Source organism: Notamacropus eugenii, chromosome 4 (assembly GCF_028372415.1).
Source record: "Notamacropus eugenii isolate mMacEug1 chromosome 4, mMacEug1.pri_v2, whole genome shotgun sequence".
Lineage (NCBI taxonomy): Eukaryota > Metazoa > Chordata > Mammalia > Diprotodontia > Macropodidae > Notamacropus > Notamacropus eugenii.
The window spans coordinates 35,966,714-36,110,892 of NC_092875.1; the positions used below are offsets into that span (position 1 = coordinate 35,966,714).

Here is a 144,179-nt window from a genome sequence, read left to right on the forward strand (position 1 = left end):
TAGGTGACTTACAGGGTCTTCACCCCTTTGGAAACCACCAGAATGAGCGAGTGAGACTGTGCCAATCTGGCAGTTTTAAAGATGTAGCCCATTCAGGCTACACAGTCAGTGAAGAAGGCTGCTCCCACCCACGTGGGAGGAGAAGGCAGAATGTGTTCTCCCAGAAGCAGGTTCCTGGCATCTCTCACATGGGCATGCACAGAGCAAAGCCCCATTACACTAATGAAGTCAGAGGTCCAGGCCCTATCTCATTTTTAAGATTATTACTGGGTACTAAGTTCAGTTTGCAAGGGCTGTCAGTACCGTATAAATTTAATTACCCTGGGCCACAGCTCTTATCACCCCTCCCTAGCTGTGGAGTTGCAGCCAACTATCTTCAATTATGCCAGGATATCAAAAGAATTCTATTATTTATGCTAACTTTATACCGACTTGGCATCCCATATCCTGGAAAATCTTAATTCAGCTTTATAAGTATATTCACAAAGACTTAAAAAAAAGTTGTCAGTGATAGATTTAAAACATAGAAGTCTGAGTTATTAATTACTTGTGTTAGCCTTGGCTGTTTGACACTCCCCCCATCCATTCACCCCCTCCTCACTGATCCTGTATGAAGTTCCCCTTTGGCCAGTTAAATTACAATTTGGAGCAGCACCAGCCTGGGTTGGCCTTTTCTGCAAAGAGAGAGCATCACTTTGTAGAAGGTAGGTGAATGTATGCACTGAAGAGTCCAGGCAAATTCTGTTTGCCCTAAAGTTACTTTTCCACTTAAAGAGAGGACCATCGTTGCCAGGAGATACTTAACCAATGGTGAGTAATGTTTCCCTTTAAACCATTTCTAAGTGGCTTGTTTTCCCCTTTGTACAAAAGACAGATCTGGGGGAAACATAAAACTGGCTTGGGAGAAACTTCCCTTTTTTTTCATATTGTAATAAGCTTAGAAATAAGTCTAAAGGCTGGAGGTGGGGGAGTAGTGAAGGGCGGGATCTCTCCCCATGAAGTGCTATCCATCAAATATATTTGACCACAAGATATGCACACATTATATTAGTCCTGCCCTCCACAATTAGTAGCTATGACTATGGGTAAGAGCCCTCATAGTTTCAGTTTCCTCCTCTGTTAAATAGGGGAATGACATTTACACTATTTACCTTATAGAATAATCACTTTGCAAACTATACAACAAAGGTGATTTGTCAAGTGAAAGGAGTTATACGAATGGAAACTGGATCATCCCCTGGATCACAGATGTTACTTGTACCAAAAAGGCATCAGCAATGACTGAAGGGTTTGGCTCCCTTCTCATACATCTCTAAAGAAATGGTCTATGTACACCCTGAAGGTATCCTTAATGAAAACTTGATAGGGAATGAGGCAGGAATTCGCCTATGGCTTTCTGCAGAAGAAAGGATGTATTTTCCTCTGGATTTCTTTTTTTTGACCTGTGCTTTCCTTAATGTGGGGAAACTGTAGCTTTGTTGTTATTGATGTTTCTAAGGGAGTTCCCTGGAGTCCTGAGGGGTTAAGTGACTTGTCCAATGTTTATATAACTAGTGGGTATAAAGAAGCAGAATTTTTAATCCAGGCTTTCTGGCTTCCAAAGCAGTCCTATCACCATGATATTCCACCAGTCCTTGGGCATTCTAAACGCAATGTGCTGATTGAGTCCCTTATAAATAGTCATTGATAAATCAGAATATATTCAGGATAGCTGCTTGCAAGTATTGGAAGCTTTGTCAATGAAAGATCAATTAAATTTGTTCTGCTTGGCCCCTGGAAGGTAATTTTAGAAGGCATTGTGAAAACACACCCTCAGGGGTAGATGGTCAAGTGGATAGAACACCAGTACTGGAGTCAGGAGGACCTGAGTTCAAATTCAACCTCAGACACTGACTAGTTGGGCAAGTTATATAACTTCTGACTGCCTCAGTTCCCTCATCTGTAAAATGGGGGTAATAATAGCACCCAATTCCGAGGTTGTTTGTGAGGATGAAATGAGACCATATTTGTAAAGTGCTTTGCAAACTTTAAAAGGCTATATAAATGTTAGCTTTTTTTTTTTAATTATTGTTCTGAGTCACATCATCTTCAGAAGTCAACAAGTGACAAATGTGGAAACCCTGCTAAATGCAAGATAAAGCATCACTGGGAAGGCTAAGGAATATCCTAGTACCCCTGGGGCTAGTCTAATGAGGCACCTTAAAATGAATTCACATAAATTCAGAAATGGATTCCATAAGAGGACAACACCTAGAACCAAAGGAATGGTTGTTGCCACATCAAGATCATCCTGAGAATTCAAGTGTTTGTTCAAATAAATGTCCTGAATTTTTTAAAAATTAAAAAATAATAAAAGATGTAAATACCAGTTTTAGATATATCCTATGGCTGGTAAGTCTCCATTATGCAGACAGCTTAGGAGAGTTGTCAACAGGCATGATTAATTATAAGATGAACTGCACAGACAATGATAAGAAAGAACATAGGGTTTAGCGGAAAATCAGAAAGGCAGTTTGGAGACTCTCAGTCAGTCACCAAGCACTCACTATGTGCAAGGTGGGGTCAAGGAGGACTAGCACTTCTGTTGTGAGGACTGGCTAGCTCTTTCAGAGCTGCTTATCCACCTTTGGTGTTCCACTTGTCACCCATGGCTCTCACCCATGACTCTGAGGAGCATGGCCACATGCATAGTGGCCACACCCTGGTAAACATTTCAGCAGATGGGCTAAACCAGGGAGAATGTAACCAAGAGGTGTCAAACCTATTGGTGAGTTAGGGGGATGTCTACCCCAAGCATGTGAAGACTGTCCTGATGGAATGGGTAGATGAAAACAATTTGTTCCAAAGGCTATGAAGGTTGCTGAAGCAACTGCTGTGGAGACCTTGGGGCTTGGTCAGACATCGAAGATGCCAAGGTCATCTATTGCATCCTGGGCCATCACCAGTTATCCCAACTTTTGTCCGATGACTCTGGAGGAGAGAGGGAGGCTGAGGACTTTTTGCAGCTCTGCCTCACTTAAATTCAATTCACTCAGGAGTCAAGACATGACCCCAGGATATCACCGGTCATCTTCAAAAGCAAAGAACAAGCAACAACATGTGCCAGGCATTGTGCTAAATGTCAGAGATACACATAAAGGAAAAAGACAGTTCCTACTCTCAAGGAGCTCACAGTCTCCTGAGGGAGATAACATACAAATAACTATGTTCAGACAAGATATACACAGGAGATAATTTCAGAACAAAGGAAGTAGGGTTAAGGAGAACTGGAAAAGTCTTCTTGCAGGAGGTGAGATTTTTAACGACTTCAAGGTAGAATTGAGGAGGGAGAGCATCCTAAGCATGGGTGACAGCCAATGAAATTGCTGGGAGTGTGGAGATGGAGAGTCATGTTCAGGGAACAAGGAGACCAGTGTCACTGGATCTCAGAGTACATGATGAGGGGCATAAGGTACAAAAAAACTGGAAAGGTAGGAAGGGGCCAATTTATAAAAGGCTTCAAATGCCAAATAGTTCAAATTCTTGACCCAGCTCTGACACTGTCTATCTGTGTGATTTTGTGAAAGCTATTTAAATTCTGTATTTTAGGGATGATGCCATGTTTATCAGATTTACAGATGACACAAACCTGGGACAGAGAGAAAACAAACTAATGACAAAGGTTTCCAAAAAGATCTCAAGAGGTTAGAACCGTGAGCTAAACCTAATACATTAAAGTCAGAATCTTAGATTCAACAAAACAACAGTAAAAGTCTAGTTTGGGGGAGGCATGGCTAAACGACAGATCATGCAAAGAAAATGGCTGTTTTTAGCGGACTTCACGCTCAATATAAGTCAGCAGTGAGACTTGGAAACTGAGAAAGCAAATCTAATTTTAGATTGCATTGAGAGGCGTGATAATACTACCTGGTATTTCCATAGTTCCTTAAAGCTTGCAAAATGCTTTACAAATGCGATCTCATTTTATTCCTACAACAACTCTAGGTGGTCGTTCCACATTTATTATTATTTATTATTCCACATTTCACTGATGAAGTATGGCCCCTGAGAAAGGCTAAATAATTTGGCTAGCGTCACACAGCACTTATGGTTCAGAGTCAGAATTCGAACTCAGGTCTTCCTGGCTCCAAGTCCAGGGATGTTGCCCACTGTTCCACCTAGCTGCCTTCATCAAGCAATGGCTGGAGGGAGTGTCATGTTCAGCATAGGGTACCACGTTTTGGGGTGTACATGGACAATCAGGAGTGAGTCTAAAAGAGAATCATGAAAGGATTATAGACATCATAAGAAGATTGTTTGATGGACGTAGGAATGGAAAAGAGAGACTTCTCAGTGGGGACCTGAGAACTGTCCTCAAATACTTGCAGGATGGTCATGTGGAAGAAGGCTTAGCCTTGTTCTGTTTGGCCCCAGAGGCCAGAACTAGGAGCGTTGGATAGAAATTGCAGAAAGGCAGATTTCTGCTCAATGTCATAAGAAGCCCATGTTCATGGGGAAAAATAAAAGATGGAATATTCAAAGAAGCTTGAAGGATGACCAATGATAGTTCATGTGCTCCATTTAATATTCACACAATGTCAACAGAACGTGCAGTTGATTGGGCAGATCTCCTGTAATGGATATATGGGAGGATAATGACAGGTTTCATGGAATATGCAGGCACAGGGGGAAGTGAGGAAGGGAAGAGGCTATGTGGAAAATTGGATAGAGTCAAGAATACCTGAGGACAAGTTCTGTCTCTAAAGAGTTCTGGGTGGGTGATCATTGGCAAGTCACTGTGAGGTCAGTGCCCCAAAACTACTCTAAGATTATAAGTTGGAGAGTAAGGAAAAACTTCCTAAAAACTAGAGCTGTCCAAAGGTGAAACTGCCCTGGGAGACAATGGGTTTCCATTATTACAACTGGAGAGTTTCAAGTTGAGGTTTGATGATTGATCCATGGGTTGGACCAGATGACCATGGAGAGCCAAACACTTAAGTGCATATGATATACTAAGTTCTGGAAATGCAAATAGAAGCAGAAAGACAGGTCCTTGTCTTCAAGGAACATGCACCCTAATGCTAAGAATACAACGCAGAAGAAGGAGCCGAGAAGCTGGGAAGGGGCAATGTTCCCTAGTAGGGGCTGGATGGAAAAGTTGTCTGGAGAGCCAGGAGCCGAGGCAGGTTAGGAATGAGCAGGGTTGATTTGGGTACTTCCCCAAATAGAGATTCCTGGCAAGAATTTACCAATTAGAGAAAGAGGAAACAAGTATTTATGAACTGCCTACTAAGGGCTAAGCACTTCACAAACATCTCAATGACAATGAGGTAGGTACTACTGTTATTCCTATTTTACAGTTGAGGAAACTGAGTCAGACAGAGGTGAAGTGACTTTTGGAGGTGGGAGGAGTGGGAAAGTAAGCTGGAGAGTCAGGAGATCTCTTCCAATCCTTGAAAGTCCCTGAAAATAGCATTTATTTTGCAAATACAAGACCCTGTGCCAAGAGCTGGGGATATAAATACAAACTGTAAAATAGTTGTCGCCCTTAAGTAGCTTATACTCTACTGGAGATGTGATAAAGAGTTAGTGGTTGAATTAGTCACTGGTCTTCTAACTCCAGGGCATTTTCCTGTACCACAGACTTTTTCAGTCCTTTCCCCAGCTACATTCATTCTGCTTGGGATGGTCACGGAGATCTTTAGGAGAGTTATGGTTGTGTTCATCCTTCGTTTTAGGAGAAGACCATGACATCAGAGAAATGACATGGCTTGCACTTGATTTTGAGGGAGGGCTGTGCAAGGTCACCAGCCTCACTTTCTCCTCTTGAGCCATTTTTAGAAGAGTGGGAGTTACTGAATTTAGCTCTAGAAGGATAGGTTGGTTTTTGACCGGAGAGGAAAGCTGAAACTCTTAACTGAAATATCTGTTAACAGGTGAACCGATAAGCTATCTTCCAAGCAAATATAATTTTAGGTAGAACTGTCATTTTTTATTATATTAGCTTGACCTACTTATGAGCAACTGACATTTTTCCAGTCGTTTAGATCTGACTTTGTGGGAAAAGTGTTTGTAATTGTTTTTGTATCGATCCCGGCTTTGTCTTGGCTGGTAGACTCCGGAACATTTTATATTGTCTACAGTTATTTTAAATGGAATTTTTTTCTATCTCCTGTCGCTGGGCTTCGTTGGTAATGAATACAAATGTTGATGATTTTTGTGAGTGTGTTTTAAATCTTGCAATTTTGCTAAAGTTGTTTTTTTCAAGTAGTTTTTTAGCGGATTCTCTAAGTATACCATCCTATCATCCGCAAAGAGCAACAATTTTGTTTCCTTATTGCCTATTCTAATTCCTTCAACTTCCTTTTCTTCTCTTATGGCTAACGCCAAAATTTCTAGTACATATTAAATAATAGTGGTGATAATGGACATCCTTTTTTCACTCTTGAACTGATAATGGGCATCCTTTTTTCACTCTTGAACTTACCGGGAATGCTTCTAGCTTATCCCCTCACCTGTAATGCTTGCTGATGCTTTTAGATAGATACTGCTGATCACTTTAAAGAAAACTCCATTTATTCCTAGGCTCTCTGGTGTTTTGAATGGGCTGCAAATATACTTTTGAGATCCTTTCTAGCACAGAATAGCTGGAAGAAATCTTTGAGATCATGGAGCCCAAGCCCTCTCATTCATTGCTGAAGCTGTCATCCCTATTTTAGTTCCAGAAACGGAGGTGAGGGGACTTGTCCAGGGTCACTCAGCTAGTCGGTATCCGAGAGGAGAGGTGAATCTGGTCTCCCCGATTCCAAGTCCGGGGCTCCAGCCGAGGAGCCACCTAGCTGCTTGGCTTTACAAATGAGGCAACAGAGGCGGACAGTGACGTCCCCAAGGGAACACAGCGAGCGAGTGTCTGAAGTCGGATTTGAACTCGGGTCTTCCGTGGAACGCAGACGGGAGCCTGGGTGCTCGGTGGGAGGCTGGGGGCTCACAACCGCGGCCAGGACTCAGAACAGCAGCGGGACGGAGAAGGATGGAGCGGAAAGCACGTGGCACAATGACTCGCGCAAGCGCGGTTAGCCCCAACGGTTAGGGTTGTCTTGTGCGCGCCTGATGAAAAGATTTCATTTGCCCTTAGAAATTTGTATTCCTTTGAAGGAGCTGAAAATGACGATAACTTCCGCGGTAGGAGCAAAATACCTGCTTTTTCCTCATACATAATACGTTGTGATAGTACTCCCAGAAGGAACGAGGGTTTTTTTTTCACACAGGCGTCGTCCTAGTCTCCCGCCCGTTTCAGCGAGGGGGCCTGACGAGGACCCCGGGCCGGCGGCCATTTTGGCGCCTTCGCTGAGGTGCCGCTCGCCGCGCTCGTCGCCGCTGCCCTCCCCTCCCCCCAGAGCCTGCCGGTGTCCGGTCCCCGCTTCGGCCGCCGCTGGGTCCTCGCGGCCCCTCCGCGAAAGCAAAGATGAACGTGATCGACCACGTGCGGGACATGGCGGCCGCGGGGCTGCACTCCAACGTGCGGCTCCTCAGCAGCCTCCTCCTCACTATGAGCAACAACAACCCGTGAGTGCGGCCCAGCGTGAAAGGTCCGGTGGGGGGAGGGAAACGGAGTGGGGAGGGCCCCTGGGGGCGGGGTCAGGGGCGCGCACCTGAGGGGGTGTGGCTAGGGGGTGCGCGGGCCAGAAGTTGCGAGCGAGGCTGAGGGGGGCGGGGTTAAGAGGCGCGCGACTGAAGGGGCGGGGACTTGGGAAACAACTGAATTGGGAGAGGCGGAGGAGCCTGAAGGGGCGGGATTAAGGGGAGGCAGAGTGAGGGGGCGGGGCCAGTGCGCACCTGGGCCGGAAGAGGGGCGGAGTCAGTGAGTAGCCTGGACGGGGAGAGGAGGCGGGGTAAGGGAGCGCGCGCCTGAGAGGGCGGGGCCTTGGGAAGTGGGCGGGTGGGATTTGGACGCGCGTGCGCGCCTGGGGGCGGGGCTTGCGGGGTCGCGGTTAGGGTTCTCAGGTAGTCTGAGCTGAAACGGGGGTGGAGCACTGGAAAGGGGCGTGACTAGGAAAAGGGGCGGGTCCTTGGGTGTAACTGGCTCTGGAGGTGGGGCTCCGGGCAGGTGCGTGGCTGGGGCGTGGGGGCCAGGGCTTGGCATAGCGGGTGGGGCAGGGCATGCCCTAGGTTGGGCTTCTGTACCCCTTGGTAGGAGTCTATACCCCTTGGTAGGAGTCTATACTGGAGTAGGCTGGGGGCGGGGGCGGGGCGGCTGGAGAAGACTCTTGGGAAAGAGTTTGGAACCTTTGGTTATTAAGTTTCATAGTTTGAATTTCCACATCTCTCCTTTTTTCTCCTGGTGATCCTAGAGCCAGCACAAGGTACAATTAAAGCGAGCAGCAAAATTACGTCTGAAAGCGCAACTGCTTTTTCCTTTGCAGTTAAACATATTTTCTCATCTTATTAGGAAACAGTGCTGAATCTAACATAAAGGTACAGATTCATGAGTTTTCTTGCGCGTATGTTGACGGTGACCTAGATGACATTGTATTACCAGCTGGTGCAGAATGTTCTCATGACCTTTTTTTAAAAGTAACTCTGTCCTGCAGAAATCTAAGTTCATTCACCTAGTGGATGGTTGGTTGTTCTCCTTCCTCTTCAAAGAGGACCAATATGACATCACCATGATAAAGTGACATTTCAGTGTGTCCTACTGTGACTGATCAGACCAAAACAGGCTCGGAATGCTCTACCACAGGTTGGGCACAGATAGTTCCTGTGAATATTTGGGGTGGATATCCTGCGTTTACTTTGTGCTGTCTCAATTCTGCTTTGCTCATAGAGCACAGCACCTTTTCTGTTATGGGCACGCCATGCTGAGCGGTCCTGTGCCAGTGTCTCCATGTTGCACAGTCAAATCCAAAGTTCTTCAGAATGCCCTTGTATCCTTTCTTCTGATCACTATGCGATCTCCTGCCCCATGAGAGTTCTCCATAAAAGTCTTTTTGGCAAGTGTACACTTTGCATTCGAACAACGAGTGTTCTAGTGGATACTTCTTTTTGAAAACTGTACTCTTATTCTGAAGTTTATTAACATAATCTTTAAACTAGAAGAAAGAAAAACAATTCAATCAGCATGTGAGAGAAATTGTTGAATGTAATACTAATACTTTGAGGTGGCTGGGTTGGGAAGTGGATAGGGCTCTGGTCCAGGAATCAGAAAGACTTGAGCTCAGATGCAGCCTCACACACTTCCTAGCTGTATGATGCTGGGCAGTTCATTTGACCTCTCTCTGTCTGCCCTGGTTTTTCATTTGTAAAATAGAGATAAAAGCATCTAGTTCCCAGGGTTGTTGTAAGATTCAAATGAGGTCCTATTTGCGAGGCACTGTATGAATTTGGACTGCTGTTATTCTTATTACAGTAGCCTCCTAATGATTCTTCCTGCATCCAGTCTCTGCACTCTGTTCTGGCTTCCGTTCAGCTGCCTAAACGGTATTCCCAAGGCATATCCCTTATGTCCTCCCCTAGGATCTGCTGTGGTTTCCTTCTATCTCTCATGCTCCTCACTCTGGCTGTTACAGCTCTCCATAGTCTGGTCTCAGCCAACCTTCAGTTTATTTCACTTTCAGCGTTAACATTGTTTTTGTTCCAATTAAACTGTCTTAATTGCTGTTCCCTAAGTTTGGCATTCCATCTCCCTTTTCTCTGCCCTTGCCTAGGCTGTCCTGCATATATGGAATGGGTTCATTTCTCACCTCCATCTCTCAGAATTTTTAATTTCCTTAAAGGCTCAGTTCAGATACCACCTCACCAGCCTTTCCTGATCTTTCCATTTGTTAGTGCCTGTATTTCCTAATCTAAGTACATATTGCATTTCCTGTAAGGTCCCTAATGGCAAGGCTTGTTTTCTTTGTTTGTCTTTATATCTCAGCTTCCAAGAAGGAGGCCTTGGCTTGAGTAGGTAGGAAAATGTGGGATGAAGAGACAGCAGGCTGGACTGGTTTAGGGAGAGCAGTGCTCCAGAGGTAGGTGAGCCTGTGCTGGGGACCCTTACGGTCTGATTAGGATCCAGTGGTCTGGATATCCCAGGTGCTGGGGAATCACAGTAGGGCGACAATAATATGATGTAGTGGAGAGAGTATAGCTGTTGACTTTGGAGATACCTGGGTGTGAATCCAAGCTTTGAAACTTGGTTTTGTGGATTAGTTTATGTAGACTTGATGAACTGTAGATTCTTCATTTTACAGTGAGGATTATAGTATCTGTCTGTAGAGTCTACCTTAAATGGATTATGCTAGGATCCATTGAGGTAAGAGGGAAATATTGAAGTATAAGCTCTTATTAATCATTCATTTAGTCAGTAAACATTCATTAACTGTCTGCTATATGCTAGGCACATGCCTGTGATGGGGACACAACAGTGAAAGAAGGATCACATGCAAACAACCATGTCCAAACAAGCTGTATGCAGAGAAACTGGAAATTATGAGCAGAGAGAAGGCACTAGAATGAAGAGGGATTGGGAAAGGCTTCTTGTAGAAAGTGAGATTTTAGCTGGAACTTGAAGAAAGCCAGGAGGCTGAGATGAGGAAGGAGAGCATTCCAGGTGTGAGGGGGATAGCCAGTAGTGTGGTACAGTAGCATGGAGTCATGAAGGCCCGAACCAGGATGATGGCATTGTCAGAGGAAGAAAGGGGAGCAGATTGTATGTTGGAGAGATGTTCTGAAGGTAAAATCGACAGGTTTTGGCAACAGATTAGATGTGAGGGGTAAGAAAGAGTGAAGATTCAAGCTTGAAACCTCAATTTCAAGCCTGGGTGATTGGGAGGATAGCGTATCTTCAACATTAATAGGGGAGTTAGGAAGGTGTAGGGGGAAAGATAATAAGTTCAGTTTTGGACTTGTTGAGTTTAAGATGTCTATAGGATACCCAGTTCAAGATTTGTAATGGGCAGTTTGAGATGCAAGACTGTAGGGTAGAATAAGTAGGTTTGAAAATCATCTGCATGGAGACAATAATTGAATCCATAGGAGGTGATAAGATTACCAAGTGAAATAGTAAAGAAGTACAAGAGAAGGTCCAGGACAGAGCCCTGGGGGCCACTTACTTTTAGAGGGCATGACCTGGATGAAGAGCCAACAAAGGAGACAGGGAAAGAGCTGTCAGATAAGAAGGAAGAGAGCCAGGAGAGAGGATGTCCTGAAAACCTCCAGAAAAGAGAGTCGTCAGAGGCAGATGAGGTTTGAGAAAAGGCCGTTGGATTTGGCATCGAAAAGATCATTGGAGAGAGCCGTTTTGGTTAAATAATGAAGTGGGAATCCAGAGTGAGAGGATCCTGTCTAGGATTGTATAAGCAGTAAAGAGGAGAGCCAGGAACTGAACGCACATCTTCTGACTTCAAACCCATCCTTCTTTCTACTGCACCCAGCTTCTAGATTGGTTCAGAGTGTAGCCTTGAGGCTGAAGCTTCCCCACCCCTGGTTCAGAGTTGGAAAGACTCTAAGGTTGAGGCTGAGAGAATTAATACATAGCTCACGTTCAGGAGAACTTTAAAGCTGACGCAACTTTTTCCTCCTAACACCTTTGTGAAATCAGTCTTAGAATCACAGAATGTTTGAGCCAGAAGGAAACTAACTGTAGGTGGTGATGTTAACCACTCCCTTTTAATAGTAGCAGGGAAGGGGTGGCCCAGCTAAGACACCAGATCATCACTTCACACACATTTCCCAAGGGCCTTTCATGTGCCAGATACGGTGTTAGGTCGTGGAGTTAGAGTCAGAAATGGTATTAACAAGTTAGAAGTTTAGGCCAAGTTGAGTGAGATGAGGTTTTTTTTTTTGATGAGGTTTTTTTAATATGATAAATCTAAAGTCTTAGACGTCTTGTAAAAAAAAAAAATCAGCTGTATGAGTCTAAGATGGGGAAACTGTAAGGACTAGACAGGAGTTTGTCTGAAAAAGATCTGGTGTTTTCAGTGAAATGCAGAGAGTTAGTGATGTTAGCCATGCCATCTTATCCTGCATTTAGAGAAGTGCAAGAGAAGTGCAGTGTCTTCAGGATCAGGGAGGTGATAGACCAACTTTACTTCACCTTGGATCTACCTGATCCAGAGTCTTGTGCTGGAGAGTGCCCTTTAGAAATGACTTTGATGAGTTGGAAAGCAACCAGAGGATGGCAGTCAGGATGGTTAAAAGCCCTGGGTTTGAACTATATCAGGATTGTGATACTGGAAGAAAACTTAGGAGAGAAGTGAGAGCTGGTTTCAAGTATCTTTGAAGGGTTGAAAAGGGATTCCACCTGTCTGCTTGACCCCAGAGAGCAGAGCCAGGGTAATGAGTAGAAGTTTCCAAGAAGCATATGTTTAATTTGATGTAAAGAACAATTTCACAGCAATCCAAGCTCTTCAGAAATGGCCTGGGCTGACTCAGGGAGTACAGAGGTCTTCAGATCAATGCTTGAGGATTGCCTCTTAGGAATAATTCATGGTTAGTGATAGGTTAAAAGAAATGGCCTTAGAGATCCCTTCCAACTCAGAGACTGTGATTTATGAGACTGTCTTCACAGTTCTGTGAGGTGGGCAGTCCTAGCCCTGTCTTAAGTCCTCATCACAGCAGCAGGTGTGGTGCTGTGAAAGAGCACTGGTCTTGGATTGAGAACTCAGTTTGGCCGGAGCTGTCTAACCTTGGTGGACCTGATCTGTAAGACGGGTATAATGATTCCTGTACTACCTCTCTGGCTTATTGTGAGACAAGTGCTTTGTAAAGGATGAAGTGCTTTAGAAATCATCATTTTTAAGATTCCTTCTACTCACAACATTTTGATTCTCTGACCAGTTTCACACAATATGTACACTGTATTCCAGACAAATTGGCCTACTCTTTATTCCCCATTCTCAACTTCTGCCTCTGGATATTTTCAGAGGTTACTGCCCTTCTCTGGAATGTTCTTTCACTCTTGCCTTCCAATTCTCATCCGTCTCCTGGACCTAGCTCAGAAGCTACCTTTTCTATGATCTGTCCAGGTAAAAGTGTTCTCTTCCCCCTCACATTTTCCTAGAGTACTTAATCTAACTCTCTCCTTTGTTCTCATCACGTGCTTTGTTGTTGTTCATTCACGTCTGACTCTTTGTGACCCTATTTGGAGTTTTCTTGACAAGGATGCTGGAGTGGTTTGCCATTTCCTTCTCCAGTTCATTTTACAGATGAAGAAACTGAGGCAAAAAGGATCACACAGTAAGTGTCTGAGGCCAGGTTTGAACTCACAAAGATAGTTTGTGAGGCCTGGCACCTAGCTGTCCCTTATATTAAATGTATTTATGTATGTGTCACATTTTTGCTCCCTCTGTAGAATGTGAGCTCCTTGAGGGCAGTGATTGCGTTAAAAACAGATCTTTGCATCTATCAGCAGTGCTGAAGAGGGCTGGCCTTGAAGTCAGGACAGCCTGGGTTCAAGTGCTAATACTGACACACACTAGCCCTGTGGTTATGGGCTTCAGTGTCCCAGACAGCTCTTCAGGACTATAGCTGGGAGAAGAGTGGCTAATATGCATCAATGAGAGGGAGTTTTCATCCTAAGACTTCCATATACTGATACACCCAAAGGTTTGTACTGCCTTCTTCTCCCTCCCCCAAATCCTCAGCACCTGGTGTAGTTTTTTTACGTCTATGTCAAATAGACAATAAATGTTGAATTGAACTGTCATCATGAATAGCAATAAGTGGCTGCGCCAAGTATTACACTGCTGCGCCTTGTCTTGCTTGGGGGCAGGTGGTGTTGCAGTATGATTGAGAAACTTTTGTGGGGTAAGACTGGAAGAGGAGGTAAGATGTGGGAAAAACAGTCTTTTTCTACGTTAAAAAATTATTTTTAACTTTTTAAGTTTTGTGTTCCAAATTCTCTCCCACCCATCCCCCCCTCCCCAAGGGAAGCAGTATGATATCAGTTATACATGTGAAATAAAAATAAAGGAAGTGAGAAAATTATGCTTCATTTTGTACTCAGAGTTCATCTGTTCTCTCTCTGGAGGTAGGTAGCATTTTTTCATCATTTGGAATTGTCCTTGGAATTGTCTTGGATCACTGCATTGATTAGCGTAGCCAGGTCTTTTACAGTTGTTCATCATTACAACATTGCTGTTACAATGCGATGAGCTCCTGGTTCTTCTCACTTCACTTCGCATCAGTTCTTGCCATGTTTTTCAAGCCTCCCCCTTCCCCCGATTCTTATAGCACAGTAGTAGTCCATCACAATCGTAGGTCACAGCTTGCTTAGTCATTCCCCAGCTGATGAGCATCCCCTCAATTTCCAGTCTGTCACCTCAAAAAGAGCTACTAGCAATATTTTTGTATGTATAGGACCTATTCCTAGTGATGGTATTGCTGGGTCAAGGGTTGCACGCAGTTTTGTAGTCCTTTTGTTCTCTAGAGTGGATCAGTTCACAGCTCCATCGACAGTTAACTGTTCTTCCTGTTTTCCCCCGTTCCGTGCATCATTTGTCATTTCTAGCAGATTGTGTGAAATGTGACCTCAGTTATTTTAATTTGCATTTCTCTGACCAGTAGTGATTTAGAGCGTATGTTCATATGACTATAGCTAGCGTTGATTTCTCCTGAAAGCTAGTTGTTCGTATCCTTTGATCAGTTGGATAGTGGCTCTTATTTTTATAAATTTGACTCAGTTCTCTATATATTTGACAAGTTAGAGAATATTATGTATATTATATATATCTGTATTGGAGAAACTTGCTGTAAGATTTTTTGATATTCATTTTCTATGATATCTTTTAGCAAAACATAGTTCTCCTGATTATCTCTTTTAATGAGGTCTGTTTTTGCTTGGTCTGAGGTCATCACTGCTACCGCTGCCTTTTTAACCTCAGCTGAAGCGTGCTAAATTCATTCCAATCTTTCATTTTAACTTTGTGTGTGCCTTTCTGTTTCAAGTGTATCTCTTGTAAACAACATGTTGTTGGATTCCACTTTCTAATCCATTCTGTTACCTGCTTTCAATTTTATGGGTGAACTCATCTCATTCACATTCACAGTTACGATTACTGTGGCTTTTCTTCCATCCCCTTTTCTTCTGTTTCTTCTCTCTCTCTTTTTATCCTGTCCCTCCTCAAAAATCTGTTTTGCTTCTGATTACTGCCTCCTGTTTCTCTTATCCCCTTCCCCTCCTGTTTCCCTGTTGGGTAAGATAGATTTCTGTACACAACTGAGTGTGTATATTCTTCCCTTTTTGAACAAATTCTGATGAGAATGAGGTTCCAGCATCGCCCGCCACCTTCCCCCATTTCCTCCTCCATTGCAAAGACTTTTCTTTGCAACCTCTTTTATGTGAGAATATTTTTCCCATTCTGCCACTTCCTTCCCCTTTTTCTCAGTGCATCCTTCTTTTTCACCCCTTCTCTTTTTGTTTTTTGAGATCATTTCAACGTAATTGACTCATACCTATGTTCTCTGTGTAGACTCCTTTTTAACTGCCATAAAAAATGATAAAGTTCTTAAAGGTTACATGTCTCATTTTCCCATATAGAAATGTAAACAGTTTAACTTTATTGAGTCTCTTATGATTATTCTTTCATGTTTTACTTTTTTATATTTCTCTTGAGTCTTAGGTTTGAATATCAAATTTCTGTTCAACTCTGGTTGCTTGAAAGTCCTCTATTTTTATTAACTGTCCATTTTTTCTCCCTGAAGAATTATAATTAAGTTTTGTTGGATAGGTGATTCTTGGTTGTAATCCTAGCTCCTTTTGCCTTCCGAAATATCATATTCCAAACCTTCTGTTCCCTTAATGTGGAAGCCGTTAAATTTTGTGTGATCTTGACTGTGGCTCCATTATATTTGATTTAGTTTTTTCTTTTTTCTGGCTGCTTACAACAGTTTTCCTTGACCTAGATGCTTTGAAATTTGTCTGTAATATTCCTGGAAGTTTTCATTTCGGGGTCTTTTTCAGGAGATGATTGGTGGATTCTTTCAGTTTCTGTTTTAACCCTCTGAATCTAAGGTAGCAAGGCAGTTTTTTGGTATAGTTTGATGAAATATGATGTCGAGGCTCTGTTTTTGATTGTGGCTTTCAGGTAGTACAGTAATTTTTAGAGGAATTCTCCTTGATCTGTTTTCTATGTCAGTTGTTTCTCTGATGAGATGGTTCACATTTTCTTCTGTTTTTCATTCTTTTCACTGTTGTTTATTGTTTCTCGGTGTCTTAAGAAGTCATTATTCTTAAGGAATCATTTCTTCAGTGAGCTTTTGTGCCTGCTGTTTCGCTTGACCTATTCTGTGCTTTGTAAGTTTTGTTCTTCAGTGAATTTTTGTGTCTCTTTTACCATTGGGCCAATTCTGTTTTATAAGGGGTTCTTTTCTGTTATTTTCTGCTTTTACCAGGTTGTTAATTCTCTTTTCACAATTTTCTTTCATCACTCTCATTTCTTTTCCCAATTTTTCCTCCACTGTGCTTATCTTTTTCTTTAACTCTTCCAGGAATTCTTGTTGGGCTTATGTCCAATTAGTATTTATTTTCTTGGAGGCTTTGTTTGTAGTTGTTTCCACAGTGTTATAGGTTGCCACTGTGGTAGCTTTTTATATAGTTGAGTTCTTTGTTTTGGTTGTTTGCTCATTTTTTCAGCGTATTTCTTGGTTTTGAACTCAATGTCAGAGTTGGCTTCTGTTCCCCTGGGGATGGGGAGACGCTGTCCCAAGCTTCAGACTTTTTTGCGCTGCTGTTTTCATAGTTAGTTCTAGGGATCTGCAAGTTTTCAGTGCTTCCGAGGTGGTGTGATGTGGGCAGTGGTGTGGCCCCTTTGCCCAGGAAGCTGCTGCCTTTGCCCCTTTGCCAGCTGCCTCCAGGGCCTGCTGCTGGTGCTGCACGGTGTGTGTTCTGGACCAGCTTCTGCTCCAGTGTCACAGACCTCTCCTACCTCAGGTGTCTTAGGCTGGAAAAATGCCTCCCCCTGAGCTTTTGTTGGCGCTGCTGCTCCCAAAATTGAAGACATTATTTTAAAGTTGTTTAGAGGAAAATGTTGAGAGAATTCAGCTGGTTTGCCGCCTCTAAGTTGCCATCCACAAATGTTCTGAGAGTTTTTGCTGAGCGTCTGAGAGAGGACTGTTAGCACTTGGAGTGAATCGTTGCCTTGAGTGATTGTCCTCATCCCCAGTTGAAACCACATCTTTTCTCTTTTAATTTCTCCTTTCACCATGAGTCTCTTCTGCCCACTTCTTCCCCAAAAGAAAAAAACTTTATCTGCTAACTTCTGGTTCTTGCAACAGTTAAAACATGCTGAATTCTATCTTTTTCCTTTTCTTAACTCTTCACTTATTCAGATTCTCTCTCTCCAGGGTTGGGAGTATACATCTGATTCCAAATCTGTCAGAAGAATCACTTAGTTAATATTTCAGTTTTAGGGTTGTGTGATCGACACCATTTTAAAACAAACGCAAATGAAATTTTTGCATTTGGAACCAACTCTGTGTAAATGGTGTATTTAAAATTCCCCATCGTTGTGGGGTTAGTATTCTGAGACTGTTGCAATTTTGGAAGCATTTTACTCATAAACAGATGACTAAACAAATGACTAAAATGTAGTGATTGCCCAGCCGCGCATTTTCATTAGTGCACTTTGAGCATCCTTGAGTGGGAAGCTGACTTTCCCACTGTCCGAGTAGTGTTGACAGTGAGGAGACCTGGTTTTTGTCTGTCTTTAGTGTTTACTTTAGAGCATTTCATTTTGTTCCATGTGATTTATGAAGTATACAGTTTCTACTAGCAGACATTTAAATCTAAGTTAGCTATTACTTTTGGTTTCTGGAGATGTTGAAAGATAGAACATCTGGAATATTTGATTACCTTTAACTAAATTTTGGTCAGACCTGGTGGATTGATCGGGTTTTTGGATCTTTGATCAAGTTCAAGATCATTCTTTTTGTAACTGTGTTACTATTTCTCTGGATGTGGAGCTCTGTTTTGTGCTTTATTCATTCCCTCTTTCTTGGACTAGGACCTGGGCGCACTGTGTTTAGGTGCTTCATTAGTTTGGAGGAAGAACTTATTGGTGGGACGTGTTGTTTTTATTCCCCCAGTGAATTATTTTCTCCATCTCAGAAGTACCAGCTTTTGGTCTACCATGCAGATTCTCTCTTTCATGATAAAGAATATCGGAATGCTGTTAGCAAGTACACGATGGCCCTCCAGCAGAAAAAAGCCTTAAGTAAAACATCCAAAGTTCGACCTTCCACTGGCAGTGCTACTTCGACTCCTCAGAGTCAGGTATTTGGCAACACATATGTGATGGTTTGTTGTGTAACACAGGATCCTGGAAAATAGAAATGGTAAAACTGATTTCATTTCCTTTTCCTGGCACTTTGAAAATAACTGTCTGATGTTGGCAAGTTCATTTTTTTCCTTTTAATTCTAAAAAGATTTATTGATATATTCTGTTTTGACAACAAAGATACTTTCTAACACAAAGCCAAACACTCTGAAGCAGCACATTCTCTGAAAAAAGTTAACAAGGTGATAGAGTCCTGAAATGGTATTTTTTTTTTTTTGTCTCCTTAGTCAATAGTAGGAGAAAGAATCCCAACTTAGGAGCCATGAGGCTTGACTTCCCATTTTAGCTCTGCTGTATATAAAGTGTGTGACCTTGGATAATTCCCTTTCCTGCCCTGGGCTTCATTGCCCTCAGCTGTAGAATCGAAGGAGTCAGGTCAGACAGTCTCTGAGGTCCCTTCCAGCTCTCTGTACCAGTTTAATAGGCAGAAAAACATCCATTTCCCCTGGATGTTTCATAGGCGTGTTAAACTTGGTGAATTCTGTTTTGGATGTATTCTTACTCCCACCCTGCCAAATGACACCTCCTAATTCCCAATTTCTTTCAAGGACATCCTCAGCTTTCCACTTAGGCTAGCAGCCTTGGAGTGAGTCATCTCTGATTGTTCACTCTCGCCTTCCACGTGAAGGTAGTTGCCAAGTCTTATCAGCCTGCAGATTATTTCTTGTGGCCACTCACCTTGCTGGCTGCTGTTCCAGGTCAGGGCCTCCCTGCCTCCAGCCCTTCCCTTTTCTAAGCCACATTCTTATGGCCTCCATAGACATTCCTGAAACCTGGTCATTTTCTCTGTTTGAAGCCCTTCACCAGCTCCCTTTTCTGCCCCGTGCCACATTAGTCCCCTCACTCCATTCTGGGTTCTTGCCCAATGGACTGACTTGCTTGGGCCTGCAGCACCCTCCTCCATTGCCTTCTGTCTTGAAATCCCTTGTGCACCCTTGGGCCAAGCTCAGCGACCACCTGTAACGAGAGGCCTTTGCTTTTTGGCCCAGTTGTCAGTCTCCAGTGTGCCCCCCACAATTGGTTTGTATTTCTGTAGTATTTAGTAGTACTGGAAGTATTAATTTCCCCCCACTAAGCTATAAGTACCTTTAAAAAGCTTGGTAGGTACTAAAGATTGTTTTATCTTTTGCTGTTCCATCTCCCAGCTTTTAGAGATACAGTTCAGATGATGCCTTCTCCATGAAGCTTTCTTCGTCTTGCCTAAGTTTTCCACAGCTGAGCAGCCTCTCCACTTATCTGATTCTCCCTTGTATAAATAGCTCATTTTGTTCTTTCCCCTGTTGAACTGTACTCTTCTGAGGGCAGAGCTTGGGTTGTGGCAGCTTTCACTTGTTCACTGAATTGAAATGAAAGTGAAGTAGATTAGCATTTTGAACTTACTTATAATATTTTTGTCTTTGTCTTTCAATAGTGTCTTCCATCTGAAATTGAAGTGAAATACAGAATGGCCGAGTGTTACACGATGCTAAAACAAGACAAAGATGCAATCGCTGTCCTTGATGGGATCCCCTCGAGACAGAGAACCCCTAAAGTAGGTTGGTTTGATAGATTTTCAGGCCCATTTCTGGTGGATGTTTTTCTGTTTCCCCTTTCTCTTGCCCATGTTGCCTATGAATGCTTGTTTACACATGACTTATCCTGTTGCAGGCTCTACTGCTGAGGGGTTCAATTTAGGGCAATTACAGGGAAAAAATTCCCTCTCCAAGTCAGCAAGTTGGGCTGAGGGAGATGTCAGCTGGAATGAATCACAAGGATCGTTTGTTATTTTGGTTGGTTTCTTGTCCTAGGAAATAGTATATTGCCAGTAGAAGTTTGGCAATCATTTTATTTCTAAAAAATTTCATCTTATCCGCCTATGGTTTGTTTGAAAAGCTATACTTGCATCTGGATAATGGGAATTGGTTTGTTACCTCCGGATAATGGGAATTGGTTTGTTACCTCGTTTGCTAAGAATTCAAGAACATTGTGCCCTTTTGTACACACTCAAGATGTGGGATACATTTATATTTTATTGTACAAGGCATCATTAATCAGAGTGTTTTTGAAAACATTGTAATTAAAGAGCAATGGGAACTTTTGCACTCAGGAATAAATTTATATTCATATTCAGTATCTCCACATCACGCCAAAAATCCACTGAGACACTCTTCATTTTGTACATCTTGTTCCACTAACAAGGATTTGCATCTAGGGTCAGAAACAGTACATCTGGTTTTTTAAGACAGGGGGTTATTAAAAAACCTTAGGGTTCTGTTATATTTCAGTTAGTTAGAGCCTCTGAGTCTGGGTCTAGACTAGGTTTATAACTTCTGGACCCCCAAAGTCGTCACCTTCCTTCTCCTGTTTATATGAAGTGAGTTATTCATTACTAAGCATAAAAAGTGGCTGATAAATATGATCACTGTTTGTTTAAACTAATCCCAATAGTTGAGAGAGATTTTGATAACTTTTAAGTCAGTTGTTTTTAAAACCAGCATAATATCTGGCCTAAAATGTAACCATATTTACTGCTGATGGCTCCATTAAAAGCATATTAATTCTTTCATACAATTAGCCCAGGAGAGAAGAAATCGCTGTCCCCTTCTGCTAACTTGAACTTCCTAGGAATGTCCCTTACCCTTATCCCAAGAGGATTGAGTTTTTCTGTTTTCACATAAAGTAGAATTTTTTTTGTCCAGGAGAGGTGTAGTTCTAATTGAAGACGTGTTACTCCTTACAGAAAGGCTTTCCAGCTGCCAGTTCTGAATGATAGTGTTTCTTTTTCAGTAAATAGATATGAGATTTCTTCCTTGATGACTTATGGGGTTCTTGGAAGCTCTTGGAAAAAAGTGATGAAGTAGTTGAGTTTTGTAGACACCTAATGCCTTACTATTTTTTACCTTCCATTCTAGGTGCACTAGGTGATCAGTAAGGTTCCTTTCAACTCCCAGATTCTGTTACTTTTATTTATTTTTAATGGGATGATTGACTTGCAACACACAGAAAACTAGAATATTTCACTTTTTTCTGTGTAAGATAAGTTTACATTGTGTTGCAACCTCCTGTCCTTAATTCTGTAATAGCTAGGAGCAAACACAAAAGATATATTCATCAAATATAATATTTATACTTTTTCTTTCTTGTCCGTTAGGGAGTTAACTGGGCTTCTCAGTCTGTGTAAAGGACAAGGAAGTGAGTCAAAATGCATCTAAATGAACTTCTGTTAATGTATGGTAAACATCGCCACACATTCCCTCACCTTTTAAAGGAAAACTCCAGTGATAGGTTATAATAACTTAGTAAGTATTCAGTTTTCTTAATAGGAATACATCTCTCACATAAAGGTTCTTCATTTTGCCTTAGAAAATTATAACTGCTTGTGTTTGGAACTATGAGATTTGTAATTATAATGAGATTTCCAAGGAAGGGCTTGTTTTGAAGAAAAAAGGATTGGCTATCCCATTAGAAAATACTGCAAATCAGATTGGCAGTGACAGTGAAGTAGACTTAGAATATACAGAGCTGACTTGTATCACCTCCACCAGGACATGCCTATCAGGCTTTGTTTTGCAAGATCTGGTAGTTGAGAAGGCGCCTTTTACCTCCTTTATTGGAGACACTAGCACTGGAGTCTTCCTTTAAGCATTTCCCTTTTTATCAAGTATTACATTTTCAAAGAGTTTAAAATGGAAAGCCTAAAGTCAGGGAGAAGGTGGTTTGCATTAGTGCATGGCTTGAGAACGTGTCATATTAGATGAGTTTATGTACAGTAGGCCTCTGTTCAGAGTGGATGTCCTTTACTCTTTTGGATAAACGTGTAGGTGTAAAATTGTATGGCACAGTCATAGAGTACACAGCAAGTCATAATCTAGACCCGGAGAACTGGAGAAGACACACCTTGCTGCTTTTTTTTGCCCTGCCTGCCTTCTCATAGGTCTATTCTGAGGCCTGATGGGATACTGAATGTGAAAGTGCTTTGTATAAAGCGTTATGTAAATGAAAGCCACAGGATGCACATATTCATGCCCCAGTGGGACTGCCTAATTAGGTCCTTGATAACGGCTTTGCAGTCCAGCTAGTTTTGTTTTTCTTAACTAGGTATTCTAATTTTCTAAAACATAAACACTGTTATATCCTCTGCATTCTCTTCCTTTCAACATTTTTCTTTTTCTTCAGAATTCATTTTACCCTCTTGCATGTCTAGAAAGGTTTGTTTTAATAAAGCTTTACTAAATCACGTACTTGTGTGTTGTGCCAAAAATGTGGAAGTCTTTGCTTACTAGCATTAAAGAGTGTGGATGATCTATGTGTGATTATCACCTGGGAGGGGAGGTGTCAGATGGAGTCGTCCTTTGCAGCTTTCTTTTGGCAAGTGCAGATCGTAGCCCTGGGTCAGGCCAGACTGATTAGCAGAGGGAGGCCGAGCATTCCCTCTCTGGGGAGCTCAGTTTGACACTCCTCATGTAGTTATGCCATTAGTTCCTCTTTCTTGTGCCTTAATTGTAATTAGATATTAAATATAAAAACCCAGGAAACTGCTTGGGGAATTTTCTTGCTGTTTTGAGGACAAGAAAGAAGAAATCTAGCTAGTACACACATGATACTAATATTTTTTGAATGTAGCATTTTCCAGTTTTCAGATGCAGGAGATTTGGTATTAGACTTGACTGAACTGTTTGCTGTTGGTTTGGTCAGCCAGGGATCCCTTGGGCCCTCTTGTCTACATGGGTCATCTTCCCATGTAGATGAGAGGGCCCATTGGACAGCCAGATTCACTGCAGGGGGCAAGGCGGGAGATGGCATTTTCCTGGAAACCTTGGGGTTCTAGTTGGTAATAGGGACTAGAAGTCCTTTGTGGTGAATCACTTAGTTTACACTGGGCTTTTCTCTTTTTTTCTTGATGACTGTTGATTACAGATAAACATGATGTTGGCCAACTTGTACAAGAAGGCAGGTCAAGAGCGCTCTTCTGTGACCAGCTACAAAGAGGTGCTGAGGCAGTGCCCCCTGGCTCTGGACGCCATTCTAGGTAGACATGCTCTTCTCCCTCATTTTGTATAGGGCTGCGGAGTCAGGTGTCTCAGGAAAAGTTTACATTGCTGTTTAAAATGAAATGTTCTAAGATAGATTTAGGGGTGATGGGGGCACTTGACTGCTGACATCATCTAGTACCTTGAGGTTTACAAAGTACTTCCTTACAGCCTGATGAGGTAGATAGCACGGCTGTACAGATGGGGAGACCGAGGCACCAAGCAGTTCAGTAGTTTGCCCAGATCTACAGCTCGCATGTGGCATAGATGGGATTTGAACCTCGGCCTCCTGACTCCCAATCTCCTGCTCTTTCCATGACATTTCTCTGCTGCCTGATAAATTAGGATCAGTTTTATATGAGCGTATATTCTCACTTAGCCCAGGAAAAAGTTGTATTTGTCAAAATGGACAGTATCTCTCACCTCCTGTCTGTCTCTCTTGGACTAGGTTTATTATCCCTTTCTGTAAAAGGTGCAGAAGTGGCATCTATGACAATGAATGTAATTCAGAGCATTCCTAACTTGGACTGGCTTTCAGTTTGGATCAAAGCATATGCCTTTGTGCACACTGGTGACAACACCAGAGCTATCAATACCATCTGGTAAGAACCACAGACAATTAATTTAATGTTCTCCCGGCCTTTACCTGGTAGGAGTTCTAGTGTGGCCAGCTTGGCTTCCCAGCTAGGGAGAGGGCCCTTAGCACGGTCCATTTCCTGCTGCCAGTTGCGTGTCCCTGGGGTATTGTCAGCTGCTCCACATTTTGTTTACTTGTTCCTCTCCATGTTAAATGGCCCCAGAGGTAATCATCTTTATTGGAGACCTGTTAAAATGTAAAATTAGGCTGACTGTGTTCAAGCTTATACTCTGGCAAAGTGGATCTCCTTAGTAAGCTGTGCAGGAATGGCAGGTTTGATCCTGCAGAGGACCTGGGACCTCTGGTCATAGCTGGCCTGGGCTGGCTGTGGAGAGAGTGGGGGTGGGGAGGTTGCACTCACATCTACTGATTCTCTGGAAAAAAAAGAAATTCTGGATTTTGAGATTAATAATCTTATCTAGCTTTATGGCTGACTAATGAGTAGGTGTCACCATTGGAAACTGTTGAATTACATTGTGTTTGGTATCCCTTAACTATCAGCAAAACCAAGACCAGAAAGTTCATTCCAGGTATTGTTTTTTTCTGTTATTCAGTATAGTTAATTTAATATGATCCCCGTTTTGTTTTTTATAAGCTACATTTTTAATTAGGAAACCCACTTGTATTTGATGACTTCTGTGTGTTTGTTTGATGTAATCTCTAATATCTTAAAGTTCTCTAGAGAAAAAGTCCTTATTGAGAGATAACGTGGACCTGCTGGGGAGCTTAGCAGATCTGTACTTCCGAGCTGGAGATAACAAAAACTCCATTCTCAAATTTGAACAGGCCCAGATGTTGGATCCCTATCTGATAAAAGGTAAAGTCGGTTTAACTCTGGGAAAGAAATCGAGAGACATAGGAAAAGGAGGAATTAATTCCTGTTAAAGTTTTATGTGGAAATCACCTGTAAACCAGACCGTGATCACTTTTTCAGACTCTGCTTTTTAGTGACATGATCCTCAGGGGTGTCTCTGTTGAAATGATTCTTGCATGTGTTACCTGAATTGCAGGTGATCTCTTTCGGTGATGCTGAGTTAGTTTCTCTCTTTGTACCCAAGCTGTTCTTGTGCTTTTGTTATTTGTTTAAGAGTTCACTGAAAGAATTTAGATGATGTCCCAGGGAGTCATAGTGACCTGTCATTCTGTACATGACTGGTGGGAGTCCTTCACGAAGGCCTTAACATAGAAGTTACTAAGCAGTGGTGAAGGAAGCAAGCAGTTAGGCTCAAATAAGAAAATCCAGCAGCATTTTCACCTCTTGACTTGGAGGTGAGCCCTCGTTCTCAAAGGCTGCATTGGGAAGGCTTTGAGTAGGGGCCTATGGACAAAGTGACCATTCATCTGTCATTCCAGGCCCTACCTCGCTAAGCTCTGAGGCTCATCACTAGACTGGCTGAAGAGGGTACAGGTTTCAGCCACAGCAACTCTGGCAGAGCCTGTAGTTACCCAAGAGCCAAGATAATTGGGGAGGGAGGGCCTGACAGCTGCCCTGATGAAATCACAAAGCCATTTCCTGGCCTTAGAGAGAAGGAAGTGCGTTGAGGAGGACGGAGTGGGCATGCTCAGTCAGATACAAGGCACCAGTAAGGATAATGCATCTGTTGGGCACGGAGCATGATGCTACAACAGCAGGAGGAGAAGAACAATTTCATCTGTGACTGAGAGGCATGCCTGTTGTGCAGGATAGACTCAGGAGGTCAGGGGGAAGGCCAGACAGTGAGCTTAGAGTCACCAGGCTTTGGAAGAGTTAGGGCTGGAGCTGGACATTTAAGGACCTTGCTAAGGGAAGGGGTGGGAAATGAGCAGAGCCCCTCTGAGCTAGGAGCAAGGGCTTGTGCTGAGGAGCCTCAAGGAATGACAAAGGGTGGCTCAGGTAATGGCAGGTTCTGAGAGCCCAGTAGATAAGCGCTGGGGAGTCATTTCAGGTTCCTGAGTAGGTGTGTCACAGAGAGTTGTAATTTTAGAACTTTAAGGCGATAATGATGACATTAGGTAGGTGCTAATAGGAGCTTTAAGATTATGAAGTTAATTCCTCAAACCACCTTGTATGGTAGGGAGTACAAGTATTAATCTTTCACAGATGAGGAAAAGAAGGCCCAGAGAGATTAAGGTAAAGGAAAGATCAGCTTACCGTAGTCACCCAGCCAGTAAGTAACAGAGCCTGGATTCTGACTGTGGCCTCCTGTCTCCAGAATTCCTTCTGTGGGGCTTCTTTTGTAGGCCAGGAAACAGGTGAAACAACTTGCCCAGAATCCCTCAGTGAGTTAGAAGCTGGTGCCAACATCCACATTCTGACTCCCATTTCAGGGCTTCCACAGCATTTTCAAAGTGGTTTGGAAAATCTCCATAACAGGGAGAATTGGGATGGGAGAGAGGGGAAGGCTGGAATCTGATACCTCAGCTTTAGAGGGTGCTGCAATTGGGGAGAGGGGAAGCGGGGCGGTGATTTCTCATGGGAATGGTGACCAGAGAAGAAAAGATGAAAGACTTTGAACATCATATATGGGAAATTTTGTAAACAGGATAGCAAATGGGCTCTTGAATAACCAGACCAAAGCAGCAGATTGCTTTTTCTAGAACTTTTAATAGGTTAACTTTTTTTTTTCTAAATGTGACTGGTATATTTAGCACATCAAGTGTGTACTTCCTAACTTGTGCCTAGAGCTTTTGGCACCAGAAAAATGATGGCATGCTTTCTTGAGTCTGATGCTATGCCCCACACTGGAAGAGGGAGTCAGTAATTCCTGAAAATAACAGGCAGGCATTGTGTCTGATCCTTTGGCTTATTGCATGTGTCTGTCATTTTTATGATGCAAAAAATAGAATAAGGCAAACAGGCAGAGGAGGACACAGGCCGGCAAGGACGGAGCCTAGCTCCTGTGTGGGTTTGGGCTGGTGGGCAGGTGGGCGGGAGTGCAGGGGCCGCCAGCTGCTCAGCTCTGCTCCTATGCACAGGAAGGGCTTTCTCAGACACACGTTATTTAAGGTGAGAATCCACCGAATGACTCTGGATGTTTATTTTAGGAATGGATGTCTATGGATACTTACTAGCACGAGAAGGGCGACTTGAAGATGTTGAGAACCTGGGCTGCCGCTTATTTAATATTTCTGACCAGCACGCTGAGCCTTGGGTAGTGTCTGGGTATGCCTTCATGCTCTTTGTTTCTGTCTCTGTCCTCTGTACACCAAAAAGTTTTTAGTTTTAGATAAAACTGAATACTTAATAGTGAGAGAATTGCCTGGGTCTCCTAAATGAAGTGTGTAAAAATAATAATAGCTCATAACAGCTAGCACTTATATAGTACTTAGAAAGTACTTAACAAATATGGTCTCATATTTGGGATGGGAGGTAGGTGCTATTATCCCTGTTTTACAAATGAGAAAACTGAGGCAGACATGTCAAGTGATGTGCCAGGACCACTGGCAGATCGAGTTCAGTGTCTAAAGCTGGGTTTGAATTCAGTCATCCCAATTTTAGGGCTAGCATTACTTTCTGCACCACTTACCTGCCTCTAAAAGCAACTTTGTTACTGATACAACTTTAAATTATTCTCATTTAGTAGAATAAGCCCAGATAGTTAAGAAAATTTCTCCTTCCTCAAAAGATCTTTTATTTTAAGAGACTTTCAGTAGCTGGGTCTTTGACAAGCATCTTGGATCAAAATCAGAGGTGTAGATTATAGGAGTGGTTTATGTAAAGAAAAGATAACCTTGGTGTTTTTGGTTTGTAGATGAATTTAGAGCTTTCCCTTTTGGATTTTGGCTGAATAATTAAGGAAATTTCTTGTAGTGCTTCTGATAATTAATCTTGGTCATTTTTTTTCTCTAGATGTCATAGTTTCTATAGCAAACGATACTCTCGGGCCTTATATTTAGGAGCCAAGGCTATTCAGCTCAATAGTAACAGTGTCCAAGCTTTGCTGCTGAAGGGAGCAGCCCTTAGAAATATGGGCAGAGTTCAGGAAGCCATAATCCACTTTCGGGAAGCCATACGACTTGCCCCTTGTCGGCTGGACTGTTACGAAGGTAAGAGCAGGCCATTGGAGATGGAATAGTGCTGCTACTGATCTCTGCATTTACTTGGCTTCCTGATGCTCTGGAGTTTTGTTTCAGATTCTTAGGAATTCACCACGCCTCCATTTTGGACAGCTTTTTCCCCCTTGTTTCCTTTCTCTGTAGTGTGGTCTTTTTGAGGGCTAGAAATGTTATACAGTCTTTGCTCTGAATGCCTAGAATGGAAGGTTGTCTGCTACCAGGACAGGGCTGGGTGTGGGAACCGGGAGGTTCTCTGAGCCCGAAGTGGGGAAGGTTTGGCTTACGTTTTGCTTTCTTTTAAAAGATATTCAGGTTCGTGTGAACTTGACTCCAAGAGTTCAGACCAGCCATGCTTGCTTCACTATCACTCAGTGACTCACCTCACAGAAATTCAAACAGATCTTATAAATGTACTTCCTCCCAAGGAGATTTTTATAAAAATGTAAAAATAGACTTAGAAGCTTAGGACTGATCTTACTCTCACAGTTAGATAAGTTAACAAATTTGAAGAAGAACAAATCTGTGGTGATTAAAGCTCGATAGATACAAATCTTTTTTTAAAAAAAGTTTTTATTTTTAAGCATTCCTTTCACAGCTTTCCCCTTCCCCAAACAAACTTGCAGTGGCCACCAAACAGGACTTTTGATTTCTTTCTAAACTCTGTTCTTGATGGGGAATACTGGACTCTGTTTTTTCTGCTGTTGTTAAGACCCCTCTGATGGCTCCCTGTTGCTTGAGTGCAGCACCCTATTGGCCAGTGCTTTTTCCCTATCTCTCTGCCTTCCTCCTTTTAAATAGGCCATATGCTATTTCCACAACCAGATTCTTGTCATGGTTTTCAGGGACACTTTGAAGAAGGCAGGATCTCTGGCTGGTACAGCTCGTTTGTTAATCATGTTCTGTGCATTTGTGTCTAGGCATCTGAGGACGTAGTTTACATTCTGGCTCCTTTCTTGGATTTTTGTTTCCTATGCCCTTTAAGGTGTTTCCTGCTGTTCTTCAGTGTAGTTACTTTATCTAAAGTATCTAGTTGGATGTATTGCTAGTTTGGTGACTCCTGTATCCAGTTGGATGGGTATAAGTTAGCTTCTCTTCCTCTTCTTTGTCAGTTTAAAGCGTTTTTTATTAAATTTGCAAGACTCTGGGCAAATCCATTCTTATTGGCTGTTTATCATAGCATTATAGGGTTAGAGTTGCAAGGGGATCTCAAGAGATGATCTGTTAAACGTTTAATTTTACAGATGAAGAAACTAAGAGGTCAAGTGATTTGAAGTCACACATCTTACTGATGATTTCCATCACTGGCCAGCTTGCTGCTCCTGCATCTCAGGTCATTTTCCAGAAGTTCAAACCCTATTCTTGGACACCATCATTTTAATCAGCCTCACTTCTTTTCATTTTTTAAAAATATAATTTAATTTTTTCCAGAACAAAAATCTATCCCTCCCTCTCTCCCCATTGAAAAGAAAAACAAAACTGTAATAGAAAATATGCAGTCAAGTCAAATAGCTGTCGGCCACGTGCAGAAGACATTTGTTCATTTGTACTTTAAGCTCGTTACTTCTCTTTGAGGGGACGCTTAAGCAGACTCCATCGTGGTTGGTTACCGCATGGATTCATGCCAACTTGTTTGTCCTCACAGTGTTGTTATCGTTACATGACTTGCTTTCCTGCTGCTGCTTACTTTGCCCTGGATTACTTGCAGCCCTCCTTCCCATTTTTTAGAGCACAGTAGCATTTCATTGAATTCATGTACCATAATTTCTTCAGCCACTCCTCAGCTGTTGGGTGTCCTCCTTAGTTTCCAGTTCTTTTCTGCCCTCCTTCACATTTCCTTCTCTAGCCTGGTGATGACAATGGGACTTGCCAGCCAAGAGAGTTTGTGGCTAGAAAGAGTGAGAATTGCTCCATGGCTAATGAAAACATTGTCCTGTTCACTGGTCATTGGTTTTTGGTTAAGTAACCTCAGTGTGGGGTAAGAGTCAGTCATGGAGCTTTTTCTGCTAGTTGGTTTTAGGTGGGAGGACGTTGGGGAATCTGCTGGTGACTGGGCAGGCTTTAAGTGTAAGATGTATTCTGTGCTTCATGGTTCAGAGAGATGTGTGCCAAGGTCTTCTTCCCTGTGACTTCCCCTATGTTAGCATGGGTGAAGGAATGGGCTGTTCTTAAAATGATCACATTAAGTATTTTACCATAGAGACTGGAAAAAAGTTCAGTAGCTGGCTAAGTGCCCATACCTGTAGTCCCTGCTGCTGAGCAGCCAAAGCTAGTTGGATCAGTTGAGTTTAAGGGCTCTGAGTAGCAGACAAACTAAAGCCAAGGAGTCCTCAGTACTTAGTTGGGCACCAAGACACTGAGCTGCTGGCAGTGGAGGGCCTCCCAGCTGCCTCATGAAGCACAAAACAGCCTAGGAGGGAAATGGACCAGGTCAGAGCTTCCATGCCAGGCATGGGCCTGCCCTTCCAGCCTAGGCAGCTAGGGAGACCTGGTCATCAAAAAGGGGGAGAAGATAGAAAAAGAGAGAAAAGAAAACTAGTCATATGATTTGAATCTGTTTTGGTTTTTAGGGAATTAAGTATTTTTTTTCCAGTCTAATGGAACTCTTTCATGTCATTCAAAGCAAAACATTTCCTTTCTCCTAGTCTGTCTGACTAGCTAGGTCTTCTGCTCTGCCAGACCATCACATTTGGCCTGATCTTACACTACAGAGGCCAGTTTGGGTTTGCCTTTAAACCCAAGTCAAAGATAATTGGAAGCCCAGCTAACAGTCACGTGCTTGTTGCTTGAGAGGAGAAAGAGGATTCTTCTTTCTGGCTATTCTCTTGGTCACTTTGACTCTCCCAAGCTGAAGTCTCATGGTTGCATAGCAAGCTCCTTATGGCTCCAGTTATGGAGATAGTCCCTAACACTCTGGGTGCACAATGCAGGCATGAAGGCTTTTTCTGTTTCCTTAGATGCTTGAGAGGGAGAAACCTTTGTTATTCTGAGAGCCCTCTTTGGCTTATTTCATTCTAGAAGCTCTCCCTTGGTCTGCCTCTTGACAGGCTTTTACCTTGTAGACCTTCAGGTGGTCAGTGGAGCAGTGTGCTTTGGAGTATTAATGCCTTTACCCCTCCTGTCCTGCTTTGTTTCCTTCCTTAGGTCTCATTGAATGTTATTTAGCCTCTAACAGCATTCGGGAGGCAATGGTAATGGCCAACAATGTCTATAAAACCCTTGGAGCAAATGCACAAACCCTCACCCTTTTAGCCACTGTGTGTCTTGAAGATCCAGTAACCCAGGAGAAAGCGAAGACCCTGCTGGACAAAGCCCTGACCCAGAGACCAGACTACATCAAGGCAGTGGTGAAGAAAGCAGAGTTACTTAGTAAGTTTGTACAAATCCCAAAGACTGGTTAGCCAGCACTGACTGCCACGAAGCATCGTCATTCATGTTAACTAGAGTGAGTGGTTGCTATCGGCCAGAATTTGTGTTTGTGCAGTGTATTTAGCCAGATGTTGTCACTAGTGAAGGACACATGGACCAAGAAGGAGCCAAATCATTTTTGTCAGAAAACCAAATTGCATTTTGACTTGTGGTTTGAGCCAGTGCAGCAGCAGTGCAGTGAAAGAACAAGAAATGGAATTCTAAGCCCCAGTGGGACAGGAATTTGAATGAGCTCTCACTTCTGTCATCACTGTGCTGTTGCCAGTTCTAGAAATAGATTGTCAGGTTGGGATCAAGGCTGTGGTCGGTTGGATACGTGAGGTAACAGGGCTGAGATGGAACTGTCCTTTTCAGCTGACCCTCTCAGTGGGACAATGAGGTAATCTTGCTCTCTTCAGGCAGAGAACAGAAATATGAAGATGGCATTGCTTTGCTGAGGAATGCACTGGCCAATCAGAGTGACTGTGTGTTACATCGAATACTGGGTGATTTCCTGGTAGCTGTCAATGAGTACCAGGAAGCTATGGACCAATACAGTATCGCTCTCAGGTAAGGCTTCTGGCCTCTTCAGACATGCAGGTTTCCCCTTGAAGAAGAATGAGCGTGATTGTGGAGATCCTGTTCCCAAGTGGTGGACAATTTTCTACATCTATTAGTTGCATTAAAAATGACAGCATTTAGGGACTGGTGGCCTTATTTTGCGTTGCTGGCTACTGTGTTCCCTATTTCTAAATAAATAGGAACCTTATTATAAAGTCCATCTGACTTTTCCCAATTACTGAGTCACAGAATGTGAGAACTGGAATGTCCTTGGAGAGTTTTTAGTCTATTGTGGTATGGGACAAAAATCATGGGATTTGGAATCAGACTATTGCTACTTGTGATTTGGGACCTTAGGCAAGTCTTTGATTCTCTGGACCTTGGGATCCCCCCTAGTCACTTGAGATGAAAAGGTCTCTGTGAGCCAGTGAAATCTCTTATTCTCCCTGGGACACAGTTTCCTTATCTCTAAAATGGAGCGTTGGGCTAGTTTGTTTGTGAAGTCCCTACCTTCTGTAACTCCAGGATCCTATGATCCCCTTCCTTGACAAAAGGGCTATCCTGGGGCCCAGACTGGTAAAGGGACTTGATCAGGCTAAAGCCCAGCTCTGTCTGGTGTCTGTCTGCTTATCAGAATTCCATTCAGGAGATTTCCTCGGGTGTCTGACTCTCCATATGCCCCATTCTTGTCTCTGTCCTCCAGATGTGGGAAGTTTTGATAACTTGATAGGACTATTTATTCCATATGCTGAACGGCCTTGTGTGTAGCCAAACATCCAGATCTCACCCATTGTGAAGGCTGCTAGACTGCAGAAGCGATCTTTAAATTGTCACACCTAATGTGGGCCTGAAACAAGCCTTAAGTGGTCGTTCAGGTGAAGCTTTGCTTGGAATCAGGAGTCAGTTTGAGTGGGTGATGAGGGGAACACATGACAAGTAGGCTGCTCGGTGGTTGCGAATTTGGAGAAGTCTGGAACTTGGACATGGTGATGGTATCTACTGACTTATGGCCTGCAGAGATGCTAGGCTTAAAGGTCACAGGCTCACTGTATTATGAGCTTCACAGAACCTCAAAAATTGAGTTTTTAGTTGAGGAAATTGAAGCCTTCAGAGGGAAGGTAACGTGCCTAACCTACTGTCTGGGGTAAAAGTCTTTTGCTCCTCTGGTCTCTGAGGAGCAGCAGTAGGAGTGATGCTCACTCACCAGGATGTTGAAGGATCAGTGTCTGGAACAGGATGTGACTTAGGACTGTCTCCTTTGTTTCGTTGTCTTTTAGTCTGGATCCCAATGACCAGAAGTCTCTAGAGGGGATGCAGAAGATGGAGAAGGAGGAGAGTCCCACCGATGCCACTCAGGAGGAAGACGTGGATGACATGGAAGGGAGCGGGGAGGAAGGGGACTTGGAGGGCAGTGACAGTGAGGCGGCTCAGTGGGCCGACCAGGAGCAGTGGTTTGGCATGCAGTGAGGCCTCTGCGCTCCCCGTGGATGGCAGCAGCTCCGAGCGGCCTGAGCAGAGCCTGGGCCATCCTTGGCTGGGAAGAGTACCGTGTTAGCTCAATGGGGAATTTGGTTTTCTCACTCTCTCTTCTCAGTTGTAACTTCCTTTTTGAAAACTGAGCCTGCCAAGCTCTCAGAATCCTACCATGAGCAGTCTGGGAAGCATGCAAGCGTGCTTGAGCTCTTTGTGCACTTTGGTTCTAAGTCTCTGACTCTGAGTAAGATGCTTCATAGGGAATGTGGCCGTGTGATGGGAAAGAAGGACTGGCCCAGGGAGGTGTGTGCGATCCTGCTACTTTCTGAAGGGGGTGCAAGTTGGCCCTTTCAAAAAATGTCCCACTTGCTAACAACTCCCATAGGCTGTTCAAAATCTCCCTTTTAATTTGGCTTCTTTCTGCAGTGTTGGTAATGCCTTAAACTGAGACTTGATATTTTGCAAACATTTTCCTCTGATAATCTAGTGACTTGCCTGTCGAGCCCTGGCTCTGGTCATCACCGGCTAGAGCTTGTTGCAGGGCAGTGAATGTGGGAGCCCCTTCTCTTAAGATTCTAGCTCCACATTTGCTGTAACCGTAGAATAAAGCCGCTTTGGGTACAGGGATGGAATCCCTCTGACGGAAACGAAAGCCACTCTGCAGCTCTTGTGTTTCTTTTCTCCTGCCCTGTCTGGTCTCCAGGAATAGCTGGAAAAGTAATTTTTTTGTTAAAGGTTTTAAAACGATGCTGCCTCATCTGCGTGTGGGTGTCATTGTGTGCCAGCTGCACGCCAGCCGCACCTCTTCTGGTAGCCCCCCAACAAACTGATTCAGGGTCAGAAATGCTGGCCATACAATCTCCATCTCTACCCCCAGCCTAAGTCTTAAGTACCTGAAGTAGAAACCAATCCGAGCTGCGCTTTGAACTTGTGTGCTTAATTAACTTGCCTGTAGCCTCATCTGATTCATGTGGTAAAGGGATCCCTCCAAAGCAGGCTCCCCCTGCTGCTCAGAACCAAGCTGTCTGTAACCCAACCTGTGGTTCCTCCCAGATTGGTTCTTGTCACTCTGGGGGAGGGGGAGGGGTCTGAGTCTGCTCTCTTGATCTGCCCTCATCTGTCTCCAAACCTGGGAACCATTCATAAGGATGGGCCAGGACTAGCCCTTCTGGGGGAGAAACCCCAGAGCGAAGGTGCACGTGTCTCCTAGACTTGGCCTGGGAGGCTGCCGGGGCATCCTCTGCCATGGTCCTTAAAGCCACAAGTTTGGCTCCTCATGGGGCAAGCCTTCCTGCTCTTTTCTTCCAGGTAGTTCAGCACCAGCAGCAGATGATGGATGTTCAGACCCGGGTAAAGTTGGCTGTGCTATGCTGCAAGGTGGGGAGGGCTTCCTTTGGAGGCATAAGCCTCAGCTCAGGGCAGACACAAGGGAGCAACTCCACTTCCACCTTCTACTCTTGCCTTCAGCAGTGAAAATGAAGGGGGCAGTTACTTCAAAAGAAGCACCTTGTGTCTGCTTGTAACTGCTTACAGAGCGCCAAGCAGCCTCCTTCCCCATAGGCAAAGCAAGTGCCCTCCTCCCAGCCCTCGAACACAAGCAAGAAGCGACCTCTCAGAAGTCTTTGGGGCTCACTTAGGGCCTCTTCTTGTACCTGTGGTTCTATGGGCCTATGACTCTGGGCCAAGGTGCAGCCTCCCCTCGATGCCTTGACCCTTTCACTGCTGACAGCAGGAGATGGGTTGGATCCCGCAGACAAACTAGGGAAACCTGATTTAAGTAGGACCCCTGGCTAGGCCTCCAAGTGGTCCCTAGGTAACTCCTGAACTGCCCTCTTGGCCCCTAGGGGAGAACACTGTGAAGGAAGGGCCAAACTTGGGTTTTCTGTGGCTGGAGGTGAGACCACGGGAGGGCTCCCAAGGTGCTAGGCAGAGTCACCTGGCTGAGTTACCAGGAAGTGGGCGATGGTGGGCTTGCTGTGATAGGACTCCTTTCTATAGAGTGCTTTAAGATGGGTGTGGCAAGGGTTGGCATCCCCATTCTACAGAAGATTGAGGCAGAGAAGTTTGAATAACATGCCAATGATCACCTTGTTTCTGAGTGTCCTAGCAGAGATGAACCCAGGTCTCCTGACTTGTTGGCATTTGCAAAGGTGTTGATGGTTCGTGTTTGTTCGTTTAGCTCTTGGGGCTTCGTAGGCCATGTTAGAATGGGCCAACTTGATTGTATTTAGCAGCTTTTAGATTAGGCTGGGACAGCCAACTCCTCTTAACCCCTTGAGGCTAACTTTCCCTTCTATTTGTATCTGCTCAGGGAACACATACCCCTTTAACATGTCACCACAAAGGTCTCAGTCTCTGAGGTGTTAAAGGTGCTGCTATTGGGACAACGGGACTGTCAGGCATTTTCTAGGACAAAGTAAGGCAGGACTGGTTGCACCTCATCTGTCTTCTCTTCTGGAAGCCCCACTTCAGCTCAGTGCATTTGTTAGGTGCCTACTGTGTGTCTAACGCTGTGCTAGTTGCTGGGGATACCAACCAATGAATCGACTAACCCACCACTGCTACTCCCAAGGAATTTACTTTGTACTGGGAGATAGAGTGTGTACACAAAGGAGTAAAAATAAGACAATTTGAAGTAGGAGAGAGTCCTTGTAGCTCTGGAGATGAGGAGAAACTTCCCACAGATTCTTTTCTGGGGCATAGAGCACAGCCCCTCAGCTGAGCTCCAGCAGTGGAGGAAGTGGGAGGAGCTAAAGTGTCCAGGCTGGGAAGCCTTCGTGCGTCACTGTACACAGGGCAGGAAGATGTAAGGAGACTGGCTGATGGCAATTGTTGGAAGGGCTGCGGGAAAACAGGCACGGGAGCGTAGCCTTTTGGGAGAGCAAAGTTTCTAAACTGTGTGGCCCAGCAGTACCCCTAGTAGGCCTGTGCCCCAAAGAGGTCACAGGAGCAGGGAACGGGCTTATATGTACAAACACTGGCAGAAACTTCTTTTGTGGGGGATGTTTGAAGAAAGTCATGCTATATGAATGCAACGCAAGACTCTTGCACCCTAAGAAATGGAGATGGGCTTGTAAAGAGATGTGGGGAGACTCCAGTGAACTGATGCACAGAGAAGGGAGCAAAACCAAACCTTTCTGTGGTGACAGCACTGTGAAGACAAGATCATCATGGTGACTGAGCCTGACCCCAGAAGACCTGGGATAAAGCCGGGGGACCTTCCTCCGCAATGAGACGTGTACACTGAGACCTCCTTTACAGACAGAGCCAATGTTAGGACTTGTTCTGCTTGACTATGCATATTTGTTACAGGGGTTTTTCTTTTTGTTTTGATTTTGGGGGGGGGGGTGAGGTAGGGGTGGGAGATGGAGAGGGAGAAAAAATAGATTTTTGTTAATTAAAAAATAAAATTAATTTAAAAAATCACTTTGGCACTTGTGGGCATCTCTTTGCTGCGGCTTATCTTGGTGGCAGAGTAGATAAGAGAATGTTTTAAGGTATTAGTAATAATAATTGGCATTTTACATAGCACCTGCTGTGTACCAAGCACTGAGCAAAGTGCCTTGCAAATATTATCTTCTTTGATCCTCACAAAAACCCAGGTGTTATCCCTATTTTATAGTTGAGGAAACTGAGGCAAAGATGTGACTTGCTCAGAGTTACCTAGGTGGTGAGTGTCTGAGGCAGCATTTGACTTCACTGCAGGCCTGGTGCTCTGTAGGCCGAGCTGCCCCATTCTGACTCCTCCATTTGTGGGCGTTCTCCCTTCTGTGAATGATCATGAACATGTGGTGTCTGATCCTGCTCGTTTCTACCGTGGAACATAAGCTTCCTGAGGATAGAGCTTGGTTTGTCTGGTATGCCGAGAGCCTGATGTGGTACTTTACTCTTGGTGTCTAATAAATGCTTGCATTGGGTTAGGGATGGAGATGGCCATTAGCGGGCCTGCCCAGCCCCAGCCTTCAGGGGTGCAGGGCCACCCATGCTTCCCATCCCCAGACCTCTCTAATGTGGCCCCTGTACCCCTAGGGGATTGCTGCCTCTCATCCGTGCTCCCTTCTCTTCCCTTTCATCTCTGTGGGTGGTGTTTGGGTCTAGGAATCAAGTGGGGGTTTAGGAAGGAATCCAGGGCCTTTTCAAAACCAGAGAAGAGAGACCATTTCCTGGAACCACAGGGTTTGGAGGTGACATCAACCCGGCCCTGATGCAGGCTGGCTTAGGTCGGCCCATGGAAGGATGAGGCTGACCTTTTTGGAGCCTGTCTTCCAGGGTGGCACCCCTTCCCCCCCCCCCCCCCCCGCTGGGCTCATGGCCAAGGTTTCCCACTCTTACCCCATGAAAACTGCCACCCTGGACTTGGCTCCCTAAGGCCCAGCTTTGTCTTTGAATTCCAAATCCAATTTTAGCTAGAGGTATGGGAGTCCTAGAGGCCAGAAAGGCCATCCCTGTCATTTTACAGATGAGGAACCAGAGGCCCAGGGAGATGAAGAGAGATGTTCATCAGATTTAGTGCTGTGAAGTTAGACTCAGGTTTGCTTCTGAAGCCAAGACTTCTCATTTCAGAGCCGGTCCCTTTACGTCTACTACCATGCTGCTCCTGAGCAAGAGAATCCTTGTCCAATAGTAGGGATGTGCTAGAACCCGCTCCCAAGTTTGTTATATTGGAGCAAACTAGAGACCTACTGATCTTGTAGCTCTTGGCACCCCTGCCTTGCCCAGTAAATATCATTAAATTGTGGCCTCCTTCCTGGTCTGCTCAGTCAGTGAGTGGGGTGTGTGGATGGGGAAGGGGTGCAGGCAAAGACCAGGCAGAGAGGAAAGCAGGGTGTGAGGATGGGAGCCTGGGGCTAGGGCCGACTTTTCCAGGAGATCCCAGCCCTAGTGCTACCTGTTTGGCCAGCTGGCAGGGACGTACATGCCTGAGTGTAGGCGGGCCCCAGCATGTTGGGGAGGAAGCTTGCCATTTTAGAAGGCCCAGGAGAGCGCGTGTCAGTGAATGTGGATGTTCATGTTACTGGGTCTGAAGTCCAACTCTGTCTCAGAGGTGGGACTGGGACTATTTCTGAGTTTCCCTCATCCTGGTACTTCGCCCATCCCACTCAAGAAAGGAGGGTCAGGTAGATGTCTCCCGTTGAGGGTTCAGATCAGAGCTATGGCAAGTGCATCTCTTGCCTCTGGATTATGGCTGACTCAGACTACATCTTGTACATGTTAAAAACCCAATTTGCTTCCCTCTTCGTTCCATGCCCTACTCCACTTCCTCCTTCCCTTTTAGGTTAGCAGCACTTAGAACCCTGAGCAAACTAGGCACCTTTGCCAAGACTCGCGGGGAGGGACGTGTTTGGCTTGCTTAGATTTGGGGGTTGCCTCAAGACCTGAAAGGCAGTCTCTTCGGCATGCTGTGAGATGATTTCAGATGGAGGGACCCAGGGTGCATTCCCCCCACTCCATTAGTAAACACATGTTATGAGGTTGGTGCTGACTGGTGGCTGTTCTGACCTCGGGGTCTCATGGGGATCCCTGGAGGGGACAGCCTGGGTCCATCCCAATAGAGGGGTGACCTTTGGGGGGAGGGGAAGGTACTTGGGGACTGCAGCAAGACTGAGAAGGGCATTTGGAACCATATGTAACAAGGATATCATGATTTTCAAGTGGCTTATTAGGCCTTGACCCTGTCTTGTGGGAGACCAGAGAGGGGTAATATGGAGTAGGAACATAGAGGCGGCTGGCAAGGATTTGGAATCATACAGTGTAATTTGTCTAGAAAAACACTACCATAGTAGGCAAAGCCTGGGGAAGCCCAGACAGGAACTGATAAACATTTTTTTAGCCTTTGCAGGAACTAGACATGTCAGACCATCCTGCACAATTTGGTAACATGTGGGGTGGGCTGTCCTACTCTGCTTCTCCGCAGTGGAAATAGGGAATAAGAGGGAAGCCTGGAGATTCTTAAGTTTGACTGTCCCTCCTGCATGGTCTAAGGTTCATCCAAACCATCCGGGTCATTTTGCTAACAGGCAGGGCTTATTATTTAAACCTGCTTTTCAGGCAGCCTGAATAATTCTGGGTTTCACTTGGGGAAGAGCTCCAAGCTGCTAACACAGATGGGTCTTCTCCCTACCTGTGAGTTCTCTGAACTGCCCCAAGCCAACATGGCCAAAGCCTGACACTAGCTAAGTTTCTGGCAACGACCCGGCTCTCATCTGGCATAAAGTGGCTTGGCAGTTATGAGCCTTTGCCGACTTCCCCAGCCTCACCGGTCCAATAACATGGCAAAAAGGGCTCTGGATTGGGAGTAACAGGCATGGGTCCAGCCTTGGTTCACCCAGCGGTGGTGATCTTCATAAATATGGGGTTTGGACAGTGGTTACATTTTAAAAAATGATGTCAGATGCTATTAAACTATGATTGACCTTGGTCTATGAAGGGGAAAATAGACCTTTTCACCCGAGGTGGGGGACCATAGGAGTGAGATATTTCACACACAGCTGTTTTGCCAGTTTTCCATAAGGGAAGGTGCCTTGTGTGTGCAGCCAAGACAATGAAACCTTGAAAACAGACTAATTTGAGAACCTTTCTTGGTCTCAAAGAGAAAGAAGATCCCCATGAGCCTGAGATCCCCTAGGCCCCTCTGCTCTGCGTACTGCACGTTGACCTAAGTCCCTTCCTTCTCCTTACATGCTCTTAGGTAAAGGCAAGTCAATGTTCCAAGCCTTTTTTGGTGTAAACGTATGGATAGGCCTGGAAGGGACAGGCTATCAGGGGGCATTATTCTGACCTCACCACCTGCCATGGCATCGAACTCAAGAAAGGGGGGCCATTACCCTGGAAGCTCTGAGAGCTTATCAGGCTGCCAACCATTCCCTCCTTCCCAGGGGCTAAGCTAATGGCTGGATAGGCCATCACCATTGGAAAACCAGTGCATCAAAGAACACCCCACAGCTGTATTGTAGAATAAATTTATTTACCTGAAACCATGACGGTTGTGATGCTTATTGTTCTGAGCACAGAAATAAACAACTCATCTTTATTTACAGTCTCTAACGTCCAACATGCGTCTGTGATCAAAAGTGGACTTTTAGCGTTAGGTTGAAGAGGAACGCATCACCCTACTTGTATTATTGCACCAACATCTGTCTACTGCTTGGATTTTCCTTAAATAAGTTACATTATTACAGTGCAAAAGAGTTGTTTGCACACATTTAAAAAAAACAACAATAAAACTGAAGTTCTGGACTGGAGGGCTGGCTATGGTTTTTAACATTCAACATCTGTAGTGTTTTTCATGAGTTTATAAATAAGCATACTGTACATTGCTGTTTATAAAGTAGCACGTTTCAATGAGACCGTACAGAAGGTTGGCTACTCACAACAGAAGGCATGCATTACAATTGAGGATTTGTACATTATATAAGCTATGGCATTTTATCCCAGGGAGAAATAGGGAAACTTGGCTGCCGGCTCCTAATTCTCAGTCATCTGAAGTTTGTAAAGACTCAAATCTCCGTACAGCAAAGAGCCAGATTTCCCGGGAGGGTTTTCAGATTTGTTAAGCGATATTGCACGTTTGTAAAGTAGTAACTGATTCTTTTTAAAAAGTGAAACCCCATTGAAACCCACACGTACGTCCTCCACATCACACACAATGAGCTTGAGAGGATTTTTTTTCCTGTTTTTGTTTTTTTTCCAACATCACACATGCAGAGGGCTGGTAGATGTTGCTAAAAAAACGCACATGCACGCAACAAAACAACCTCACACTTCTGCACAATGGTTTAGGAAGCGGTTACTCCAGTAATGCTGAAAAGGAAAGAGAAAGGAAATCAGCATGGTAGGAAAATGGGGGGAGAAAGGAAGTTACTCTTATGACAAAAATAAGACCAAAAGATCCATAGTGACAGAGAGAGATGGTGCAGAGTTGGCTCTTTCTGGACCTCAGTTCACTGGCCAGTATGATAACTGTCAATGGCCCATAACGAGAGAGGGGGAGGGGAACACCTGGACTACACTGACATATTCAAGGCTAGCTGCCTTCACCCTTGGCTTGGTGTGGTTAGGAAACATGTCCCAAGAGGTGGTTAGTGGATGTGAAATCAGCATACAGGAGAAAGGAGGGTTAATGGTTAAGTGTAAATCAGAAGTGAGCAGTGAAATCAGGCATTCATTCCACCGGGCCCGGCCACCTGCTGCGTCCTGGAGAGATGGCCATGGTCTCAGAAATGCTTCAAGGAGATGAAGGGAGAAAACCCCTTCATCAGTAACCCAGAGGGCAGACAAAGACTGAGTGGAGTTTTAATGCTCAAAGTCATCCAGTAGCTAGGAAGTGTGCTGTCTTCAGGGCGGTACCTGGTGCCTTTCCCTGCTAGACTGAGTTTATTCTAACGTGAGGCTTTAGTCAAAACCTGACGGGTCAGTCTTCAATTCCTACATGGGAACAGATTCATCTTTGGGTGGGGAACAGGCCAGTTTCTTCCATGTCATTCTAAGCTACTGCCAGAGTACTCAGCCCCAAGTTGGGCTACGCTGCTCAGACAGGCAGAGGTCAAGATGGTGTTCTCCCTGTTCTCCTGGTGGAGCCTTTAGAGATGGTGGTTGAAAGCTCTGGCTCATTACGGAAGAAGCAGGACAGGCACATATCTACCCTCCTCCCAGGATTCCTACCCATACCGCACAGTACCAGAAACACGGTCATGGTAGACTGCAAAGCAGCAGAGCAAAGGAAGGCCTTACGGATACAGGTATCAACAGCACAAAGGGCTTCAGGAGCTCCTTGGTATTGAACTGAGAGGAGCCAGGGAACAGGTAACTTAATGGCAGCCTCAGCTGATGCAAGCAGAACTAAGAGGGCCCAGGATGAATGCTGGGAAATAAGGAGAGGGTCCTGCCCCATCCATACAGAGAAGGGAGTCAGTCTGTCCACTGCCCTGGACTGTTCCATCCTGCAAATCAAGGAAAGATGGCTACCAACTACAGTATGGATCATTCTCCATGGCTAATGGCACAGTACACCCATCTGTAGGGAATCTGGTAGCAAGCTAGCCTAAGCTATAGCAAGGCCCAGGTCCCCCTCTCCTCCTCCAGGCATTTCAGACAAACATGATGTAGGCCCATGAGGGCACTGGAGACTCACTGTCTGCTGCTTTCTGTGGGGGAGGGGGCCCTCCATGGTTCCCCCTTCCCCCTCTTGAAGGAGGGCTTGGGTAGGGAGACCGTTGACTGACCTTCAAGACTGAAACAGCAGCAGCTCACACAGGGACTTAAAAAAAAAAAAAAAAAAGGAAGGAAGGAGTACATGACCTAAAATTTCAGTTTTCCTTTGAAGCATTCCCATCCTAGAATCTTTTGGCATTTTCTACCTATTAGACCCTCCTTTTTTGTGATGTCTTCCCCTTCCCATAAACACAGAGAGGCAGACTGAGGGATGTTGGTCCCTCTAAGGGTTTCCTCTGACCAAAGGGTGCTGACCAAGTGGCTCTGGGGGGGATTTTATCCCACTGTCATTTATCTCTGGTGGGGACTTAACTTCCTCTATAAAGTCAGCCAGTTGTTGGCTACTGACTGGATGTGTTAGCTTAAAGGCCCAAGGATGTCACCCAGAAGCAGATTAGAAAGAGGGGGCTATGGAGATAACTCCCTAAAGTAATGAACCTGGTGAGGACCCACTGATCCCAGAGCTATGGACACAGCTGTACCAGGGGAGCTAGCTCAGTCTGTGACCTGACTGCCCTCTGATGGTCCTAAGGCCAAATTCTCATCAGGAGCTGGCATGGCCACTTGGGTCAGGTGCCCAAAGGGCGCAAATCACATAGCACAGCGAGGGAGCTGGGGACCAAGGAAGTCATCATTTATTCATTAACATCGTACAGTAGATTATTAAAAAAAAGCAAAGTCACCCCTGGTTAACAACAACAAATACTCACTTTAGTTGGTGAATGTTGGAAGGCATTGGAGAAAAACACCACAGTTAGGACCGTTAATGACTTACACGTTGTTGGGATCGGACCGAACTTGGAACATGCGCAAACATCAACCACGATGATGAGGATGGTGGTGGTTAGTGCCACGGTAAAATAAAAATTTGTCCTATACAGTATGTCCATTTGGTCATGTGCTATATACAGATTTTACAAAACACGCGCACACGCACACGCACCCACCCACCCGCCACTGGAGCTCATGTTACATCTTTTTCTGTCAGAAATGGCATTAAGAGTATCTAGCAGATGACAACTCATGCCCTCAGACCCAACTTCTAACTGTGTCAGGCTCTTGCCCCTCTCAATCACTACCAAGGCTCTGGTCTAAAGTCTTGAAGGAAAAGGAATAGACTTTATTGGATTCGTGAGGAGTCCCAACTGGGCTTAAGTCACTTTAAGAGTTAAAACGAGACAGGTCTTCTCCTCTGTCCATTTAAAAGGTTTTATTTATTTCTTTTAAAACTAGATAAGTGCCGCTGAAGTGGGCAACATTGGCAAAACAATGTCTGTTACAAGAAAATACATTAGACGTTTAAATAAATAACCTTAAAAACTACGCTGGGGGAGATGAATCCAGGAGAGTGAATCTGGAACAATGTTTTCTGCACAAGCGAGAATAGGCCTACCTCTCATTGAGACGGATGTAAACAAAACCATCGGCATCCGAGAACCAAGAAGCCAAGAGGGAGTGGGGGCAGAAGGGAAAAGGGGGTGGTGCTGGCGGTGAGGGGCGGGCAGGGAGGGCGGCAAACCAAAAATACTGACTGAGGTAGCAGTACTCTGCTCAGTGCAGAAAAATTGGCTTATGAATAAAAAAATTAGACGGTGACATCAAATTAAATCCAGGTGATCATGCAGAAGACAATACATGCTATTTAGTTTTAGAAAAAAAAAACAACCACACACATTCATTCCCTAAAATCTGCCGCCAATTAATTTGCTGACAATGTCTGCTGGCTCGACGATTTCTTTATACAAGGATGAGACTATTGGACAGAACACTGTACATGCTTTTTCATCTACAAAAAAATATTTGCATAAAATAGTGTTAGTTCTCTGTACATGTCAATGGACACTTTAATTATGTGTATAAAAAAGGAAAATCTTGCCCCACTGGAGTCAGAAAAAGCAAACAAAACCGAGAGTATGAAACCTCCTTCACCAGCAAACATGTTCATGGGAAAATTCAGCAGAAATAGACAGTTGCTTTAAACAATAAAAAAAAATTAATTGATTAAGTTAAACATCTTTTATGTAAAACTACGTCAGTCAAGACCAGAACATGTCACTAAAGTTAGTGTCTGTGCTATAAAGCCAGATAACCAAGGGCATAATGATCAGCACAAACGGCCAGGAAATCCCTTCGGTGCAGGCTGGGAAAGAGCACGTTTTGGAGGTGGGCTGCACACACTCTTTACCAGGTTCCAGGTAGTTACGGGCCACAAATTTCAGGGTCTCATCCATGAGGATCACAGGCAGGGAGATCTTCAGCACCATGAGCCACTGGGTCACATTCAGAGGCGTGATCTGGAAGATGAGCTGAAGAAGGGGCCGGGTCACTGTGGGGCTTCCCCACCAGGGTGGGGACTGGGGGTTTGGCGGGCAAGGAGGGACCCTTGGGGGCCCAAAGGACTCACCGGCAGGGGTTCTACATAGAGGATGAGGAAGTGGAGGGACATGGAGAGGCAGATAGAGCCCACCAGCCAGATGTTCTCCCAAGGTGGCATCCTCAGCAAGGACTGGTTTTCTGATAAGCTGCGGTGCGACATTGAACACACACACACACACACACACGCACACATCCATACATACATCCCATTACCCATGTGGAAGAGGACTAGAGTGAGCACCCTACAACCATCAGAACAAAAGCCAAGCATTGAGACCTGTAATCCCACGCTGCCATCTTGGTACTGGTCCCTGACCCAAACGCTGACTTGATTTGCCCTATTTCCATAGGGGACCAGGGGGCAATTTCTCTGCTCCTCCAGGCCCAAGGGTACCTCCAATTTCAGCAGTTTCCAAGTTCTGTTCCCTTTGCCCTTTAACATCTCAAGTGACTCAGAAATTTCCGTTTCTCCTGCATGATAACCAGTTACCCCAACAGCAAGAGCTACCTTTTGAATTAAGAAAACACATACTGAGGTTCAGCCATGAGGTCTTCCTGCTCTCCTGTCTGCAGGGAGGATCCCCTCTGCCCACAGGTAAATTGGAGGCCACTTCTTACAAACACCTACCCTGCTGTTCATTTGTCAAGGAAACCATCTTGTAAATGGTAAAGTGCTACCAACCTGTCATGAGAGCTGATGTTTAAAGGCACTGAAGCGACTCACCTGTTGAGAGCATTGCACATCTCAATGGTCACCAGCACAGAGAGTGCCATTGTCATGGGGTATGGTGACTCAAAGATCCCGCAGTCCACACCCTCGAAGTCCGGGTTGTCTTCTTTACACTGCAAGAAGTGACTCTGCAACCAAGGAGGGCAAGGTTATACCTGGCATCTCTGCCCCCCCCCCCCCCCCCCCCCCGCCCAACGGCTCTACCACCCCTCATCTCTCAGGACAGCATCGTACCAGCTGGTAGAAGGTAATTCTTGGACCTCCATCTGCAGCAATGAACCACCATGCAGCCGCTCCCACAGTCGCTGCTCCGACATAACCTGGGGACAGAACAAACAGTGCATGTGAGGGCTGCCTAGGCCTTCTCTTGCAGTTAGGGGAGAGAGGAAGAGTCAAGGGACACTTGGGGTAGGCCATTTGGGCCAGCGAGACACTCAGGGCTAAGAGCCAAGGGGGATGCCTCAGCCTCTCATGGGCTGCCAACCCCCAAGGCAACTGAGCCTCCAGGGCACAGGAGAACTAAGGTGAGTGGGTCCGAAGTCCACTTCCACACCATTCATGCAGACAGTAAATATGTCTTTAGAATGAAAGTAAGACTACAAGGGGAATGTTCAACCTATTAAGGAACAATCAGTATATTCCTTGAATTAAAAAATATTACTAACAAGGAAACTGTTCTTTTGGCACTGTCCCTTAGAAGGGCTGTTGCTGGCTGCCTAGACTGATTCAAAGTCCAGTTCTTAGAGGTAAAAGTAAAACCCCAGGATCTTTGCAGATTCTAGAATATAGACCACTGCTCCTTCTCCCCAGTCTGAAGTGTGTATGTATGTGCACACGTGTGTTCAGTGAAGGTAGGAGGACCACATGTCAGACATACTAAGCATGGTGCCTCGACCCAATGATGGGACACATTCTATGGCCCCTGCTGTCTGGTTTTCCAAGGGGAGACACCTCCTTAGCCTCTCTTGGTGATGGCTTCGAACAACTAGGAGATGTTCTGAGAGCTAGCTCTAGAGCCCTGTGGGGAATCTAGGACCCTCCCCTTCACTTGTTTAACAGAGTGTATGTGTGGTGTGTGGTGTGTGGTGTGTGGTGTGTGGTGTGTGTGTGTGTGTGTGTGTGTGTGTGTGTGTGTGTGTGTGTGTGTGTGTGTGTGTGTGTGTGTGTGTGTGTGTGTGTGTGTGTGTGTGTGTGTGTGTGTGTGTGTGTGTCTGTTGGGAGAAAGCTGGGACTTAGATCTTTCCAAGTGCACAACAAAATTGTCTTCTGAGGCACAGCTGCACTTGCACATGGAGCTCATTGACAATGAGCCAACATGCCCATTTTGAGCCCTCTCCAAAGTGTACAAAGAACTTTAGAGGGAAAATAAAGGCACAAAATTCTGTGCCTGGAGGTGCGAAGGGGCTGGGGGGAGAGGGAGAAGGATGCGATGGAATAAACACGTTTCTGAAAAGTTCCAGGACTCAACTGTGTAATGTCATGAGCGAGTCACACTTCGCCTCATCTGCTAGCACTTTACTAGGCACCGAAAAGGAAGAAAAGCTGGGCAGTCTACTCACACCCGATGGCTAGGTAGCGGAAGAAGAGCCAGCCGCTGATGAGAGGTTCTTTGGGGTTGCGGGGCGGCTTGTTCATGATGTCCAGGTCAGGAGGGTTGAAGCCCAAGGCTGTGGCTGGAAGGCCGTCTGTCACCAAGTTCACCCATAAGAGCTGGACAGGGATAAGAGCCTCAGGAAAACCTAGAGCAGCAGTCAGGAAAATACTGCCCCCGAAAAGAAGAGGACACACAGTAGGGTCATTACTGTGGGCCACAACTTTAAATAAAACAAAAGAGACAATGAATACTTTGTGACTGAGGCAGAAACAAAGCACAAACTTGTGTTCCAGCTCACACACGATTCTTCCCTTACGTATAGAGATCAGAATAAACAGCTCATTTTTAGAGCATGAGGAGCTGGATGGCAGGATACTTAAACCTGACCATACTGGTCTTCCTGACCCCTTTTCCCCACCTGCCCTGTCCTCTCTGGGACCTGCTTTGCCCTCACTCCGCCCTTCCTCCACGGGGGTCTACTGTTCTCGGTAAAATGACAATTGCTTTAAGCATCTCGTCCCAGACTGGCACCCCTGCCCACAGCCACATCTCAGACACTCACCACACAACTTCCCCCACATTGGAAGAGATGAGGTAGCGAATGAACTGCTTCATGTTGTTGTAGATGGCGCGCCCTTCCTCAACAGCTGCCACGATGGTGGAGAAGTTGTCATCCGCCAGCACCATCTCTGAAGCGGTCTTGGCCACTGCAGTCCCAGACCCCATGGCAATGCCAATCTCGGATTTCTTCAGGGCTGGTGCATCATTGACACCATCCCCAGTCTAAGGGCAGGTAGTTTGAGAGCAAACCATTAGAGTGTGACAGACTTGCAGGATCAAACAGCCCAGCCTTCACTGCCATGTCCCTCTCTCCTTTCACAGAGAAGGGTAACAAAGCCTGAAGTGACCTACTCTACCCCAGGCCAGTCAGTGAGTGACCAGAACCCAGGTCTGCAGACCCCTCATCCCACTGTATGATGCGGCCCTCTATTCTTACAGGGAAGCCAACTGTGAATACAACAAGAACATCAGAGCTTGCTGGTGTCCCCACAGGAACAGCACAGTAGCCCCCATTTCCCAGCAGGCACGCAGCTCTTGGATTTCTCTCCATTATACCTGGCCAGCCTTGGCCTTCTTTTCCCCGGAAGACCCATCTCAAGTAAGGCCAGGGCTGTGGGCTGCTGAGCCCCTGTAGAAGGTACTTCTTCCTCCTACTTCCTCTGGACTTCTCCCCCTGGTCCCTGGCAGGGCTACCTGCCCCCTCCTTCCCTTTCAGCTTCCTTCCTATATTAGACTGTGAGCTCTTTGGGGGCTCTTTGTTTTTAATTGTATCTTCAGTGCTTAGTGGGGTACCTAGGCACATAGTAAGCACTTAACAGTTTTTGACTGACTCTAGGAGAGACTCCAGTCAAACAGGTATGTACAGAAATATTAAGATGATCATATAATATTAACCTCTAAGCACTTAACAGGAAATGAGAAGCTGTGACTTAGCCTAACAACGAGCAGACCCTCTGTAAGTGGTTTCCTTTGAACAGCTCAGCTGTCCCATGGGATAAGCTACTGCTGTCTGGCTGAATGGGATACTGTGGGTAATACCTAACCAAAATCCCACAAGACTCAATCCTCCAAGATGAAGAAGTTCCATGGGGTTCACCCAGACCCTGCTGACTCCTACCCCTGATTCCGCACCAGGGGTCTTCTCTTAGACTCACCATGGCTGTAATCTCATCAAAGGACTGGAGGAACTCTACGATCTTGGACTTGTGGGAAGGCTCCACCCTAGCAAAGCAGCGGGCATTGAGGCAGGCGTCCCTCTGGGCAGAAGGACACAACTCGTCAAACTCACGGCCTGTGAAAGCTTTGGCACTGACATCTTCCTCATTCCCGAAGATGCCAATCCGACGACAGATGGCCACAGCAGTGCCCTTGTTGTCTCCAGTGATCATGATGACACGGATGCCAGCCTGCCGACAGAGCTTTATCGACGAGGCCACTTCGGTTCTTGGGGGGTCGAGCATGCCCACACAGCCGACAAAGGTCAGATTGGTCTGTAAAGGATGAGAGGTGAGCAAACTTCCTGGCAATGCACTGATGGTTCACCTCGAAGACTGTGGTCCTGCGCTCACCCACCCGCACACCATTCTCTCAGCCCCCCACACTGGCCCCTTTCAGGCTGGGCCTACCAAGCCAAATGAATGGTGCACAGGATTACACACTACAACAGCCAGGTCACTAACTTCCCAGTGCCTCACCCACACTCTAAAATGGGCCCAGAAACAGACTAAGAGACTTGCTGACCCTGAAGACCCTGGCATGTCCACAACCAAGAGGGCCCACAGATAGTGAAGACAGACTCAAGCTGAGGAAGTCCATCCCCCACCCCCTAATCGTGAACAGAGTGCTCCACCCCTACTCAAGAGCTGCATGAGCCAGAAACTGAGGCAGCAGGAAACTCACTCACTCGCTTGCTTCATCCTCTTCTGAAGATACCCTCACCCAGAGTCCCCTCAGTTACTCATCACAAAGCAAGCAGTCCAATAAGCCACCTAGTCTTGACTCAACCCAGCCCAGTCTTCTGACAGAATGAAATAGGATTTCAAAACAGCAAAAAAGACATATCTATTGGGAGTAGAAAACTCCTAATCCGGGAGCAGCTGGCTACCTCTGGGGAAATAAGCCCCATCTTTTTCTTAGGAAAAAGTGAAGCTGCATGACCTCTGAGCTGCAGAAAAGCCCCTTCAACCCATGGATGGTTGTGTGGATGAAGAATCCTTTCACTGACTCACCTCGTATTTGATGAAATTGGCTGAGTCCTCCAGATTCATCTCTTCCCTTCGGGGAGGATTGTCATGGGTGGCCAGTGCCAAGCAACGCAGAGTATCTCTACCAGTGCCCCACTCCCGAATGACCGTCATGATCTTCTGCTTGACCCCGGGGGTCATGGGGACTTTGGTGCTCCCCACACGAATGTGCGTGCACCTCTCGATGACGCCTTCCGGTGCTCCCTAGAAAGAAAATGACAAGACTCCCAGGTTACAAAGTGAGTCACCCCTATGTTGCAACACTGAAATTAAGCAGGCCAACCATTTTTGGCTTTATTAAGGCAATGAAAAGTTTTCCTTCTTGGCACTTGCCTTAACAAACATCTTGCTCATTGACGTCCGGCTTGGTTTATTTGGCGTACAATAGACAGACATTGACTTTCTGTCTCTTGAAAACTCGAGGGTGAATTCTTTCTTCATCAGTTGTTTTATAACCTGGAAGAAGGACCCCAAGAGATGAGATACAGCACCCACAGGCCACCCCCAGCCCCTACCTGCTACCCTGGGTTCTAAGGACTGACCGAGTTGCAGGCATTGGCACGTTCGATCCTGGAGAGACCTTTGAGCTCTGTGTCAAAGACATTCATCTTCTCAACCAGACAAGTGAGTGCGGTCTCTGTGGCTTCCCCAACTTTTTCATATACTCCTTTTGCCTTTATGTTAAAGAAAAATGAAGGACAGGGAAAGGTGAGGGTTGTTACCATGGTGAAGGCTCTCCAGTGCTGGGACCATCCTAAAGCGGAGTCTGGCCGCATAATCTCTGCGTTCTCTAAGACCCTAAGACCGACAATTCCAGTTTGGTTTTGAAGGGTTTTGTAAATGCTTTTTAAACTGCCTGTGTTCAGAGCTTCTTAGGAAGCAAGGCAAGGGTTAGGGCGTGGGGTGGGCAGGAAAAGAGCAAACATTTTCAAGATGAATTCTATCCCCACGGAGTTCTGTGTTCAGTCCTTCACAGTAAGGACATGTTGAAGGTTTCTGTTTGTCTCCAAGATGCAATCCTGTTATTTCTGAAGCAAGATGAAATGTGGGGCGCTCTCTGAAACTTAAGAGGAAGCTAACGACTCACTCGCATTAGCTACTCCAGCCACATACACTCTGAGATGTGTTATTTACAGAACTGTGATGGATGGCACTCAAGTGCTTCTGGCTGGACACAGGACGCCAATGACAAAGGGAGATCATCAAGAAAACTTGGCCCTCTCCAAATAGGAGGAAGAAGGCTGGGTTCTGAGACCACCCAGCAGCCAGGTGGCGTGGGTCCCGGCTCTCAGGCACTCACCTCATTGTAGTCCAAAGCAGAGTCATTGCAAAGGGCGCAGATGGTGGCCAGCTCCACGAGACCATCATACTGATGACACTTCACTTGTTTGTCATCTTTATGCCTGGCAACGGAAGAAGACAGTGAGCTCAGAGCACTTCCCTCCTTGGCGTGGCTCCCACAGTCACTTGGCTTCTTTTCTAAGTTCCTTTTCCATATTAATGACATTTTTTATTCCAAAATAACTGAAGTGATGATGCGGTGCCTATTGGACAGACTCTACTATATTGGAATGCGGGGGCTCTAGATTTGCTTGTCTCCCCTTGAGGTCAAATGATGCACTGGATCCACCTAGTCCGCTGACAGAGACCACACCTTTGCACACTCCTCCCTTAAAATGAAGTAGGACCATCCTTTACACAGGCCCAGCCAGGCCCATCTTGCACAGGCAGAATCATGAATAGGTTCCAATATTCAGGTGCTTAACCCCCAACTGGAGAAGGTCTATAACATCTTCTGGATAGAGAAGATGTCAACACACACTGTACAACTAGATGCATAAAACCATTTCTAAAAATTCAAAGAAATTCACCTCTGACAGATAAATGATTGATCTGTTCTTGGAAGTTTGACTCCCAGGCCTATTTTATCTCTTTAAGATAAGAGGCAGAAGGGATCTGTAAAAGGTCTTTTCCTTGTTTTGTTTCAAGCACCTTATTTAAAATGGAAAAGTCATTTTCTTGTTATTCAATGACCCACTGGGGAGTCGGTACAGCAATATGTTAGGAGATGGAGATCATGGAAATCTTTCTTTCCCCACCTGCTCTATTATCTACTTCCCATTCACGAAATCATTTTGGATTAAAAATTAGATTCACAAACCTTTTCTTTTAAATATTATTTTACTTTTAAGTCTGTCAGTAGTCATCCAGTTTTTAAACAGCTCCCAATCATTACCTTTAGGAAGATGTAGCTCAGGGGATATTATCATTTGAGAACAAGAAATAACTATTTCTGCCTTGAGAAAAATCAGCTACTTGAGATCACAGTAGAAAATGGACAATTTACTTTATATTAAAATGCTTCAGAGCCATGAAATACTTAAATTTTCAATCTCCTTAGACAACCCAGCACCATCTTCATTCACACAGTCTGGTTCCACACCTTAGCTGCCTCTCATACCATGTGTCCCAAACAAGCCTGACCACTCCAGTCCATTTCCCATCATGTCTCATAACTTTGTTAGGACAGGTGAGACATATTTTGCTATGGCATAGTCTGCATAGTATGCTATTTTAACATCTGTAATGGGCCTTATCCAGTCTCCCTTGATCTTCTGGGAGTCAGGCAACAATCTCTAGAACCCTCATTTTAAAACTCCTTTACTTGAGGACCCTGCCACCTTCCCAACTACCCCCCTTACCCACGGCTCCTTCTCTGCTGCCCACAAACATGCCCAAGCTAAAAACCGTGATTAGGAGACTGCCAGTTCCCTAACGTGCCATCTTGCTTCAACTGAGACACCTTGAAAAGGTCAGCACTTGCTAAGTGCCCACCCTCTCTCCTCTCACCTCGCTGTCCCCTCGCTTCTCAGTTCTCCTGCCTGTCTGACCTTGGATGGCTATCAGGATGGAGCATCCTGCCCCTGCTCTCCTTCTTTCTCTCTTACAGGGTTTCTCATCAGCTCCCATGGGTTCAATTATCACCTCTACATGGATGATTCCCAGACCCATAAAGCCAGCCTGAGCCACTCTCCTGAGTCTAGCTGTGTATCGTTGCACTGGCTGCCCCTCACCTTCAACTCCTAATCCAGGGTTGAGGAGGAACTGGCGGCCTTGAGGCCACACGGGGCCCTATAGGTCCTCAAGTGAGGCTCTTTGACCAAATCCAAACTTCACAGAACAAATCCCCTTAATAAAAGGATCTGTACTGTAAAACTTGAACTCAGTCAATAGGCCGCACTAAAGGACCTAGAAGGCCACAGGTTCCCTGCCCCTGTCCTAACTTGTGTCCTTGTACCCCTGCTGCCTAGCACACAGCAGAGGATTAATAAATGCTTGTATTTCTGACAAGTGATTATTTGCTTATGGCTGTGGCCAGAGGCAGAGTGAGAACCTGGCCCTCCCAATGCCAAGCCAAGCTCTCTCCATGACACCAGACCACCTCTGGGGTCAGTGGGTGGGAGGGTCAGCCATGGACACACTACTTACACTTCTCCCATGGGCGCATATGTTGACCCGGTGATGGTAAATTCATTCAAGGAGCAGCTATCCCCTTCAACTCGGTCCAGAATAAACATCTGTGGAACGAAGTTTTAAAATAGGGTAAGTTTTCTGCTGGTAAAAATCAATGAGCTTTGTTAACCTAATATAAGAGAGAAAGTAGTTATCTGATAAATCTGATAGAAAGTCCAAGTAAAGGTTCATCCCCCGATGCCCAGCAGCAGACCCTGGGCCTCAGACCGGCAGGGGGGCTATTCTTTAGTCAAATCCAGCAGGCAACTCCCAAACCCCACAGTGGAAGGATCTGTTGGACCCACATTGAAGGACCCTGCTTCCTGCTATAGATCACATCTGCTTGTCTGTCACAAAGCCAAGTTTCTTCTGTTATTCTATAATGTTATTCCATAACACTAATAAGAAAAAGGCTCAGTAATCAGAATGCAATATGTGAAACTATTTGACAAGGAGGGCTGGTAATAAAGAGGGAAGCTGCTGCAAGAGAAAGATGCCAGAGGACCAGCTTAGTGGGGCTCTGTCCTCTGGAGTGCACACGTGTGACCCTGTCTACCCTGTACTTCCCCCCTTTTAAAAAATGTTGGGTTAGACTAGGCCCTGATCTTTCTAGTAAAAGGGATCATGTAGCCTTGAGGCCACCGGTTCCCCACCCTTGGGCTAGGAGATCGCTAAAGACACTATAGGTGCCGGTCGGATCACTCTGAGGCCTTGGACACAGGCGCTCTCCTCCCCAGAGGTCTCTGCCTCGAGGATGAAGAATACCTACAGTTAAGACTCTGGGCACTTTCCATTTTCTCAGTACTAGAAACCACAGCATTTCCCATGGAAATAAGGATGAACACAGTCACAATCATTTTTATCCACTGTTCTGCAATATGCTCATGGTCAAACATTCAAGACCTCAGCACTCTGATGTTCTTTCCAAGTATTAAGTACCAACTGTATACATAACACATAATGGATCAACCTGTAGGAAGTCAGCCAAGAGACAGCAGACCTGCTCTGTCCTTGCCTTGAGTGGCTACTATCCAAGAAGTGCTGTGGATGAGGAAGAAATCAATGAAAACACTCGTAAGCAGTAAGTAGCATCATTTACAACTGGTGTATTTTACTATGACAACAACAAAAAGTTGTTCAAAGAACAGGAAATGTCACTACCTTGAAAAAAATGATGCTATGATAATGTCTAGAGTTTAAGTAGCCCTGACTCTGTGCCAGGGACTGAGCTAAGTGCTTTGCAAATATCTCATTTGATCCTCACCACAACCCTAGGAGGGAGGTGCTGTCATCAGCCTCATTTTACAGATGAGGAAACTGAGGCAAGCAGAGGGCAAGCGACTTGCCCAAGGTCACAGTTAGCGAGAATATGATGATGAGCTCAGGTCTTCCTGACTATGGACTGCCTTAGACTGGGGGTAAATCTGAGCTATCAAGTTAAGAAAAACGTGTATAACATGGAAATCCGAGTTTATTCTTAAGAAACAAAGACAGCCGCTAATTCCCAAAGGAAAATACTTGCTTCCTTCTCTCTAGCAGCTGAGTCCCTTTGTGGTGAGATTCCTGAGAAGCTGCACAACTTGTAAACGTCTCCAGAATCCAGCTCACCAGACACACTGGGAGGACTCGGGGCACGGAGACAACCATCTTTGTTGTTTTTCTAACCTTCCTGGCAGCGGGAGCTAAGAGGGGGCCTTTTACTTTAAGCTGATGTTTCAGGAAGCCTAACCCCTGTGAGCAGGATGGCCAAGACAGATGAAAAAATTCAACATATTTAAAACTCCTAAGACAAAGCAGCCTCATCAGGCTGTGGGGCGACATACACATTTTCATAGCATTTCAACCAATACGTACAAAGGGCAAATAAAACCCTCGTTAAAATGGGAGAACAAACCCCTGTCCTATGGATGATGAGAATTATACATACACAGGTGACACACATTTCTCATTTCAAAAAACCTTCATTTCAGGAGCATTTCTTGATCAAACTCAATAATTATCGCTAGCATTTCTACAGCCCTTTAAGGTCTGCAAAGCACTTTACAACTATTATCTCATCTGATCCTTGCACCCTTGGGAGGCAGGAGCCGTTACTATTTTCATTTTATATATGAGAAAACTGAGGCAGAGGAGAAGGAACTTGCTGAGGGGTCATACAGCTGCTAAGGATGTGAGGTAGAATTTGAACTCAGGCCTTCCTGATTCTAGGTGTAGCACCTTCTGCCCTGAGTCACTGACTTAATTATTCTATACCAGTTCTTCAGAGTTCTCTTTCATCAAAATAAAAAATGAGATGACAAAGCAGACAAAAGGCGGCCCTTTACCCAGAGGGGCCAACACACCCTCTTGCTGGTTTGTGGCCTGCACAAGCACATCCCCTTCTAAGTCATCTGGAACCTGTAGGGATGATGAGCCTTCCCACAATCAGCCTGGGGGAGGATTCTCTCTCTGCCCTACAAGAGCAAAAGTCATCCAGTTCCCAAGCAAGCAAATATACACAAGAAAAAATAAATCCCGGCCATGGTCCATTGGGAGGCCCCAGCACAGTTTTGGGGTGAGCTGTTAGGAAAGAGGTCTAACTCTCATCTCAAACACTGTTCTCTCCAAGAATGCTGGAAAAAAGCCTCCTTCATGGAGGCAGCAGTGGTGTTATTCTTTTCCAGAGAATGATATATTTTAGGTATTCTGACCAGGCTCTACCAGGAAGGAGGTGGCACAGTGGATAGAGTGCCCAGCCTGAAGTCTGGAAGACTCATCTTTGTGAATTCAAATGCAGGCTGTATTTGCCTCAGTTCCTCATCTGTAAAATGAGCTGGAGAAGGAAATAGCAAACCACTCCAGTATTTCTGTCAAGAAAACCCCAAATAGGATCATGAATGAATAAAAAAAGGCTTTAATAAAGGCCAGCAGTTTCTAGGAAGAAACTGGGCAGGGAGTGGATCATGCCCCTACCCCTAAACCACATGTGTACATTGGGATATTGTTGTCTCCTCATTAGGAGGCTTATGTTGCCCTGTGGCCAGAGCACCACCAGCCCACCTTTCCACAGCCTGGGTACAGACTGTACCCATAATCCTCATCGCCACCAAAGGGACCAAGGAGAAATGGGAATGGATCAATGCCAACATCTCTCTGATGGCAAAGAATGTGAGGGTGGCCCATCTGATGACATGAGGGGCAGAACAGACACCCCCTGCTCTGACAGACGGGACAAAACCAAACCATGAACTCAAGCAGGCAGCAGCCCAACTGGGCCCGACAACAGAGGAGGCCCCACCAGAGCAAGATCACACTTGAGATCTCCCCACAAGTCCCAGTCTCCTCACTGGCCTGAAGTCTCTGGGTCAATGGCTTCAAAGAGTTGGTGACGAAGGTGAGGGGGGACAGGGACCACAGGCTTCCTTCAGCAACCAGGAGGAAGCGGATTGAAGGGCCTCCTAACCTCCCAAGGCAGACCTGGAAACTGGCTTTGAGCTGCTGAGAAGCTCACTCAGGGTCCCACCCCCACTCAAGGGATACAAGCTCCTCACCCTGCACACAGACATCTGGTTGGTGGTCAGAGTGCCAGTCTTGTCTGAGCAGATGACCGAAGTGCAGCCCAGGGTCTCCACAGAGGGCAAGCTCCTGACGATGGCATTCTTCTTGGCCATGCGGCGGGTGCCCAGGGCCAGGCAGGTGGTGATGACAGCGGGCAGACCCTCAGGGATGGCAGCAACGGCGAGGGCGACGGCAATCTTAAAGTAGTAGATGGCGCCTCTGATCCAGGACCCTCCGTGCACAGGGTCGTTGAAGTGCCCGATGTTGATCATCCAGACAGCAATGCAGATGAGGGAGATGACTTTGGACAGCTGCTCCCCAAACTCATCCAGCTTCTGCTGCAGAGGCGTCCTCTCCTGTTCCGTGGCCACCATTTCATCGCGGATCTTGCCGATTTCGGTGTTCACGCCAGTGGCGACGACCACTCCCATGGCTTTTCCAGCAGCAATATTTGTACCCTAAAAGGGAATTATGGAAGAAATGGGAAGCAGGTGTCATTTTTCTAAGTCCTTCCCCCCAGGCCAGTTCATAGCACCCATGACGGCCACGCACTCAAGAGCTGCCATTTACTCAGAAAAACAGTTCTGTTTTTCAGAACAGTTTCAAGTTCTGGAAATGGCCAAATTATCAGCTTCTGAAGAGCAACACCTCTTTGCTAAGCAGGTGATCTGATGGCAATCTGATTTGTGGTCAGGTGTTTGGTTATTCATTTTAAGATCTAAGATGCTCCAAGACTCCTAACCCTGAGGACTAGTTACTTCAGGAAATCCTCCATGTGCTTGGAAGATTTTCACACAACATGGGAAAAGTGAAAATGGGCTTTGAGAAAATACTTACAGAAAAGAGCATATTCTTCTTATCTTGGTTGACAGCCCGGGGATCAGGCACAGGGTCCGTGTGTTTAATAACGGAGACAGACTCACCTAAATTATAAGCATGGAAATGGAAATACTGAAATACATACCCCCTAATGAGGAACAGTCAATAAGCTTAAAGTTGCAAAAATCTGTAATATTTTCCGTGGCAAGACAGATTGCCAGTTAAAAGCAACTGTCAACTAATACAAAGTGAAAGGGAAAAATCTAGTGATTTTGGGAAAGGCCGACAGAAGCCTGGCCCTCGATGACAGGAGCCTGCCTGCTTGTGCCTCCAGGATCACCCTTCCTTTCCGGGCTTTAACCAGGAATCACATGTTAATTGGGTTCTTTAAATCCTGTTTAACTGTTGCCGATATTTTGGGGGCAGTGCAGTTCTAAAGTGGGGATTTCTCATTTTTCTAGAGTCACTTTGAAGCTCACTTTCCCTGCAATTAGAATTTTGCCCCGAGTCATTAACAGATTTATATTTTAGTGGCTCCAGAGGTAGGCTTGCTACCCAAATGATTAGAGATGATAAGAGTCTTTTTGTCTCATGCAGTCAAGACAAAGAAGGGGCAAGGTCTGGAAGGAGTTGGGCCCTTGTGGGCTCTCAGGCTCCATGGGGTAGTGCAAGGGGATCGGGCGGCAAACTGCAAAGTCAGAACAAAGGAGACTTCTCCACGAGCTGCTTCTGTGGTAAAACAAGAGAGGCTGCATCAGAGGATCCTTAGTTTTCCAATAGTAATATTTATAATCTCAAAAGAACCCTAGTTTTGTTATGTAATAAAGCATTCAGGTACCATGCAGAGAAGAGGCAGCCAAGAGGGGTTGACTCCCACTCATATATTCTCTATCTCTTGATAAATCAATCCTAGGTTTTCACTTCCTTTACTAACAGTTTCTATTTTCAAAACCAGATCTGAACAGCTTAAAAGGGATTCCTATTTTTCATTTCTAGCCATATGCACAGGACTTCACTTAAGCTGGTAATGAGTTTACTTGTGGCCTTTGGGAATTTTCCTTCAACATAAAGACCGTTGGGAAAGCTGCCATTCAGCCTGGGCTATTGTTTCTCACATCACCTCCTCTATACAAGCAATTACTTTACAAATTAATTAATCTGATATAAAATCTTGATAACCTTTAAAATTTTTATTTTTCTCTACCAATTTGTGGGCTTTATTTCAGGTTTCCATTGTTTCTTCTTTCCCCAGGTCCTTCCCCAGGAGCTCTCCACCCTACCCCACCCGGGGCCTTGGCCAAACAAAGAGGCAAAGAAAGGGCCCAGTGAGCTTCCAGCTTAAGTGCAGGCAGAGGTCTGGCTTATGGTTGGGCCCACTTTTACTGTGAATCATGCCTGCTTGGCAGGTGATTGCTGTAAAATAGACTGGATTAGAGATTAGGAGACTAGAAAGCACCAGGCCTGCAGCCTCAGATTCTACAAAATGAGGCTTTGTTAATAATAATCTTTTTTTTCTCTTGAGGCAAAGAAAGATGGAATCAGTCCTGGAAGGGTCCTCAGAGAACATTTTAACAACTTCTACAGATAAGGAAACTGAGGCCCAAGGTCACAAAACTAATCAGAAGCAGAACAGGCACTTACAAATGACTGATTGCTAGGAAGGCAATTAAGTTCTTACAGGTCATTCATTATTTACCTTCCACCAGACCATATCTTTCCCCTGGATTCCAGCTTATTTGTCCCCACTGCCCTTAAGATGAAAGTCAGCTACACAAACATATATGCATTACCACAACCTTTTCCTTTACACCTCCTCCCAGGCTTGGCTAGAAGTACTTTAGAAATTAACTATTTTCTGAAGGATGAAAATGATACAGGTTCTATCTCTTAACAGGGGAGGGGTTTGGTAAGAGGTGATCTCCATCACTGCTTCTGTTCTTAAATCCCTCTCTCAAGTGCCTGGACTAGGCCCCCTTAATACTTAATAAAAACTCTCAACCAGCACCATGAATGGTAATTTAACTCTGGGAGCACCCTTTAGCAGTTTCACAGTGACACAAATCAGGTGCCTCGAGGCTTTCCGCTCCATGTGTACATAAGCACCAAAAAATTACCTGTGAGAATTGACTGGTCCACTCGTAAGGTGGTAGACTTGATGGACGTCAACCTTATGTCAGCAGGAACTTTGTCACCAACTGTATTAAGAAAACAAACACACAGATCAGCAATTAAACCAACAAATCCACACTCACTGTTTTCAAAATGATCTAAAGAGAAACCATGAATCTGAGGGGTCCATTACACACACATATTTCATTCATCCCTCTCTGCAGGTATAACCTATACAACAACTTTTTCAAACAAGCCAAGTGCAAATGACTCAGAACAAGCACACCTTTATTAATAATCAATAAATACTTAAGTACCTACTATGTGCAAGGCACCGCATGGAAGCTCAGGGGGTACAAAGAGAGGCAAAGGATGGTTCCTGGACTTGAGGAGCTCACGGTCTAATGGTTATTGATCATACTGGTGCCCTCCCTATGGCCCTGAGCCTCTCCTTCCTCTCCCATCCAAGGCCTCCAGCAATTGTGCCAAAGCATAGAGAAAATCTGCCGGGCCTGACAGAAACCACACAGAATGCCCTTGGAACCCCCAGGAAGCAGAGGCACAGTCAGCAGCCAAGTAAGCTCTTACAGGTTGTCTTTCATTGACTGCTTTAGGCTTTGAAGACCATTCATTAAAACCTCTGAGCACCTGCTCTTGTGGGCACTGACAGAAGCTTCTGATCTCCTCCCTCCAAGTCAACCTTTATTAAGGGCCTTCTGTGCTACACACCAGGCACTAGGGGCCCAAGTCCAAATAAAGGCAAGGTGATCCCTCAGGGAACTGACAATCTAAGAGGGGAAATATACCTGCACATCTCCAAAATGGGGAGAAGGGTCTAAGAGCTGGTGGGAGACAGAAGGGAAATCTGCAAAGAAAAAAAGGCAGCTCTCCTGAACCAAACTTTGATGGCCCTCAGCTCCAGGCAAGGCCATGGCCATACAAGGGCAGGTGGTAGGAGATGCAGGCCAGCAATGTACAGAGAACAGCAAGATGGTAGCTAGCACATTTAGGCTGGACCCCAGATGGTGCTAAAGAAGAGTGTATAATAAGGTTGGGAAGGTACATTAGGACCAGTTGGTAAAGGGCTCTAAAGACCAAACAAGGATCAAGGGGGACAGACTCACTGCAGAGACTTGGAGGGGCTGCCATTCAATTTAGGAAAAAAATCCCTTTGGCAGCCATGTGGAAAGACTCAAGGTGAGCAGAACACCTGGGCAGGTACTACAATGGTCCAGGTGAGAGGTGACAAGGACCTGAGCTCAGAGGGACAAGATCTGCCATCTAATCATACCTGGATCAAGGGAGGAAGAGATGCAACCAAGACTGAGGCTGGGGTTGCGGTGCCGGCTTGTGTCCTCAACAGAAAAGGGGCAACTCAAGAGTGGGAGAGTTTCAGGAGGGAAATGAAGAGACTAGAAGACAGAGGGCCCAGGAGAGAGGGGGAAAGTGATGGAGTCAGAGGAAAGAAAGGCAGGCTCCAGTGAAGAGTGAGGAGCATCCGGATAGCAGAGAAGGAACCAGCAGCTAAAGTGTACGGTGGGTGATACAGAGGACAATTTCCTGAAGAAGAAAGGATTCTGGGCACACCTGGAGGGGAGAGCTTTGGGGAGAAGAGGTGGACTGAATGAGAAAGAAATGGGAGATCTCAGAGGGCTGAGATGTAGAGGAAGAGGGGAATGAGGGCCTCAATTTCCTCCACTGGCAGGGGAGAGGGAATGTGTACAAGGCTTTCAAAGTATTACAAATGACCAAAAAGAAAGGAATACTTTATCAGTCACAAGTTGTAAGAAATGCCCGTTAACAAATATAAATAATGCCCAACTCCTGAATGATCAGAGAAATGCAGATGGGAAGAACTTCTGAGATGCAACCATACCTTAAACACTGGGCTTCAACCTTGTGGTTTAGACATACACTGAGGGTTTCTATGGATTCCTGTCTATCTGTTATTATTGCTGCTAATAAAGTGGTCAAATAGAGTTTAAAGTGGCAAAATGCATGGTCAGTGGAGCTGTGGGAAAACAAGCACTCTACCACGTTGTTGTGATTATACACTGATAATTTTAGGGTAGTGCAGCCTCATGGTACAGAGGGTAAGTCAGAAAGCAGACTCGGCCTTAGTGCTCTCATTACTAGGGCTTTATCTTAAGAATGATATTCTAGAAGAGAAATAAAAAAAGGAATTCTGGATATAACCATTCACAACTATTTATAATTGCAAAAAACCCTAGAACAAAACAAAAAGACAACCCTAGGAGAAACTACTACATTCAAGGACTGGTAAACTACCAAGCCAGTTGTGGATTATCAACAGAATGGAAACTGCAACATTAACGTGACAAGTGTGGGACGCAAATAATGCAAAGCAAAGAAAACAGAACTGGAAACACATGCCCTGACTACAATAACACAAAACCTCAAACCAAGCCTCTGGACATGCAGGCCAAAGATGGTGGAAGGGGATACAGGTAAATACACTGCCACTGTTCTGATGAAAATCTAGACTTTTCTCAGACACAACGGAATCCTTTGGGATTAATAACTTTGCATCTGCACATTTATGGAGCTTATGAACGTGTTATAAAAAGGTCCAGTGTCTAGTTCCTCATCAGTTGTTTCTTCCTCCTCCTTCACATCCCTCCAGGGAAGAGGCCCCAAATCGAGGTTCCCAAACTTATTTGTCCTACCATCCCCTTTCCAAAAGAAAAATTACTCGGCGCTCTCCTGGAAATCTTCTTTCTTTAACCCTTTTAACTTTTTTTCATTAAAAAAATGTGTCTTTAAAATGACGCATCTTAAATTTAATAATTTATTGTAAATTTGTGGGTTTTTTCCTGAATCAAAATTTTGACATGTAATCACACAGTATCATATCATAAACAAGCCATTCCATGCTCATACTCTTGCAGACTTCCCGACAATGAGCAACGATCACTGCATGCCAACACTTGCTTGTTAACTGCTGTGGACGGCCATGACACTGATTGGTTATAACCTGTCAGACAACAGATGACCGTTTTTCAAAATTCTATCTTCCTTTCTTTCCTCATGCTTCCACCCCCTCCCATGGTTCCAGCACCTCCAGGGGGCGGTATCATCCACTTTGGGAGCCTCTGCCCCGAACGACACCTAATCACAGAGCTGAGAAAGGCAGGGTGGCCAACAATACCACAAGGTCCTTGCTCCTCGTGATCAAACCTGTTCTGCATTCAAGTTAACATGGCAGAAATGTATCTAACAGTTAACTTGATGACGAAGACACTGCTGCTTCAGCATGCAATTTTATATTTAAGAAAAATTCCCTTTACCTGTCTGGCAATACATTTGACCTAAATCTGCCTCAACTCTGTAATCTTCAAATTTTCCTAAGTGATATGTGATTAACTCAACCATAGGATCGGAGGATTTGAGAACAGGAAAGAGTTTGAGCTGGTCCCCTTGCATCAGTCATGTGTTACACACCTGAGGCCTGCTAAAGGCTCACATGAAGTAGGGCAAGGCTGGGATTCAAATTCAGGCCTATCAACCCCAGATCCGTCAAAACCTTTTCAATGTGTCTCTAGAAACATCTATTCCTCTTCTATAAGACTAGCAAAAGAAGGGGAACCAATGGCTTCCCAAACATTTTCAAAATGCATCAAAATGGCCAAGGACAAAAGTGGCAGCCAGGAAAATAAGCACAAGAAGAGATAAGTATGCATCCCACCCCTACACCTGATAGCAGCCTGGATGCCTGCCAAGCAGATATGAGGGGAGCTCATCAGCCCCAAGAGGCTTTTTAATACAGATACAGGAAGAAGGAAAAGGTGAGCTACAATCCTACTATGTTGTGAGGAACCAAGCAAAGGCCACATCAGGGCAAAGAGTATGCATGGACCCTCTGGCTGGGTCTCAGCTCCTCGGACAAAATGCTCTTCCCAGGGTAAGTTCCTTGCTGCCATGACTGACAGCTCCTCCCAAAGTCTTCTTCTACAGAGGGAAGAACCTGGGCTCTGAGGCTCACAGTTCCACTCAACAAGATATGCCCCAAGCCACTGACACCCTCCCCAGGGCCTCCTTCCACTGGACTGGAAGCTTCGGGAGGGTAGGGACTCACAGCAGACAAGAGGCAGTGTTTACTGGGTTGGATGGGTCAATAATGTCTCACAATGGAGAGAACTCTTGGCCTTTTTACCTCTGCCTTCAGGTGACTCCTCTGGGCTTTTCTGCTAAAAAGGAGAAAGTTCTTTGGAAGGCAGAGAACCAGGGTGGCCTCAGGGAGCTGACAGTCCAGGTAAAGGAGACAACAAGAGTACTGAGTTGCCCTTAATGAGTGTAAATCACTTAATGAGCAACACCCTCTGGCACAGAAAGAACTGGCAGAAATGACTCCGGGCTACATGGGTTATTTTTTCCAAAGATTTACAGAGAATGGAGCAGGCTCATGGGAGTAGAGGACAGATATCCTGATTTTCAAAAAGGGGAAGACAATTGCATCTCCAAATGATCAGTTAACGAGTGGACTTCAATACATTCTGGTCTTTGCCAGGAACTCAAGACAAGGAGGATGAATATCTACAAAAGGGCCTGGACCCTGGGCATCCCTGGCACCAGCTGAGAAGGGCTCCTCGACTGAAGCATTTCAGCACCTGAAGAGTATGGAGTCCTGAGAAGGCAGAACGCCTGTCCAGGGTCTGACAAACCAGGCCTCAAAAATGTATCCACAAAAGTAGCAATGGCATCATCACTTTTATTGGGGCAAGCAGATATTATCGTGAACAGCGTTGGGCCTGGGTTTGGGAAGGCCTGAACTACTACTCTACTAGCTACGTGACCCTGAGTAAGTCACTTAACCTGTCGGTCTCCATTTTCTCATCTGTAAAATGGGGACAGCACTACCACCTACCTGTTAGGATTGGTATGAGGACCAAATGAGATAACGTTTGTAAAACACTTAGCACAGTGCCTGGCAAACAGTCAACACTATATAAATGTTATAGCTGCTATAACAAATGGCCAGAACCAAAGAGGAGTCCATTAATGGTTCACTGTTAATTAAGAAACTCTCCCTTGGAGTGATCAACACAGTACGCGGGGTCCCAGGATATTTAAAATTTTTATCAATGATATAGATAAAGGCAAAAATGGCATGAAATTTGCAAATGACATCACAGTGGAAGAGACAATTAACATAAGGATGACAGAGCCAGGACTCAAAATGGTCTGGCCAGGCTGGACACTAGGCCAAAGTGAGTGAGATGGCAGACAGTTGAGTGAAGTGCTGCAGAAGAAAGGCGGTCAAGGAAGCAAAGGAGATCACAGGCTGAGTACCATGGAAGGTGACAGACCTGAAGTCCGAGCTCAGGCAACAGATCCCATGCATGGGAAGCCTGGAGAACGCTGGGGGAAAGATAAGGAATTGTGGAAATGCAGAGTCTGAGATGTCCGAGGACCCCAAGATGAAGGTGTCCCCTCTTCCCATTTACTTTATCCAAGGAACTGAGGACTCCCCAACACCCCCTTGCCCCACACCTGCTGCTCTGCCTGGTCTCAATTCCCCAGAACAAGCTGCCCATGGATCCAGTACCTGCTGGTCTTCTCCCCTCTCCTGCCTCTTCCCATCAGACTATAAGTTCCTTGAGGGGAGGGGCTGCCTTTTATTAAGTGTGCCCCAGTGCTCAGCACGGGGCACATAGTAGGTGCTTAATGAAGGTTTACTGGACTGATACTGGAGCTCAGAATGGCTGGTGGTTATTGTACTTTGTTCTCAAAGCGGAGTCAAAATGACATGACAAAGTGAAGTTTCAGCATGTCCAACTGTAGCTGATCAGACCAATACAAGCTCAGAATGCTCTGCCACAGGTTCGGCACAGATAGTCTATGTGAACATTTGGGGTGGATACTCCAAATTTGTGCATCCTATGTTCACTTTATGCTGTCTCAATTCTGCTTTGCTCATAGAGCACAGCACCCTTTCTGATGTAGGCACACCATGCTGAGCACTCCTATGCCAGTGTCTCCCATGTCCCACAATCAAATCCAAAGTTCTTGAGAGAGATCTTGAGAGTGTCCTTGTATTGCTTCTTCTGACCACCATGTGATCGCCTGCCCCATATGAGCTCTCCATAAAATTAGTCTTTTTGGCAAGCATACATTTTGCATTTGAGCAACGTGGTCAGCCCACTGGAGTTGTGTTCTCTGAAACATAGTTTGAATGCTTGGCAATTCAACTCAAGCAAAGACTTCAGTGTCTGGTACCTTATCCTGCCAGGTGATCCTCAGAATCTTCCTAAGACAGTTCAAATGGAAGCAATTCAGTTTCCTGGCATGGTGCTGGTAGACCGTCCATGTTTCACAGACATACAACAATAAGGTCAGCACAACGGCTCTGCAGACTTTCAGTCTGGCAGTCAGTCTAATACCTCTTCTCTCCTAAACTTTTCTTCAGAGCCTCCCAAACACTGAGATAGCTCTGGCAATGTGTGAATCAACCTCACTGTCAATGTGCACATCCCTGGAAAGTACACTACCAAGGCATGTGAACTTATCCACAGCATTCAAAACTTCTCCATTTGTTGTAACTGATGGTTTCTACCTATGGATGGTGTGGTGGTGGCTGATTGAGCACCTGTACTTTCTTGGTGTTAATTATTAGGCCAAAATTAGCACAGGCAGCAGAGAATTCATCCAAGCTTTGGTGCAACTCAGCTTCAGAGGCTGCACTGAGTACACAATCATCTGCAACCAGAAAATCATGCACGATCACTCCTTCCACTTTGGTCTTGGCTTGTAGCTTTTCCAAATCGAAGAACTTAGGATCACTGTGGTAGCTGACCTTGATGCCGTGTTCATCCTCATTGAAAGCATTTGACAACATGGCTGAAAACATCATGCTATAAAGCATGGGAGCAAGTACACAGCCCTGTTTCACTCCCCTGGTGATTGGGAAGGCACGAGAGCATTGTCCACTATCCAGAACCCGGGCAAACATGCCATCATGAAACTGACATACAATACTGATGAACTGGAGCTCAGAATGGAGACTGGGGCTGGATACACAGAAATCAGGCAATCAGATACATAGAGATTTTAACTCAACCAGTGAGAACTGGTGGGATCCCCAGGGGAGATCAAGACAGAGAGAACAGAGAAGAGGTTCCAGGACAAAGCCTTGGGAACCACAGCTGGGAGGGTGACAAGGAGGAAGATCTAGTGAAGAATGATGAGACAGGGGAGTGCCACAGCACACCCCAGGATTCAGTGGGAGGAGATGGTCAGCGGGTCAAGAAGGAGAAGGACTAAGAAAAGGCCTTAGATGCAGCCATTAAGAAAGACTGTCAGGAACTTTATGAGAAGCCGGATCATGGAGGGCTTTTTCCAAGGACATCACCAGAGGGAATAGAGGGCAACAGCTCATGTAAATTGAGGGATCATGGCAGGTTTTGAGGAGAAACAAACATAAGTGTGTTTATAGGCAGCAGTGAAAAAACCTATAGATAAGGAGAGACTGAAGATGACTGAGCACAAATAATGGTGCTGGTGAGCCAGTGGTGAAGAAAGGAGGGAAAGTTCTGAGACAGGCTGGTAGGCCAGTGCCTGAAGTTTGGACCATATGAAGACTGGCTTCAGCCAGTTCAGCTCCAAGAAGGCAGAACACAAAAGCTGCCTCCTTCCAGTATTAGAAGGGCCATTGTGTAGAAAAGGCGGTCCATGAGAGCTGCTCCAAGACAGCATGGGCTTTTCTCAATGCTTGCTACCCACGTCTCTATGGGTACATTGTAGAGAAGACTCTTTGGACCATTGAGGTTCCTTCTAGCTCAGAAATTATTCAACTCGATGTGAGCTACAGCTATGCCACCTGCACTACACAGTTCTCTACCTCCACATGAGCTCACTCAACACCAAAGAACTTACTCCAATTCTCAGCTCTATTTATTGGCCCCCTTTTGACTCCTGAACATCGCTAAAGGTTACAACTTAAACAGGGCATGTGATCACTAGCCAGCTAGAAAGGAGACTGTCAATGCATAATCTCAAGAGAGAAAAGCACAGCCTTTCACCTGACTGCAGAGATACACCAAGTTAAAAAGAAATTCCTTCAGGAAATGCTTATGCAACAAGTAGCAATATTTCACACATAACAAGTCTCCAAGTCTGAGGATCATTGTTGTTATTAGTTTGGCTCCTGCTCCAAAGGAGAGAGCCTTGGGAGGACACAGCTCAGGTGAGTGAATTCTCAGTATTCGAATACATTTCTCAGACCGCAAAACGAGAGACTCAGTGATTTGCTAGCACGCATACTACAAAAATCAATATTAAAAATGAGTCTTCCTCCCTTTAACATTATTCACTACTCATGAAGAGTAATCCAACCTGACGTGTTCCCTTGAAAGACTGTTACAGCATCAGACAAATAGTGAGCAACGACCCAACAGGAAAACTAGCCAGTGCTCCTGCTGTAAGGTTGGGAAGAGGTTTCTAGGGAAGCACATGGAATGATGGGATCTGCAGAAGCAGGTGGCCCACGCCTCGGCTCAGGGTGACCTCAGCCTAGTCTACAAGCTCTAATGTAGGAGACATTTAATAATACTGCGGGGAGAGCTAGAACCCCTTAATTCTAAACATGGAGTTCCAAATAAACCTTTGCTCTGTATAAATACGTATTATAATAGTTTCTCTGTAGAACACTCATACAAATACATAACTAACCACAATTTTTGCCATACTTAAGCTACCTTGTTGTCAAGCCTCCAAGAACTAAATAAATACTAGCTGACTTGACAAAAACAGCAAAAAAACAAACCAAAAAAACCCCACTTGCAATCTCTTTGCCTCATCTTAAACTTTTTATAATCCAAAGCCTAGCCATCTCCCTCCTCCAGGCCAGTCTTGATGGAGGACGGTTCTCCTTAGTCCGATAAACATTTCGGTGAAATGTTGTAGCTAATGCCAGTAGAGGCTGGGTTACAAAGAGGAGGGACGGATCCAGGCCTGTGGGCACATCTGAAAGAATGCCCGGGCTGGAAGGGACACTCCTCTGAAGGGATCTCCTAAATCCCAGCTCCTCATTGAAAAGTAAGGAAAGAAGAGCCCCAAAGCCAGCCATCTGGCCCAGGCTCCACACCTGGTCAGTGGCAGGGCCAGGACTATCAGCCAGGCATGTGTCCATTCTGTGGTCTTCAACCATAAATACCAGGAACTCAAAAAATTCTCTTTCCTCCATCCCCATAGTAGTTTTCCATTCAAACAAAGTTAAGCAATTCCAGCTAACACAGCAGTTGTGATTTATAGTAGAAATGAAATTCTACAGATGAGATTTTTATGAAAGGAAAACATTTACAGGTACATAATAGAAAATAACACTGATTTCAGTGAAACTGTATGGCCTAGGGGGCTGAGTGCAGGCCTTGGAATTAGAAGGCCTGGGTTCAAATCCCTGCCTTGGATATTTATTAGAAAGGTGGCTAAAGTAATGTCTCCCAGCCTCAATTTTGAATGACTTATCTATCAGCTGGGGATAATGTCACCTATGGGGCATGTCTGAAACTGCTCCTCTGCACACGAAATGAGAGGGGATGGATGTGAAATGCTCTGAAAAAGTTTCGTACCATTACAGGCTCCTCCAAGGGATGAGGGGGCTGAAAGGAGACAAGAAGTACAAGCAACACTCCAACACTCACTGGACTGGTATAGATGGCTAGTCAACTGTGCATCCATCTGGAAAATCAAATGTCCACCTTTTTTATGAACTTGAGTGTCTTGCCTTCTGAACGGGCCGACCTGTCCCCCCAGGAAGGAGAATAATCAGGAGGATTGTCCTCAACCTAGTCCATCCACATAACCAGCCAGGTAATTTTCCTTAAGCACAGCCTGACCATGACACTCCAGCAGCTTTCTACTGACTCCTGAATCAAAAAGAAACAGATAGTGTGGCCCTTAAAGCTCCATGCCCTGTGCCTGGCCTATCTTTGCAGTCTCTTCCAATCCTCTTGGTCTTCTCTCAGCTTCTCACACACAAAGCTCCCACAGCCACCTCTGTGCCTCTGCCCTGACCATCCCTCATGCCTGCAATCTGACTGCTGCTCCCAACATTCTCCAGGAGGCATGAAGTTTTCCCCAATCCCCACTCTCAGTCCCAGAGCCCTCGCTGATGTGTCCTTGTGGTCTCCACCATTAAACTAGTCTGTTTCGTTCTTGGTACCTGTATCTGAGTGCACAGAGCTCAGTATGTGCTTAATAACTACTTGTTGACTGACTGGCCGAGGGCAGATAAGGCATCCATTACTCATTAAGAGGGCCTGGAGTGTGTGGTGGAGCAGGTCACTTAGCCTCTCAAGTGTTCTAGGCAGATAAGACCTGAATTGCTAAAAGGGTGTTGCCTCATCTCCAATCCAATAACCCAACTAACATTTATTAAGGGCCTATAAGTCAGGCGCAGGGATACCATTAATAAAGAGACCCACAGGCCTCTGCCCTCAAGGAGTTTACAATTCACTGGAGGAGAGGCAACACAGAAAAGGGGGAGAGAGAATGGGACACCAGGGGTGTCTGGTCCCAAGGGGCTGAAACTAGGCAGAACAGCAAATGCAGAGTGGAGAGAAGTCTCATATGGCAGAGTTCCTTGTCCCCATGAAACCCCCCCTTCCACACCATACCACTTCCTGATGGTGAATGCGTTTTCATTTCAGTCATTCTTTTTCCTCAGATGTGTCAATTCATTTAACAAGTATGGGGGAGGGGGAGAGGTTACATCTTCAGAGGGCATCTCTCTGGGCAGCAAGGAAGCAGAGTGAAGTGTAGACAAGAGCTGAAGGGATGGACAGAGCAGGGAAGAAGCAGTTTCTTACTGTGTTCATGCCATCCAACTTTTCCCAAAGACAGATCTCAAGAAAGGCAGGGTGGAGCAGCAGTGCCAACCTTGGAATCAGTAAGCCATGGGTTCAAATCCATTCTCTGACACATACCAGCTGTACGTGTAGCACCCCAGCCACTACAAGCTGAAGCTCGGCAATCTATCAACGTTAGAAGAGAATTTCCACCATGGGAGTTCTCCAAACTGAAGCAATCATAGGTCTGGTTTAAAAACTGAATCTAAGAAAGCCTACAGAGAACCTCCTGGAAAGCTAAGATCTACTCCAGAATCACAACACTGTCACCAAAAAGAGCTATTTCTTTTAAAGCTTTCTCCATAAAAGCCAAATGGACCTTACGGGGGTCAAATATTGATCACAACAAGAGGCAGAAACAGACAATATGTGTAAGTCACTCAGACGGACCCCACAAAGGCAGCATCACTGGGGACACTTTTCTTAGGGGAACCACACACACGAAAGAGGTCAAGAATTGGAGCTAAGATGGCAGATGTTTGATAGGAGAATCTGTAAATCCTACTGCTGAAAGCCATTAAGCTCTTCAAAATGGAAAGAGGCAAAGAACCTATGCAACTCTAAGTCATTCCTATCTTGAAAGACAAGAACTTAAAACATTCACAAAAGTATTTAAATGAAAGAAAGCCAAGAATTATGGCTGTGGCCAGAGTCTAACAACGGTATTGCCAGCAGCTACCTCGGGGGAGCCCTCCTAAGGAAAGGCTGAAGCATGTGCAGCACTCCCCTACCCCCCAAGTCCAGTGTGCTCTCTACTAACCCACAGTCTGCCCTTAAGATACTCCAAAGACCAGCTGATTCTGCTGATTTTATCTTGACTGAGCCTTACAACAACCCTGGAAGGGAGGTGGTGTTACTAGGCCCATTCTACAGATGTGAAAACTGAGGATAAGAGAGGGTAAGTGATGGAGCTAATGAGTCTGAGGCAGGATTCAATCTCAGGTCTTTCCGACTTCAAACTTAAGTACTCTATCCACCCTGATATTTAACTTCTAGAAGATCCAGAACATTTCTATCTATAGATATGCCTCTCCCCCAAAAGAAAGCCCAAGTTTCCACAGCCTCAAAGGGAAGTTCTAGTCTCCTCACCAGCAGCTATTTTTAGCCTCCAAATTCAGGACTACTGCCAACATGAAGTCTATTACGGCAGTGCCACAGAGACAGCCATTTTAAGCATGGCCAGTCCTGACAACAAGATGGTGCAGAGAATATGGACATAGTTAACCACCAAGGGCCAAAACGATGCTTGCTGAAATGAAACCTGGCAATGCTATTTTTCTTACATGTCAAGTGGAAAGGAGAAGGGAATAAGCATTTATCTGGTACCTACTGCATACCAGGCATTGTGTTGGGCATTTTATGAATATATCTCATTTGCCTATTAAATTTATTTCATTAACAACAGGATACTTGTAGTCATACAGGTTTGACTCAAAAGTCAAACACTTCTGAGGGCAGATTAACTCCCACATAAAATTACTACCTGTGGAAAAAACCAGGCTCAAACAAGGGACAGGACAATGATAATGGCCACCATGCCTCTTCTCCCACACTCATTCTATATTTGCAGATACTTCTCAATCACTTCGATTCTGAGAAACGGGTAAACTTCATCCCTTTCTTCTTCTTTACTAGTGTACTCATTTCCCTCTACCTTCCATGCCCCCCCCACCTTCTTCAGATCCTTAGAAAAGACCCAATCTCCTCCCAAGGGGAGCTGGTTTTCTTGAACTCCCTCAAAACCCTTCCCTTTTAAGATCATTAAAGTTCTAAAAGGACATTTGTTTCTTCCCTCCCTAAAGCACCATGTCATCATACAGTTTTTTACTACTCAGATAAATTTACCTTTTTAGGTTTCTCTGGAGTCTTATGTTAATATTTAAAAGTTCCTACTTAGCTCTGATCTTTTCATCAGAAATGCATGAAAAGGTTAATTTTTTCAAAAGGTTAATTTTTTTTTTCTTTGTAGGATTGTATTCAGATTGGCAGTATAAATTATTCTTGGCTATAAGCTGTTACTCTCTGCTCTCTGGAATGCTGCCTTCCCGGCTCTCTCCTTTACAGGAGAGGCAGGCGGATCATGGTGACCTGACACTGGTTCCTTGCACTGCTTCTTTCTGGATATCTACAACAGTTTTTCATTTGATGCAGGAGGAGCTCTGGGTTTGGGCTTGGACATTTCAATGACTTCTGAGATTTCTTTCAGGAGATGATCTATGGATTCTTTCTATCTTCACTTTATCCTTTGGTTCTAACAGAGACCTGGACAATTTAAACTTAATTTTTTAAACTGAAAATGTAATATCCTATTTTATCATGGTTTTCTTGAAATTCAATGATTCTTAGCGGATTTCTCTCCTTGACCTGTTTTCCAGGTCGTTTCTGATACTAATTATCCTATGTATTCTTCTATTTTCTCTAAATCCATCTTGCTGCCTCATGGACGCTCTGTTCGGTCAGGGCATGGCCTGGGGGATGTATCACCTTGGGGGCTATTTGTTGTCTTCTCAATTCTTTCCTCCAAAGATTTAGTTCATTTTTCTCTCCTCCTTTATCCCCTCGAGGTATTCAAGTAATGCTCGTATAAAGTCCTTTTTTCATTCCCCGTGAGACTCCATTTGCAATTGTTATGAAATTACTGACTCCTTCTCTGGGGGGAAATTCTAAATGGACAAAAATTTCTGATCCTGGTGGACCAATGGCTGTCCAGCTTTAGGTCCTGAGTTGGTGCTCTAGGCCAGGCCAGGCTTTGCCCCGCTGCCCTTCTGCTTGGCCTTATTTTCAGTCTACTGACCTCCCTCTTCCTCCCAGGATACTTCCTCCGTGCTCCAAGACCTTCAGAGCTCTCTCTAACATTACATATTATAATGAAAGAGACAGACAGACTTTAAGATTTACAAAGGGCTTGGCTTGTGTTACCTCTTAAGTTGACAAAGAGCTTTATCTGTGTTACAGCTTTTGATCTCCAGAACAACCCAGAGAGGCAGGTGCTATTATTAGCTTCAGTTTACAAATGAGGAAACTGAGGCTGAGAGCGGTTAAGTAATTTGCCCAGAGTCACACCTAAGCATCCAAGGAAGGATCTGAACTCCAAGTCCATGACTTTACATAAGGAGTGTTAGAGATGCTGAATATATACAGAGAGACCCTGAAAGACCCTGGGCCTTGGTTCTCTCCCTTGGAGCGGGTCAGCTGTGTTAGCTGGTGCTTCTCCTCAGAAATTCCTTCCAAGGCCCACCCAGGGCCTATCTCTGGGAGGCTGCCTGGTTACACTGTGCCCATGCAGGAAGCCCCCTCTCTTACTGGCCTTGGCTGACATTTGTGTGCAGTGATGGTTGGCATTAGTCCCTTACTCAAGTTTCTCAACGGATTTCTCGATAGTTTGGTCTGGTGTGAATGTCAGGGGGAACTGGGGGGACAAGGGGGAAGGGGAAGTCAGCCTCCTCTTCAGATGGCCATCTTGGCCCAAACTCTTAGTTATGTCATATAGTTGTTAACAGCACAATGTCTATGAGACAAGAGGTTTCCAAGAGAGTGCCTCCGGGGAACTGTACTCAGCACTGGGTTGTCTAACACTCTAATCAACGACTTGGGGAAAGGCATGCAGATGCTAGGTTCAGGTCTGAAGATGACATCATGCTCAGAGAAAAAGCTAACACACTGGACAACAAAATCAGGATCCAGAGCAACTGGAATGAATCTAACAAGATGAAATTCAGCAGGGATTAATTAATCTTTGGGTACAAAGTCAACGTGGGGAGGCATGGCTAGATGGCTGCTCTAGAAAGGGGTCTGAGAGGATGGTGAGGAACAATGAGCAGGGCAGTGGGGCAGCCTCAAGTTCACTGGACCCTCCTTGTCCTCTGTCCTCATCACGCACCTGGAGGGCTGTGTAGAGTTCTGGGCACCAGAGTTTAAGAAAGACTGATAAATGGGAGAGTGTCCAGGAGAGGGGCAACCATAAGCATTGATACAGCACCCATCTTACAATTATTATCTCATTTGATCCCCATTTGAGAGTTGAGGAAACTAGGACAGAGGTTAAATGACTTGCCCAGTATCACACAACTAGGAAGTGTCTGGAACTGGATGTGAACTTGCCTTTCCTGACTCCAAGTGTGATTTCCTATCTACAACCTAAGTGCCTGAAGAAGGTTACAGGGGCTAGAGTGTCCATCACATGAGGATTGGGTATGTTTAGTATGGAGAAGAGAAGACCCCAGCAGGACATGACCAAGTTGGAGGAGGGATTCGATACGCAGCCAACAGAAGCCTGCTCTCCATGAGCCATTCCAAAGCAGGCTGCGTGGTGGAGAGGTTCAGGTGGGCTTCCCACCTCAGGGCTCAGCCAGTCACTTGGTTGGCATTCCTCTCACTGTATGAGAGGTCCTTTCCAAATCTCAAATTGTGGGAATTCTGACTGAATGGAAGGAATGAATTCACCTCTAGGAGCAAAAGACATATGCTCAATGCATAACAAGTGTTCAATGAATGTAGCCAAAAGCCCTCAGGCCACAATGAAAGAAACTGTAAGAAACTCAGAAATGTGAAATCCATCCTGACAACCAGGAATTTATCATCTGAGAATAAAACATATTAATGACAAAAAAAAAAAAACCCACACAAGACAGTAAAATGGTATGTGCTTTATATGAAAGACAGGCAGCACTACCTAAAACGTATTATTCTCAGTATCCAGAGTGTATCGCACACAACAGATGCTTAATGTCCATCTCCTTGGACTGACAGGTGCAGACATTTAGTGCATCTGTGAGCAGGCAAGATAAGTGGGTCATCAGGGAAAGTTTCAGGATAGACATGAGCTAGATGGGACTCATAAAATGATGGAGCATGTTTAGAAGAAAAATCATTATTTAACAGCACAAAAACCCCACTATTTAAGACCTTATCAATGAAGGACCCCCATCATGAGCACCCACTAATCAGGTGTCCTCCAGTTGAAAGCAACAGAAGATAGAAGACAGGGTATCACCAAGAGCTGAGCCAGGTGACTTGGCCTCCACTGGAAAGATATGCAAAAACAAACCAAAAAATCACTTTTACTAAGTTACCAAGATTTTCCGAAAAATCAAACCACTCATCTGCCACATATACATGAAAAAGACTCCTCTATCCAGTAAGGGTGGTTTCATATTAGATTAACATGACTGATGCTTAAATGTTTGGTCCTGCACAACCAGTTAACAAATCTTATCAGTTCTAATGAGCATAAAGAACTGTGCTATGGATCTCAAGCTCTACAGAGAGCCCCAACCTAACAGTCATGCAAACATGTGAAGAAAACCTAAGAGCCCTTGTAAAATGTTCCTAATTCATACTCATGGTGGATATCCTCACTGGGGTAGCAGAAAGTCCCAAACTGGGATTCCAAGGTCCTGGGTTCACATCTCAGCACCCCCACTTACATTTGTGTGTGGTCCTGGCCAAGTTCCAGCTCTCAGGACTTCAGTTTCCTCAACTACAAACTAAGGGATTTGGAGTAGAGATCAAGAGTTCTTAACCCGGGGTCCGGGAACTTGGTTTTCGGTGTTCTGATAGCTCTATTTTAATAGAGCTGGTTTACTTTGAAATCTAATGTCTCTTTTTTATGCATTAGAAAATTTACTTATTCATTTATTCAGGGGATCCCCGGTTTCACTAAGGCCCCAAGACCTTAAAATTCTCTGCTAATTAAAAGCTGGTTGTACAAATATTTTATTAAATATTACATCCATTTTATGGATAGTGAAATTGAGGCCAAGTAACTTGAAGGTTACATGATAAAAGTCCATGCTGCGTTGGCCAATTCCACGAGAGAGTTCTCCTACCATCTAAATCATCTGAACTTTTACTATCAGGCAAGCATTTTAATAATAATAATCATTTTAATAAAATTACCAATTTGGGCTGTTAATACTGCAGTCAGAGTGGAGGGAAAAGCCAGCTGATACACATTCAAAGCCTCAGAAACAATGAGCTAAACAATTATAGGAAGACCTGTTTTTTTTTCTAGGAAGGAGGAGCTGTCCAACAATCTTGCCGTTTGAGGCTGGCCCCAGGCAGCAATGGCAGAGGCTACGTCCCTGCCCAAGCCTTCTCCTTGCTTGTCATTCCTGCAACTCTGCTGGATTGGGCCAGCTGGTTCACCACAGAGGGCAGCCCTCAGAGTCCAGTCCTGGGGGCCTACGTTCTCCTCCTGCATTTTATTTAGAAGAGTCTCCACTCTAAGGAGGCTGACCTCTCTTACATGCAGATGATTTGCCATTCTGTTCAATGGTTTTGTCCATGGTCTGGAGGGAGGCCAAGATGGCAAACTTATCCACTTGGTAACTGACATGAGGCCTGGAGATATGACTGACACACTGGACAAGAACCAAGCTCCAAAAGGCAAGACCGATAAAATAGAACAATGGGTCGAGCCCTTAAGATCACATTTTCTGGCTGAATAGTAAGCTCTACAGCAGGGCTAAAAAAATGACTATACAGCTACAAGACTGGGAAGGGAGTGGGCAGCAACACCTGCCATATCTCAGTTCCTGTGGAAAAAAGGAAAAAAGGTCGTGCTCAGGCCCCTCCCATCTTTGAGAAATGTTTTCTTGACCCTGCGACTCCTCACTTCTTCCTTTTCCTAACCATACTCCTGGAGAAAGCTGCTGACCCTCTGATGTCCTACTTCCTCTTCTCCCCGTTAGTCAGAATGCTCCCCAGTTGTCAATGTCTAGAATGGCTAAACTTGATTGTCTTCTGACCTGAATGACCACACTCCACCCTCAGTGACCCCTCTCCTCCCCTACACTGATCTTCCCTGGTTCTCTTCCTTCCTGTCTGGCCGCTCCTTCTCAGTCTCCTCTGTCAGACCATTCAAATCCATGGCCTGAGTGACCCCCACGGTCCCGTCTTGGGTTTGCTTCTCCTCTCTGCTCTTTCCTTTCTTGAGAACAAGAGTTTTCCATTACTTCCTTTTTTTTCTACAGAGATGATTCCTATCTCTATATGACCAACTCAAAGGTCTTCTGGAGCTGTAGTCCCATATCACTCAGTAGGGTCTGCTACATGGATGTCGTGTAGTGATGTCAAGCATATGTCCAAATAAGGACTCACTGGCCCTTACCCTCTTCTCTAGTTCTCTTGGAGGCATCATCACCTTTCTAGATACCAAGGTTTGCACCATGCTCAGTAATGAACTTGTATTGAAAACACATACACAACCATGCCTGTGCACACTGTCTTCTCCCATGATCTACCCCATAGCCAAACCTCGTAAATCTACCACTATAAAATCCATCCCTTACTCTCTAATCACAAGGCCAGCCCCTGGAGCACAGGACAATGCTGGACATGGTACCATAAACCCTGAGTTCATGTCTCAGTTCAGCCAGTTGCTGACTGCTGGTCAGGTCAGAGGTTACAAGTAACTGTCACAGGCCTCCATTTCTTCAGCTCTAAGAAGAGGAGGCTGCATTAGATGTCCTTTCCATTTGCACCCTTTGCCTGGCCTCTTCCAAGAACCTCCTCTTCACTGGTCTCCCTACTGCCAGTGTTCCCTCTCCCAACCTTACGCAAAGCAGATACATTCAAATTCCTAAAGCAGATAGCCAATCATTTCACTCTCCACAGTAACCGTAAGTGACTCCCTATTACCTATAGAATAAAAAACTGCTTTAACAAATCTAATCTAAACAAAACTAATCTTTCAAAACACGACTTTTGCCTCATCTCTCCTTTGGTTGCACTGCCCTCTCCCCTTCAGTTCTTTCCCCAGCAGCCCATCTCCATTCAGCCTCCTTGTGTGTGCTGTCTTCACATTAGATGGTAGGCTGCTTGAGGGCACAGACTTTCTTTTCTGCACTTGTATCCCCAGCATTCAATAGCCTGGCACATAGTGGGCACTTCATAAACTATTACTGCCTGATAATCAGTATTCCTGTCAAAGTGGAATGCCCCCAAGTGCTTACACAGTTTACTTTAGATTACGCACAAGATAAACCCACAATACGCTCCTCCTAATTCTGGCTTGTTTTGCCTTCTGCCAGCACAATCTTCTAATGTCACCCCGCTGGTTAGTGGCTCAGGGGCCTCTGCAGGACCCAGCTTTCTGCCGCACACAACGGCTTGGGAAAAGTGATTTCCTGTATGAGCTGAGTGAGGAGTTTGTCCGTTAGACACCATTTCACTCCTGATAACCCACTATTTTAAATTGGATTTTTTCCTCTTGAATTAATTCTGAAGCTGTCACTACTGAGCACCTGGTATTAGAAGGCTGCAGATCACAAACTACAATCCCCTTCCTAACATGTTTCTGAAGTGAATGCAATTGAGTGTACATTAGCAAAGTGCACCATCTCCAAGAGATACAAATTTTAACCTTAAACACAGACTGGCTCCGGACGCTCAGCAAACATCAGTGTCCTTGTCCTGTGGTGACCACAGCCTCCCTGGGGTCATCCAAGGGTGAACAACCTCAGCAGCACATTCAAAATCCCATCAATTCACAAGCCTAACATGAAGCTGCCGGGATGATGTCATCCTACTGAAAGCTTTTAAAACCCTGTGTGTTCATTACTCCCAAAATCAGACCTGGTTTTTCACTCTCTGTTTCTCATCCATGAAGAGGGGTGCTGGAAAGTGCCAATTTTAAACAATATACAGGTGCTGGTCAAGACCTTGTTTCACCTGCCAATCTGTTTTCTTTGAGGCCTTTGCAGAAGCTACTTCTGAGATCTGTTTTTCCTCCTTTTCTTTGTTTTACCTGTTTCTCCTCAGAAAGAATGCTGAAGCACCTAGTCCATTAGGAGGGGGTCCTCGGCTCCACTGTAATAATGGTTCTCCCAGTCTCTGACCAAACCACAGTCGTAGAGAGATCGGGAATACGTAAAACTACTGAGCTTATCCCGGGCCTTCCTAACCAAGGACTACAAAATTATCTCTTTCCCCATCTGGAGGATTTGGACACAAAACAGCAAGGCCCGTGTCTGCAAAGCAGCTCACTGAGAATGTGTACGTAATAGTGGAGAAGGCCCAAGTTCTAGCAACTGCCCAACACCCCGCTGTAGCATTAAGAGTCCATGATTCCTCAGTTGAGTAACTCAAGAGATACACAGTTTCTAAAATGTCGCACTTTTGGCAGAAAGGAAGCAACTTTTTATCAGCTTGATCCCCATTCAATTTATTACTTTGAATCACGTAAATCAGACACAAAATTATCTTTAGAAAGAAAAGACGTTTGTAATTAACTGCCAATATGCTGTTTCCAATTGAATTATTCTTCTTTACTAAAAGTAGAAAGGGAAAAAAACCCTAACAAATTTAAGTGAGACCATATTAGATTACAGATAATCACTCTGCAAATCTTGAATCACTCACTACAGCCTCAAGCTTGAGGCTCCTGATATGGCAATCGGGGTGAGGGGGATCAGAATGGAAATGGGAGGCCTATCCTTCAGCTATTTTTGCCATTCAACTCTGACATACAAATGTCACTGGCATCTTGCCTAAAAAATTCATGCTTCAATAGGTATCCCAGGAAGAGATGTTCGATCAATTCCTTATATGGTCATCTTTTTGTAAATGCTAAGTCCAAGGCTGGCGCTCCCAATATGCTTACATCTATCTGAGAGGGTCTCATCTCTAGGTCTGGACAAGCTTGCTAGCAAACAACACATCACACCCTTCTTTCAGCCTCAAGGATTCAGTTCTCCTTTGGACAATTCATAATGTTAATATAGTTTCACAGAATGTATACAGTTATTTTGAATGCCTAGTATGATCGAGAGGCAGTACATTTTAAGGGATACTGCCATCTGTCTGATTTACCCGCCCAGCTGCTGATATGAATGACCCCACATATACTATTGATACCAATGCCTGTGGAGGGAAAAGCCTTTAAGTTGTGGCCTGAGTGCCAACAAAACAAAGATAATTAACCCTACATTATATGCTTTAAATGTACACAAACTACTTCATCTAAAGGGAATTTTCTAAGCAAATCAGTCATAAATAGAACATACTTGAATACACATATAGCATATTTTTTTTTCAAGTTAAATTCTTCATCCTCCCCCGTCACTCTGTAAACTTTAAAGCACCAAACATGAGCTATTATTCTTTTACCCATTCAACAGCAACTTATAAGCTCCTACTATGTGCTAGGTACTTGGATACAGAGCTTAAAATATAAGTTCTCTAACCTCAAAGAGTTGACTTGGGTGATGGGGGTGGGAAAAATACTGCAAATTCACAGGAAAAAAATCACACTAGACACAAAGCGGTTCCGACAGAGTGGGAAGAGGATGAAAACCCTGGGGTGGGGCTGAGGGAATTGAGAGAGACTTCCTGGAGGAGATGGTGAGAAGAGAGGACATTCTAGGCCTGGGTGACAGCCTACACATAGGCCTGGGGGCAGGAGAGGAATGTAGTGCATGGCATAGCAAGGACAGTCTGACTAGAATATCAATCAATAAGCATTTTATAAGCCTCCTATGTACCAAGTTCTGAATGCCAGGGGCACCTCTACTTCATCCTGGAGGAAGAAGGCATCAGGGTCAGAAAAGTGGCTTTGATAAATAGTCAGCTTTGTGGAATGTAGACTTAAAAGTCCAAATGACAAGTAGAGATCCAGGCCGGAATGAGGGGGATGGCCTTGTGAGGGATCCGAGGGATATTGGGGAGCAAAAGTGACAAGTCTTGGCACAAGGCAGCGAATGAGGGGGGAAGGGAGAAGTGAGAGCGGCCCACCCTGGAGGTACCCTCCTCTCAACAGAGAAAGAAGGCTCTGAGGCAGGGCTGGGTGGAACTCATGAGTCCTGCCAAGACCCACCTAAATGGAGATGGTCAATAGGCTGCAAGTAGGATGCAAGTCTGAAGCCAACTCTCCAGATCAGGGAGGCAGACGACTGCTAGGGATGAAGCCTGAACCAAAGAGAGCAGCTGAGCTCACCAAGAGTACCTTTGTACGTAAGGACAGAAGCAGCTCAGCTCAGAGCCCTGGGGCCCTCCTCTGTAGGAGGGTCTGAGGAGAGGCCAGTCATGGGAACCCGAAAAGGAGAGGGATGACCCTGCTCAGTGCCACACTGAGGAAAAGGACTGAAAAAAGCCCAGAATCAGGTCAAAGACATCACTGGGAGCCTTCAGAGCTGTCTCAGTTGGGTAAGGTTGAAAACCAGATGACAAAGAGGTGAGAAGTGAGGGGGAAGGGAAAGAAGAGCCGTAATAAACAGAGGCAGCTTTTTCTAGGAACTGGGATGTGAAAAGTAGAGCCAAGATGACCACTGGAGGGGATGGTATGACCAAGAGAAGCCCTAAAATAGGTGGAGGTGGGAACAACACTGCAAAAGTTTGGCTTTTTTTTTTTTTTATGACGGGGAGGTACAGATGTTAAAAGCAGAGAAGGCGCCAATGAATAAGGGCGACTTTTATAATTACCTGAATTTACCTTACAGATATTAACAGAGTAAGACCACATGTGTTTTTAAAGCATTTTAAAAACATGGTGAGTAATGAGTCTAGAAGACTATGTGAGTTTTGGACAAAACATCTAAAACATGCCTCAACAGGATGTTCACACCTCTTGACTCAAGTCCGGTGAGGCCCCATCCATACATGCCCCAACATCAAAATGTCCCATTTTCTCTTAGGGATGGGTTAGTCTGTCAAGAGAGATGTTTCTCTTCATGTCAGACTTTAGAATGAAGGCCACGGGAAGGAAGGAGAGGAGTGAGCTAAAGAAGGATTCATTTCAGGGCCTGGTCAAATATAACCTGGAAATCACAAATTCAGAAAGCTAGAAAACCACAAAGGCCCCAAACCCAGTGATTCTAAGATTCTATGACCTGGAAACTGAATTCCAGAAGCCCCAACCCACTAAAAGTCAGCCATATACTGACAGCTGCTCCTTTCACCCCCATCTCAAGCACTCACCCTGTCATTCTTTTCATCCAACTGTACTATACCCTTTAAATCTCTTTGAAAGGGGTGGAGGGAAAGACTACATACACATGCACTGAAAACTATAAATACTGACCTACTTGTGAGAGAGTATGTTTCCTTTTTTTCTATATTGTAGCAAGTTAAAGACCACACTGAAAAGCCAGCACCAGTCAGAATGGAAAGGACACGTGGTCAGTGGAACTATGTCTGCAAGCTGCGGGCTATCTCCCTCCAAGTGAGGACTCAGGATGGGGAGAAGTGGGGGCTGTCTTGGGGATGGACCCTGCAATGACACCCTGGCTATAAAACTTGGGTCAGGGATAGAAGCAGTACCTGCTTCTCTTACCTTGCAGCAAAGAGGGAGTAATTGCTAATGCTTCTGCTGGGGAGACACAGCTGATCAAGCTCTTTTTAGGGGCCTAGAGAGTATGGAAGTGCACCTACACCACCCTTACAAGTCAGCAGGCCCAGGTGAGTTGTACCAAGGGCAGCAGAGAAACTACAGAGGACCGCTGAGCTACTCGGAGTGATGTGGGAAAGCAGGGAACAGAACGGGGACAAGATCAGGGAGTTCAACTTCAATTCTCTAGCAAAATTCTAGAACATATAACTGAAGATGAGAGTCAGGGAAGAGTTAAAAAAAACAAACCCCACACCAAATGGGGTCATAAAGGGCCAACAAGGGCGTCATCAAGAATGAGTCACACCACAATAACCTCACTCTCCTTTCTGATAGGGTGACATGGAATGCTATGGATACAGTTTACCCAAACCATAGAAAAACATCTTCCTAAGTCTCTCTAATAGACTTGTAAAAGACAAAGAGATGGGAGCTCTCTCTCTCTCTCCCTCCCTCCTAGTACAGTTAGGTGAATTTTAGACTAGTTCAATGGCCAACCCAGACAGGAGTCATCAGGTGATTCAATTTCAGCTTGCTGGGGCTCTAGTGGACTGAATGCCCCTGGGATCTTGGCACTGCCCCAGGTTACCTAGCTTTCTTATCTATGACTCGGAATAAAGAGTAGACTGTTCTCTTGAGCTACTTAGAATGAAATCCACCTGTCTACCTGTACCTATCTTGGATTCTCATTCAGGCCCTTCTAGAAATTTGCCATAGAGGGTCCACCCCAAATGTTGGAAGCCTCCCATGCTTTCTCCTGATGTAGCAAGGACACCAATGGGGTATCCGAGATGTCCAACTGTCACCCCACACCCTTGCCATGTGACAAGTCTAACCATTATGAAGCACCTCATTGGTTCTGAGTCACTGATTCAACCCATACTACATATCTCTCCCCTGCCCCATACATTCATTTTCAAGTCTCTAGAAGGCTCTTGTATTCAACTGGCAAGCATCTATTGTTTGTGGGCCAGTCACCTATTTTACACACACACACACACACACACACACACACACACACGCACGCACACACGCACACACACCTACCCCTTTGTATCACATAATTAATCTTATTATACTCCAATGTAATCTGCCCCTTCCACCATATGGTCTATATTAAACATGCACCTTATTTTTGATAGACAACACACAGGCATCTGTGCCACTTCTGCCTTTTCAAGGTCTCCCTCCCTGCATCTCTTGCCTCATTCAGTGGTAACCTCAACATGGAAGGCTGGTGTCCCCCCAGTATTCTGCAGAAGATTTTTTAAAAATAGCAATCACACTATGAGCCTCTACCAGCAGAGCTCTCCCGAGGGAGAGAGAAAAGGCAAACAAAGACCAGTCATTAGTGACCCCACACTCCACAGTGAGGCATTAATTACTTTGCTAATAGCAAGACAAATGAGGTGACTCAACCCCAAGCTGAAAAGGAACATAAAGACAAAAGAACATGAAAACATCATGTTCTGTAGCAGCAGCTCATTTCCTGTCCGAGCAGTTCTGAGTGTGTGTGTACAGACACAAACACACACACACACACACGTGCACACACACAGACACACACTCACACTCACTCACACACAGACACACACACTCACACTCACTCGCACACACTCACACACCCGACCCCCCTTGGTCAAGTTCTCTTACCTCCCTCAGTTCTCTCAGATGCTGAGGCCCCTTCAGACAAGTACGACAGGAGCCAGGCCTTGAGATGATGGACTGAGGAAATTACACCCATCTCTATTCCTTTCCAAGTCTTCAGAAGGTGGGGGAATCAGTTAAGAGGATTGGGTGGAAAGAATACAGGGGTTTTAATGAACTACAAGCTCACTGCTGCTTTGAGAGGCAATGTTTTAAGGAAAAAGGAGGTGAGACGACCAGTCTCTCCGGCCTGCTCAGACCACAGGTGGAGTCTGGGTTCCATCTGGGGTGCCATATTCTAAGAAGGAAACAGATAGCTGGGGAGGAGGCCAATCTGCATGGTGGAGGGCCTTAAGTTCATGCCACTTCTGAATGGGCTGAAGAAATAGGATGCGGAGCCTGGAAAAAAGACTTCAGGAGGAACACAGAAGTGTCTTCAAGCCCTGAAAGGCTGTCTTGTCCTCTGGGGAAGGGATCATACTTGATCTCTCTGGCCACAGAGGGCAGAAATAAAAAGGAAACATTCTAATATTTCTAGTGGTTGTTCCCATGTGGAGCAGGCTGCTCTGGAAGGTAGTGATTTTCTTCAAGAAAACCCTGGAATTGAACTCAAAGGACCCCAGCTTCACCACTGGCTGAGGCACTTAGTGCTTTGGGCCTACACTGCCCCAAGAGCCCCCAACTCTCAAATTCTGCTTTTCTGTGACTCCCCACTCTTGCTGCCAGTCAGCTCAGACTTCCTAGTGCCACTTCCTTAAAGGACATTTTTTTCCCTTATTCCACTGACAATAATCCAACCCTCCTTTATTTACCCCTGCAAAAGAGACCTCCAGAACACCATTCTTCTCCCTTGCCCTCTTCTGTGATCTTTCCCCAGACAGCTCTTGAACACTGCCATCTACTGAAGCAAATTAAGAGTGGTGGCTCACCAATTCAGCTAAGACTGGTTAGGAATTAGAAATGACTTACTATCCCTATCATCGGGGCTGACAGATGTGTATTCTGCCAGAAAGCTGAAAAGGGGCTTATTAAAAAAAAGTCAGAATAATTCACAAACCCTTAAATTATGCAGTGTGACTTAGCACACACCACCCACCACATTTCATACAAAAGCATCAATGACAAACACTTTCGTTTCCTTTGCTCCTCTGCTAATAGATGCACCTCCACAGAGTAGTAAGAAGTCCCGCACTTCGTGCAGGCAGACAAAATAAAGGGTCTGATTCCTTGCTGGGCCACCTACTAGTGGGGTGACCTTGGAAGAGATACTGGAGTTCTCTGTGTCTCAGTTTCCTCTTCTATAAAATGGAGTTTATAGATATACCACTCGCATCTTGGAGAGATTAGGAAGAATGCTCTGTAAACCACAGTGTTAACTAAAGAAACGTGTGGTTGTCATTTTTTTAACTCAGACAGACAGTGACTAAATCACTTCCCTTTCCTGGCACCATTCATTCTGCTACCTCTAGTACTCAAGTCACCAGTACTAGTTACAATATTACTTGTACAATATGATTGCCCTGCTTCAGGAACAAAGCCCCCAGAAGATACTAATCCCCAGGACAAAGCAACTTCCTTCCAAAGGCCACTGTAGGCTCACGGGCACAGCAAAGAGCTGCACTGGCTGCCATTCTGGTAGACTTAACCATTCCCCTCCGGCCAGACCATGAGAAAGTACTGACTTTCCAATGAAGTCCATGAAATTATCATGAGAACAAAAGTAAATGAGATGCTAAAATCCCTTGAAAAGGGCAGGAGCTATCTCATCTTTGCTAATCACAGAGGAGATGCACAGTGCCGGTCACAAATCAATAAACAAATATTTATTAAAGACACAAAAAGAGGCAAAAGCCAGTCCCTGCCCTCAAGAAGCTTCCAATTTAATGGGGAGAAAACAAACACACAGAAGCAAGCTATTTCCAGGATAAATAGCAAATGATGGACAGAGGGGAGGCACCAGAATTGAGAGGGTGGGAAAGGCTTCCAGTAGCGGATGGACCTAAAGCGCCCAGACAGGTGACTGAATGACTCACTAAATGGGCACAATGACAAAGTAGGCTGGCCACCTTGGAGGTCCTCTGCTTGTTCTTTAAAGCCCGAGGGTTTGGGCATCTACTGAAAACCAGAGAGTCACTGATCCAGAGACGGAGAGGTCTCTCATTTTACAGATGAGAAAACGGAGGCACCAAGGTTGTGTTAACAAGTTATTCTCCAAGACAATATTTATTCATGGCTCTTTCATGAGAGGAGTAATTTCTAAGCGATATCTTATCCCTTCAACCTAATTCTCATGGGTAAGATCAAGAATGGGCTTTTTTTTTTAAACACCGTACAGACGATGAAAACCAAAAAAATTCATGTCCTTTATTTTCAAAGCCTTCACACGATCACTACATCAAACACAAAACAGTAACAATTTCAGCACCGTTCCTGAATATCAGTATTCCAATACAAATAGCATGCATAAGTCAGACAAATACAGTAATTCAAACAAATCTGATACAGAAAACTTCAGTAGTCAATGTGTAGGGGAAGATGCCAAAACACTTTGAAACATATAATTCAGGAAACAGCAAGGCTCTGTTGTGATGCTGGCCTACTCCTAAAATGTGATAATAAGATAATTCATATATGCAAGGGCGCTCATTTAGGTGTAATTACAGATAAAGACGCAGACTTAAGAGTAACAAAACACGACAAAGCAGAATGCTTAGATGTGCAAGCTGGAAAAAAAACCAAACCAACTACTCACCTGCTATTTCCACGATGTCCCCAGGAACTATGTCTTTGGCTTTGATCCGCTGGACACTCTTCCTGTCCTGCCGATAAACTTTACCCATTTCAGGTTCATATTCCTTAAGAGCTTCAATTGCATTCTCAGCATTTCTTTCCTGTAAGAAAAAAAAATATATTAAATGCCTACCAACTAGTAGTTAAAAACAAATGGAGGAAAAAGAGACATTTTAAGAAGTGCTACTGATGGCAAGATCACCATTAATTAAAGCAAAGCCAGATGATGAACTATTGTTCTCTTACTGTCACTGCACTGGCGAAGTCCATTTCTAGGTCAAAGAGTTAATCAAATTTAGAACCACTAAATCGAGTTAAAAGTATAGTTGGAAAAATGTCAGAAACTTGTGTGGTCAAGATCATTCTGTGTTTCAAATAATTCACAAAGGTCAAGGTCATTCTCATGAAATTAAGTTATTCAAGATTATTCAGGATCCTACACCACAAACAGAAGCAATTCTATGATCTGATCAAAGAGACTCAGGACCAAAAAAAAGTTCAAAGTGGCAGCAGTCCTTGGATGCCCTTGGTCCTGTCATCATTAAGGCATTTCAGGAAGCCAGAATCCAAGGGGTGTCCCTTCAGATCACAGAACTGAGAGCTGGAAACAACCTTAGGGATTATCTAGTTCAACCCTATTATTTTATAGATTAAAGAAAGTGGTCCAGAGCCCTTAAGAGACCTGCCCAAGGACACACTAACCGTTTTTTCAAGAAATCACATCACTTCCCACAAACCCAAGAAATCTTTGCCCCAGAAATACTGTGGACATCTTCTATTTATCACAAAATGACCCAATTTACCACATTTGATATTAAGCTTAATCTTATAAAGCACTTTTGTCAGGGATTTTCCTGCTCTAGTCTATCCTACACACTACCTCCAACGTGGTTTTCCTCAAGTGTAGATGTCAAACTCCACTGGTTCCCTATTGCAAATATAAAATATGTAACTCCTCTTGTAAGATTTAAAGCCCTTCACTACCTGGACTCCACCTAATTTTCCAGCCTCACTGGAAGTTTCTCCCTGCTGGTCAGGGCTCTCTGCTCCTCATGTCCCATGCACTGGCTCTGCACTAGCTTTGTGCCCATGGGAGTCCTCTCTTTCTTTAAGATGGATCAGAGGCGCCATTCTACACCAGGTCTTCTCCTGTATGCTTTACTCTCTTTGTATTTATTCTGTATCCATTGGAACATGTAGCCTATGTCTAGCTCAGCACCTAGCACAGAGCAGAAGCTCAGAATAAATGCTTGTCGGCTGACTGGGCCCTCTTCTCCACACTCATTTGGTGACCAGTTACCGTGGGTTTAACCATCATTTCCATGCGTGCTGGTAACTACCAGACCTCCGTCTCCAGACACAGTCTCCTTTCCAAGTTCCCAGTCCCGTGCCAGCAATTCTAAACCTGCCTACTGGACAGTTCAAATTCAATGCCTAATGGCACCTCAAACTCAACATGTACAACAAAATCAATGTCATTCTCCTGTTTTTGTGGAGGGGTACCGCCATCCTTTTGGTTACTTGGTTCTGGGTGTCTGTGACATCATTCTCACTCTCCTATTCCACATTTCCAATTAGAGGCCAAATCTTGTCATTACTACCTCATGCTCATGCCCTCTTCCCTGAACTCCTGCAAGACGTAACAGATCTCCCTGACTCAGGTCTCTCCCCAGTACAACCCCCAACCCCAAGATGTCAGGTTAGGAGAGGCCTACTACATTCCGCCGCCCAATGTCCCTCCCTGTCCAATTCAGCTAACTCCCTATTGCTCCTGGGCATGGCTTCTAAAGGTCTTTCCAAGTTTGCCTTACATCACTTCCCTTCCAAGCCCTTGTGGTCCATTGTGCTGAGCAGTCTTCGTGCTGTGTTACACAGATCACTTCAACCCTTACACCATGATGTCCCCTATGACTAGAATGCTCCTGACCCTCCTCCTGTGACTCTTAAACACCCTTAATAAGACTCAGCTCAAGCATCATCTTCTACATGAAGCCTCTCAAACACCCGGGCTGCTAGTATCTCACCCACAAATGACCTTGGATTCATTTTGTATAAACACCTTTAAATGTATTGGTCTCCCTGATTGAACAGAAGTTTTTGTGGCCAGGGACTGCTTCATCTTTTGTCTGTGTATCTATTCAACACTTGGCCCGTTTATTGTTCAGTTGTGTCTGACTCTCTGTGACCCCATTTGGGGTTTTCTTGACAAAGATACTGGAGCAGTTCGCCATTTCCTTCTCCAGCTCATTTGACAGATGAGGAAACTGAGGCAAACAGGGTGAAGTGATCTGCCCAGGGTCATACAGCCAGTAAGTGTCTGAGGCCAGATTTGAACTCAGGAAGCAGAGTCTTCCTGACTCCAGGCCCAGTGGTCTATCCACTGCGCCACTTAGCTGCCAACAACAAAAACACTTGGTACTCAGTAGGTGATTTATAAATGGTTGTTTAGGTATGCCTCACTCTACCCAATTTATTCATCCACAGGATCACAGACATAACAGCTGATTGAGACCTTAAGAAGGCTACTAATTGGAACTGAAAAGGCGCCCCCAAAATATACTAATATATTAAAGTTATGCTAAATTGAGAAAAACTAAGTTTAAATGCAATAAGGAATCTTGCAATTTAAAGTAGTCTTGTATACACAAACATTCTAAAAAGCCAATTTAGATGTTCGCATATTAGGTTTGCTCAAAGTATGCATGGGCGGAGACATACACCTGTGTTTCCATGCAACTAGGCAATCTGCTACATGGTCTAGATTTCAAAGCCCAAACCAATAAAGTCACATTTACATGACCCCCACCCCCTTGTAGGAATGGGGAAGAGTAGTGAGCTCTGATGTTGCTAGGTTCTAGGCAAGTTTAAGAAATTTGGGGCAAATTCATACAGCCACTTCCCTTTGTCTACCTAAGGACATATATGGCAAAGAGTTTCATCAGAAGGCTACAATGTAAGTAGACTCTTGAGAGAAAGGGCAAGTAAGTCACACTGTAACTATATAAAACATGTCAAAAATGAGCAAAGAAACTTTCTCAGTAAGAATGTGGAAATACTTGAACATTCCAAGTTTCTAAAAACAAAAGGCTAATCGAAGCTAATTAACACTTGGTATATTCCCTATCATGATCTTTAAAAAAGAAGTTAGGAGGGAAAAAAATTTTGTTTCTGTTGTTTTGGGGGGGAGGGGAGATTTAGGATAAATCACTGTACGTATAGTTTAGCCCCCAAATGTCTAAGCCAATTAAAAAAAATTTGGGTATAGGAGCTTGGCATAAATGAACACAAGCAACCTAGCTCAGTGGGATGGAGAGGGAATGATGTCTAAAGACAGGAGGTGGGGTACAAGGACATATGCTGGAAATGTAAAGAATGTGGAAGGCCTTTTTTTTTTTTTTTTTAGCAGAGTTTTATACGATCTCGGGATAAAGTGAATTGTCATTGAACAAATCCACTAGGCAGTGCTATCATAACAGAAACGGGTTCTTTAAGACACATTTTCATCCTTGAATGACAATGACTTTGAGAATGTAGCAACATTTAAAAACGTTATTTCAAGGGCAAGTGTCACTATTCTAAATGTTACCAGAAAAATCAGATCATGTGAAATTTATTATTAGTAGTAATGGCAACATTTGGTTTGCAAAGTGATTTACAAATATGATCTTATTTGATCCTTAGAACAACCCTGAGAGGCACTGGCTATTATTATCCCCATTTTACTGTTGAGGAAACTGAGGTAGGTGACTTGGCTAGGGTCATATGGTCCCTGAGTCCAAACTTAAACTCAGGTTTTCCTGACTCCAGGTGCAGCCCCTGACTGCCAAGATTTGTCAAAGGCCGAACAGCAATAGCTCTCGTTTGTAATGTCCAAGGGTTCCTTTTAGGGAAGCAAACCTATGAGGGTGGTTTCCGAGGCTGAGATTTTTCATGGTAGCCCCACTACTTAAGTCTTGAAGTTTAAGAATTTGAGCCCAACAGTCCTGACTCCACCATATCGTAACACAGAGATCAGGGACCCCCATCATTCCCACTGCGTACAGGGAATAACAGACAGTGCTCTGGGACTAAAGTACCCGGCAACATTGTCCCCAGTCCCACCATTTCTCTCCAGGCATCACTCACTTGTTTCCTCTCCCTCTCCTTTCTTCTGGACTAACTCACTTTGCTGGCCCCTTTTCAAGACTTTGCCAACATCCTTACTTACCACCTAAGCCCAAGAAGCTAAGGATGAGAGGAGAGAGAGAAGCTTGACCCCAATGTCTTAGTGAAACACACACAAAGGTCAAGTCCTGTGACAATACAAAAACTGCCAAAAAAAATTCTACAAAGCTTGTGGGGCCAGGCTCACACCCCATCATCCATCAACACTTGCTTCCAGTGAGTGAATGGAGTGGCCCCATAACTGCTGTCCCACTACCACCACCAAACTGGTTTCCCATTTCTTTCCTGCAAACCACCTCTTCCTTCCATATGCCTCATTTCTGCCAGCTCAGAATGGCCTTTGGACATGCGAGTCAAAGGCCAGCCAAGCAGCCAGTCTTAGCAAATAAGTGATAGAATGCAGCTGGTCATCACTCTGCAGCCCTGCAGGCAGGAGTCAGTGCCTCCCATTCTAGCCAAGCTTCTGCAACAGCTTCTCTAGCTCTCGACTCCAGGCTCCCCTCCTGCCCAGCCAGCCCTGTCATAGCACTCTTGGTAAACTTCAGATACCTTTGGGCTACTTATCTCTCCAAGTATATTAGCATCTACCTGGAACACAGGTAAAGCAATGGTTCTGGAAAGGCTTCCAACCCATCTACTTTCATTACCATCCTAGAGCATTAATCCTCACCTAGCCCTGACACCCCCTCCCCGTTATGCTTGCTGTAGGGCTCTGAGCCTAGCTCTACCCTAGACACTATAAGGGACATGTGGAAAGTATAAGCCACAGGCACACAAAACAATACAGAAGGCATTCCTATTTGACTTTGAAACACAGTATATTACGTTTTTGTAGTAGATTATTACCTTATGGGTCACACTAAGTTTATTTACTACTGTTATTGATTTATTATATATCTATTGTATGCTCCTAGAGGGAAGGGAAGTTCTTTTTCATCTGTGTGCACAGAACCTGGCCTACAGGAGGCTCTTAATATCGAGCTGACTCAATTGTAATCCATGAGCACAAACTGGGTGAGTGACTGCAGGGGAAGAGAGAGAACAAACTGCGGAAGGAAACCATACTAGGATGATACTAGGATGAACAATTTCCCGCATCTATTCCATGAAGCACATGCCAAAATCATAAGTTGATGCTGAGGTCCTAAAACTGTTTCCAAGGAGTCAGGAAAACCTATGGAAAAAGATCTCTTAGCTGTCTGGTAAGCCAGGCAGCTTCTTAGCAAGCTACCAGAAGGAGAAAATGTAAATAAAAAAATCACAGGAGGGGAGAGAAAGAGCCAGTTTTGCTGAAAAACCCAGACTGCTTCCTTTTACTGAATTTCTACAGATCATAGATCTTAGATTAAAATAGAAAGGGATCTGCTTCTGGAATCAACATGAGAGGCTGGGTTAATACTATCACCCAATAGTCAAGTTGCTAGGGTAAACATTCTGGCTTACCTGCCACACACCCACGATGGCATTGGCCACTAAGATAAGGAGGATTACAAAAGGCTCCACAAAAGCGGTGATTGTTTCTTCACCTTCTTCAAACCAGGCCAGGACCTGCAAAGGAAATGACATGTGCTGCAGTGAGCAGATCAGCCTATATTCCAATTCAAGGTGCCATATGATTTTTCTTAACATCTCCAGAGAAAGTCCAAGAACAGCAGGCAAAGACAATGCACGTTTGTTTTCAAGGTAGCCTGAGACACAGGTTGTCACCATCCTAGTTCCCGAACCCTCATCTGGACTGTTCTAATGACCTAGCCTCACTGCCTCCAATCTGTCCACCTATAGTCTGCACAGTCCAATTAATCTCCAGTAAAAATATCTCTAAGCATGCCATCCTCTTGCTAGAAAACCAAAAACAAGAATCTGGCGAAATCTCAATAGCCTCCATTACAAAAGTACAGCCCACTTTAGCTGGTGTCCAAGGCCTTCCATGATTATACCTTGACCTATCATCCTTATCTTACCCTCTCTCTTTACCCATATTCCAACCCTACTAGCCTCCTCACTAATCCAAACACAGCCTGTGCTTGATGCCTCGTGGAATCTTGAAGGGTGGGCAGAACTGGACAGACTGCAGGAGTCTAGGTGGATGGTCCAATTCTGCCCATCCCTCAAGACTCAAATCAACCATCTTTTCCATGAGACCCCGATTTCTGCCTGAGGGCTCCCTTAACCTAAGAGCAATCTCTTCCTTCTCTAAACCACCACAGCACTTTGTACCTCTTAACCCTTTCAATGATTAACATATTAATTTTAAGCAGTTAAGTGTTACAAAGCACCTTCTTTATAACCACTAGCATGAGAGAAGGAGCCTAAGGCTCACAAAGCAATTACCTTATCCAGAGTTACAGAGTCTGACATGTACAGGGTTCGGAAGTCTTATTCTTTGGAGCGATACTTTAACAACTACTCCTAACTGAAAACAGCCACAAAGGGCCGAAGAACTTAGTAAAGAAACAACCCAGCTAATGGCCTGAAATCGTTTGAATTGAGAACTATTGGTCAATATAGTGCCTTGTACAAAGGAAGCAGAAGTGGTTGCTAAATTAATGTGGATGATAACATACTTTAAAAAAAGATGAAAGCTGAGTTTCACCATATTCTCAAAGCAATTTCTAGAGTTCAAATTACCATTCGTGAACAATCCAAGGGGAAAACAAGTAATGAAAATTATGCTAAAGAGACCAGCTAATTAAAGGTTATTTAAATTCCCTTAAGCAGTAGCCATGAGCATATAAGATATGGGAACAAAACCAACCAATGATATTTTAGAACATCTGGGATTTTTACCCCAAGTTTATTTTTCAGATTTCTTGAAAGCTGGTTGAGAATAAAACTACTCCCAAGTAGCACAATGACTTGTTAAAGAATAGATTTTGTCACTATCTTTTTTCACATCATTTCCTTTTCCCTCTCCCAGGAAACAATCCCTTATAACAAAGAGGTTTTTTTTTTTAAATAGGAAGGGAAAAAAATTAGCTAAAATCATTTTTTAAAAAATTAGACACTGGCAATATGAGGAAAAGCATTTTTCATGAGGCATTCTGATACAAAGCACAACCCCCAGGTGGTTAGGAGCCACAGTGGATACAGTGGGGGGGATCTCAAGTCAGGAAGACCTGAGCTAAAATCTGGCCCTAGACACTTCCTAGCTGTGTGACCCTGGGCAAGTAATTTAACTGTTTCAGTTTTTTCATCTGTAAAATGAGCTGGAGAAGGAAATGGCAAACAGACCCACTCCAGTATCTCTGCCAGGAAAACCACAAAAGGGGCCACACAGAGATTTGGACATGACTGAAATGACTGAACTACAATAACAGCCCAAGTTCAAACATTAATACAGGATTCCAATCCTATATTAATGATGGGATGGGATAGTGTTTAGAAAACCAGCAGACAACACCCTGACCCTTCTGGTGCCAAAGCTAGCATTACAAGGTCTACCATAACTTTAACATGACATGCTACTACCTCTTTAACTGAGTGGTAAGTGGAACACAGAGTTCAAATGAAAGCATTCCACTTTGACTAGAACAGGTTCTGAAGACAGAGGAAAAACATTGCAATATTTTAGGACACAGATTCTGTATTTTAAACAAATGCTACTAACAGTGGCTAATAAAGAGTTAAACAAGGTAATGGGCAATGAGTATATTTTCAAACATTTTTTGGAATTAATGGCAATAAAAATTCGTCTGGCTAAAATCCTAGCCATAAGAAATTGGTATGGTCTTAACCAATGGGTATTTCAACTGCCTACTATTTAATGGTTGTATTGGCAGAGGCAGAGACAAAAATGGGGGGAAAATTGGAATACAGCCAAATTTCCAAAAAGATACTGAAAATAAGGAGGCAGGCAAACCCCAAGGAGAGAATGAGAAAGGGCCGGGCTGGGCCTAGGAGGGCCCAGACAGTATAAAAGGACGCTCTCCCCCGTTCCTGGAATCTCTGACACACAGCATACTACTGCAGCCCCTGAGGATCAGGCCTAGCGCCAAAAAGAGAACTTCTCTGAGGAAGTGATAAACTGTGATAGATGCAAGATCGCAGCTGCTCTACTGCTAGCCTTCCAAATGCTTGCCAAGGAGAGAATATTAGAAATAGGAAACTTAATTCTCCAGCTAGGAAAAAAAATTGTTGGACTTGAGGAGGAACAAGGGCCTTTCTTAAAGGTCAGTGAGGCATTAGCAACTTGAAGATAAGCTTCGCACCTTGTTAGAGAGAGGATGAATTTCCTTCTTGGCAGCAGGTTGCAAGGCACACATTTATTTAAGGAACAAACCACAGGCCTTTCCTGGCTTCCTCAGCAGTTGGTGGCTTCCAGGCTAAGGGTACCTTCCATGTACTCTGGATGGAACCCGTCTTCTACTTTAGAAGGTAAGCTTCTTGAGGACAGAGACTAGCTTATGTATTGCTAGCACTTAATAGCTGTGCTTAAATAAATGCTCGTAGTCCCTGATCTAGACTTTTCTCTTCACTTTGAGAGTAAGACCATGTTAGCTTGATTAAAAAAAATTTTTTTTCCATAAAAAAAGTTTCATTGTCTTTCCTTCTGATATGAATCTATGATTTCTATTTGACGATATTTTGGAAGAATAGAAAGGATCTTTGAAGATGTACTGATTATTGCTGACAGAATTCCTGTAATAGGCTTACCTTTAAGGACAGGAAGTAGCTGCTAATCACTTCTATTACAAATAAAATGGAAAAACTAATAATGAAGCCTTGAGTATAACCAAGGATGGAAGAACACATCAAAAGATAGTCAACCATATACGGTTTATAAGTTTAAGCAGAAAAAACAATGTTGATTTCAGACTCTAAACCCACAGGAATCAGCATCATTAACCACACTAGACGCTGACCACATACAACTGGCTGGTCCAACCAACCCAACTATTTCTTTGAACCTGAGTGCAGTCCTCTGTTCTAGCACATGAGGAGAGAGGGAAGGAGGGGGCCACAGAGAAGTATCAGTGTTGGCCCATTAGAAAGGGGAAAAAGCTGGAGAGGTTCAGGAGAAAGGCAAACCAGAGTCTGGGAAGAGAATTGGAAATAACAGGAAAATAGCAAAAGTTTATGAAGAATAACTACCACATTGGTGATTAACTGTGGCTTATCAGAAGCCTACATAGAAGTAAATCTATGTAGGAAAAAGAAAAAAATTCCTAGCACTTTCCCACAAATAAAAGGTGGAGAGCATCAAACATTGACCTCAGAATGCCAGGGTCACTCCATTTACGTTCTCACTTTTGTATGTGTGTGTGTCTCTCTCTGACACATACATACGTACATAATAATTCGAGACTAAGGGCCTTCTCAATATACTCTTTGGTGAGTATTACAGCCAGGTGGCGCAGTGGACAGAGTGCAGGGCACGAGTCAGGAAGGCGAATCTTTCTGAGTTCAAATCCGTCCTCAGACACTTCCTAACTGTGTGACCCTGGGCAAGTCATTTAACCTTGTTTGCCTCAGTTTCCTCATCTAGAAAATGAGCTGAAGAACAAAATGACAAACCACTCCAGTATCTTCATCAAGAAAACCCCACATGGGGTTACAAAGAGTCGGACGCCACTGAAATGACTAAATGACAAATCCCTAAAAGTCACCAGTGTACAAATAATTGCAATTTCCTAAGTTCTGCTACAGCAGAACATTAGCCAGAGTTAACAGTTTACTCTCTGGTTTAGCATGTCAAGCAGGCACAAGAAACATCATGTAAATGTTTAGCTGGGTGCATTTTTTACAATCTAAGCAGAACCAGTTACACAACACATATACCCCATCTCTATCAGACACACATCAAAATTTTACGTTAACAAAATATATTTGTTAAAATAAAGGAAATAATTAAGCATCACTTAAAAAAAAAAAGAATGCAATAAGAGAAGATTAGCCATACAGCAGAGCAGTTTTTCTTCTGTCCCTTCACATCTGCCTGGTTCAGCTACTCAAGTTTAAACAACTTCCATTTTCAAATTGTTTCCTAGTCATTTTTTATCAAAGAATCACAGGATTCAGAACTCAAAGGAACTTTCTGAGTATCGTCTAATCTAACCTCTTTATTTTATAGATGAGAAAAAAGAAAGCTTAGAGACAAGTTTAATGGCTCAAGGTCACACAGTTATGAAATGACAGAACTGAGATTCGAATGCATGACAAGACTCATTGTACTGCAGCCATCAGAGAATCAAAATTCAAAAAAGATGAAGATGTTGGACAATTCCCAGTGACCACAAGAATGGTGGTTTGGAAAGGTTAAAGAAGATGCTGCTTGAAATACTCTGAAAATGAGTACGTGAATTTCCAGAAACCATAAACTCTATTAAATTTTTACAATAAACTATGCTTTCAACATCCATCACATGCTAAAGTTTAAAATATACTCTATAATATACAGATAGACTCCCCCTCTTTCTCCGCATATAGATATGGGGGACAGGGGGAGAAAGAGGAGAGAGAGAGAGCTCAATTAAAACTTCCAATATTGATCTCTGTCTTGGGTATTACCAACACCAACAACTCAGCAGCTAAGATTAATTTTGCTTTAATGTACACATGACCATGCTTCTGATGTAACATCTCAGTGGTCCCTGGTGGCATCAAGAGACCCAAGTACAAAGCTGTGTTGGCCCAGAAATGAGATTTCAAAAACCATTTTAGCCATCTAAAGGTGTAAGACATGCACCAGTCTAAATATTCACTCTGCCTTGTTTTGCGAAGTTAAATCAAATTCATATTTTATTCTACTTCTCAACAAATTGCGATTAGTTCAAGGAGGCAAAGTCATTTCCAATGTGCTTTGGCTGCCTGTTTATTCCTTCTGTAAACTATTCAAGACTATTAGCAGCTCTGCTTAGTCCCTGAATGAATCCACACAGTATTTGCAGTTAGAAGTGCAAGTACATGTTAGTGGTAACAAGCTACTAATCCTTTAAAATGCAAACTGATTAATCTATACAAAAGATGATTCTAATTTTCTCAGATATATTGGAGTTAAACTGTGTAATTTAAGTTTAAAAAAATATGGGAGAAAAAGGTCATATTAGGAGGTTGGGAGCAATTCACCAGGCTCCGCAAACCATTTGTTGTGATATCATGCCTCAATTTTCCTCCAAGAGAAGAAACCAAAGGCAGACCCTAAAGGTAATTAATGGCACTCACGGCAATTCTGACTGCACTACACTCCCTGGGAAAGGGCTTATAGGACTAAGACTGTGTCTATGAATGTTTGCTCCTCCTAGATCTACCATTTGGAAAACAACTCGGACACCTGCCATTCTAAGTCAATAGCTCTGCCTGTTCAAATCTCCTTCTGCTGAAAGATAAGACAGAGAAAAGATAGAGGAAAGATGAAGGTGGCCCATGGGGCAGCACACCCAACTGCCAAGGAGTTCACCTCGAGTGGGCTGTGTCAGGGTTTTCTAAAGCCATGCCTGGCTGAAAAATCAGAGGCGCACATGCCGCCTCAGCAGATGTGGTCACATCAAGACCAATCCTTCCTGTCCTCAAGTGGTGGGGAGAAGAAACATTTTTGTGAATGAGATTATTTTATTTCATCCAGAGAATTGAGTTTTCCAAGCCTTCCTTACAAGTGTGTGAAGGCCTCTATCTACCACACGGAACAAATGTTCTCTGGGCTCAAAAAAAGAATAACCCACAGAGAACAAATTGGTTAATAACTTATCAAGAACACATTCGCCCCCATCCCCTCCGTAGGCTTTCATTCTCTGCATCTCTCTCGTTTCTTAGCAACCCCACCAGCTCCTGCATGCAAACGTAGACTCCCCAGCTAACACAACCAGGAAACTGCCCAGTTCAAACGTTTTGTCTATGGATCAGGGCAAGCTGAACTTTGTCCTGTCCAGCTGAGGCATTCTATCTGCTTGGTACTCAGTCAAGTCAGAGAAAGGGGGTGGGGTGGGGGGTACAATTTAGATGAACATACCACCACCCAGAAGGGCAGTGACCAAATTTGGTCAACCCCAGAGCCATCACCAGCGTCATCATTCTTGTCCCTGTCAGAAGCAACTGTCACCTTGCTATTACCAGAAAGGGAAAACAACTGGGAATACTCCTCGGCTAAGTGCTATTTACAGATGACAATGACCCCATCATCATCTTCATGTGATCTTACAAACTGTTAATAAGGAGAAGCCAAGATTTAAAAATAAAATTAAACGCCTAGTAATTAAAAAAACCAAAACTTTGGCTTTAGAAGCTTATTTGGCCCTACAGTATGTTTTTGGAAAATCCAATTAGCTTTAACCCCCTTAGTTAAAAAAAAAACCCAAAAACCAAAACACCCCTTAGACTGAAGCATGCATTTACTTTCTAAAAAAACCAATAGTCTGCATTATATAAATACAAATGGCTCACACCAAGACAAAATACTTTGACTGTGGCTTCTTTGCTTATTACCCATTTTTCTGCTTTTAGTTTTATAAGTTTCATCCCTGCAACATTTGGCCGACCAATACTTAAAAAAAAATAAAAAGAAATGTTTTATACTTACAAAAGATATACAGGCTGCCAGCAGTAAAATTCTAACTAATAAATCTTCAAACTGTTCAATTACAAGCTCCAATAAGGTTTTCCCTATAATAACAAACGCAAATTATTAAAATAGTTATCTTAATAGCCTCGGCAAGAAACAATGAAAAGAAACTTTGAAGCCAATGACTTACCTTCTTCTGCTGGCAATTCTGTTGTATGCAGAGATTTGCAAGAAAGCAAGAGAGAAAAGAAAAAAAGAAAACGTTAACATTCGGTTTTTCTGTAAGAAAAATTGTTAAAATTTAAACATTCTCCATTCTGGAAGACAACGACCATCCTTCCTGTAGGTGACAATTAACAGAAAGATACAATTTTTTTTTTTTCGGTTAATGACCTTGTGCCTACATCTCAGAGTGAAATCCAGCCACTTAAGGAGGGGACCCTAAAAAAGGAGCCATTTTAACCAGGTCACCCCCCTGCCAGATGTGTGTGTGGGGGTGCCTCTGGGGAGCCCAGAAGGTCAGAGGCTCCTCTAAGCCCGAAGCCCGATTTCTCCTGACAGCCCATGGATCACTTTCTCATTCCCCAGACGAGGGCTGGAGCTGCGTGGGTGATTCATCGAGGCACAAAAAGGTCGTCAAGGGATAGGAACTGGGAAACGACAATGGCAGGCATGGCACTGCGGGGCCCTCCCGAGCCCCCCTCCCCACGTGGGGAAGGTTCCTCCGGGTGGGGGGATTCGCCGCGACAACCGGGGCGGGGAAGCCCGGGTGGGAGAGACCCACGAGGTGGAGCCCCAGTCAGCCATCTTCCCTCTCTCTTAGGCCGCCTTTCCAGCCCGATGCGGACTCTACACGCCCAGACTCCCGGCCCCGGCCCCCGACGGCCCCCTCCTCCGCAGAGGTGGGGAGGGGAGCCCGGGGACCCCGCTAGGAGGGGCTGCCATCTCACCCTCCCGGGGGAGCCCCGGATAAAAGGCCACGGGAGACCCCAATATGGGGAGATGGCTGAAAAGCGTGGATCCCCCTCCCCTCTTGCGCAAAGCGGGCAACCTACAAGGGTGGGGGGCGGCAGGGAAGGCCTGGGCCCCCAACTAGAGGGAGCCTGTCCTCCGAAAAACGGGCAAGGCCCAAAGGGGGCTGGATGGGCTGGGTAACCCCCGGCAGGGGAAGGCTGAAGCCCCTGGGCGGGCGGGTGTCAGCCGCCCCCTCCCCCTCCCGGCCGCAGCGGGCGAGCGGGCGAGCTGCTGCGGGCACGCACCGTTGGAGCCCCAGCGCTCCTTGAGCTTCTTGACCTGCTCCAAGCTCAGCCCCGTGCTCTCGTTGACGCCGAAGTAGCCGAGCACCTCCTCCACGGTCTTGGTGTGCGCGTTCTCCATGGCTGCGGAGCCCGAGCCCGAGCCCGCCCGGGGCCGCCTCCGCCTGCTCCCGGCCCGCTAGGACGCGCTCGGCCCGGCTGGCTCGGCTCGGCTCGGCTCGGCTGGGCCGCCGGCAGCGGAGGAGGCGATGGGAGGGCCGGTTCCAGCGCTTTCCCCCCGCCCGCAGCAGGAGCAGCAGCAGCCGCGGCGCCGCCGCCTCCTCCTCCTCGGCCGCCTCCTTCCGCTCGGCCGAGCGCTGAATCACCCCACGGGCGCCCTCCCCCCCGCGGCCCCTGGGCAGGTGACGCCGTCCCCCGCCCGGCTCCGCTCCGGTCGGCTCTCCCGGCGCCTGCCCGAGCCCGGGACCGTGCCTCGATCGCCAACCGCCGCCCGGCCCGGCCCCGCGCCTCGAGCCTCGCTCGCCCGCCTGCCGGCCGGGCGCTGGGCCCCGCGGTCGCCCCGACGCTGCCGCCCGGGGAGCTCTATCTAGCCGGAGCGGCGCTCGCTCCCTCCGCGGAGCCCCCACCCCAGAGGGCCGCGGCGGCGGTGACCCGAGGAGGAGACTGCGGCGAAGGTGGCGGCGTCGGGGACGGGAGCGAGCGGCGCGGCAGCGACGGCGGCGGCGGCGGCGGCTCGAATAGCATTTATTCGCTGCTGCCTCCCCTCTCGCCGCCGCGGCATGTGGACGCCGCTCATTGGCCGAGAGGCACCAGCGCGGCGCCGGCGGCCGGGCCACGCCCCCTGCCTCCCCCTTCTCTCCCCTTTCCTCCTCGCTCCTCACCCCCGCCCCTCCCTTTCCTCCTCGTCTCCAGCCCTCCTCCGACTCCCTCACCCACGCCGCCCGGGCCGACGCACGGGCCCCGCCCCCTCCGACCGTCTCCTAGGGCCCGGATCGAGGCTCGAGGAGCTCAAGGCGCAGGCGCCCTGGAGCCGCCGGCGTGCCGTTCCGGAGCGGGCATGGCGGGCCGTGTAGGCGCAGGCTTTGGGCCTCCTCTGGAGGGAGTGCAGAGACATCTGGTCATGAAAAGCCGAGAGAGGGCCGGGCAGGGCCTTGGAGCACCTTAGGGGTCGCGGCTCCGGATGTTGTGCCCGCACCCGGCCGCCCGGTTCCCTAAGGCCTCCCACGAGGCCTAGCCTGGGCCCACCAGGACTTGTCTCCGGGATAATCTCCATTTTCCCCGGCTAGCCCTTGTCTCCCTTCCCCGTGAGACTGTGAGCTCCCCAAGGGCAGGGACCGCTTTTGTCCTCTGTTGTACCCAGTGCCCAGCACATAGTAGTCCCTTCCTGGTGTTAATTGACCTGTTGACAGGGGCCATGTGGCTTCTGGTGAAGAAGAACCCTTTGAACCTTGAACACCATACCATTCCCGTACAGATCTTAGAGCTAGGAAGTTCTTCCTGCTGTCCAACCTCCAAATCCTGCTTCCTGGCCCCCGGTTCTGCCCTCGGGTCAAGCACAACTTCAACGCAACTTCATAGGATGTGGATTCAAAGCCCTTCACCTCCTTCTGTACATCCTCCACTTGATCCATGATGGACTTCCCACCAATAGAAGAGAGTGTTCCAGATTATCTTCTGACCAGTGCAAAGGCCCATTAGTTTTCTGTTCCTGGAAGCTAGGCTTCTCAGTGTGTGAAGTGGAGAACATATTAGCTTGGGGGGGGGGGGGAGGCGGTGGCAGTATTGATTCCTTTTGAGGTTGCATCCCCAATATCTCCCCTTCCAGTCAGTCCAAGGTCATGCAGATCATAAGTAGTCTACACTAGAACTCAGATCTTCTGTCTGCAAGTCCAGTGCTTGTCTAGTGTGTCAAAGTTTGAAATCTGCCTCCAGCCTGGAATATCCTAGGAGGAACAGTGGTATTGTATATGTGAATCTTCATAATTCCCTCATGCCAACTTCTTCAGAAGACTGACAAAATCCACATTATAGCACTTTTTATGTGATCCTCAATCCTATAAAGCACCAATTAACTAAGTATTTACTAAGCACTTGTTAGATGCTGAGCACCAGATGCTAGTTGCTGAGGGTAAAAAAAGGAAACTGAAACTGTTCCTGTGCTCAAGAAGCTAGGCAGGGTAAGTATGATCAATCCTATTTTGTAAATGAGGTAACTAAGGTTTAGGGATTGAGTGACAATCAAGGTCACACCTGGGAAGTAGGGGAGCTGAAACTAGAATCTCAGTCTTACTGGGTTTTGTTTTTTTTCCACTACATCACTGAGGGTGGGGGTTAGGGTGAGGTAAAGAATGAAGGAATTGCCTTCCACATGTACTATGGACTTCTTGCTTCTTGTCTCATTAAGATGTGAGCTAGGGGCAGGTAGCACTGGCCCTCAAGTCAGGAGGATCTGAGTTCAAATTCATCTTCAGACACTAACTGTGTGACCCTGGACAAGATGTGAGTTCCTTGAGGTGAGGAAACATTTTTGCCTTTATATTCTCAGCACCTATGTGCCTGGCACATGGTAAGTGCTTAATAAATGTTTGTTGACTTTCTGATGGTGACCCAATATTACTCTAGTACTAAAAACAGAGAGACTTACCGGAAAATGTAGTTTGGTGAGATTAGATGAATTGCAACAAATTGCAGATTGCTTTATGTTGTCTCATTTGAGCTTCACAACAAATCTGTGAGTTAAGTACCATAGTTATTAATACCTCATTTCACAGTTGAGAAATCCGGCTCAGCAGATTAGGTAATTTGTTCGTGATCACACAGTGTCAGAGGGAACCTGGAGCTCCTCCGAATCCAACTCTGGTGCTTTTGCAAAGTATACCATGCCCCTCAGGATGATGGAGTGTGTGAAGACTTATCTAGAGGACTCATCTGGAGGTAGCCCAGAAACCACTAAGCTCCAATTGGAACAACTGGAAAGGAGCCATATCCATTGGGTATTCAAATGATTTAGACAACTTTAGAGGTCCATTTTAGAAATGAGGAAACAGACCCAGGGAGGTTAAGGGAATTGTTCAAGATTGATCTTGGTATCATTCGATTAAGGTGCTATTCACCATTACCCTCTTATTACTTGACATTGACTAACCTCAGAATTCTCTGAATTGGGGTGTCTGTGATGAAAATCACTAAGGCAACAGGAGGTGGAAAAGTAAGAAAGGAAAATACCCTCCTGGGGCAGTAATCCCACTGTCCTTTACTCTGGTCAAACCACATCTGCAGTATTGTGTTCAGTTCTGCATATCACATTTTAGGCAGGACATTGATATGCTGGGTACATGTTCGGAAGAGGGCAACCAGAAAGAAATGTGAAACCTTGCCCCGTGAGGATTGGTGGAAGGAACTAGGCCTATTTAACCTAGCAAAGGCTTAGCTGGGACATGCTAGCACTCTAAATATCTGATGACCAAGCAGAGGCAACAAGCTTGTTCTCCTTGGTCCCAAGAGGCAGAACTAAAGAGGCAGTGAACTGAAGATTCAGAAAGGCATGTTAGGGTTCCACTTAATGAAAAACTTAGCAAAAGAGTTGTCCAAAAGGAGAATAGTCTGCTATGGGAATTAGAGGGGTCCCCCATCATCTTGAAGAAGAGGGGACTCTTTGGAAGAGGTGGATTTGTATGGATGCTGAAGTTTCTTTCAACTCTGAAAGCCTGTGATCAGCCTCAGTTCACTTTGGATAGCTCTACTCATTAGGAAGTTTTTCTTTACAATCTCAACCTACTGCTCTTAGTGCCTGGGGTGGGAGTGGGGATGGCAAACAGAAATCTTATCCTTCCAGCATATGAAGGCCCTCTGAATGCTTGAAGATAGCTATCAGATTCCCTCCCCAACCTGTCCCATTATCTCCTGTTTTAGAGGCATCCTGGGGTAGTGGAAAGAGCATTAAATCTGAAATCAGAAAAACTGTCTTTAAATCTCAGCTCTATCCAATACCGATGTGGCTTCAGGCAAGTCAACTCAGTGTGCCTCCATTTCTTCATCTGAAAATTCCCTTAAGAAGATTGCACTCTGCCTGGTGAGGGTTAATGAATACTTTCCTGGTAAAAGAAGAGGGGAGAGTGGCATAGTAATTTATTATTATTATTTTTAACTCCCACTCTTGGTCTTATGATAACTCTTGTCTGCATTAGAAATCACAGGTTGTGATCTGAGAACTTTTAAATAGCTATTGGAGTACCATAGAGTGCCTGAGTACTTAGTTCTCAGCAGCTCCAGGGTTGGGAAGATGGAGGCATTGATGCCATAATGTTAGGTATATTTTCTTTTCTGTCACTTTCTCCAACAGGGAAAAGGAGGACCATTTTGCTCCAAAGCCTACACTTTAGCTGCAGATATTTTGTTCACATATTCTTCACAAAACCCACGTCTCCCTGACATAAAGGAAGTTCCCCAAATATAAAGGGACCCCCACTTAACTGGAGGTGGAGAGGAGGGACCTCTGCATGGAATCCATGAACAAAATATGTGCAAATTAGGTTTTCAGAGGCAAGCAGCTTTCTTGCAGCAGGTTGCCAAAGCAAAACATTTTGTCTATCTATAGAGACAGAGCACACCCTGAGAGGAACAGGGGAGAGCCAGCTCAACTGCCCTGGAGAATTCGGCCTGAGGACTGGAAACAGATTAATTTCTCCAGCCAGATGCAGGTCACATTGTACTGCCCAGCTGAAAGAATCACATACGTCATCTTATTTCATTATTTCCAAGGAGTGGAGGCTGGCATGAGGTTTTGATTGATACCTGGAAGAAGATTTAAAAAAAAAAACAAACCCAACAACCATGAAGCAAGCAAACAAAAATTCTTGTGTATGGTAATGCACCAGGTGAAGCAAGGTGGAAACTGGTTAGGCCACAGCCACGGAGCAACTTGTCAGTGATCGTTCCAGGGTGTTGCACTTGAAGGACCAATGGCCACTTTCTCTCTGGAAGTACATTTACACCATGTGTAGCAGCCAATCCCAGTTATCTCTTCTAGCACTACCAGAAATAGAAGGGTACTACATATTTTTAGGCATTATAGAACTTGCAAGGAAAGTGCTTTCTAAACCCAAAGGCCTAGAAAGCTGTGGGGTTTGTATATAAAGGTAAATTATTATTTTATTACAGTTCTGTACCCTAAGGCTGAACTGAGATCTTGTGATTCCACTTCTGACATCTCAACCTCTTTACCTTGGTATCCTTACCTGTAAAATAGGTAATCTTCTCTAATTATCTCCATAAATCAATAAATAAGAATTTATAATAATAGCTGGCTCTTATATAAAAGTTTGAAAAGCACTTTGTGCTGTCATGTGACCCTTACAACAACTTTGTGAAAGTGTTATTATTACCCCTAATTTATAGTTAAGGAAAGTGAGGCTCAAAGAGGTCACTCAGTAAGTATGAGTTAGCACTTGAACTCATGTTTTTCCAAGTCCAGCACTCTTATTTCCTAGGCCACTTAGTTGCCACATTTATTAAGTGCCTACTATCTGCTGAATGTCATGCTAAGCACTGGGAACGCATATTATGCCAGGAGCAGGAAGCAAGACAGACAACATGTAAACATCCCAGAATCATAGTTCTGGAGCTACAAGTGACCCTTGGAAGTGATCTGGTCCAACTCTCTGTGTCCAACATCACTGGGGAGAGCTAGGAATGGGAAGCTGTGACCCCAAATCCAGGGCTCGTTCCACTGTGTCATACTGCTGCCACTGCGAGCAGAGGTGTACATGGCACTTTGAGGTTTGCAAACATTTTCTTATTCTATTCTGATTTCAAACCTTTGATCCTATAAAGAAGAGAAGAGTGATATGACCGTAATAACAGTACCAAGTGCAACACTAATGATGATGCTGATAAGTGAACTCCCAAAATATCTTTGTGTATTTATCAAATAAACTGCACTGAAACCAGAGCGTCATTGCAGGCAGAACTGTTGCTCATCACCACCAAGATGGACATTGATCCATAAACATTTAAGAATGACATTTACAAAAAGTTATTTTCAGTTCTAAATTCTCTTTACTGTTTCAGCCATGGAGAAGACAAAAAATATGATTAACAATCATACATATGAAGTCACGCAAAACACATTTACACATTAGCTACATTGCAAGAGAAAAAAAAAGCAAGAAAAATAAAGTGGAAAAAATTACCTCAATCTGTACTCAAGAGTTCATCAGTTCTCTCTCTACCAACGGATGACATTTTTTATCATGAGTCCTTTGGAATGGTCACAGACATTAACCAGAAAGTTAAGTCTTTCACAGTTCATAGTTGTTACAATATTGCTGTTACTGTGTATAGTATTTTGATTGTTGTTACAATGTTGCTGTTACTTTGTATAATGTTGTCCTAGTTTTGCTCACTTCGCATCAGTTCCTACAAGTTTTCCTAGGATTTTTTTCTAAAAATGTCTCCTTCATCATTTTTTATAACACAATAAGATTCCTCCACATTAATGTAACACCACTTATTCAGCCATTCCCCAGTTGATGGGCATCCTCTTAGTTTCTAATTCTTTGCCACCACAAAAAGAGGTGCTCCAAGCATTTTTGTACATGAGCCCTTTTTATTTGATCTCCTTGAGACACGGACCTAATAGTATGGTTGATTCAAAGGCTATACACAGTTTGATAGCCCTTTCAGCATAGTTCCAAATTGTGCTCTAGAATGGTTAGATCAGTGTACAACTCCACCAATAGTGCATTAGTGTCCCAATTTTCTTACATCTTTCCCAGAATTTGTCATTTTCTTTGTCGTATCAGTCTGATAGGTATGAAGTGATACCTCAGAGTTGTTTTCATTTGCATTTCTCTAATCAATAATGATTTAGAGCATTTGTTCATAAAACTATAGATAGCTTTGACTTCTTTGTATGAAAACTGCCTGTTCATATCCTTTGACCATTTATCAATTGGGGAGTGGTTCTTATTTTTTATAAATCTGGCTCAGTTCCCTACATATTTGAGAAATGAGACCACGATCAGAGAAACTTGCTTTAAAATTTTTCTTTCCAGTTTTCTGCTTTCTAATCTTGGCTGCATTGGTCTTGTTTGTGCAATGCCTTTTTAACTTAATGTAATCAAAATGATCCATTATTTCTCTCGTGATCTTCTCTGTCTCTTGTTTGATTATGAACTCTTCCCTTATCCAAAGATCTGACAGGTAATTTTTTCCATCCTCCCTTAATTTGCTTATAATATTGCCCCTATATCTAAATCATATAACCATTTTGAGCTTATCTTGACATATGAGATGTTGGTCTAAAAATGACATTTTTAATAGATGTTGGCATACTCAAATGCATGGAATAAAAAAAAAAAAACCTTTTGAAATATAGAGACCTAGCAGAATATATCAAAGTCATGTGGGAACAGGACATAGAACACGTCATTGCTGTACTATTTGGGAGTTGTCCCAAAGAGGTTAAAGAAGATGGATTTACATCCCAGTACTCCCATTCACTTACCTAATGCAGTCATTTTTATCTGTCTCTCCAAAAACCCCAAGATCATTACATATACATACAAGAATAGCAAATCAGCAAGTCAACAAGCATTAATTAAGTGGGTTTTTTGCACGTATCTGGTATTGTGCTAGGTAGCGAATGACAAGACAGTGACTTGTTCTACCTGAAACCTATTTTTAAAAAGATGAGAGAATTAGATAACAATAATAATAATAACAATAAAAACTTAGGAGAATAAGTTGGAATAATGTAGGAATGCAAAGAAGTACCTTTTAAACCTGTGCCTGGAGCTATCCCAAGGATGCTTTCATTGAGTCTATAGAAGACACCCCTTTATCTCAGTATTTTTATTTAGCTACAAAAGGCAGTTATTTTATCCACCTGTACTATTAATAGTCTGTAGAACATTAAATGTAAAAGAACACGACCAGTCTAGTAACTTGTCCTGGGTCTGTTCTGTCAGAATTCCACTGAAAAGATGAGAACAAGATAATAATAGCTGACAATTATCTGGCTTTTTGTGAGACTTCTGTGAAATGCTTTGCAGGTGTTATTTCATTTGATCCTAACCACCCTGGGAGTATTATTATTCCCACTTGGTTGATGAGGAAACTGAGGCTCTGTAAGTCTAAGGGGAACAAGAAGGACCATAGTTTTAGGACTGAAAGGGACCTTAGGGGACATCTAGTTCAACCCTTTCATTTTACAAATGAGGAAACTGAGGCCCACAGTTAATCACAGAGGCTAAGTGATTATCTGGGTGGCACAGTGGACAGAGCTTGGGACATCTGGCCTCAGCCACTTAATTGATGTATGACCTTGGGCAAGTTACCTAACCTCTTTCTGTTTATGTTTCTTCATCTGTAAAATGGGGATAATTATATATGTATATGTATATGTGTACATATACATATATGTCTATGTATACACACATATATATGTATATGTATATATGTGTATGTGTGTATAAAATTAAAGTGTAAGATACTTTGAAAGCCTTAGAGTATCAATGCTACTTATTACATGACTTGCTTGAGATCATATAACTTGTGTTGGAGGCAGAATTTTGAACCCAGGACTCTTCTGACTTCAGGTTCAGCATACTTTCCACTATTGCCCCATCCCCACCCCCACCCTCTACAGTTCTTAAAACAATAGATACAGACCTATCTCTGGGACCATGTTTGAGGCCCACCTTTTTTTTTTTTTTTAAACACATTATCTTCCAAGGATGCTTTGTGGCTATAGATCATGGAACGCAGTGATTTCAGTTGAATCACAATTATAGGTAACCCATGGATCACTGAAAAGACACATGGTAGACATAAGGAAGTTGTAGCTTATTACCAACAATGAACTGTGCTCATGATATCTTAAAAACTATTGTCAAGGGCACTATAACTGACTTCATATAGCACTTTAAGATTTGCAAAGAGTTTTTGCATACATTATCTCAATTGATCATCACTACAACCCAGTACTCCAGGTATTATTATTTCCATTTTTACAGATGAGGAAAATGAAGCTTGCAGGAATGAAGTGACTTATCCTTGGTTATGCAACTAGCAAGTGTTGGAAGTGGGATTTGAACCCAAGTCTCAAAGTCGAGTACCCTATCCATTATGTCTTACTACCATTTATGCTATAACACCTGGAAAAGAAGGAAGGACAAGTCACGTAGCAAGAGAGAGATAACAGAAAGTCTAAGTATTGCACCGGTACTCACAAAAGGTCTGTAACGATAGCTAGCACTCATCTAGCATTTTAAGACTCGCAAAGCACTTTACAAATATCTCCTTTGATCTTCAGAGCAACCCTGGGTGCTATTATTAGCCTTACTTTACAGAAGAGGAAACTGAGGCAAAAAGGTTAGAGCACTGGATGATATCTTCATTGAAATTTTATGGTAAGACATGGATTTGCATTGCACAGGATAAGAAGCTATGGAGGGGTGTGGGTGTAGAAAGGGCCTACACTGATGAGATCAACAGATCCATCAACATACTGAATTATAGCTCAGCTTCCCCATGATGAAGTTATCCAGCTTAAAAATGGGCTTCAGAGATGTTTTTTCCAAGGTTCACTGGATAGCTAAACTCAAGGTGTAAACTGAGTGGAAGACAAAGATGAAAGAAAGGGAATCTGTTATAGGAAATTGGGATTCTAAAGAAGGAAGGATTTGATGAATGCTAATAAAGAGAGAAAGGAGTTCATTGGCTGACTGGAAGGAGGCCAAGTGGAATAGGCTTAGAGTCAGGGAGCAGGAACTGAAAGATATTTTCTTGCTGTAGAGGAAAGGGAGACTTACTAAGGAGGTGTGGGGATGAAACTCAAGGGAAGAGAAAACTGCTAGATTAAGATTCAAGTACCTGCACAAAGGGAAGCTTTGATGAGAAGCCAAAGGATTTTACTTGAAATCTAGCTTTTTTCTTTTTTCTTTTTTTTCTTTTTAAAAAGGCAATGTCCCTTGTATTTTGTGTTTGTCCTTCCTTCTTGAAGAGGACTATGACATCAGGGAGATAATGACATGACTTGCAGTTGACTTTGATTTGAGTGAGAGACGGCACCTCACTTTCTCCTCCAGTATCATCTGGATCCAGTGGCCAAATATTCATCAGGATGACTGGAGATGGCCCAGGATGCAATGGGATACCCTGACCCTTTTAGGCTGAGGTCTAGGAGAGGGGTAAGGGAATGAACTGAAATTGATTAAAACTGTAAAAAGCTACCCAAGGACCCCAGCTTCTGGGATAAGAACTCACTGTTCAACAAAAATTGCTGGGAAAACTGAATAAGGGTGTGGAGGAAACTAGGCATAGACCAATGCCTAACACTGTACACAAGAATAAAGTCCAAATGGGTACATGATCTAGGTATAAAGATTGATACTATAAACAAATTAGTGGAGCAAGGAATAGTGTATCAGATTTATGGAGAAAGGAAGAATTTTTGACTAAGCAAAAGACAGAAAGCATTATGAAGTGCAAAATGAATAATTTTGATTACATTAAACTGAAAAGTTTTTGCACAACCAAACCCAATGCAACCAACATTAGGAGGGAAGCAGAAAACTGGGAAAGAATATTTGTAACTAAAGTCCTCATTAAAGGACTCAGAGGCCTAATATCTAAAATATATAGAGATCTGAGTCAAATGTACAAGAATAGAAGTCATTCCCCAATTGATATGAATTGATGTATTGGTCAAAGGATATGAACAGGCAGTTTTCAGAGGAAGAAATCAAAGCTACCTACAGTCGTATGAAAAAATGCTCCAAATCACTATTGATTAGAGAGATGCAAATCAAAACAACTCTGAGATACCACATCACACCTATCAGATTGGTTAACATGACAAAACAGGAAGATGATAAATGTTGGAGAAGATGTGGGAGAGTTAGAACACTAAGTCATTGTTGGTGGAACTGTGAATTGATCCAGCCATTCTGGAGAGCAATTTGGAACTATGCCCAAAGGGCTACAAAAATGTGCATACCCTTTGACCCAGCAATACTGCTTCTAGGACTGTATCCCCAAGAGATCATAAAAATGGGAAGGGGTCCCACAAGTGCAAAAATACTTACAGCAGCTCTCTTTGTGGTGGCCAAAAACTGAAAATCAAGGGGATGTCCATCAATTGGGGAATGACTGAATAAATTATGGTATATTATTATAATAGAATACTATAAGCTTCACCTTCCAAATAACTATGTGTTCAACAAGGGACCCAGTACAGAGGAATACTGAAGATTCTTCAAAATAGCTTTCTTCAGGTCTACTACTGCCTCAGAGGCTCTCTGTTATGTGTAGCATGAAGAACAAACTACTTTCCAACTTTTACTTTCCACTCTACATGAACTTTCTGCTTTGGCCCAGTTTGTGTGTACTCCCTGTTCCCTGGACACACCGAGTACATTCCTATCTCTGTGTCTTTCTTTGTTCACTATCATTTGCCTGATCTGGAACGATCAAACCTTCAGCCTTCCACCTGTCCACATCCATCCTTCAAGGCTCAGCTCAAGTCCCACATCTTCCAGGAAGCCTCACCATTCATGCCACCCTCCCTCCTCTGAATTCCTTTGGTATTTATTTTCTGTATCACCTGTTTGGTGCATACAATATTAACCTGATACCCTTCTTTGACTTTTCCTCAGCTTTCACTCTTGATTTACCGACTAGATTGTAAGCTTCTTTATGGCAGAAACCTCAAATTCTTTGTACGGTCCTTAGTATCCTGCATAAGGCTAGCTATCCAGTAAGGGTTCCATAAATATTTGTTAAACATATGTATGCCTAGTATTATGCTAAGTACTGGAAGTAAAAAAAAAAAAAGAAGAGAGAAAGGCAAGAGATTCAAGGAGCTCATAGTCTAATGGGGGAGATGACATACAAACAATTATTTACAAATAAGACTACACATATCTATACACACCAATAAACACACACATTCACATGCAGGAAAAATTGGAGATAATCAACAGAGAAGGCAACATTAAGGCTTCAAGAAGGGCTTCTTTGTGGAAAAACAGATTTTAATTTTGTGTGGGACTTGAAGGAAGTCAGGGAGGCCAGGAGGTAGAGAGGTAGAAGGAGAGAATTTCAAACATGGAAATCAATAAATAAAATGAATGAATGAAATAAAGTAAAGTAAAAGCCTCAAACCCAAGCTTAGGTGATGTCAGCAGAAGTGACCAACTGTAAACACCAGGGAGTCTTCTGTTTCCATGACTGCCTTGGTCTATTTCACCATTGCTTTAAACCCACTGTGGTTTCCTTACCCTCTGGGGCTACTTTTCCTGAGTCAGTCATTCAATAAGCAAGAATTTATTAAACCCTTACTATGTACCACAGACTATGCTAAGCACTGGTAATATTGAAGGCAAAACTAGATTCTGCCCTCAAGAAGCTTATAATACAATGAAGGAAATAACATGCAAACAACCATGTGCAAAGAAGATATATTCAGAATAATTTGGAAATAATCTCAGAAGACAGTTTTATGGCAACACAATTTTAAAAACAACCCCTTATAGCCATGTCAAATGAAGTGCTGTGAAATGGTTTTCAAAATGGTAGCTCCCTGTTGGGATAATGTAGTTTAAATATAGCAGTTATTACACCATGCCCTCCTTCTCCTCCCCCCACCCCAAGTCAGCTTGCACTTTGATTTTGTGGAAAGATGTCAAAAGTTCTTTATTGTCCCCTCTTCCCCACCCACAACACTTCCTTTCCTTTTCCTCTGTCTTAAAGGTGCTAATAACTTCAATACCAAGGCACTCAGAGTACTGAGATGAACTGCCTTGTCAAGCCCAGGAGAGAGATGAATAAAGGTGATTTTAATTTTTAAATCATTGAATTAGTCTGGTGGATTCCTCCTCTACCAGGCAGCAGTATATGGCAGCAGCAACAGCCAGAGGTAGGTAGAGTTTCAGTCCGGCAGAAGTCCAAGGACTGGGCATGCGAAGGATAATGTTGCAGTGGGCAGATTCCTAGAATAGGATCTTTGTTCCTGAGTTGACCAGCTGGCTCTCTCAATTCCCAACAATAGAAGAAAAAGAGAGAGGTGGGGGGGTCAGGGGTGTCCTTTCGTAATCTTGCTGTAGTTACCTGACTGCTCACAGATCTCCTTAGATTAGATGCCCTTTTAATCACCTTGTGATTTTTCTTTTTCTCTCCAAATTGGGGGCGGGAGTTGGGGGAGGTGGAGGGAAATGGAGGCAGCTCTTCTTGTGTATCCTGATAGAAGCATGTCTGATGGGCCCAGTCTGATCCAAGAGAAGATGATACATCTCCTCCATCTGGTTCAAGCCAAGACCATCTTCCTCCCAGCTCTTCTCCTTTCTCTTGCTCATGCTGTGGAGTCCCTCATCATTCTTTCTCTGGCAGACAAAAAGCAAAACTCCCTACTTCCGTTTTAGTGCCCAGTTCATTCCTTGTCCACACCTTGCAACCTCTAATGGGGTCTGGCTTTGGAGTCAGATTCTGGCTCTGCCACTGACTATTATATATGACTTTGGCCAAGAGGTTCCATCTTTGTGGGTCTCAGTTTTCTTATCTTTCAAATAAGGAGTTTGGATTATACTTTTAAGGTCTTTTCATTCTGATTCCTGTGACCCTGGAGCTTTGGAGTCAGAGAGCTGGGATTCAAATCCTGTCACTGCCACTCTATAAAATGAAAGGATACCTGAATTCAAATCCAGCTTCAGAGACTTACTGGCTATGTGATCCTGGACAAGTCACCTGACCTGTTTCACTCAGTTTCCTCTCTGTAAAATGGGGATAGTAATAGAACCTACCTTCAAAGTTGTTGTTATGATAAATGAGACTATTTATAAAGTATTCTGCAAACTTTAAAGTGATAGATAAATACCAGCTATCATTATTGCTGTTATCATGGTCACCTTGTGACCTAGGGCAAATCATTTAACCTCTCTGTTTCCTTCTCTAGAAAATGAACAGGTCAGACTAGGTGATCTTGAAGTCACTCCCAACTCTAAATAGATTCAGGCTTTTCACCTTCATCATTTTTCTACTGCTCCTGTTTTTGGAAATCCTTTCTCCACTTCACTGGCAAAATCATCTTCCTAAAGTATAGATCTGACTGACCACGTCTCATGAATTCCAATGGCTCCCCTGTTACCTCCAGGATCCAGTAGAAAACCTTCTGTTTGACTCTTAAAGTCCTCCCTAATTTGATCCCTTCCCACTTGTCCAGTCTTTTTATACCTCACTCCCCTCTACAGACTCCAAGTGACATGGGCATCTCTGTTGTTCTGTGAACAAGACATTGTGTCTCCCAACTCCGTATTTTTACCCACTGCACTACCCCCCCGCCCCAGGTCTGGAATTCTCTTCCCTTTCAGCTCCTTGTCCTGACTTCCTTCAAGTCCCAGACAAAATCTCACCTCCTACAGGAAGACTTCAGATGATAAACAGACACATACATATAGAACATATGCACAGATGCATACATATATTTACACGCGTGTGCATGTATATGTATCTATGTTGTACATATATATATAGTATGTATGTATGTGTGAGCATGTACATATGATTTGTTTTTAGTTGTTTGCTTATTGTCTCCTTCATTAGACTGTGAGCTTTTTTTGTCTTTCTTTGTATTCTTAGCACTTAAGACAATGCCTGGCACATAGTGGAAGCTTAATAAACACTGGTTGACTTGACTTAGAAGAGCTTCCTATGACCCAGGGGGCAAGTTTCCTCCTTCTTTAGGTCCTTCCTCCTACTGTCTTTCATTCTACCTTCCTGCCTGCAGCTGTTCATGTCTTTTACCTGTATCACCAACGCAGGGGTAGGGAACTCATGGCCTCGAGGCCACATGTGGCCCTCTAGGTCCTCAAGTGGGGGCCTTTGACTGATTCCAAACTTCACAGTTAATTAATAAAAGGATTTGTTCTCTAAAACTTGGACTCAGTCAGAGGGCCTCACTTGGGTACTTAGAAGGCTACATGTGGCCCTTGAGGTTGTGGGTTCCCCACCCCTGATAGTCTTGCTCCCATGGAATATATGTGTGCCCACTAGTTACTTCTCATCCAAATGGACTGGAGAAGCAGTTGTTTCCCATTCGGGTTTGAATCTAAATATCTTGCTCGTTAGTCCTCCCTGGTGGGTCTACCACAGAGGGGTTTGAAGGTAGCCGGGAGGGGGATGTTCTAGGTGGCAAAGAAGAAAGCAGAGGCTCTTGGTTCCATTGTTTGGCTGGAGATGTTTGCAAACATTAGATGTTTCCCTTCAGTGACTCATTAGATGAGAACAGAGAGTCTTCCTCTACCTAGCCTACAATGCATTGATTGCATTCTCCTACCATTCTCCCCCCCCCATTCCCCCCCAAACAAAAGCAACCCACACACATAGCTTTGTCCTCAGTAGTCTGAATGCCCTCAAGATTTGATTTGGTGTTCTCTGAGACACCAATTTCAAGGCCAAAGTCTGGATCATCTCAAAGGGCCAATTTCCAATTGATGAACTCAGTAGAAAGATGAACAGGGATTAAAAGTGAAAGTAGTGCTTCCAGCAGCAGTCAGCAGAAGTCCATTAGCAAGATAAAGAAGCTCATGGCTAAAATAACACCTCCGAAAAAAGGCCTAAAGCCTGTCCTTTTTTCTAACTTCTAGTGAAACCCAGGGTTGGTAAACTTAAGATCATCATAGACAGGCTTGTATTTGATAATGGGAAAGAGATATTTAAAGAAAAAATAGGATCAGACTGCTTAAGTTCCGGAAACCCCAAAATGAAATGAAATGAATGAATGAACAAATAAAGTTCTATAACTGCAGAACTTCACCTGGAAACAGAGATGGAGCCTAATTTTCAAGAGGGGAAGGTACCAAAGAGCTAAATCCAGATCCTGTCTGTTGTCCCTCCCCACCCATTACAGTGATTGGAAACATGGTCCTTCAGTAATGAATGCTGGAATGCTGTACCAAGTCAGCCTTGGGAAAGAGGTAGGGAAAAGAGAAGAATAACTGTGAGCCCCACTGAAATGTGGCCACCCCTGGGGGCGGGCTAGATGGAAGAGCAGCTGTCTTAAGTGAACACACAGCCTAGAATAAGAAGTTATGCTGAATTAGCCATCTTCTAGAGGCGGAGGGGAGGAGCAGCGACCTGAGCTGGAATCTTGCCAGGGCAGTGGGATTAACTGCCAAGCCCTAGCCAAAAAAAGTGCCCCGGGATTTTTATTTTTGTTCATTTTCCATTACAACTGCACAGCAACACAAACAAGCCACACAACAATGTGAGCTGCTGGGAGTATTTTTTTTTCTGTACAGTTTGCCATCTGAATACCACATATCTCGCTGACCTCATCTTACTGAAGTCTCATTCTCAGAGCTGGATGACTTTTCCACCAATGGCAGAGGAAAGAAGGCATTGCTATTGCTCAACTATATGAGCATAGGAACCAAAAGGGAAATTAAGAAAGGTCCTTTCCAGCTTTAAATCCCATAAGGATGTGTGCATGAACTTAACAAGAAGCCAGGGGTATCTATGAGAAGGCAGATGTAGTTCAGTCCTTGCATGCCCTAGTCCCTGACTTTCATTTCCATGTTGCCCTTTGGAGCCCCATTAAATCATTAATCAATTTCTCTTTATGCCCTATTCCTCTTCACACTCTTCTTGCAGTCACAGCTGTCTCCAGAAGTCTCTAGGTCCCCCATCATCACCCTCTCTAGTGATGTTAGCTCTTTCTCTCATGCCTCTCAACATATTAGGCCAGGAGGAGCAGGAGAAGGGTATATGTATACCCCTTGTTCCCCATGGCCCCTTCTAGAACCATTACTTCTGCCATAACCCACTCAGAAACCTCTCTCCTTTCAAAGTTCACTCCATTTGTCTTTACCAACTGATTTAGGGGTTCTTGCTTTGATCTCTCAGCCTCCAAGACCCTCTCCTTTCCTTTCTCAAGGAGTTCAGAACATTTTCTCTAGCCCAGCCCTTGCCCTCATACTTGGAAATTTTGATTTAAAAGTTGTCATTCTCCCAATTTCCGTAGCAAGCAAATATCCTTACTTCCAGTCTAAAAACCTCTCTTAAATATCACTCTGCTTCATTTACTTAAAGCAGTACTTCTCCAACCTTTTTTTTGAATCTCAAGGCCCTTTGTGATGTTAAAAATTATTGAGGTCTCCTGCCAAGATTTTTTGTTTATATGGATTATATCTACTGATATTTACTAGAAATTAAAATTATTAGAAATTACATCTTAGTATCATTATGAAAATTAGTTTGGCCTCTTGGATCTCCTGAAAGAGTCTTGGTGATACCCAGGGATCCCTGGACCATACTTTGAGAACCACTGACTGAAAACCTTGGTCATATCTTAGATTTCATTAGGACCTATCTGAACTCTGAAATTCTCCTTTTTGATCACAATATGCTGCCCTTCCATCTTTTCTTTTTTTATTCCTTCATTCTTAACACAATCTCTCATTCATTTATTCTTCTTCTTTCACCCAGTCCATCAACCTCCACTCTGGTCTCACTTTCTTCTCTTCACTAGATTGGCCCTCGAACTGGCCAGTCCAATTGTCCTTGTCACAATCAGCCTTTTTTGTTCCTACTCCCAAGTGCTACAGGAAGCTAGAAATTACACCAACCAATCAATCAATCAACAAAGATGTATTAATATGGCACTGGGCTAGGTGTTTGAGGTACACGAGGACAATAGGGACCACTATAGCCTCACATTTTCTGATCCCAACTAGGCCCTCACTGTTATAGGGCAAAACTTATATTCTTCCTTGTTTATACTCTCTCCTGTTCCCCTTAGTGTCAGTTCCAAACATTCTCTTTCTCAAGTCCCTAAGTGTCTACTCTATGCCCTCTCTGGCTCAGCGTATATCCTTACTTCTGAATTTGCTGTCAAGTTAGAGCAGGGAAAACCCTGCTCTACACATCAAACCTCTCCACCTTATTACCCCTCATGCCCTTTTTGACTCTTGGCTCTGGTATTTAGCCTTTCTCCTGGATAAGTCAAAGTCCTCTACATTGGTCCTTAGTTTCATTCTCTTTCCTTCCTCCTCTAGTAGCTCAATACCCTCCAGACCCTGCTAACAAGGGTTCTGTTGTGGACTCACTTTTCTCTTTCTATACATTCTCATCAGTTCCCAAAGATTTAAGCATCATGACCCTCAAAATTGATTTAGCCCTAATATTTATCCTGGACTTTAGTCACATATGATCAGCTAACTGTCTGAATATCTCCTCTTACAAATCCCATGAGTATCTCAAGCACAATGTGTCCAAAAGAGACTCATTTTCTCCCCTTCTCTAAGCTTTGCTATTTCCATTGAGGATGTCACTATATTTCTAGGATCTAGGTTTATAACTTTACATTAATTCCTGAGTCTTCCTTCTTTCCCATCCTCTATATACAATAGTTGACAAGTCCTGTTGATTTTATCTCCATAGCATTTCTCCTCTTCTTCCTTTTTGTTTTACTTTAAGAATCTGGGGGTGGGGTGGGGGCAGAGCCAAGATGGCAGAATAGAAAGACACACATACTCTAGCTTTTCCCTCACAGACCATAAAATACCTGTAAAAAATGACTCTCAACAAATTCTAGAGCAGCAGAAGTCACAGAATGACAGAGTGAAAGAGATTTCCAGCCAAAGGTAACCTGGAAGGCCAACAGAAAAGGTCTATCCCAAGAGATGCTGAGCAGAGCGGAGCCCAGCCCGGGCAATTGCAGCACCAAGAGGAACAGGACCAGAACAGGCCTCTGGGGCAGAATCCCCAGCAGGGAGGGTCTCAAATCCCTCAACCCACAAGCACCAAAGAAAGCTTCAAAGGTTAGTGAGAGGGCTTTCCCAACTGGGCGAGAGGGCAGCAGGGTTCCCCCCAGCACTGGCCCCAGAGGTGGTGTCCGTAGCGATGGTGGCAGTGGTGGTGGCAGCAGTGGCAGCAGTGGTGGCAGCAGCTGCAGTGTCCATCTGTGAAACACTCTGCCTAAAGCCCCTAGAGTAATTGAGCAGCTGAGCTGAATCTCAGCCCTGAGCACACTCCTGGGGTGAGGAGGAGCACTAGGACCCTCCTCTTGAGAAAGTATTCAGAAGTGAAGTAACTGGCTGGGAAAATGTCCAAAAAGGGGGGAAAAAATAAGACAGTAGAAGGTTACTTTCTTGGTGAACAGATATTTCCTTCCATCCTTTCCAATGAGGAAGAACAAGGCATATTGTCAGAGGAAGTCAAGGCTTTTGCCTCTAGTACCTCCAAAATGAATATTCAATGGGCTCAGGCCATGGAAAAGCTTGAAAAGCAAGTCAACAGCTTGCTAAAGGAGACCCAAAAAATGTTGAAGAAAATAAAACCTTTAAAAATAGGCTAACTCAATTAGAAAAAGAGGTCCAAAAAGGCAATGAGGAGAAGAAAGCTTTAAAAAGCAGAATTAGCCAAATGGAAAAGGAGGTTCAAAAGCTCACTGAAGAAAATACTTCTTTAAAAATGAGAGTGGAGCTGAGGGAAGCTAATGACTTTATGGTAAACCACGAAATTACAAAACCAAACCAAAAGGACGAAAAAATAGCAGATAATGTGAAATATGTCATTGGAAAAACAACTGACCTGAAAAATAGATCCAGGAGAGACAATTTAAAAATTATGGGCCTACCTGAAAGCCATGACCAAAAAAAGAGCCAAGACATCATCTTTCATGAAATTAACAAGGAAAACTGCCGTGATATTCTAGAACCAGAGGGCAAAATAAATATTGAAAGAATCCACCAATCACCTCCTGAAAAGAGAAACTCCTAGAATTATTGTAGCCAAATTTCAGAGTTCCCAGGTCAAGAAGAAAATATTGCAAGCAGCTAGAAAGAAACAATTCGATTATTTAGAAATATAATCAGGATAACACAGGATCTGGCAGCTTCTACATTAAGCCCTTTTATATTAAGGGTTCGAAGGGCTTGGAATAGGATATTCCAGAAGTCAAAGGAACTGGGATTAAAACCAAGAATCACCTACCCAGCAAAACTGAGTATAATACTTCAAGGGAAAAAAATGGTCATGCAGTGATATAGAGGACTTTCAAGCATTCTTGATGAAAAGACCAGAACTGAAGAGAAAATTTGACTTTCAAACATAAGAATCAAGAGAAGCATGAAAAGGTAAACAGGAAAGAGAAATCATAAAGGACCTTCTAAAGCTGAACTGTTTACATTCCTACATGGAAAGATGATATTTGTAACTCTTGAAACTTTTCTCAATATTTGGGTAGGTGGAGGAATTACACACACAGACACGCACAGACACACACACACTCATAGAGAGTATAGGTTGAGTTGAATCAGAAGGGAGGATATCTATAAAAAATAAAATTAAGGGGTGAGAGAGGAATATATTGGGGGGAGAAAGGGAAAAATGGAATGGGGCAAATTATCATTCATAAAAGAGATAAGAAAAATCTTTTTCAATGGAGGAGAAAAGGGGGTAGGTGAGAGGGGAAAAGTGAAGCTTACTCTCTTCACATATGGCTTAAGGAGGGAATAATATGCTCACTCAATTTGGTATGAAAATCTATCTTACACTACAGGAAAGTAGGGGAGAAGGAGACAAGTGAGGTGAGGGGGATGATAGAAGGGAGGGCAAATGGGAGAAGGGAGTAATTAGAAGTAAACACTTTTGGAGAGGGACAAGGTCAAAAGAGAGAATAGAATAAATGGGGGAGAGGGTAGGATGGAGGGAAATATAGTTAGTCTTACACAACATAACTGTTATGGAAGTTTTTTGTAAAATGACACATATGTAGTTTGTATTGAATTTCTTGCCTTCTCAGTGGGGATGGGTGGGGAAGGAGGGAAGGAGAGAAGTTGGAATTCAAAGTATTAGAAACAAATGTTGAGAATGGTTATTGCATATAACTGGGAAATAAGAAATACAAGTAATAAGGTATAGAAATCTATCTTGCCCTTCAAGAAAAGAGAGAAGATGGGGATAAGGGAAGAGTGGGGTGTGATAGAAGGGAGGGCACATTGAGGGAAGGGGTAATCAGAATGCAAGATGTTATGGGGTGGGGGGAAGGGAGAGATGGGGAGAAAAATTGGAACTCAAAATTTTATGGAAATGAACGCTGTAATCTAAAAATAAAAAAAAGAATCTGTTCAAATCCCCCCTTCTGCAGAAGGCCTTTTCCTCTGCCGCCAAGTTCTAATGCCTTCCCCTTTGAGTTTAACTTCCATTTATTCTGTTTGTATCTTATATGTTTTTAGTTATTTATATGACATCTCTCCATTAGAATGGAAGCTCCCTGAGGACAGGGATCATGTTTTTGCTTTTTTTTGTATCTCTAGTTCTCAGCTCAGTGCCTGGGGCACAGTAATCTGTTACCAAATGCTTGTTGACTGACTGACTGACTATACACATAAGGGTATTATTCAAAGTTAGGTCTCTACTCCCTCTTACCAGGATGACTATAATAATCTCCTCATTGGTCTTTACTGCCAGGCTCTCTCCCTTCCTTCCCCCACACCCCCTCCAACTCACTCTTCAAATATCTGACAAAATAATCTTCCATCAACACTATGTCACTTCTGTGCTCAAAAATCCTTAGTTGGTCCCCATTACTTACAGGATAAAATATAAAATCCCAAGCTTACCTTTTAATGCCATCCCTGATCTAGCAGCTCACACCTACCTCCTTAGCCATAGTTCATATTACTCCCTTTCACAAACCAGACCACCATGTGTCCCCGAATACCTACCTCCACTAGGTTATTCAAACAATCTCCCATGAGTTCCTCCTGACTACTGATTCTCACAATTCTCACCTTCTTTCCAGGTTTATTTCTGATGAAGCCTTTCTTAATTAATCCAGTATTCAGTGCTCCCCTTTATTTCACTCATACTAAAATTTATTTGTGTCTATGTCATACAACTTGATATGCCTCGGATTCCTTGAGGGCAGACACATAGTAAGCACTTAATGGAATCACAACCTCAAAAGTTGGAAGGGACTTTGGAGGCCATCCTCCCAAGAAACTCATTCCTCTTTTGGATAATTCTCATTATTAGAAAGTTTTTTCTTCCATCAAACTTAAATTTGTCTCTTTGTAATTTGTACGCGTTGTTCTTAGCTGTGTTCTCTCTCTCTCTCTCTCTCTCTCTCTCTCTCTCTCTCTCTCTCTCTCTCTTTCTCTGTCTCTGTCTCTGTCTCTCTGTCTCTGTCTCTGTCTCTGTCTCTCTCTTTCTCTCTGGAAGCAAGCAGAACAGTCCCTGGGCTAGCCTCTCAAATGGTGGAAGACTTAGTCCTCTCTTCTCCAAGCTCAACATCCCCAGTTCTTTAAACTCATTCTCACATGGCATGAACTTGAGGCCAACCTGCCTCTTAGAAGACCTGCCTTGAAGAGTTGTCCTTTTCAAGATGCTCTATAATTTATTAGCATCCTTCCTAGTATGTGGTATCCATTCCTGACCAGGACAGCACACAGTAGGATTATCTCTTCTCTAGTCCCAGACACCATGCTGCTTAATGCTCCATCAAATTACATTCACTTTCTTTGTAGTTATGTCATACTGATGACTCATATCAGGCCTGTAGTCCTCTAAAACCTCCAGATCATTTTCAGATAAATTCCTGTCTATTTCAGGGTTTCTTAAACTTTTTCCACTCACAACTGTCATGACCCGGAGTTCAAGAAGTTCCGAACTCTAGTCATATCTTGCGTCTATCTTGAATTTGTGATGTAAACTCTTTGAACTTAATTAGGACTTCATATTTATCCCTATTAAATTTCACTTGATTCCTTTAGGCCTGATGTTATAGCTGGCCAAGATAATTTTGAATTCTGACTGTCAACCACTGTGTCAGCCATTTTTCCCAGCCCTGTGTCATTAGCATCCCTTTAATCAATGTGTGTTGAGTGGAATTGAATTATGGCTACAGTATCTGACCTGTGGAACAAAGGAATGGAATTGGAAAGAACTCAGACAGTCGGCACATCAAATTCCAATAAACAGAAGAAATGTCCCCTGGGATGAATATCATCCTTCTTTGAGTTCCTGAAGGTTCCCTGGGTTGCTTGGAATAGTACCATATGCAAGGCAGCATTCAATCCAGTCTACTCTGGGAATTCCCTGGGTCTCTGATTCTATCATGTCAAGGGATATCTGCTTCAAATTCACAAATATACCATATACTGAGAGGGAAATCATATTTTTTTCAGGAATACACCATAGCAAAGCAAAGTGAATTATTGCCAAAAATACTTAAGAATTAAAGATGGATTTTTTTTTGGTAGAGGGAGGGATACACCATAAAAACAATCAATATTCTGGATCTGCCAGATCATTTAGTCAAGTATGGAGAGCATGGAAATAGGTAGGGGTAGATGAACCATTTCTAGTGATATAAAACATCCCCAGTTCATTATTCTGCACTAGAACTTTTTTTTTCCTTCTTAATTCTGGGAAAATTTGTTACCAATTTCTCTTTCCCTCTTGCCATGGAAAGAGAATAACCTGTCAGAATGATTCTGATGGCCTCATTCTGTCACTCTTCTGTGCTACCAAGGGCCTCTGAAGGAGTAGAAACCCAGAGTCCCCAAGTGCAAAGAACCCAAACTGTAGCTGAAACATCTTCCTTATTTTCTTGCCCCTGAAGGTGATAGCTTGTTGATACCAGAAGCCTCCTAGCACTAAGCACCTGAAAAAGTCAGAACTCATGGGAGGATGAAAGCTTTGAATGGTTTCCTGCTTTTTAATATATTACCATAATATGGTCTTGCATAATTTTAATAAATACTCATTGACTGACATAGAAAGGGAAGGAGATCTAGTCTAGTCCCTTATTTTACAGATGAGAAAAGTGAGGCCTAGAAAGGTCATAGGATCATAGACCATAGAAAGACTTGCAGTTGGGAGATGCCTTGGAGACCTTCTAGTGACTAGTTCAATCCTATTCTTTTACAGATGAAGAAACTGAGGCCTATGAAGGTTAAAGGATTTGTCTAAGGTCATCCAAGGTAGAAGAGATGGGATTTGAACTCAGACCCCCACTCCCACCCTCACTCTCAGAATGTCTGGGCCTGGAAGAGACTACTTTCAGATTCTTACACTTCAAAGGTGTAGGGCATTTTATGCCTGGGGCGAGTAATGCCTTCCTTAGAAAGGCATGGAGACTCTGGGAGTGTAAATGTGGGAGGAACTCACTCCAGTCCACTATCTAGTAGCTTCTTATTTTAATTAGTTAATCTTGCTAACTGCAGGCTAAGCTTGGCAGTTTCTTTGCTGACAGTATGATCAGCACCCTCTAAATTGGTACCCTTAGAGTCTCCCCTGGAGCAGGGATCTAGTCACAGCTGAGTTCAATTGACAAATGAGTACGCTGAGGCCCTCCATGGGAGATACACTTGGTTTAGACTCTTCCTTGGGCCTCTGTTCCAGGCAGACTTGTGGTCTATTTTCTGAATGCTAACTGCTCTTCGTAGAATAGCCAAGCTGGCTTCTTGAAGCTTCTCAAAGTTGCTGCTTCTCTCACTAATACTCCCAATGTGAGAGAGTCTCAATGTCTGTCACGATCTGTTCTGTGTGTGCTCGGTGCTAAACACAGTTCCTGGCACGTAGGAAATACTTAAAAAATGCTTGCTGACTGACTGACTAACCAACTGCTGTGGTCCATAGATGGAAGTGTCATCACTTCTGTCTTCAACTGATATGGGGCAGTCTCAAGTTTTCTGTCTGAAGCGTTTGAGGGTTAGCTTTATAGCAGGGGTTTTTTAATCTGGAGTTCATTAACTTAAAAATAAATTTAGATAACTGTTTCAATGTAACTGGTTTCTTTTGTAATGCTATGTATTTTACTTCAGGCATTTTAAAACATTCTTCAGAGGACTCCACAGACTTAAGCAGACTGCCAAAGCAGTCCATGAAGGAAGGAAAGGAGAAAGGTAGGAGGGAGAAAGGAAGAAAGGAAGGAAAGAAGAAAGTATATATTAAGTGATTACTATGTGCCAGGCAGGCATTGGGCTAAAAATTAGCTAATTACTCCTGCTTTAGAGCTTTGTAAAAGTAGTGAATTTCATCACAAGGCTAGATTCCCGGGGGTGGGGGGGAGGGAAGAGGGATTCGGTGTTAACTGCTTAAATTGTCCAATCAACAAACATTTAGTGAGAACCTCTTAAAATGCCTGAAACCATTCAAGCTTTTAGCTGTTTGAGATACAAAGAAACAGAGGGTAATAAATGCTGACTGGGCTGGAGGTAGAGAGGGAAAGATGAAAGGATTCAGTCTTGCCCCAAATCTGAGAGTCCCCAGGAATGGCCTTGCTTGATACTGTGTCAATTTGGGCAAATCTCTTCACTTTTCAAGCCTCAGTTTCCTTTCTGCAAAACAGAGCTAACTACACTTACATTCCCTATACTCGCCTTAGACTATAGAGTTGTTAAGATCAAAGAAGCAGTGAATATAATGCATTTTGTAGTCCTTAAAGCTATTTAAAAACAAACTAGGATTACTTAAAGTCTTATTGGGATAATGGGTGTGAAAAGTGCTTTATAAACTGAAAAAGCCAAACAAATAGGTAGGATTTGGTTTGGATTGGTTTTTAAATAAACCAATGTGTAATTCCATCAGTATAAGGACCATCTAGTGAAGAAATTCCCTGTACCAAATAAAACACAGCTGCTCTTAGGGAGTTGCCTGGGACACAGAGAATTGAGTAGTTTTCTCAGAGTCACACAGTCAGGATGTGTCAAAGGCCAGACTAGAACTCAGATCTTCCTAACTTGGAAGACTAGCCCCTATTCACTTCACCACAATGTCTGTAATATACAAATGTATATAATAATTAGATAATTATAAATGACATATTAGATAATTATACATGCTAATTATATCATAATCATATCAGATAATTACATACATTTTGTTCATAACAGTATAGTGATTATAAATACTTATAACTATAATAATAGTTATTATCTTATTTTCATCTTTGTTGATGGGGTTCAGAGAGAAGCAGTCCAAAGACAAGTCACTATCTTACTATTCTTGGGTATCTAATGTTCTACAATTTTTTTTTTTTTGATGAGGAAATTGGGGTTAAGTGATTTGGCCAGGGTCACACAACTAGTAAGTGTCAAGTGTCTAAGGCTGGATTTGAACTCAGGTCCTCCTGACTTGAGGACCAGTGCTCCATCTACCATACCACCTAGTGGCCCCTGTTCTGTCAATTCTTGAGCAGGTAGATATACTGATTACTTCTGTAGCTGGATAAAAGCATTGGGATGTTGGCTCATCTTCTGTAGGCTCATCAAAAGCATCTTTGGAACAACTGTTGTATGAGGCAAAATGGCAGGGGAGACATTTACCTCGTACTTTTCCCACATGGGTTTAATATCTTCTGCTAGGTCTCTATATTTTGAAAGCTTTTCAGTTCATGTAGTTTGGAGATTATGAGTCTTCTTCATGCAATTTCTATTAGAAATGTCATTGTTCAACATTTAATGATCACTGTTGATCATTAATCACAGGTGATTGTGGGCAACAGTTCTGACTGTAATGGTGTTTTAGGTCCAGAACAGTTTAATCACTGAATTTTCAACAGTATTTGGGGGTTTATATTTGGAGTACAGGTATTTGTCCTCTGTTAGTTTATAAAGGATGGAGAGTTTTTGGTGTATAATTCTAGCCATTTTATCATGTCTTTCTAGGTCTGTGATAGAGGTTAAATTTTTGCAATCTGTGTTGCTCAGTTTCCACCATTTTATTACACGTTCTGTATCAATCAAAAACCCCAGTTTTCCTAAGGGCACCTTTCCATAATTTCTGGTGGCAATGACCTGCTCTTGAATTATCATCATAAACCCCTTTATTTCTGTAAATGATCTTCTGGACTCAAGAATTTTTTAAATATTTGTTTGCCACTGTTTTGTCAGATGAACTCATATGGGTGTCACCCATGGAGTGGCTTTTGATTCTACTCTTAGAACTTAGCCATTTCATAGGCCCTGACTGGAGAGAAATCACTTCAGGTTACATTTGACAAGTCCCAAAGTGGAGGAGTCCCAATGTCTGTCACGATTTGTTCTTTGTGTCTTTAGTACTAAGTGTAGTGCCTGGCACATAGGAAATACAGCTATTGCCAGTGTGTGTAATTAACATTAGGATGAATAATTACCAAACAATAATTATTATTAATAACCACAATGCCTCAGATACTTCACTTTGTGTGTGTCTCTATTTTGTATCTCCCTGTCTCCCTTTCTGTTTCTCTGTCCTCTATGACATCAGATTCTGGAAGACCTTCAATGCCAGACCAAGGAATTTTATTCAGGAAGCAATGGGAACCACTGAGTACTTGCAAAAAAAAAAAAAAAAAAAAAAGATCATATCTATAGACCAGAGAAATCATTCTGGTTGTGGTAGAAAATACAGATTGAAGGGAGAGAGCACGGTGGCAGAAACTGACATGTTAGGATTTATTCTTTCAGTCTTATTGGGCATTACTCTCCTACCTACACGGTACAATCCAGACAAACTGGCCTTCTCTCTATTCCTCACATACAACATTCCATCTCCCATCTCTATTCTTTTGCACTAGCTGTGTCTCATGCCTGGGATGCACTTCTTCCTTACTTCTGCCTCATAAAGCCTCTCCCTTTAAGATATAAATGAGGTACTAATTTCTGCACGAAACCTTTCTATTGCTAGTGCTCTCCCTTGTATTCTACTACTTTATGTAACTTTGTATTGATTCCCATCCTATGTATTATGTATATATTTTACGTCTGTTGTCTACCACAATGCAATGTAAACTTTTTGTGGGTGAAAATGGTTTCACTTTTTGTTCTTGTATCCCAACACATTGCACATTTCCTGACACATAATAAGAACTTAATAAATTAGTGCTTGTTGATTGATTGAACTAATCATACCATATGTGCCTCAGTATAAACAAATCTAGTAGCTTTCTACTGTCTGATCGGCACATTCAAACTCCTTGGCCTGTTATTTAAAGCTCTTCACAAGAGGTTCCACCCAACTTTTCTAGCCTTATCAAAATAGTCTGAGTGGATGGTAATGAGAGCCTCAATCAAGACATATAAGTATCCATTGCATTTATATGCCACAACTTGTTCATCCATTCCCCAGTTGATGGGTATCCTTTCAGTTTCCAATTTTTGCCACCACAAAAAATATGCTATAAATATTTTTGTATTTGTGGGTCCTTTCCCCCTTTTTTATGATCTTTTGGGATACAAACCTAGTAGCAGTATTGCTGGATCAAAGGGTATGCACAGTTTTATAGCCTTTGGGTATAGTAGGAAAACCTTCCTAACAATAAGTGATGTTCCAAAGTAGAGTAGTTTGCCTAGATAGGTGGTGGGTTTCCCCTCCTTATAGGGCTTCATGGTGAAGCAAAATGATCCCTTGTTGGGGATGGAACAGAAGAGATTCTAGTCAAGTGCAGTTTGTACTAGACGACTTCTCAGGTCTCTACTCAAAGATTCTGTAATGGATGAAGAAGAGGAAACAATCAAAAGATAACCCTCAAAGTTGTGACTATGGCAGATTGGGTGAACGGTGCTATCACAGAAAGAAACAAGAAAGTCAGCTGGAAAAGCAGATTTAGGGATATGTTGGAAGTGAAGTATTAGTGAGACATCCAAGAGGAAAAGTCCCATAAACAGTTAGAGATGTGGATCTGAAATTTAGAAGAAAGGGGAGACTGCTGTTGCATTTGTCCTTTGTTCTTGAAGAGGAGCATGACATCAAGATGATGACGTGACTTGCAGTTGACTTTGTTTTCAGTGAGGGAGCGCTGTGCAATGTGGTCACCCTCACTTGCTTATCCTGAGCAATCTGGGTCCAGGGGCCTGATATTCATCAGGATGACTGGAGATGGCCCAGGATGCAATGGGAGACCCTGGCCCTTTCAGGCAAGGTCTTATCACATTCTCACTCTGAGTGAAATACATCAATTCAGTGAATAGGCTTCTTTAAGTTACTCAAGGGATGGCTCCTTTTATCAAACAAAACAAAGCAAAAAAACCAAACTGGTATTGGAAGACTGTCAGGGTTCCTGGGTAAAAGGAAAGCAATTACTATTTAGTTATTACATTCACTCTGTGCTGGGTGGGTGGGGACTTGTTGTCCAGTCTATGAGCTCCAGAGTGAATTGGGTTTAAGGCATGATCATTGAGCAAGAAATGTAGTTCTACTTATAACCTGATTATGTGTCTTTACAAGTTCCCCCATCATTCCTCTCATTTTCCCTTAATATATCCACTCTCTCTCCTCTTGTTTCCTTTTTTTTTTAAAAATAAGAGTTAACATTTTAATAGGGAGACAGCATGAAACAGTCATGTACAAACAAGCTATATACAGGATAAATGAAAGGTAATCTCAGAGGAAAGACACCATGATGGGAACCAGAAAAGATCTGAAGAAGGTAGGATTTGAGCTGAGTCTTGAAGGAATTCAGGTGGAAATGAGGAGGGAGGGCGTTCCAGATATGGTTAGCCAGTGAAAATGCCCTGAGTCAGAGACAGTGTCCTTTGCAAGGAACAATAAGGTCAATGACAGTAAATTAAAGTATGCTGAAAGGAATAAAGAGTAAGAAAACTGGGAAGGCAGGAAGGGACCAAGTCATGAAGGGCTTTAAAAGCTACCCAGAGCACTTTCTATCTGATCCTGGAGATAACAGGGAGCCACTGTAGCTTAGTGCATAGGGGGACAACATGGATAGACCTTCCTTTTAGAAAGTTCACTTTACCAACTAATCAGTTTTTTTTAATTGCTTCACTAAATCTGGAAAGATGGAGCTTCTCTGAGAAGTTTCAGTTGTCAAGTCCCTTTTTTTCTGTGCCAGAAGTCAAGGTTACCATCATTTACTGAGCTAAGAAGAGAGTAGATTGGAGTGGATTGTTGCAAAGAAACCAACCAGAATGCTATTATAATAGTTCAGGTATGAAGTGATGAGAACCTGCTCCAGAGCATTGGCTGTATGAGCAGAGAGAAAGGGACATGCAAGGGAGATGCTGGGAAAGGTAAAATGTTATTACCAAAGTAACAGATTGGACATGTGGGGTAATTCCAAGAAAGAAGTTGAGGTTTACTCCAAGGTTGTGAGGCTAGGTAACTGGGGGAATGGTGGTGCTCTCTATTATGAAAGAGAAGTTTGGAAGAGGAAGGGATTTTTTTGGGGAAAGATGATGAATTCTGTTGGACTGTCTTTGGGAGTTGTCTTTGCTCTGGAGGCCAGGAGAGAGATTAGGGTTGGACTGATAATTATGGGTTAGGGCTAGATGATAAATGAATCGATCAGCTGATGAGATTGCCAATGAAATAGTATGCAGGGATTCTTTCTAAAAAAAATTTAAAATTTTTTTCCCCAATTACATGTAAAAATAATTTTCAACTTTCATTTTTTTAAAATAGCATTTTATTTTTTCCCAATGTCATGGAAAAACCAATTTCAACATTCATTTATTAAAATTTTGAGTTCCAAATTCTTTCCCTCCCTCTCCCCCTCTCTGATATAGTAAGAAATTTGATGTAGGTTATACATGTATAATCATGTAAACATTTCCATATTAGTCATGTTGTGAAAGAAGACATAGACCCACCCCCCAAAAAAACATGAAAAAATATGTGAAAATGGTATGCTTCAATCTGAATTCAGAAACCATCAGTTCTTTCTCTGGATGTGGATAGCATTTTCCATCATGAATCCTTTAGAATTGTCTTGGATCACTGTATTGCTGAGAAGAGCCAAGTCATCTACAATTGTTCATCATGCAACATCGCTATCATTGTGTATGCTGTTTTCTTGGTTCAGCAGCTTTCACTTTGCATCATCAGTTCACATAACTCTTTCCAGGTTTTTCTGAAAGAATCCTGCTCTCCATTTCTTACAGCACAATAGTATTCCATCACAACCATATATCACAACTTGTTCAGCCATTCCCCAAGTACTGGGCATCCATTCAATTTCTAATTGAATGAATTCTCAAACTGAAATTCATAGAATTAAAATTTTTTTTTGATAACTCAACTTTGATATAACAGGTTTTCTTTTTAATCTTGTGTATTTTGTGCACTAAAAAATATGATTTTGGGGGGAGGAGCCAAGATGGCAGAGTAGAAAGATACACATATGCTAGCTCTGAACCCACAGCCCATAAAATACCTGTAAAGAAGAATTCCCAACAAATTCTGGAGCAGTAGAAGCCATAGAACAATAGAGTGGAGGAGATTTCTGTTCCAGAGAGACCTGAAAAACCAACACCAAGGGTCTGTCACACACTGGACCCAGAGCAGAGCCCAGCCCTGCCTTGGCCAGGGCACCAAGAAGAGAAGATCCAAGCAGGCTTCAGGGGCAGAATCTCCAGTGGCCACGCAGGTCCCTCCACCCAGAGGTGCCAAAGGTCAGTGAGAGGGTCTTTTCGGCTCGCTGAGAGGGGAGTGGGGTGTCCCCATAGCTTGGGCCCCCTTGGGAGGCAGCAGTGGGGACAGCAGCAGACAGGGGTTCCCAAAGCAGGCAGGAGCTGGGATCCATTGTTGAAGGTCTCTGCATAAACCCCCTGAGGGAACTGAGCCTTGTGTAGTGGCCCTGACCCCACCTGAGCAGCTGAACTTAATCTCACACTGAATAGCAGCCTTGCCCCCACCAAAAGCCCTGAGGCTGGGAAGCAGCATTTAAATCTCAGACCCCAAGCACTGGCTGGGCAGATCTGGAGGCCAGATGGGTGTGGAGAGGACACTCAGAAGTCAAGTCACTGGCTGGGAAAATGCCCAGAAAAGGGGGGAAAAAATAAGACCATAGAAGGTTACTTTCTTGGTGAACAGATATCTCCTCCCTTCCTTTCAGATGAGGAAGAACAAGGCTGACCATCAGGGAAAGACATAGAAATCAAGGCTTCTGTATCCCAAACATGCAAAATAAATATTCAATGGGCTCAGGCCATGGAAGAGCTCAAAAAGGATTTTGAAAATCAAGTTAGAGAGGTGGAGGAAAAACTGGGAAGAGAAATGAGAGAGATGTAAGAAAAGCATGAAAAGCAGGTCAACACCTTGCTAAAGAAGACCCAAAAAAATGCTGAAGAAAATAACACTTTTAAAAATAGGCTAACGTAATTGGCAAAAGAGGTTCAAAAAGCCAATGAGGAGAAGAATGCTTTCAAAAGCAGAATCAGCCAAATGGAAAAGGAAGTCCAAAAGCTCACTGAAGAAAACAGTTCTTTCAAAATTAGAATGGAACAGATGGAGGCTAATGACTTTATGAGAAACCAAGAAATCACAAAACAAAACCAAAAGAATGAAAAAATGGAAGATAATGTGAAACATCTCATTGGAAAAACAACTGACCTGGAAAATAGATCCAGGAGAGACAATTTAAAAATTATGGGACTACCTGAAAGCCATGATCAAAAAAAGAGCCTAGATATCATCTTTCACAAAATTATCAAGGAAAACTGCCCTAATATTCTAGAACCAGAGGGCAAAATAAGTATCCAAGGAATCCACTGATCACCACCTGAAAGAGATCCAAAAAGAGAAACTCCTAGGAATATTGTGGCCAAATTCCAGAGTTCCCTGGTCAAGGAGAAAATATTGCAAGCAGCTAGAAAGAAACAATTCAAGTACTGTGGAAATACAATCAGGATAACACAAGATCTGGCAGCTTCTACATTAAGGGATTGAAGGGTGTGGAATATGATATTCCAGAAGTCAAAGGAACTAGGATTAAAACCAAGAATCACCTACCCAGCAAAACTGAATATAATACTTCAGGGGAAAAAATGGTTTTTCAATGAAATAGAGGACTTTCAAGCATTCTTGATGAAAAGACCAGAGCTGAAAAGAAAATTTGACTTTCAAACACAAGAATGAAGAAAAGCATGAAAAGGTAAACAGTAAAGAGAAGTCATAAGGGACTTGCTAAAGTTGAACTGTTTACATTCCTATATGGAAAGACAATATTTGTAACTCTTAAAACTTTTCAGTATCTGGGTAGTGGGTGGGATTACACACACACACGCACACACACACACACACACACACAGACAGAGAGCACAGAGTGAATTGAATAGGATGGGATCATATCTTAAAAAAATGAAATTAAGCGGTGAGAGAGAATTATATCAGGAGGAGAAAGGGAGAAATGGAATGGTACAAATTATCTGTCATAAAAGAGGCAAGCAAAAGACTTTTTAGTGGAGGGAAAAAGAGGGGAGGTGAGAGAAAAACATGAAGTTTACTCTCATCACATTCAACTAAAGGAAGGAATAAAATGCACACTCATTTTGGTATGAAAGCCTATCTTACAATACAGGAAAGTGGGGGAGAAGGGGATAAGCAGGGTGGGGGGGGGATGATGGAAGGGAGAGCAATGGGAGGAGGAAGCAATCTGAAGTCAACACTCTTGGGGAGGGACAGGATCAAAAGAGAGAACAGAAGCAATGAGGGGCAGGATAGGATGGAGGGAAATATAGTCAATCTTACACAACACGACTATTATGGAAGTCATTTGCAAAACTACACAGATATGGCCTATATTGAATAGCTTGCCTTCCCAAAGGGAATGGGTGGGGAGAGAGGGATGAAGAGAAGTTGGAACTCAAAGTTTTAGGAACAACTGTCGAGTACTGTTCTTGCTGTTAGGAAATAAGAAATACAGGTAATGGGGTATAGAAAGTTATCTGGCCCTACAGGACAAAAGAGAAGATAGGGACAAGGGAAGGGAGGGATGATAGAAGGGAGGGCAGATTGGTGATAGGGGCAATCAGAATGCTCAGTGTTTTGGGGTGGGGGGAGGGGACAAATGGGGAGAAAATTTGGAATCCAAAATTTTGTGAAAATGAATGTTAAAAGTTAAATAAATAAATAAAAATAAAATAAAAAAGAAAAAAAGAAAAATATGATTCTGATGTATATTTAGAGCCTATATCAGATTACATGCCATGTTGGGGAGGGGCGCAGGGGAAGGAGGGGGAGAAAATATAAAACCTATGGAAGTGAATGTTGAAAACTGAAAATAAATAAGTTAACTTAAAAATATACATTTGCTATACTTTGCTGTACTCAGTTGTAGTCCCTATCCTATGACAAAAACTTCAGAAGAAAAAAGAAAGAAATGGAGACCATTTCAGTTATATAATTAAAATTACAGAAAATAGTTAATAAAATATACTTAGACAAAGTCTGGGAAAAATATGATTCTGAGAAGTACATAGGTTTCATATCTTTTGTTTTTATATCACTTAGAGTTCTTTTTACATTCTTTCCTCTTCCCTCCCTTCAAATCATCCCTTATAATAAAGTGCTTTCTTAAAGAAACTCAAAGATCTTAAAGAACTTATTAAAAAAGAAAAAAGCAGGAGAAGAGAAAAATATTCAATAAAACCCATCAGTACATAATCTATAGTAGAGATATGTTTGTTAAGTGCTTACTACACACCAGGCACTGTGCTAAGTACTGAGTGTAACAATAGACAAACATAGTTCCTGCTCTCAAGGAGTTTGTAATGTAGTGTATGTGTGTGTGTGTGTGTGTGTGTGTATGTGACAATAAGCAAATAAATACTTAGAGACACGTGTGTGTATATATATATGAAATAACAAAATAACATATAATATATATTATAATATGTAAAATAATATATAATAAAATTTTGTATATATATTTTAGGAAATAATTAACAAAGGGAAGACTAGAATTAAGAGGGGTTAGGAAAGACTTGCTGTAGAAGGTGGGATTTTAGTTGGGACTTAAAGGGAGCTAGGGAAGCCAGTAGTTAGAGAAAAGGAGGGAGAACAATCCCAGACTGCTGGTGGCAAGAGATGGGGGGTCTTGCTTGTGGAGGCCAGTGTCACTGGATTGAAGGGTACATGTTGAAGAGGAAGGTGTAAGAAGACTGGAAAGAGAGGAGGAGGGTAGGTTATGCAGGGCTTTGAATATCAGAGGATTTTACATTTGATCTTGGAGGTGATAGGGAGTCACTGGAGTTTATTGAGTAGGAGAGTGACATGGTCAGACCTGCATTTTAGGAATATCATTTTGGTAAATGGAACGTAGGGTGAAGTGGAGAGAGATTTCAGGTAGGCAGACCTGCCAACAGGATATTACAATACATTAAAAAATGTGACATTATACATAGTGTTGTAAACTCATGGACCCGTATCTCTTCAAGGAAGTGGGTATAGGTATCTTCCTATATCTCTTCTTTGGGATCAAACTTGTTCTTCGAACCAATTAACATTTGTTAAACATGACAATAGGGGGCATGTAGGTGGATAGAACACCAGCTCTGGAGTTGGGAAAACCTGAATTCAAGTCTCAGTCTCACATACTTACTAGCTGTGTGACTCTGGGTAAGTCACTTAACCCCAATTGCCTCCTTTAAATAAAGATGACAACAGCCCTGTCAAAGGAAGGACACTTCTTTAGCATTCAGGTATATTCATTAATTCTAGAACAGAGCAGATCTTTCCCCTAAGTAGTATGACTTACTTCAGTGGAAAGATAAGCACATAGTGAGCTGAAAGACTTTCAGGATGTTCACTTGTGGGAATCTTGAGAAAAAAGACTCTTTAATCTATACCCCATCTCTTTTCACCTTCCCCAAGAATTCATATCTATAGTAACTGCCTCCTTCTCTATTCAATTCAATTAAAAAATATTGAGTACCCACTATGTGCCAGGTCCTGTACTAAGTGCTAGGGATAAAATAAGAAAAAGAAAAAATTCTCTGATATCCTTTATCTTCTGCTTTCTACAAGGTCCTTCCCTTCTGCCTTCAAAATAAGCTAGGTTCTCCCAAACCTTAAAAAAAAATACCACCCCCTCCCCAACCTTGTAGCTATTATCCAATCACTTCCTTCTGCTGCCAAAGTCTTCCAGTGTGTGACCTACATAGCTACTCCCTCTATTTCTTATTTGTTCATTCCCTTGTTGAAAATGATTTTCTAAAAACTTAACATTGAACATCAATACAACTAATTAAACTCACTTAGTAACTATTTGCATTTAAATGAATTTCCAAATACAAAATATCATAACACGTTTTCGGTCACTCCCTCTCAGACCTTGTCAGGTTGTTTTGTTTTGTTTTTTGCTTTCCCATTTAATCTAATTTATTTTTTCCTTTTCTGTGGATTGAGTTGAGAGGCAGCTGGCAGAGTAGATGGAGGGCTGTTCTCAGAGCCATCATCATGACCTGGCCTCAGTTCCTGACACATAGTGACTGTGTGGCTCTGGGCAAATTATTTAGCTCCTGAGTGCTCCAGGCAACATTCTGAATAGTAGAGAAGGTGTTGACCTGCACTGGTAGTCTGTTAGGCAACAAGCCTTTATTAAGCACCTACCTACCATGTGTTCGGCACCATGCCAAGGGTTGGGGATACAAAGACAGGCAAAAACAGTCCCTGCTCTCAAGAAGATCACAGTCTAATGGGGAAGACAAGGTACAAACAGCTTTGTGCATACAAAATATAGACAGTATTAATGGGAGGGAATCTCAGAGGGAAGGGCAGGGGAGTGAAGGTAGAAAAGACCTACAGAAGGGTAGATTTGAGCTGAATCTTCAGGAAAACTAGGAGGCTGAAGTGAAGAAGGACAGCATGCCTGTCATGGGGGACATCCAGTGGAAAGGCAGTCATGAGATGGAGAGAGATTTCAATGCAAGATGGAGCAAGGTCATGGGAGTTGGATTACAGGACAGGGGAACAAGATAGGAGAGAACCAGATGGTGACAGAGAGGCTTTAAATGTGAAACAGAAGTTTATCTTTGTTCCTGGGGTTATCAAGTAGGGATATTATTTTTTCAGACATGTACTTTAGGATGATCACTTTAGCAGTTGGATTGGAGTGGGGAGAGACTTGAGGCAAGGAGACCAACCAAGAGGCTATTGTAATACTCTAGTCATGAAGTGATGAGGACTTGCAGCAGGCTGGCAGAGAGAAGGGGCTATCTACAAGACATGTTGTGGAAGACTGAGTATTTGGTCATGGTCTCCATGACATCAGGGAGATGATGCCATGACATGCAAATGAATTAGATTTAAGTGAGAGAGGGCTGTGCAAAGTCACCAGCCTCACTCTCCTCCGGAGCCATCTGGGTCCACTGGCCAGATGTAGATGAGGATGATTGGAGAGAACCCAGGATGTAGTGGGGAACCTTGGCCTTTACAAGCAAAAATTTTTAACAGGTCTCAGTTTGACTGAGGCAACACCCATTCAGTGATTAAGGCTCAATAAGAAATGAGGTAAAGAATGACCTCTTTAAAAAAGAAAAAGAATATTTGAAGAAAAAGGGATTTGATGTTAACGTGATTGAGGAGGCAAGGATGACAATGATGTTCAAGCCTGGGTAACTGAGGTTGTGGGTATCCTAGACATCAGTAGAAAAGGAGAGAAGGACAAGAAAATGAGTTTTCTTTTGAAATGTTGAGTTTGAGATTCCTATAAGCTGTTATGTTTAAAAGTTGGTGATATGGAACTGGAGTTCTGGAAAGAGATTGGGGCTGGATAAGTAGATCTGAGAATGATTAGCATAGAGATGATAATTGAATCCATGGGAGCTGATGAGATCACCAATTGAGAGTACAGAAGAAGAGAAGGGGGCCCAGGGCAGAGTCTTGGAGAAAGGACACTTTGGAGGAAGGAGGAATATCATTTGACAGTTTCCTATTTTAACTTCTTTTTTTCCCCCCGTTAACTGCTTTTATTCTCCTCTTCACCTAAAATAATTTCTTTTACATTTTATTTTTCCAATTAATAAGCACTTATTTTCTTTCCCTCTCCCCTCCAAAGCAAAACAAAACCTTTGTAACAAATATGCGTAGTCAAGCAAAACAAATTCCCACATTGACCAAGTCCCCAAAAGTGTGTCTACATTTTGTGTAATCAGTATATTCCCCCATTAGTCAGGAGATGATTCCATTATTGGTCCTCTGGAATCCTTGTTGATCATTGTGTTGAACAGAGTTCTTAAGTCTTTCAAAACTGTTCTAAGCTAAGGTATCACTGAACTAGTACCTAAACTAGGTACTGAACTCAATTATCTCTTTGTTGTCAAAGGGCTGAAATTGTTCTTAATGTCTTCTACATTTCAGTGCCCTTCGGACAACGCTCTGATCACTCTACTCTTATTATGGCTTTCTCCCCGGGGTGCTACTGTGATAAGGATTAAGTAAGACATATTTGTACAGGGCTTTCTAAATTCAAATTGTCACAGGGAAGTCTCTAAATGGGCACTTTTGAAAATGGGTTCTCCTGTAGGAGATTTTTACAGGTGATCATGACCTTAACAATGAATTGACTCAGGGAGTATTCTCTTCCTGGGAGAATTGAGTTCAGATCACAGGTCAGGCTGTATTTTCTTGTACCTAGGACACCTATATCCATAACGCTTAGCTATCAAGCAGAAATGGAGGGAGAAAGGAGAAAGAAATTAGCCTACAAGTCCCTAGATTAGCCTATAAGTAACAGAGAGATAAGAGTAGCCTGTTGAACTCATGATCCTGGAATCCTTGTGTCCCAGAATCTGGGTTCCATAGCCATTGTAGCCTTGATGGCTTGAGGATTGACCTTCAGATGTGCCCTTTAGGACTCCATACCAGAAGAAGGCTCATTTAACAATCATGTGATAGTTATACAGGAGCTTGGTGAGACCAGTGCTATGTTCTGAGCCTACTAACCTGGAAAATAAGGTGGTGTAGAGGAGATTGTCTCAGAAGTAGTGGAGAAAATGTTTGTACATTTTACCTTGGTATGTTTGAAGTAAATATCCCTTTTTAAAGAAGCAAATTGATGTTAAGTGAGTAGATAGGTATGAGGTACTAGTCACTGGTCTCTTAATAATGGAAGGAGCATTGCTGGTAGAGGTTTTAACCTATGTCAGTGGAGAAGAGGTAGTCCAAGGAAGGGATGTAGCAGCCTAGTTCTGGGAGAGGGGTCAGAGCATTCATGTTACATATGCCTCTCTTTCAACTCCACTAACAATGTACAACTTTCCTTGTTTCTTCACAAGTCTGTATTGGAGAAATTGAGCACTGAACTTTGTTGCTTTGAATTAATTATTTTTGCCTATTTGATGGGCATGAGGTGGTCCCCCTCAGTAGTTTTAATTCATTGCAGTTAAGATTTTTTATATATTCCTTAATATTTTGAGCTCCTCTTTTGAAAACTTTCTGCTTTGATGTCTTAACCATTTATCCATCAGGAATTTTTAAATATTCCTTTATTTTAGATGTCAGGTTTTCATCTGTCATGTTGCTGTTCCGTTCTTTTCAGTTATATCCAACTTTCCATGTCCGCATTTGGAGTTTTCTTGGCAAGTATACTGATTCAACCATTCTGAAGAGCAATTTGGAACTATGCCCAAAGGGCTATAAAAACATGCCTACCCTTTGACCCAGCAATACCATTACCATAGACATATATACCAAAGAGATTTTTTTTTAAAAGGAAAAGGAAGTATATGTACAAAACTATAGCAGTTTTTTAAGTGGTAGCAAAGAATTGGAAATAGAGTGAATGTCCATCAATTGGGGAATGGCTGAACAAATGGGGAATAATTGTGATGGAATTCTGTACTGTAAGGAATGACGAGCAGCATGCTCTCAGAAAAATCTGGAAAGACTTATATGAACTGATGCAAAGTGAAATAAGCAGAACCAGGAGAACATTGTATATGTTGAAAACATTGTAGCAGCAATATTGTGAATGACTTAGCTGTTCTCAGCAATGCAATGATCCAAGACAACTCTGAAGGACTTACGAAACTGCTATCCATCTCCAGGGAAAGAACTGACAGCGTATGAATGCAGATTGAAGCACACTTTTCTGTATTTGTTGATTTTTTTTGTTCTCTGTGTTTTCCTTCACAACATGACTAACATGAAATACGTTTTGCATGACTGCATATGTATAACCTATATCAGATTGCTTACCTTCTTAATGATAGGGAAAGGGTAGGATGGAGGAAGAGAATTTGGAACTTAAAAATTTTTTTAAAATGAATATTAAAAATTGTTTTTACATGTTGTTGGGGAAAATAAAGCTTTACATTAAAAATAATAGCGCCTACCTCATCAGATTGTTCGATCATGAGGATCAAATGAGATAATATTATAAAGCATTTTGCATAACTTAAAGTATACTAGAAATGTTAGCTATTAGCCATAGATATAGAATTGGAAGGGAATTCAGAGGTCATTAATCTCTCATTCTAAATGCAAAGATAGAAGTCCATTGAATAGATGAATTACTCCACTCTTGTTATTGTTCAGTCATGTCTGACTCTCCATGACCCTATTTTGGGGTTTTCTTGGCAAAGATACCAGGGTGGTTTGCCATTTCCTTCTCTAGCTCATTTTCCAGATGAGGAACTGAGGCAAGCATAGGATTTGTGTAAACAGGGTATCTGAGGCCAGATTTGAACTCATGAATCTTTCTTCTTGATTCTAAGCCCAGTGCTCTCTATCCACTGAGCCACCTAGCTCCCCACTTCTTCTTAACCCTGAGACCTTTACTAGATGAAAAAAATTCTAGGTTGAAACACATCTGTTGAATTAACCATTCAAAGGCATTTCAACTAAGTGTATTTCAAGAGGTGTGACAGGAAGTCAGTTTGCACTCGTCATGCTCTGTGGGACTTGTGTAAAACCACTGAGCTAATTTGGAATGATCAAGCAAGTGTCTGGTAAGGGAGAGGACAAGGAACCATCCCAGCCATGACTCTAAGAAGGAACTGTTAGATGGGGGTTGGAGGAGAGAAGTGAAGAGTCCTAGCGTCAGGTAACCTTCCTCTTGTACTCACCATGATCAGAAGAGGATCTTGTGAATTTTAGAGGGTGGGAGTATTTTAAACTTCCATTAGCATCCCAGTCCAAGGGACTGCCATATCCTGGGATGTGTGACATCATATCTGCATTGGACAAAGTAGACATATCAAGGCAGAGCAGCATCAGGTATCTATGAGGAAGCTAAGTTATACCATGCTGAAGGGGAAATGAATGAACTCTCCACAAAGGGGAGAAAAGAACTTCCAGCAATCAAGGGCTATGAGTTGTATCCTTGGTAGCATGTGCTCTCTAAGCCTGGGACCGCTTTCCTCTGGACTGGAGGTACTAGGCAGAGTGTCACATACTTTGGAGGGGATATTTTGTATCAGTTGCGCTTACTATGCTATTGTAGTAAAGACCCTTTTCTAAAAATGAATTGTCTTTTCTTAACATTCATTTTTTAATATAATTTTGAGTTCCAAATTTTGTCCCTCTCTTCTTCCCTGTCCTCTTCCCTAAGATGGTAAACAATTTGATATAGGCTATTTATGTGCAATCATGGAAAACATTTCTATATTAGTCATGTTGTATAAGAAAAAGCAGAACAAAAGGAAAAAACTATGAAAAAAATAAATAGTGTGCTTGGATCTGCTTTCCAACTCCATCCGTTCTTTCTCTGGATGTGGAGAGACTTTTCCATCATGAGTCTTTTGGAATTGTCTTGGATCATTGTATAGCTGAGAAGATCGAAGTCAGTCATAGTTGATTATCACACAGTATTGCTGTTACTGTATACAGTATTCTCCTGGTTCTGCTCACTTCACCTTGTATCAGTTCATGTAAGTCTTTCCTGATTTAAAATGGATTAAGTCTTGATGACTATTTAATATCAATCAGTAATCATAGGAACTGATGGCGTGGGGATGTGTGTCAAACTACAACATTAGAAAAACATCCCCAAACTCTAATGGAACAAGTAGCAGTCACCCTCTGGAAAACACAACCTATGGCAAATGGAGACTTTGGAGAAAGGATTCATCTCACAGATGCAGCAATTAAGATCTAAGGACACCAGGGCAGTATTTAGCAGAACTGGTATGTTACCCCAAGTCTTCTGATTTTAAATCCTGTGTTTCTACTACAGGGACCTTCTGGTCAAATCCAACTGATTTCTCTCAGTTTGCTACTTCCCCTACTCTTGTGCATCTGCCTCAGCTGTCCATACAAATTCTGCTCTGTTAAATTCTTTTCCAATCAATCAATCCACATGCCTTTATTAAATATTTACTATGTATCAAGGATTATGCCAAGCACTGGGGATGCAAAGAAAGGCAAAAACTGTTCCTGTCTTCAAAGAGGATTTGATTTAATGGTGGAGACTACTTGTTAACAACATTTAAGATACATACAGAAGACATACAAGGTAACCTTAGAGAGGAAAGCAATAGGAACTGGGGGGGGGACCAAGAAAGGGAGAAGGAGGTGTTTGAACCAAGACTGGTAAACACCTTGTATGTACATAGCTGTTTCCCTGTTGTCTCCCCCATTAGATGACGAGCTGCTCAAGAATGGGAACTGTTTTTTGTCTTCCTTTGTAGCCTCTGAGCTTAGCACAGTGCCTAGCACACAGTAGGTGCTCAATACATACTTGTTGACTTGCTTTGATTAAGTGTGGAAGGAAGGAATTCTAATAGTCAGGAACTACAGAGGGAGAACATTACTATACCATTTCTGGCACCATATCAGACTGACTTCTGCTGAAGGGTCTTTGCTCT

At 43.6% G+C, this 144,179-nt stretch overlaps 2 protein-coding genes across 9 annotated transcripts; one reads left to right on the plus strand and one right to left on the minus strand.

The window, feature by feature from the left end:
• Positions 1 to 6,897: 6,897 nt before the first annotated feature.
• Positions 6,898 to 34,163, plus strand: ANAPC7 (anaphase promoting complex subunit 7). 7 transcript variants are annotated; one of them, XM_072600491.1, is made up of 12 exons: positions 6,898 to 7,161; positions 7,248 to 7,545; positions 18,046 to 18,232; positions 19,708 to 19,827; positions 23,193 to 23,304; positions 23,754 to 23,907; positions 24,617 to 24,759; positions 26,967 to 27,084; positions 27,772 to 27,968; positions 31,119 to 31,343; positions 31,802 to 31,952; positions 33,221 to 34,163. In XM_072600491.1, the coding sequence occupies exons 2-12, from the start codon at positions 7,445 to 7,447 to the stop codon at positions 33,408 to 33,410; spliced, it is 1,698 nt and encodes a 565-aa protein (XP_072456592.1). In that variant the 5' UTR covers positions 6,898 to 7,161; positions 7,248 to 7,444; the 3' UTR covers positions 33,411 to 34,163. The 7 variants fall into 7 exon arrangements, with proteins under 7 accessions (XP_072456592.1, XP_072456596.1, XP_072456593.1 ...); XM_072600496.1 differs by lacking the exons at positions 6,898 to 7,161; positions 7,248 to 7,545 and adding exons at positions 8,067 to 8,086; positions 21,427 to 21,574; XM_072600495.1 differs by lacking the exon at positions 6,898 to 7,161 and having other exon boundaries at positions 7,270 to 7,568.
• Positions 34,164 to 41,046: 6,883 nt separating this feature from the next.
• On the minus strand, positions 41,047 to 101,902 carry ATP2A2 (ATPase sarcoplasmic/endoplasmic reticulum Ca2+ transporting 2). 2 transcript variants are annotated; one of them, XM_072600490.1, is made up of 21 exons: positions 101,653 to 101,901; positions 100,584 to 100,601; positions 100,412 to 100,494; positions 93,343 to 93,447; positions 87,698 to 87,836; positions 60,114 to 60,194; positions 58,018 to 58,103; positions 57,174 to 57,638; positions 53,620 to 53,708; positions 51,431 to 51,533; positions 50,673 to 50,804; positions 50,464 to 50,586; positions 50,116 to 50,334; positions 49,042 to 49,377; positions 47,889 to 48,109; positions 47,292 to 47,494; positions 45,967 to 46,052; positions 45,727 to 45,860; positions 45,031 to 45,148; positions 44,812 to 44,932; positions 41,047 to 41,216 (listed from the first exon to the last, which is right to left on the minus strand). In XM_072600490.1, the coding sequence occupies exons 1-21, from the start codon at positions 101,768 to 101,770 to the stop codon at positions 41,203 to 41,205; spliced, it is 2,994 nt and encodes a 997-aa protein (XP_072456591.1). In that variant the 5' UTR covers positions 101,771 to 101,901; the 3' UTR covers positions 41,047 to 41,202. The 2 variants fall into 2 exon arrangements, with proteins under 2 accessions (XP_072456591.1, XP_072456590.1); XM_072600489.1 differs by lacking the exon at positions 41,047 to 41,216 and having other exon boundaries at positions 43,240 to 44,932; positions 101,653 to 101,902.
• Between the last annotated feature and the right edge of the window lie 42,277 nt (positions 101,903 to 144,179).

What these genes read in the sequence shown, in the direction of transcription:
- ANAPC7 (XM_072600491.1), top strand. Translation starts at nt 7,445, where the DNA reads ATGAACGTGATCGACCACGTGCGGGACATGGCGGCCGCGGGGCTGCAC. An exon ending in AGAGCTATCAATACCATCTG is followed by an intron (nt 23,908 to 24,616) that starts GTAAGAACCACA and finishes AATATCTTAAAG; the next exon opens with TTCTCTAGAGAAAAAGTCCT. An exon ending in GAAGAAAGCAGAGTTACTTA is followed by an intron (nt 31,344 to 31,801) that starts GTAAGTTTGTAC and finishes TGCTCTCTTCAG; the next exon opens with GCAGAGAACAGAAATATGAA.
- ATP2A2 (XM_072600489.1), bottom strand. Translation starts at nt 101,770, where the DNA reads ATGGAGAACGCGCACACCAAGACCGTGGAGGAGGTGCTCGGCTACTTC. An exon ending in TTGATGAGATTACAGCCATG is followed by an intron (nt 48,110 to 49,041) that starts GTGAGTCTAAGA and finishes ACCTGCCCTTAG; the next exon opens with ACTGGGGATGGTGTCAATGA. An exon ending in AATGTGGGGGAAGTTGTGTG is followed by an intron (nt 47,495 to 47,888) that starts GTGAGTGTCTGA and finishes TTTCGGGGGCAG; the next exon opens with TATTTTCCTGACTGCTGCTC.